At 40.4% G+C, this 142,500-nt stretch overlaps 6 protein-coding genes and 1 long non-coding RNA gene across 16 annotated transcripts in view; 4 read left to right on the top strand and 3 right to left on the bottom strand.

Annotated features, from left to right (window-relative positions):
• The window catches only part of zgc:101562 (C2H2-type zinc finger protein), a 2,648-nt gene extending 886 nt beyond the window's left edge, over positions 1-1,762 (bottom strand). Inside the window, exons 1-4 of one of the 4 annotated variants that reach the window (XM_026233895.1) lie at positions 1,662-1,738; positions 707-768; positions 519-587; positions 1-152 (exon numbers count right to left, since the gene is read on the bottom strand). The exon at positions 1-152 is cut by the window's left edge and continues 886 nt beyond it. In XM_026233895.1, coding sequence (XP_026089680.1) covers positions 1-152; positions 519-579 — 213 coding nt within the window. In that variant the 5' untranslated portion in view covers positions 580-587; positions 707-768; positions 1,662-1,738. Of the gene's footprint in view, positions 153-518; positions 591-706; positions 769-1,661 lie in introns of all 4 variants that reach the window. The other 3 variants (XM_026233893.1, XM_026233892.1, XM_026233894.1) reach the window with 3 other exon arrangements.
• Positions 1,763-1,897: 135 nt separating this feature from the next.
• bub1 (BUB1 mitotic checkpoint serine/threonine kinase) lies at positions 1,898-15,491 on the top strand. Of its 2 annotated transcripts, XM_026233890.1 has the most exons (25): positions 1,898-2,099; positions 2,377-2,436; positions 2,516-2,657; positions 2,740-2,936; positions 3,025-3,071; positions 3,148-3,236; positions 3,938-3,978; positions 4,109-4,281; positions 4,565-4,677; positions 5,388-5,563; positions 5,956-5,999; positions 6,087-6,203; positions 6,276-6,377; positions 6,745-6,823; positions 6,904-6,973; positions 7,045-7,219; positions 7,295-7,367; positions 8,018-8,925; positions 9,003-9,152; positions 10,337-10,437; positions 10,648-10,809; positions 13,160-13,317; positions 13,389-13,566; positions 14,928-15,034; positions 15,110-15,491. In XM_026233890.1, the coding sequence occupies exons 1-25, from the start codon at positions 2,077-2,079 to the stop codon at positions 15,303-15,305; spliced, it is 3,681 nt and encodes a 1,226-aa protein (XP_026089675.1). In that variant the 5' UTR covers positions 1,898-2,076; the 3' UTR covers positions 15,306-15,491. The 2 variants fall into 2 exon arrangements, with proteins under 2 accessions (XP_026089675.1, XP_026089676.1); XM_026233891.1 differs by lacking the exon at positions 6,087-6,203.
• Positions 15,492-28,385: 12,894 nt separating this feature from the next.
• On the bottom strand, positions 28,386-35,257 carry il20ra (interleukin 20 receptor, alpha). Its single transcript, XM_026233889.1, has 7 exons — positions 34,889-35,257; positions 34,000-34,129; positions 32,687-32,892; positions 31,430-31,605; positions 31,211-31,355; positions 30,801-30,940; positions 28,386-29,895 (listed from the first exon to the last, which is right to left on the bottom strand). Exons 1-7 carry the CDS (start codon positions 34,938-34,940, stop codon positions 29,197-29,199), a joined length of 1,548 nt encoding a protein of 515 aa, XP_026089674.1. The 5' UTR covers positions 34,941-35,257; the 3' UTR covers positions 28,386-29,196.
• Positions 35,258-46,359: 11,102 nt separating this feature from the next.
• Positions 46,360-56,920, top strand: LOC113063463 (uncharacterized). Its single transcript, XR_003278690.1, has 3 exons — positions 46,360-46,396; positions 50,415-50,633; positions 55,507-56,920. It is a non-coding gene; the product is annotated as an uncharacterized LOC113063463 (long non-coding RNA).
• Positions 56,921-68,699: 11,779 nt separating this feature from the next.
• Positions 68,700-102,100, top strand: LOC113063462 (mediator of RNA polymerase II transcription subunit 23-like). Of its 2 annotated transcripts, XR_003278689.1 has the most exons (5): positions 68,700-68,869; positions 85,909-85,973; positions 88,553-88,723; positions 93,131-93,248; positions 101,523-102,100. XR_003278689.1 is itself a non-coding variant. In XM_026233888.1 (2 exons), exons 1-2 carry the CDS (start codon positions 68,741-68,743, stop codon positions 88,721-88,723), a joined length of 300 nt encoding a protein of 99 aa, XP_026089673.1. In that variant the 5' UTR covers positions 68,700-68,740; the 3' UTR covers positions 88,724-89,118. The 2 variants fall into 2 exon arrangements, 1 of the variants encoding a protein (XP_026089673.1); XM_026233888.1 differs by lacking the exons at positions 85,909-85,973; positions 93,131-93,248; positions 101,523-102,100 and having other exon boundaries at positions 88,553-89,118.
• LOC113063461 (uncharacterized) lies at positions 81,141-83,205 on the top strand. The gene is made up of 2 exons (XM_026233887.1): positions 81,141-82,487; positions 82,586-83,205. Exon 1 carries the CDS (start codon positions 81,172-81,174, stop codon positions 82,315-82,317), a length of 1,146 nt encoding a protein of 381 aa, XP_026089672.1. The 5' UTR covers positions 81,141-81,171; the 3' UTR covers positions 82,318-82,487; positions 82,586-83,205.
• A 17,507-nt stretch (positions 102,101-119,607) lies between the features above and the next one.
• Positions 119,608-142,500, bottom strand: part of akap7 (A-kinase anchoring protein 7) — a 33,270-nt gene continuing 10,377 nt past the window's right edge. The window contains exons 7-9 of one of the 5 annotated variants that reach the window (XM_026233881.1): positions 142,276-142,423; positions 121,867-121,902; positions 120,023-120,844 (exon numbers count right to left, since the gene is read on the bottom strand). In XM_026233881.1, coding sequence (XP_026089666.1) covers positions 120,672-120,844; positions 121,867-121,902; positions 142,276-142,423 — 357 coding nt within the window. In that variant the 3' untranslated portion in view covers positions 120,023-120,671. Of the gene's footprint in view, positions 120,845-121,866; positions 121,903-134,899; positions 141,788-141,867; positions 142,149-142,275; positions 142,424-142,500 lie in introns of those variants that run through there. The other 4 variants (XM_026233883.1, XM_026233882.1, XM_026233884.1 and 1 more) reach the window with 4 other exon arrangements.

The following is a 142,500-nucleotide window of genomic DNA, read 5'->3' as shown; positions in this document are numbered from 1 at the left end:
GTCTCCGGTGTGTATGTGCATGTGTCGTCTGAAGCGCGCTCGCACGCTGAAGCTCTTCCCACACTCCCTGCAATAGTGACGCTTGTGTGCTGGACTCTTCACCAGTGGCACTTCCTCCTCTTCATCTTCTTCATGAATCACGCTCAGAACTTCTACAAACACAATGTAAATGTTTTATTGCTGATGAATGTTAAAGAGCACATATTATGAAATAACGGTATGGTACTGTTAGAAAAACTACACTCCCTTCCAGTTGTTTCTCTTATATGTGTGTGTGTGTGCATATGTGTGTGAGTGTGTGTGTGTATATCTTAGTGTGAGAAAACAAAGATCTGAAGTAAAGGTATACTCTGTTGTGAACACCTTTAGGGGACGGAGAAAAACTTGGTGGCAATGAGAAGGAAAGGAATCATTTTCGTATTTAACACTGAACAGGTACTCTAAATAATCCCCCTTTAGCCTATACTCATCTGTTTACATGAGTTCCAGAATCTCCTGAACACACATCAGTCCCTGACCTTCAGATCTGACTCCACATGGCTCTGTTATATCTCCAGATTCCTCCTTTGGTTGCATCATTTCATGAACTGCTTCAAATAGAAACACAGAGCACTCAGAACACAAGCTCCTACATCAGATGAATACTGGCATCATAAACAGCTTCATTTTCTCTTCGTTTCATCAAAATGACAGCTCAGTTACTCACCAAACAGAAAACCTCCACACTAGATTTCTTATATTTTTGAAAGTCTCTTCTGCTCACCAAGACTGCATTTATTTGATCAAACATACAACAGAAACAGTAAAACTGTGAAATATTATAATATAAATCATCTGTTTTCTGTGTGAATCTGTGTTAAAGTGTAATGTATTTCTGTGATGCTCCGCTGTATTTTCAGCATCATTCCTCCAGTCTTCAGTGTCACATGATCTTCAGAAATCAGAATAATATGATGATTTACTGCTCAAGAAACATCTAGACTGGACATCTAATACACATGCACACCATTTTCATTCCCATTGATAGATGTTGTGTTTACAATGCCCCACTCATGTACCTTTCAGGTGTTTCGATCCCAGATACAGAGGAAGTCTGACTTTCTGTCCCTACTGCTGCTAGGAGCTTCTTAGTTTAATGTCATAGGTGTGATCATTATAATAATCCCAACATGATCTGAGTGGTTTTCTGTGAAGGTGTGTGTGTCAGAGCTGTGCAATAGAGACAAAATGATCACATTTTCCATTCGTATAAAGTATAGCACGTGCATGAAGTCACAAAGTTTCATGTCATTAAATAATTAAATTACACTCGCGTTTGTCATTCCTTCAACAGTATAAGGGGATATTTGGTCTTCTTTTAGACAAACAAGACGAGATTTTGAGATTTTGGTCTTTTAGACAAGGAGAGAAACTCCACGGCTGAACCTGACAGCTGACCGGAAATGACCGAGCAGCGGAGCTGAACACGTGACGACTGAAACTGGGAGCGATTTAGTTTAGATCTGACAGCTTCCCCTGTACAAACAGCATTGTCAAGTGAAGGGGTTATAAATTCAGAGTGTTTTATAGAACGTGATAAAGTGTATTTAAATAATCTTACGTCTTTAAAGAAATCGGGGGGAAAACACGTTTACTGTTTCTGAGTATAAATGTACGCTTACCTGCTTGTTCTGCAGTTTGAACACTGTGTGTGCTGCTGTTACAGTTTCACTCTGTCCTTTGCACTTTATGATCGACGTTTTATCTGTCCAATCGCAGGCCGTTTACGCGAAACTCTTAAGCAACCCGAACACGGGGGCGGGGCGTGAAGGGCGGTAAACGTGACGCGAGGCAGTGTGTGACTCTGATTGGCCTTTGAGCCTCATGAAGGGTACTGATTGGCTAAGCGGTAAATTTGAAAACAGTTTTCTGTTGCAAATACACAGATACTAGAGCGGGGCTAGTCAGCGGTCAAAACAGTCAACATCTACATGCTAACTTACGAGCGATTACTAGTTTAATTAAGGGGTTTCAAATGAGTCTAGTTTAACAGTAAACATTTACCCTCGGGCTTTTTGTGTTCAACAAGAAGAAGCAATGGACATTAACTATTATTTTCAGTGAGTAGCGTTAGCATGTTAGCATCAGAGAGCGCATTCGTTGAGATAATATTTATCGTTTATTGTTTTTCTCACATGCTTTTCATGATAACCTGATTATTTTTTTTACTGTGTATTTTCCTTCTCTGCAATGGTCGTTTTTCTAACTCTCTTGTAAAGTACGACAGCTAATCTCTGTCGTTTCCTGCTGCTGCTCCGAGGATTGCTGATATGTTGACCGTGTAATGATGTTTACTCTGGAGGAACAGCAGTGTGTTGTGTCTCTGATCCTCTGCAGGGCCTTCGAGCTGAGTGTGCAGAGCTATGCTGGAGAAGACCCGCTGGATCCCTGGGATAAGTGAGGACTCCTCGGTGTCTTTATTATGGTTCTGTTTATGAGTCTGCTGTTAGACATGTTTGTGTTTGTGCTGTGGCAGGTTCGTGCAGTTCCTGGAGGGCAGGCTGTCTCTGGAGGAGAGGAAGGGGATGTGTGTGGTTCTGGAGCGGCTGGTGCAGACCTTCCTTCAGGAGGAGCGCTACCACAACGACCCACGATACATCACTCACTGCATCAGATGTGTAGGTTCACCCTCACACTCACAGCTCTTCTGAAGACAGCGTCTGCTCTGTGAGATGAACGCAGTGTTTCCTCTGTGTCCAGGCGAACCTGTGCAGCGACCCCAGCGAGGTGTACAGCTACCTGCACGGCCGGGGCGTGGGGACGCAGGCGGCGGCGCTCTACATGGACTGGGCCCGTCAGTATGAGGAGAGAGGCCAGCTGTCCGAGGCTGAGACGGTGTACCACAGAGCTCTGGAGAGCAAGGCTCAGCCGCAGGACCGTGTGCTGCAGCAGTACAGGTGAGAGCACCTCAACACAAGACCCAAGCTCATCCAGCTGTGCCTTTAGTGCTCTGGTCAGTAAAAACAGTGTCTGTTGTATCTGCAGGCTCCTCCAGGGCCGGATGTGTGCGAGCGTTTCCACAGCAGCATCAGGTAGAGCACCGTGTGGTCCGTCTCCTGTTATACTGTGAGCGAGGAGATTAACCTGTGCACTGCTGTCTCTCCACAGACTCGGATCATGTGCGGCAGCCTCTTCAGAACTCACAGCTGGTGAACCAGAACCCCAGACCGAGAGACACCGCTCAGGCACAGTGCAAGGTACAGCCCTGACCTCATCTCTCATCTACTGCAGACATTACGGTTGAAGAAAGCGTTCAGTTAAACATGTGCTGTAGTTCCAAAGCCGTATGACTCACTGATGTCTGTGGGACGAAGTGGTGAACATCAGTCTGGGAGTTCTGAGGTGTGGGAAAAGATGGTAGTTAGCTGAAGCAAAAGCTGCTCTTAAAGTATGAGTTTGCTCTTCCACAAATCCATAAAGACATGACATTAAATGATACATGCACCGAAGAAAACAAAATCTGCCCGTATCTTGTTTTCCAGTACAAACATCCTCAAATCAAGACGCATTTACTTGAGATGCGAACTGAACATATGAACTCTTGTTTTCTGAGAAATTGAACAGATTTGACAATAATAAATGTCAATTAAATATCAAAACTTGTTTCTCTTTGATTTAAGTAGATTTTACTGAGCCTAGATGGATGTTTTTGTTTTGTTTTTTTTAATCCGTATAAAGATGTCTTTGTTCATTATGCTTGAAGAACATGTGTCTACGTTTACACTAGAAAATATTTGTACTTCATCTTGGAGAAAAAAAAAAACTTGGATTTCTTCTAATGATGCTGTAATGTATTTTTCCAGAACACTTAATATATGCAGCACAAGTTTTCTATCCTCCTTAAATCTTTGTTTTTAGCCGAAGCGTGTCACTCAGCTGGAGTTGTTCTCTGTTGCAGGATCCAGAAGAGCCCTCTCCTGCTCCTAGAATGGTGCGCATGTAAGTGTTAATGAGCCGGGCTTCATGTTCAGTAGTTCCTGTCGAACCAGTGTGAGACTCAGTAGAGGATTGTGTGCTGGTCATGATGAAGATGATGATGATGAGTGTTGTGAATGATCCCTCATCTCAGAATCTCCCGCTCGGAGAATAACCCGGTCCGGACGGGGGGTAACGGCGTGGAGTGTGTGTCCATGTACTGTGTGAACGAGCTGCTGTGTGAGGGGTCAGAGCTGTCCTTCGAGGAGCTCCGAGCCAGACGCTACTTTGCTAAACGCAGCCAACAGGAAGAACAGCGCCGTCTGGGTGAGAAGACTTCAGCACAATACACATACACCTTCAGTGTCTCATCAGTGGATGCTCTGCAGTGAATGGGTGCCGTCAGAATGAGAGCTGATAAAAACATCACAATAAGCAGTGTTGATGGGTATTTTGAGAAGATGTGAATTGCACTGCATAAGCTGCACATGCGTCACATCTAGAAGGTGTTTAGTGACCGTAGACAGTGCTCAGATGATGGTCTGGAGCTGTATCTGTGCGGAGCTTCTCCTCTCGTGTGTGTGTGCTGTAACGACTGTTGTCTGTTCAGCGGAGGAGCAGCGCAGGCTTTGGGAAGAGGAAGAGGAGGTGAGGAAGATGAAGCAGCTCTTGGAGGATCTGGAGAAGAACGTGACTCTACAGCCGGAGCAGGCCTCTCTCACGGTAGATGTCTGGTTCATGATCAAATAAGTGTTTTTCTCTGATGAATGCTGGACATAATTATTGGCACCCCTAGATATTTATGAGTTAAATACCTCTGAACTATATTCTCATTCATCTTTACTTTATCACACCAGTGTGACTAGAAGCATGAGGTTATTATTGACTGATTATAAATATGAGGAACGTCACATCCATCACAGAGTCACAGAATATAGTTCTGATTTCCTGAAATGGGTGTCTGTATGAAAAGAGCTGAAGCAGCGAGAATCATTTCCACCATCAGGGCAGTCAACTAAAGAGGTTATAAATCTCCTGCGAGAGCATTCATTTACGCTGAGACCACCACCTTAGAATATTTAGAGTTCTTTGAATAAAAGATCAAAAAGGTCAACAATACAGATTTATTTCTACAGACGTCTTTGCTCAAATTTACCAAGAGTCCAATATCACACTGTAGTCTGTACTTGTGCCAACCTGCCAAAATAAAAGCTTGATTAAAGGTTTGAAAATGAAAAAATTGTTAAAGAAATAAAAGAAAATAAATATTAGCACTGTATTTTTTATAGTTTTTAAATGTTATTTTATTAAAAATAGCTATTATTACTGTTGTTTAATTGTATGGTTATTTTCAGTGGGTTACGCTGAGCAGTGTGACAGAAAAACCTCTGTTCATCCCTGTATTTACACACACTCTCAATGTTGATTTGCAGAGAGCTGAAGCCCCAGAGCCGGTGTGGTCCTCCAGGCCTCAGACAGGGCATGCTGGGACACGGGACACGAGCCATCTGCTGACCGCTGGGTTACCCAGAGCTGAGCGAGAGAGTCTGCTGGGACCGCTGCAGGATCACACACATCACAACACATCCCTGATCCACAGCACAGAGCCGTGAGTCTGCACACACTCCTCACTCCGTTCAACAGACATCAAAGATGTAGAAGCGTTTGTTTCTTTATTGCATCACTTGCTCACCAATGCATCCTCAGCAGTGAATAATATCATGCTTGAATAATATAATGCTTCTTTCCAAGTGAAAAAGATAAAGTCTTGTCATGTGTACTGAACAATGTGCAAACTGAAGGCTGTGAAGGGGAAAAAAAAAAAAGTGTATGTCCAGGTTATGCTTCAGATTGCATAAGGTTTACAATCTGAACCTTAAATGTTTTCTGGACAGAAGCTGAATGCACTTCATGAGAGAGTGTAAGAACACGGGACACAGATGAGACTGAAGCACAGACTGTTGTGATGATGAGTTGTAACATGTGTTTCTCTGTGTGTAGAGACGCGGCGTGTGATCCGGGTGATGTGGATGCACACGCAGACCGTGAGTATATCTCCTCCTGTACACACTGCTCCGTACAGCTGCTGTGTGTGTCCTCACACTCACACACACTCTCTCTCACTCTCTCAGTGTCATGTGGCGGGTTCAATCACTCTCATGTCACTCCAAACACGTCTCTGGGTTTCGCTCATGCCACACCGTCCCGTGCTCTCCCTTCTCCCACTGTCAACACGCGTGAGGCTTTGGGTAAGAGCACACACACACACACACTGCGCTGACGCTGTGTGGATGTCGTGCTTGATGTGTGTTGTCTCTTAGGTGTGATCATGGACATGTTTCAGGCTCCCACCCTCCTCCAGGAGTCCATGTTCAACAGCACTGTTCAGCCGGAGGACAGCTTCGAGAAGAGCTGCAGAATCAGTACGTCACACACACACACACACACACACACAGTTTGTAACCGTAAACTGGTCATGTAGACGAGAGGCCCTAATGACCTGGTGACCTAAGCTGTCCAGTCATGTAGTATTTTGAAGAATAAAGGAAGAAACCAGTCGAAAGGACATGTATACACTAGCAGTCAAGAGTTTGGGTTTCTTCCAGGAGTCTCTTCTGCTCATCAAGGCTGCTCCTATTGGACAGGTGAATCACATGACTGCAGACTTGATGTGCAGAGAGCCTCCTGTATGAATGTTTGACTGGTGGTGTGTTCCTGACAGTGATCGTTCTGTTAGTTTAGTCTCTTCTGAACCCCGGCGTGCTCTGATTGTGGTCTTGTGTTGTTCAGGTAGCGCTCCCTCGTGTGTTAAAGCTCCCAGCACGACTCCGTTCATGATTTACCAGGACACAGATGAGCAGGAGAGAGGGTGAGACCAGGCTTCCTTCTTCCAGTAATGAGAAGTGTTTGTGTGAGACTCTGAGCGTGTGCTTTCCATCTGTCCTCCAGGTCTGGTCCGGACAGAAACAAAGCCCCGCTGACCCGAGCGCTGATGGAGATCCCAGTGTCCAAGGCCAATGTGAGTGTTGTTCTCAGCTGAGTCATGGAGGCCGGTGGTCAGTCTAATCTAATGTGTGTTCCCTTCATCAGGACACTCCAGGCAGCGCTGAGTCCATCACGGATGAGAGCACGCTGTGGGCAGCACGTAACGTCTCTGTGGACCCGTGTCCCAACCACACGCGTGACTTCGCCCTGTCCGCTCATCTGGTGTCCACACCGCTCCACCCTCATGCTCCACACTCATGGGACATGGAGGAGGTGCAAGGTATTCCTCTGTTAGCTGCTAGTGTTGTGTGAGCGCTGTCGCTCTGGTGTGATCTGTGACCGTTCTCTCTCTCAGAGGATAACACCGGGGTCAGGGGCGTCAGCGGAGCAGAGGACAACCCCTACATACGACAGCCCACCAAACTCAGGTATCAGCACATCATCACTCAAGCTTTCCTGACCATTATTACATGCATATCCTCCATAGTCTATCTTATTCTGCAGCTAGGAAGTTATCTATTTCCTTGTCAGTCTTATGATTCTTTAGCTCCAGTAAAAGAACAAATACGATACTGATACTTTCTCTCTGTTTAGTGCTGGGAAACGATTAATCGCATCCAGAATAAACATTTTTGTTTTTTTATATAATGTGTGTGAATCTTGAATATTTATGTATGTATGTGTGTGTAAATATACATATGCATGTAAATATAATATTAAATATATGAAACGGTTCTCAGTTCAGTGTACTGGTGATCCGAAAACTGATGCAACCGGTTCTTGACTCGAAAACAAAAAATGTCTGGCAGTGGGCATACGTTCGTTATCTGGCACAAATTCCCCCCGCCTTTATTTAAGACTGGCCTTTATTTGTCTGTGTTGACAATTTGTTTTATTTGAGGAATTACGGTGTGCATATATATATCTCTATCTCTCTCTCACACACACACACACCTGTTGGAAGTGTTCTGTTTATCCAACACCTGCGGCGTGTAGTTGTGTAGTAGTGCTGGTGTTGAGCAGTCTTCAGCTGCTGTATGACCCGTGTGTGTGTGTGTGTGTGTGTGTGTGTGTGCAGTCCCATCATGGAGCAGAGTCCGGCGGAGGAGAAGCCGGTGGAGCTGGCCGAGTGCAGCATGCGTGCTCAGGGCACTATTGTTGGGGAAGGTGTGTCATTAGCTCAGACGAGTCAAGGGCTGTCTCTGGCCCAGCACAGTCAAAGCACTTGCAGCGTTAGCAGACATCCTCTGGCCGCCCTGTCCTTCCCCGACAACACTGCCCTGAGGACACAAGACGAGTCCATGCGGAGCAGCACCAGACCCAGCTGGAGCATTTATCAGAGCCCAGAGAAAGAGCCCACCCTCCCAGAGAGCGACACAGATGCTCCTCTGGATCAAGAAAGAGTTGAAGTCCTCCTCCCGAAGAGGTCCTTTCACAGGCGTAAGTCAGGGAGAAAGCCACTGGAAGAGAACCAGGATGTGTTTGATGAGCAAGAAGTCCTCCCGAGTCAGAACTCTGTCCTGGGACTGAACTGGCTCCAGATGAGCAGCTCGACACACGCTGCAGAACCAGAGCTCAGTGTCATGAAGAGTCCTCCCGCTGTCTCCTGGATGCTCCACCAGAGCCAGGAGGAAGCTCCTGAAACAGACTTCCTGTGGGAGACCGAGCCAGTGGGACACAATTCAGATGTGCTCCCAACACCGGGAGAAGTGGAAGTTCTGCTTCCCAAGAAATCATTCCAGCGGCGGAAATCAGGAGTAAAAGCGATGCAGGCGTTGCATGAATCTCTCTTAATGAGTCCAAGGCAAGCCCTTAAACCGTCCCAGGAGGAGCCCAGGAGTCCAGAGCCCACACCAGGTCTAGACTGGTTCTGCACAGACAGCCCACTGCAGCCCAGTGAATCAGATGTGGATGTGATGGCCAGCCCACCGCAGCGCTCCCGGACACCTGATGCCCCCATGAGCCCCATGGACACATCCAGAGCAGGTACGCAGCCGGTTCAGATTTGATCTCGCATGGCTTTATAATGCATTGCTCAGAGGTTTGTGGTGTGCTCTCTGCAGTGTGTGTCCAGCTGCTGTCTGACCCGTGGGATGAGGAGCTGATCGTGTCTCTGCTGTCCAGTCTGGAGCCGCCTCTCTCCTCCCACCACAACCTCACCGTCTGGAGCTGTGGCCTGCCCAACATCACGCCCAAAATGACCGTCCAGATCGGTACGGCTCTCTAATCCCACATTTCAATGCTGCTTACTTGCACAGATCCCTTCTTTAAGCAGTTTCATGTTGCTCAGTCTATTTTGAAGTCTTTAGGGTAAGTTGCAGCGTTCTCTGGGAATTAAAGAAGTTTGCAGAAACTCAACCAGTTGTGCATAGTTACAATATCAGAAGTAGGGCTGGACGATGAAAGGGTCCTCTCATTACTCCTTTTATCCCTCCGGAGCTCCTCCGTGGGACTCGAGATACTTCAGTGTATTAAAGGAGTAAGAGTAAATGAGTAAATTAATAGTAATTAAAGTGTTTTTTTTGTGTTAAAGTGCATCCCTGTTAAATCTAAAGCTAATCACTATTCAGGAAAAAGTTTGCTTCATGAATGACCACACTCCTGACATCATCGCTAGCACACCCTGAGTTATTTGTATTATCGTTAAAGCATAACGGCATAGTTTTTCATTTCAAGCTGATGCTGTTGTTTACATTTCTAGCCATTATCGGCCGATTCAAGTATTGGGCATCCCTAATAATGATCATAAACACACATCTGTATCCTAACTCAAGCTACTACTTCTGTCAATATAATTATCGATATCGACTGTTATGAAAAAATTCATAATTGCTTTGTCCATCTTGCCCAGCCCTAGTCAGAAGTATATGTAAATGGGATCATAGTCGCAAACTAGTTGATTTTATCGTTCACATCTCCTTGCATTTTAAAAGGCATACACATAATATTATCCCAAAAGACCTGTCTCAACAGTCATCAGTCATGCAGTTGGTTATATCATAAGAGAATGAAAACAGCGGAGAAAGAAATCTGATGTGTTTCATTATACTGGATCCGTGCATTCTGTCTTAAAGTGACTAATTAATTAATGTATAATATGTTTTAACTTGTTTAGACTAAGCCTAGTCATTATGGCTTGAGGTGATATTCATAGATGAATTATATAAAAAAAAAAAATGTAAATGTTTATTTATTGCTATGAATGTTCAAGTTAAATTTTTTCATGTAAATGTCCTAGCCCTAATGAGCAGGTGATTCATGCTAATTGACATGGCATTATTTAGTTATGATTATAATATTAATGTTTCAGTGTTACAGTCATGGCTTGAGTAAAGCTAGACGTGTAGAAAGCCTGTTCCCTCATGCTGTTCTGACTGCGCTCCGTGTGTCTCCTCAGCTGGAGAGTCACTGAGAGTCGACTTTGTTCTCGGACAGGGAGCGTTTGCCACAGTGTACCAGGCCACCAACCTCATGAGCTCACAGAAACTCTTCCTGAAGGTAACGAGAGCACGCACACGTCTGGTCTACAGGTATCAGTGACATCACCTGCTCTTGTAGTGACTCTGTAAAAGAGAAAGTACCAGCGTCACATTTAAAATCACGGGGCTGCGAAAACTGCTACGTTTGGTAGCAAATAGCAAGTTTTCTCATATCTGGTGCTCAAATAGTACCCAGCTTCTGTTTGTTGTTCTTTGTCTGCCCTCGTAGGTGCAGAAGCCAGCGAACCCGTGGGAGTTTTACATGGACAGCCAGCTGAACGCCCGTCTGCAGCCCAGTGTGCGGCACCTGTTTAACACCATATACTCTGCCCACCTCTTCACCAACGGCAGCGTCCTGATCGGAGAGCTGCACAACTGTGGCACGCTGCTGGTGAGGACAGCCTTGTGTATAAAACACTTCACAACCCGTCAGATCAAGGCCATCGTTCCCGTCTTCATCGCTAGTTTGGCCACAGATTTTTAAACAAAATGGTAGGGGTGTGACGGTTAGTGTATATATATATATAGTTGAACACCGTCATTAGAACTCTATAACCGCCAAAACCCGTGTCATTAAATTATTTTTTACAAACATTTTTTATCAAAATTTTTTTCATTTTTTAGATAGGATCATAAGAAGCGCAATATATCGGGAGACATGGTTTTTACCACTTCATTAAATTTTGCTTTGTAGAAAACCTTTCTTAAAAACGAATTTCGTTTTGTACTAATTTTATCTTAATTTTAATAAATGTTTCATCAACCAATTGCATGTATTTTAATAAATAAAAAGCAAATATAGCAGACAATGATAACCGTGACATGGAAGCACCAGCGCGCCGCTTTCACTTGCACTGCACTGTGAACTAGAGCGCATCTCATCGTAAATGAAACTCAGCGTAGGCCTATGCTTCAAACATTAGCATTAAATATCTTTGCTGCATCCTTTCCAGAACAGACGGGTGCGGCTTTGAAATTTGCTCAAAAAACTGTGGCGCGGATGATGAGTTTTGTGACAGATCTCCTTAATAAACGGAGGTCTGAAATCTCTGCCCCTTTACCGATCAGAGCGCGCGCTGACACGGAGTTAACCCGCTATCTCCAAGATCAACCAACTGACTCTACGGCAGATCCAGTACCCCCCCCCCCCCCCCTGGTTATGTTATGAACCGTCACATTTGACTCACGTCATAACCGTCATCACCAATTCTGAAACTGGCACACCCCTACAAAATGGTGTACTGTAGAGCAGTGGTTCTCAGACAGGGGGCTTTGAGATGACTTAAATAAAAATGGCAAACCAAGCATTGAAATAAGCTAAACAACTAGGAATGCACAATATTATCAGACCAATAAAGGAATCTGCCCAAAATGGCTCTAAATGTAAATATAGGCATCGGCCTGAAATGATTAGATTGACTGTTTTGGATTGCTATGTTTAACCTGAGAATGCATGGACAGAATGACATATTTGGTGTATGATTGGTCCTAAAGCCGCTCAGTGAGGAGTTTTGATTCCATAGGGGGCGCCTGCTTCTACAACCCTCTACAGACACCTTGGCAACTGAATCGCCATTGGCTAGGAACTATTTTAGTTTACTCACCAGACTATATATATATATATATATATATATATATATATATATATATATATATATATATATTATATATATATTATATATTTTTATATATTTTTTATATATATAATAAATATTTTTTATATATATATATTTTTATATATAAAATGTTTGAATGACTGATGTTAAGAAGAGTGTTCCTTCAGATATTTAAAAACTTTGTAATTTTACAAACATTAAAGGTGTGTGTTCACGGTGTGTGTGTGTGCACTTTGGGGGGGTTAAATGCAGAGTACGAATTCTGAGTTGTGGTCACCATATTGGCTGTATGTCACGTCATGCTTTTTTTGCTTTTTTTTTTTTTTAAATGGCTCAGTTTTTAAATATCTGAAAGTACACTCTTAACATCAGTCAGTTAAGCATTATTACATGATAATCAGGTATTATTTAATGATAGAACTTTAGTAATTAGAATTAAAACTTGGTAACAATGTATTAATGCATACTAGTCAATTTAACTGAACTATGGTGTTGCTTTATGGTCATTCAGTGACAGTCAGGTTGTGTGCGTTCACGCGAACTGATTTGCTGAAATCAAAACATGGACGACAATCGGTGAGCACCAGCCAATGAGATAGTTTGCACATTAGCTCCGCCCACTAGCTGAAAACCCGGCAGTTCTTCAACTGAGGAATTCTAAAGGAACGCCGTTATTTTGACAAGAAAATACAACTAAGAATATTGTTTACATGTAGTGTGTCAATTCTCTCTCACTCTCTCTGCGTGTGTGTGAGAGAAAGTGATGACAGGGTGTGCCTTCACACTAGAGTTTAAGTCAAACAGGTGCGCTTTTACGTCCATTCAGATGAACTGAATAATATCACCGATCAGTTGAAGAAGAGTCAAACTCTGAAGCCCTCGGTCAGGGAGTGTTCAGCGAGTGAACATAGATCTGAGCTAAACTTATACTTAGCCTCCAACTCACACTGGCCATTAAAATCAGAGAATTGATTTAAAAACTTTATATAAAACCCTAACCCTAGAAGGCAGTCCATGTAAGTTTGTGAGTTAGCCACATGGCTGGAGCGTGCTGTGCAGCTGTCTGCCCCTGTTGGGACAAACAGAAGTGATTGTAGCTGAGCAGTGTTGTCTGGTGTTCTCCAGAGTGCTATAAACCTGTACAAGAGCCGCAGTGAGAAGGTGATGCCGCAGCCTCTGGTGCTGTACTTCACCGTCTGCATCCTGCACATGGTGGAGCAGCTGCATCAGGCCAGGATCATACACGCCGACATCAAGCCTGACAACTTCCTGTTGGGAGAGAGGTACGTACTCACACAGCGTCTCGCAGCAGGTGTGCAGCGGCGCGGCTGATGCGTGCCGTCTTTCTCTTCAGGTTTCTGGAGAATGACTGCTTTGAGCAGGATCACCTGGAGCACGGCCTGGCTCTGATTGACCTCGGCCAGAGCATCGACATGACGCTGTTCCCAGAAGGCACTGCGTTCACTGCCAAGTGCATGACTTCAGGCTTCCAGTGTGTGGAGATGCTGAGCGGCCGACCCTGGACCTACCAGGTGAGCATGTGATGTGCTGCTATAACAGTGAAATCAGCTGTTTGTGTTCTCCGAGTGCATCTGATCGACTCTGTTATGATTCTTCACCAGTGCTGGGAAGATTTGCATATAGTCCTGTCATGACCTGCTGCACATGAGAGAACGGTTTAATCATGCTTGTGTTTTTACAGTTCTTTTCTTCACAGGGTGGAAATTAAATGAAGGGGAATAAATGGCAGAATGGTCAGCATTATTCTGCTTTCTCACATAAGCTTTTTTCTTTATCCAAATTTTTGGGGGCCTGTACCGTGATGGTAGCTGAACAAATTCAGAGTTACAGTTAGAGTTACGGTTTTGAGTTGACAAGACTAAACCTTTCAAATCCAACTTTGTTGGTACCATGATGCTGTTCATCAGCTTTCTTTGTCAGCTCAGGCTTTGATCCAGAGTTTGTGGAGCGCGTGCACATGAATGTGTGACATCACTGGTGAACAGCCAATCACGAGCCTTGCAACACACAGCAAGTTTGATTTACTTCTCACGAGAGACCCAGCGAGATTCAAAACTAAAGGTTAAAGGTTTTGCTAAAGTTTAAAAGATTGAAGAATGATACATTTTAACGTCATATGAAAAATGGAGGACAAATAAAAAAATCTTGCCCTCGTAGTGAAGTGACAAGTGAAACTTTTTGACTTAGTTTATACATTTGAAAATATGTAGTGATGGACTTGAACATGTAAGGTAAAATTTTTTATTTTTAAAATAGTGCAATCTTTTGATACTACAGCATATTTATATTACATGATCTGTATAAATTAATATTTATTTAAAATAAATGATTTATAATAACTGTTAAACTAAAACGGTTTGTGTAAAAGACAAAATAATATAATAATATGAATCACTTCTATTTTTTTCTTAAGCATTAGTGACCTTTAATTTGGAGCAAGATAAGCTGGAGTGACTTTGTGTCAGACATGTCACTTCTCTCACATCTGATTGGTCCAGCTTCAGTCTGAGATCTCTAACCCTGAACATAACCTTCCCCGGAGCAGCTTAACCCTGGAGTCTAAGTTACTATGGCAATGAATGCCACTAAAAGCCAAGCCACTAGCGTGGTACCTAAAACCCAGAATTGGTGCAAACTTACCTGGTACAGGTCATGGTACAGGCCCCTGGGATGAAAGTTAGGGACACACATTAAATTTGTCTAATGCAAAGACAAATATGGAACTGTGATTTAAACTGACCTGCCAGCCAATCAGAATCAAGTATTCAGACAGAGCATGGTATAATGTGATTTATATGTGAGATTGGCACACTGATTTTCTGTCCAGTGGGTTTAGTGCACACTCATGTCTGTCACTCTGTGTTTCTAACAGACTGATTATTTTGGGATTGCGGGGACGGTCTACTGTATGATGTTCGGGACGTACATGCAGGTTAAACCGGAAGGAGGCGTGTGGAGAACCAATGGTGTTTTCAGAAGGTAATATGAAAAGCATGCTGGATCCTGTGCAGACTAGTGATGAGGAGACTGTAATGTTGTGTCTCCGTCTGTCAGGAACGTTCACGCTGATCTGTGGCAGGACTTCTTCCACACGCTGCTGAACGTGACGGACTGCAGCTCTTTGCCATGTCTGCGAAGCCTTCGCCTGCGACTCGACGCCATCCTGCAGCAGAATTACAGCAGCAAACTGCGCAGTCTGAAGAACAGACTGGTGGTGCAGATCCTGGAGGCTCGCTCCTCACGCAGATGATCCTCCGGGGCTTCATTCAGCCGTATTCAGACACTGTTACCTCTCTGTAGCGGAGACGCTGTCTGTGTAGAATGATACACACTGCTTTCTTTTTTTCATTGCTCATTCCTTTTACTCTGCCGATTTTAAATTGTAAAAAAAGCCAATGAAGCCTTTTGTAGATTTCAATAAATCTTGGTTAAGAAACTCCCTTGTTTTTTTTGCAGTTCATCTGTGTCACACTAGATGTCACTGTTGGACAGATGAAGTTCAATTCATTTGATTGACATTTTTTGACATTAATGAGCCTTAATTTTCTGCACTGTTTTCTTCTATATAATAACTGGGTGATTTAACTCTTGCACATCCACACAGAATATTTCACAAATGCATACTAGATATAGATCCATATACATGCTCCAATTTCAAACTAATATTTTCAGGAACAAACAACATGACCAACTAGAAATTATGGGGACAAAACAAGCCCAGCAATTGCATAAAGTTAATTTCATACTTTGTGGTATTACAGCGGCACCAGCTGAACAAGCCCTCACATTTTTTTGAGTCATCCCTTGCCATAAGTGTGTCATATCTAGTGCAAACCATTCATTGTGAAAATGATTAATATGCAATTTATAGACTGCCTAGTTTATACAAAAAATTTAATTTATAAACTGACCGTGGAAACACACTGCATCAGTTAGGGCTAAAAGAATTGTTTACACATAAAAGCATATTAATCATGGCCCCAGGCTCCAGAAACCCCAAAATAGAACTGGAGTCCTATATTATCCTAGCTGCGGTATTCAGCGACGACCAGCGCCTGCTTTGAACACTTAATTTTTTCAAAGTAAACTCTCCGGGCTCCGAGGGAACCGGACACCAAGCTAAGGGCATCTGAGGGTCCGGGACAGGTAGTGGCTCACCTCGCAGCGGACCGCCAGTCCACTCCCGAGATCCAACAACACTCTTCAGCTGCAGCAACTTTAATCTCTGCCATCATTTAGTCCAAAAATAATAAGTATTTGCTAATTTAAATCGAGTCAATTTATTTTGTCAAAAATACTAAACATTCCAGATTTTTATGGCTTTTTTAAAATCATTATTTTCATAGAGTCTGGAAAACTGTGAGACTGTCTCACAAAAGTCTTTGAGCTGATTTGACTCAAAAGTTCGATTAATTCCCATTTGGAATAAAATATGTAATTGTTTAATATGCATTTCTTGTTCTTAACATGATTTTTAGTTATATATGTTCTTGTGTGCCCACCTTTCAATCTACTCTTAAAAGTAAAACATTTTTTAAAAATGTACTCAAGTAAATGTACTTTGTTACTGTCCCCCTCTGGTGAAGAGGGAGAGTGCAACCACGTGATGGACCGTGATGCATTGAGAGACGAACACGAGTCACAGAAGACATGGTTAAACATTAACTTTTCGGAAGTGATCTCAACTCAGGCCTTGCTCTAGTTTGAGGGTTAAAAAAACCTTACCTGAAACTTTTGACCAGGACTGAATACACAGGCATCAAGAGCTACCACATACACTATACGAATGCCTCTATTGTTTTGTTAATTTCTGTGGCTGAGCGCTGGAAGACCTGATCTCTGCTCAGAGACAGCAGGCAGGACTTCACCTGACACACAAGCATAATGCATTCAACTGAATGTGACCTGACATACAGCCAAGTATAGTGACCCATACCATCTGCATTTAACCCATCAAAAGTGCACACACACCATGAACATCAGTTATGCTGCAGTGCCTGGGGAGCAGTTGGGGATTCGGTGCCTTGCTCAAGGGCACCTCAGTCATGCTATTGTCCGCCAGAGACTCGAACCCATAACCTTTTTTGTAGTTCATGTATCTTATTGGTGTTAAGAGTGGGACTGAGTGTGTCCACACACAGCTGAAGACGCGAGAGACAGCACCACTGAATCAGACACAAAGTCATCTTTTATTTATTAGTTAGATTGTGAGGCATGACAAGACTAACTGATGCTGGCTTGAGAAAGACTGGCCAGAAAGGTTTAAAGTGTGAAGCAGTTTTAAAAGCTGTTTAAGGTCATGCGGTCTCAGAAAACCAGTGTTTGGGGATAATTCAGTTCCAGTTCCTGACGACTATGTTAATGATTACAGAGTAATATTATTATTATATTACATCTGGATATTTTCACACACATATGGTTTTGAATGATTTCGTTCCAAAGTTGCATTGACTGCTCTAAAATATGAGACACTAATGTTTAGGATACATGCTTATACAAGAACTGTTTTATATCCTATTTGGGTTTGTTACTGTTTTTTTTCTTCAAGACATTGTTACATGCCAGTGTTTCCTGTCATAGCTATGTAAACATTAGACTTCAAAAACAGTATCATTGCTATTAAACTGTTTCTTGTTATGATTTTAAATCTGTATTTAACCTCTCCAAGTAAAAAAGAGGTGCTAAAGTCTGATTTTGTAGTGGCTGTGCTTTAAAATTTAATGAATGTAATCCAAACACAAGTGAGGGAGGTTTCTGAAAGTCTGACAGTAATCAGTGTACTGTGAGGTTAACTCTTCCTGCTTTACATGTTTGGATATTAAAAAATATCAGAAAATATAGAAAAGTAGTCTGTTGCATTACTTCTGCTAACACTGGTGTTCACTGAATCAGACTCTATTGCAGAGAAGCCGGTGGAAACACGGTAAATGATTATTATAGTTGAGTGAACAGCAGCAATCGATGAACTCTGACCCCAGCAGTTACAGACCATGTAGATGTTACCTGCGCTGATGAATCATTGTGAAACTAAGCATCCAGTGTGAGTGTCACATAGCGCCTGCATTTATTAGTGAAGAAGCTGAACACACTTATCAGCAGTGGCGGATGTGTGCATGTACACATTACTTTTGAATAAAAAAATTTTAACAAGTCTATAAAAACAAGTGATTATTATATAAAGAACACCACTTTCTTACATAATGCTGTGAAGCAGACCATGCATGATATAAACACAAAACAGCATGACAGCCCCTCATGTACGACTGCTGCGCACAAACAAATCCAAGCCACAAAATGAAACCCAGGTCTGGTCCTCTCTCGTCCTTCACTGTCATTGCTCCTCTTTTTTATCCTTTAAGCCGTTCCCACGGCTCTAGGCCCCGCCCCACTCGTCACAATAACTTAACTAAAAGGTATACCATTTCTAGGTGTGTTCCCCAAACAATACGGTGCTGAATCTGTTAATATCAACGGCTCAAGAATTATTCTCTCATGCACGGGCTACTTCACTGCGTTATGTGAAAAAGCGGTGTTCTTTATAAAAGAATCACTTCAGAAAGAGTTGAAATTGCATTTTGTAGGACACGTGGGATATTATGAAAAGTAATCCAAACTAGCCTAGCCTACATATTTAAAAATTATATCATATATTGCTGCCACAATAACCATTTAAATTTTTTTACCTGCTTTCTTCTCGTTCCCATTTTTTGTTTGCTGTGGTGAAGCAGCAATTAAATATTGTTCTCGTAAATACTTTCCAGCATTTCAGTAAAAAAAAAAAAGTGTTACCTAAATAAGAAGGTTTCGGGAAATGCAGCCTTGAGTCCTCTGACTTTACTAGGTGCTGTAGCCATTAAGCCATTAAAGAAATGTATTTAGGTTCATTATGTTCAATATTATAATATTGTTGTTTTTTTATTTAATTTATTTTGGTTATGAAAAGTAAACACTGAACAGCATTACTAAGAGGCGCAATGTGATATGGTCAGACATGATTATCACCACTTCCATGGCCGTAGCCAGCTATGAGGTCACCATGGTCCGGACCTCGGTACATTTTTTATGTTCGAAAATAAAATTTGTTCTCTGATTGACTAATTTACTGCTAGACTCCTCATATGAATGTCTGCATGTATAATTCAGAATGTTTAGCATCGGTGGTATGAAAATAAACGCGAGACGCTTCCGAAGTGAACGAGTCTTCAGAATGTTGTGAGCGAGAGAGAGCGAGACACAGCTTCCAGACCAGGATCCAGCTATTATAGGTGTTTTGGTTTTTTTACTTGTTTTTCCACTAAATTTAACACTTTAGAAAGTTAATAAAGTACGAAGTTTCAGTTTAAGGTCAGTGATAACTTTATCTTACCTTAATTCCAAAATATTTGAAATAATTTCAGTTTATTTATTTATAGGTTTTTATTTATTTTAATAGCAACATCTGGCAACATTGCATCTCTGGCATTAGTCTGGCAGTTATCAAAAAAGGCTGCGGCTATTTATACTAAGTGCAAACAGCAGCATTTTTTTGTGATATGCTATCTACACTAAGTGCAAATATCTATCGATTCTATTTATGCTACGTTAAAATAAAAGGATTTTCTGCTATTTATTCTACTTACTGCAAATAGCGGCAATTATCTGCACCTCAAATTATCTGCATATGTACCCCGCTGTCATATTTGTTGTGTGTTTATGTTATTTACAGTGCAGGGTGCTTGCAAGAAAAGTTCTCAAAGTGATCATTGCTGTAAACTGCTTGGGAATAATTTTCTCATTAGAACCATACTGTTACCATATCATACCATACCATACTGCAATGACACATTCAAACTGCTTTATAATGGTAAAAAAAAAAAAAAAAGTTTATTAGCCTACTTATTTTGTATTTTACATTTCATCTACTGTCAAAATGAGCTAAATACATAAGCCTTTATAACAAAGGCTATGGCTACTGAGCCAGGAACATATCATTCACAAAAAGGCAACATTGTGATCAATTAATACCACGTAGCTCTAACAAAATAACAAAAACCACAACAACAACCACAACATAACACTCTATTCAGTGAACATTTAAAGTAATGACATGTTAACTGAACGAATATTTTGGCCCTGAACAAGAGACTGAGGTCAACCCCCACATACATGTTTAGCTTTCTAAAAAAAGCAACATTATTTGAGCTTAGAGGATTATTAGTGAGGGTTACTTGTTTGGCCATACTAAAATCAAGATACCATGTACACTTCTAGCGATCGTTAGCCGTTGGTTGTTCGTGCCAGATTGCAATAGTGCATGCTAAGTTGAGGTTGCATTGAACATTGAAAAGTCACAGACACTTAAATTTTAAATAGTTATCAGGCTTACTTATAATTTTACAGTTTTTAACATAACATAGATAAAATACACCACATAAAGTAGTATCCATGTTTAACTATACACAGTAGTATTTTATTTTATTTTTTATTTCTGATTGGGTGGGCCAGCTGTAAATGTGGGCGGGCCCAGGCTCCGCACCCACTTCTCAGGTTCAAATTAATTCTATGATGTTAATAAAAAGTGATGAAGCATAAGAGAGCCTGAGCCTGAACCTGAAGTTAATCCGAACTCATCCCAACTTTAATTGAGGACAGTAGGAATTTTAGGGCTCTAGATGCGGCTTTGGATGCGTCTAGCTCAGAGATTCCTGTACATTGTTCGGTTGCGGTAACAGAGCCCCTGCAGCAGGGCAACTGGGTGACTGTGAGGCAGCATAGCGGTCCGTCAAAAAATTGGTGATTCTATTGTACAGAACATGAATATAGAGATACCAACCACCATAGTCAAATGTTTACCGGGAGCCAGAGCGCCTGACATCTTGGCAAATTTAAAAGTGCTGGCTAATGCTAAACGTAAATACAGTTCGATTGTTATTCATGCCGGAGCTAATGATGTTCGACTTCGCCAGTCGGACATCACTAAAAATAACATTAAAGAGGTGTGTGAACTTGCAAGCATGATGTCAGACACTGTAATATGCTCTGGTCCCCTCCCTGCTTACCGTGGTGATGAGATGCATAGCAGATTGTCATCACTCAATTGCTGGATGTCTAAGTGGTGCCTGCAGAATAACTTACGTTTCATAGACAATTGGACAAGCTTTTGGGGCAGAACTGACCTGTTGAAAAGAGATGGTCTTCATCCCTCCTGGGGTGGCGCCACTCTTCTGTCTAGAAATATGGCTGATAGTCTTAGTGTTTATACTTGACTAACTTGGGCCCAGGTCAAGAAGCAGAAAGACTGGCTAAACTGACCGTCTGCTAGCTGCCTCACGTCACAGAGGTCAGCTAATTCTCAGCACATAGAGACACTTTCACCTAGATATCACACTATAGAAAATTCACACTATAGAAAATACAATAACGTCCAATCGAATTTAGGAGTAAAAATTTAATTGATGTTCAAGAAATAAATAACAGATGCAATACGGATAAACAAATGATAGATCTTGGCTTATTGAAAATCAGGTCCCTTTCTACGAAAGCTTTTTTTGTAAATATTATGATCACTGATCATAATCTAGATGTGCTCTGTTTCACAGAATCCTGGCTAAAACCTGATGATTACATTATTTTAAATGAGTCCTCCCCCAAGATTACTGTTATAAACATGAGCCACGTCCAGAAGGTAAAGGGGGAGGTGTTGCTTCAATTTATAACAATGTTTTCAGTATTTCTCAAAGGGCAGGCTTCAAGTATAACTTGTTTGAAGTAATGGTTCTTCATATAGCATTATCCAGAAAGACAAATGTTAATGATATAATTGTTGGTGATTTTAATATCCACGTTGGTAATGAAAAAGATGCATTGGGATCAGCATTTATAGGCGTTTCTGAATGGGACATGTCTCAGGACCTACTCATTGTTGAAATCATACTCTAGATTTAATACTGTCACATGGAATTGATGTTGATGGTGCTGAAACTATGCAGCCAAGCGATGATATCGCAGATCATTATTTAGTTTTGTGCAAACTTTATATAGCTAAAACTGTAAATTCTACTTCTTGTTATAAGTATGGTAGAACCATCACTTCTTCCACAAAAGACTGCTTTGTAAGTTATCTTCCTGATGTATCCCAATCCAAATCATATCCGGAAAATGGCACAGGTGGAGGAAAACAATACTTGAGGTATTTCATATTGCTTGGTGGGAAAGTGACCTATCCTACAGAAAAGCATTAAAAACTTTCTGTCTCTTTTAGAAAAAAACAAACATAACCCCAGGTATTTATTCAATACAGTGGCTAAATGAATGAAAAATAAAGCATCAACAACTGTTGACATTTCCCAATCAATGTCAGTGAGGAACAGTTCCACTCATTCACTACTATAGGAGAGGAAGAATTATATAAACTTGTTAAATCATCTAAACCAGCAACATGTATGTTAGACCCTATACCATCTAAGCTCCTATAAGAGGTGCTTCCAGAAGTCATATATCCTCTTCTGACTATTATTAATTCCTCATTGTCATTAGGATATGTCCCCAAAACCTTCAAACTGGCTGTTATTAAGCCTCTCATCAAAAAAACACAACTTGACCCCAATGAACTAGTTAATTATAGACCAATCTGGAATCTCCCTTTTCTGTCCAAGATACTAGAAAAGGTAGTCTCCTCACAATTATATTCCTTCTTAGAGAAAAATGGTATCTGTGAGTATTTCCAGTCATTTCCAGACCGTATCATAGTACTTAGACTGCTCTCCTTAGCATTATAAATGATTGCTCTTATCATCTGATCGTGGTTGTATCTCTCTATTACTGCTATTGGATCTTAGTGCTGCGTTTGACACTATTAACCACAACATTCTTTTGCATAGACTTGAACACTCTGTTGGCATCAATGGAAGTGCATTAGCATGGTTTAAATCATTCTTATATGACAGCCATCAATTCGTAGCAGTGAATGAAGAGGTATCATATCAATCACAAGTGCAGTATGGAGTACCTCAAGGCTCAGTACTAGGGCAATTACTCTTCACACTTTACATTTAACCCTTGGGAGATATCATCAGAAAACACTGTGGTGAAACACACCAATTTGAAAAACTAACAGAATGCATAGTCGATATAAAAAACTGGATGACAAGTAATTTCTTACTGCTAAATCGCCGCCCTTCACCAGGCTCCCGACTGGAGTGGGTGTCTGAGAGGAGGGGCGCTGGACGAGTCAGGGCTGACGGCGTGTGATGGGGCACACCTGATGTGAATGGAGCCTCATCCCCGCCGCTGTTTAAAAGCCCAACGCGCCTCTCCTCGGGAGACCGGTCTCTTCCCCCGTGCATGCACACTGGTGTCCTCGTGGGTCCAGGAAGGGTGCGTTGAGGGACTCCCGCGCCACCAAGACGTGAGCTGCCAGACCCGCGATCCGGATGGGAACCGCACCCGTATACACGGCCGACGGGCCAGGATGCCGGGCCGTCCATCCCCTACCAGCGCCGCGGCCAACGAGAGAGACGCGGCCGCTAGGAGAAGCCGCCGCCCCTCGCGCCCCGGACCGAGGAGGGGAGCGCGTGCGGCCACAGGACTCCGCCCCTTGCCCGGACCCTTCCTCGATGAACACTGCCCAACCTACACAAACCCTGCAGCATGACGAGGACACCAGATTCCCTGTTATTTTGGACACTTTCCCCCTTTGGTCACTTTTATTCCCTGTGTTATTTTATGATTTCTGTTAATAAAAGCCTCTCCGAAGCCTGACGCCACGCCCACTGTGTCTGTCTTGTGCTCCTCCCGTGACAATACCTAGAATATCAAAATCAACTGAGGGCGGCAGATCCTTTTCCTATTTGGCACCTAAACTCTGGAATAACCTACCTAACATTGTTCGGGAGACAGACACACTCTTGCAGTTTAAATCTAGATTAAAGACCCATCTCTTTAACCTGGCATATACATAACATACTAATATGCTTCTAATATCCAAATACGTTAAAGGATTTTTAGGCTGCATTAATTTGGTAAACGAGAACCGGAAACACTTCACATAACACCCGATGTACTTGTTACATCATTAGAAGAATGGCATCTACGTTAATATTAAACTGTTTCTCTCTTATTCCGAGGTCACCGTAGCCAACAGATCCAGTCTGTATCCAGATCAGAGGGTCACTGCAGTCACCCGGATCCAGTACGCATCCAGACCAGATGGTGGATCAGCACCTAGAAAGGACCTCTACATCCATGAAAGACAGCGGAGACCAGGACAACTAGAGCCCCAGATACAGATCCCCTGTAAAGACCTTGTCTCAGATGACCACCAGGACAAGACCACATGAAACAGATGATTCTTCTTCACAATCTGACTTTGCTGCAGCCTGGAATTGAACTACTGGTTTCTTCTGGTCAGAGGAGAACTGGCCCCGCAACTGAGCCTGGTTTCTCCCAAGGTTTTTTTCTCCATTCTGTCACCTCTCAGGTGCAGAGACAGATGATCCAAACGCAAAAGGTAGCAAAAGTAACAGTCCTTTATTATATAACAAAAACAGCAGAGGGCATAAAAATGGAACAAAAAACACTCTCCTTAAACTTGACAGAAGAGCCTCTGCAGGGAGGGGCAGCGCCGAACAAAAATACTTGCAATCAGGACTTTGTACAGGAGTGGCTACTTGAGCGGAGAGAAACTCCAGACGAGGTACTTCCCGGCTGGGAACAGGAGACAGGGCACACTAAGGTGAACGCTGCTACACAAGACAGGACAAGACAGGGTTACGATCGACAAGTATACAAAGGCATAGCTCACACAATAATCTGACACAGGACAGAGAGAACAAACGCCAGAAATAGACAGAGTAATTAGTCCGAGGGTAGACCGTGAAAACTATCGACCACAGTAGGAATAACCGTGTTGCCAGTGGATGACGGGAGACCGGTGACGAAATCTAAAGCTATGTGCGACCAGGGGTGAGACAGGATGGGGAGGGGTCGGAGGAAACCTGTTGCTAGACTTTGTCTGAGCGCAGACAGGACAAGAAGCTACGAACCAGCGTATGTCCCTCACTCTAGTGGGCCACCAAAATCTCCTACGAATAGCGGCTAAAGTACCCCTAACCCCGGGATGAGCGACTAATTTAGAGGTGTGACCCCACTGGAGAACAGAAGAGCGTGCCGTCAAGACAACAAATAACGTTCCCGTAGGGGCACGAGGTGGCCTGTCAGTCTGTTCCACTCCCCAGATCGCAGCTCCGACCACGCAGTGCTGAGGAATAATAGTCTCCCTGGTTGAAGCCTCCTCTGTGGAGCCGAACTGCCATGAGAGGGCATTGGCTTTAAGGTTCTTAGAGCCTGGCCTAAACGAAATCGAACAATTTAAACGACCAAAAAATAATGCCCAGCGGGCCTGACGAGCGTTAAGTCTCATGGCAGAACGGATGTACTTGAGGTTACGATGGTCAGTTGAAATGATAATGGAACACTGGTTTCCTCTAACCAGTGTCACCACTCCCCCAAAGCTAGCCGAATCGCCAAAAGTTCCCGATTACCCACATCATAATTGCGCTCAGCCGTAGAAAGACGATGGGAAAAAAAAGCACACAGGTGAACCTTGTCATCTAGGGAAGAACGTTGCAACAGAATAGCCCCAACTCCCATGTCGGAAGCATCAACCTCGATTATAAATTGTCTCTCAGGGTCTGGGGTGACTAAGATAGGTGCGGAGGTGAATAATTTCTTGAGTCGATCATAAATAAGCCTCTTGCGCCACCTCAGACCAAACAAATTGAGATTTAGTCGAAGTGAGGGCTGATAGAGTGAAAGTGAAAGTGAAGTGACATTCAGCCAAGTATTGTAACCCATACTCAGAATTCGTGCTCTGCATTTAACCCCTCCGAAGTGCACACACACAGAGCAGTGAACACACACACACCCGGAGCAGTGGGCAGCCATTTATGCTGCGGTGCCCGGGGAGCAGTTGGGGGTTCGATGCCTTGCTCAAGGCACCTAAGTCGTGGTATTGAAGGTGGAGAGAGAACTGTACATGCACTCTCCCCACCTACAATTCCTGCCGGCCCGAGACTCGAACTCACAACCCTTTGATTGAGAGTCCAACTCTCTAACCATTAGGCCACGACTTCTTAGAGGAGCGGCCACTTGACTAAAGTTACGTATGAATCGTCTGTGAAAATTAGCAGAACCTAAAAACGCTGGAGTGCAACTTGGGATTCGGGAACGGGCAAATCGAGAACTGCCCGCACTTTCTCGGGATCCATGACGATGCCCTCAGCAGAGACCACCGACCTTAGGAAAGTGACCGATCGAGAGTGGAGCACACATTTTTCTGACTTGACAAAAAGACGGTTCTCGGGTAATCGTTGTAAAACCCGACGAACGTGTTGAACATGAACCTCGAGTGAGTGTGAGAAAATGAGAATGTCGTCCAGATACACGAATACAAAGACGTTTAACATGTCCCGCAAGACATCATTGACCAATGCCTGAAATACAGCGGGGGCGTTGACGAGCCCGAATGGGAGAACACGATATTCAAAGTAACCCATGGGGGTGTTAAACGCAGTCTTCCATTCGTCCCCCTGTTTAATGCGGACAAGATGGTATGCGTTACGTAAATCTAACTTTGTGAAAATCTTTGCACCCTGCAAGATCTCAAAAGCTGCCGACATAAGGGGCAACAGATAGCGGTTCTTGATCGTTATGTCGTTCAACCCTCGATAATCAATACAAGGACGCAATGAACCGTCCTTCTTCTTTACAAAGAAGAAACCTGCACCAGCAGGAGAGGAGGAGGGGACAATAATCCCTGAGTCAAGAGATTCGGAAGAAAGACTCCAAGACAAAACGGTTCCCTTGACCCAGTCAATATGAGGATTATGCTGGACTAACCAGGGATGTCCTAACACAATGGGGGTATAGGGGGACTGAAAATTTTAAAAAGAAATAGTCTCTTTATAGCCACTGTTCTCCTCCCCTGCCAGAAGATGCGAAGCCTCGTGTCCAAAAACTGACTGGTCGAAGACCTTAACCATTTTCTCCCAGACGGAGGTCCCCCACTCCCGAGCGCGCCCTGTCAGTAGTGAAATTACATAGGTGATGCGGGCACGGTCCTCCGCATAAGTCTGTGGCTGCAGGGACAAAGCCACCTCCCACTGCGTCAGAAAGGCTCTACACTCTGTCGGCTCACCGGCATAACCGGGAATTGTTCACACGGGGTTCAGGAAGAGATGGGCAACTTGGAACGACTGGTGACTTCTGGTGAGCATGAAGAAGGCGAGACGACAGACCATTCACTTGTGCAGCCAAACTCTCCACTGCGCCCCTGGCAGCAGATAATTCCTCTTCGTGACGGCCCAGCATAACTCCCTGGATCTCAACAGCAGAAAAAAATGACTCCCCCTTCGTGGATCCATAGTGGTCGGATTATTCTGTCAGGTGCAGAGACAGATGATCCAAACGCAAAAGGTAGAAAAAGTAACAGTCCTTTATTATATAACAAAAACAGCTGAGGGCATAAAAATGGAACAAAAAACACTCTCCTTAAACTTGACAGAAGAGCCTCTGCCGGGAGGGGCAGCGCCGAACAAAAATACTTGCAATCAGGACTTTGTACAGGAGTGGCTACTTGAGCGGAGAGAAACTCCAGATGAGGCTCTTCCCGGCTGGGAACAGGAGACAGGGCACACTAAGGCGAACGCTGCTACACAAGACAGGACAAGACAGGGTTACGATTGAAAAGTATACAAAGGCATAGCTCACACAATAATCTGACACATGACAGAGATAACAAACGCCAGAAATAGACTGAGTAATTAGACAAGACAAGACACAGGTGTGAGCGCAAAGCAGCAAAACCACTGATTGCGATGATCAACAGGTGATGACAGAGCGCAAACAGGTGTGCGCACACTGCAGTATGAGAGAGGAGAGAGAGAGAAACAACCCAGATCCTGACAGTCACCGATGGAGTTTCGGTTCCTTGCCGCTGTCACCTCTGGCTTGCTTAGTTGGGGACACTACATCTACAGCGATATTGTTGACTTGATTGCAAATGATTGCACAGACACTATTTAACTGAACAGAGATGACATCACTGAATTCAATGATGAACTGCCTTTAACTGTAATTTAGCATTATTGACACACTTTTTTCATAATTAAGGTTATTCAGTTGCTTTGACACAATCTTTTTTGTTTAAAGCACTATATAAATAAAGGTGACTTGACTTGACTTTATAATCAGTGTAACTGTCATGAATTATTATACACAGAACAAATTCATCTTCAGGGCAGCTTTCTCATTTATATATGAAATAAACATGTTTATTATCTGCCATATTTACAGTCCCTTTATTAATCTGCATGTTCATCAAATTTTACAATAAACATGTTTTTATAAATACACATATATTTCAATAAAAACATTTCAATTGGTATTTAAGTACAAGATATATAAAATAGAATACAATATAAAACATGATTTCCATCAATACAATTCAATTTCTTTGCATTATTAAGCACACACACACACACACACACGTCATACTGTTCTTTAGATGTCATACTGTCATAATGTTTCTAACATTCATAAAGCATAGTTTATTTGTCCACTTCTCTATTTAAAAAAAATAATAATAATAATATTTTCAAAGTTTTTTTCAGAAAATATGCTGAACAAACTCTAAGTATCAGCTTTCCCTTCAGATGAAATCTGGCTTCTGCACCAGGAACATCACACACACACATTATTATATAATAATATACTACATGTTTTAGCACATTTCTAAAGGGCTTTCTTTAGAGCTGATTAATGGATGTTGCCAGGTCTTTTCCAGCTCAGGTGATTGGCTAAAAAATTGCTTTCAGAAGGGAGTGCCCATGAAACCAAGTTTATTTCCCTTGAACAGCTTTCAGGATGTGCACGTGTTTGGGGAAAATGGTTGGCCGTGATTAACAGTAATTGAATACAGCAGCTAAAGAACTGAGCTTTGTTCATGGAGTCTCATGTTGGAAGCAGAAAACAAAGTCCACTGAAAATCCTTCATTATAATGTTTCATCTGTAAACCTTAAAACTGAACACACTAGGCAAGGTAAGCATCAAGTGTATATCTTCATATTGTGTGCAGAGTCTGAAGCAGAGCATTGTTCCTCTGTCAGTCTGGGCTGGAGATGACCAGGCCCCAGTCTCGCTCCATCTTGGTGAAGTCGTCTTCGGACTCGTAGCTCTCCCCCGAGGTTTGTCTCAGGATGATGTTAGGCAGCAGAGTGACCGCTTCAGTCTGCAGCTGATCATCCTCCAGACCTAACAAGCCCATTAGAGGGATCTTCAGCTCCTGAGTCTCCGGGCTCCAGTCCAGGAATATCTGTGCTTGGTCTTCATCATGTGGCTCGTCCACAGGAGGAACAGTGTGTACTTGTGTCCTGTACGGAGCTGCGAAAGCAGCCGGCAGCACGATGCCATAATCTACAGCCTCACTGTGCTGCGCCTCCGAGTGCACACTGACCGAGTCGGTGTCCGGTGGGTCCGAGTGCACACTGACCGAGTCGGTGTCCGGTGGGTCCGAGTGCACACTGACCGAGTTGGTGTCCGGCGGGTCCGAGTGCACACTGACCGAGTCTGTGTCCGGTGGGTCAGCTAGCGGCGGTGGAGCGTGCTGAAGTGTGTAACACACCAGCGGTTGTTGATCAGTGCTCTGAGCCTGAACCTGTTCGTCCAGCGTTGACCGGTCCTCACTGGACATCAGCTGTGGCACAGCCATCGGTTCATCTCCAAACTTCATCACGTTGAAGATGACAGTGTGAGGCACTTGAGGCTGGAAAGTGTGTTGTTTTCCACTCAAGCCAACCATGTGCTGAAATGACAAGGGTTCAGTGTTACTTTGACACTATTCTAAACTGATTGTGACATGTTATGACTCTCTCCCATGATCCTCAAATGAAAGCAGAATCATCTGTTCTGAAGGATTTTGTACTGCTGTCTACTACTGCTGAACACTACTAGTGCTCAAAAGTTTGGGGTTGGTAATCCTGTAGTCTCTTCTGCTCACTAATATGATTCTACTCACTCATTTATATGATTAAAAATACATTAAGATCAATAAAACATTGTGAAATATTATTCTAATGTAAAACATCTGTTTTCTGTGTGAATCTGTGTTAAAGTGTAATGTATTTCTGTGATGCTCCGCTGTATTTTCAGCATCATTCCTCCAGTCTTCAGTGTCACATGATCTTCAGAAATCAGAATAATATGATGATTTACTGCTCAGGAAACATTTCTGATTATTATCAGTGTTGAACACAGTTGTGCTGCACAATATTTCTGTAGAAACACTGATACATTTTATTTTTCAGAATTCAGTGATGAATAGAAACTTCAAAAGAACAGCATTTATTTGAAATAGGAATCTCCTGTAACATTATAAATGCATTATTTTTGTAACATTATATGCTTTTGATCAAGTGATGAATAAAAGCATTCATTTTTGTCAGAGAAAATCCTTTTGACCCCAAACGTTTGAATAGTAGTGTCTACTAGAAATTATTTGCATATTATTTTATTAATGGTGAAATTAATACTTTTAATCAGTATGGATGCGTTAGATTGATCAAAGGTGACATCTGCTGTATCGTTTTAATCAGAAGTTGCCATCGTGTCACTCTGTTCTAACCGGTCGTGACTAGCACAAGTCAAATAAGACCATCCTCAGTCCTGTGAGAGATTGTGATCTCTAAATATTGTGTGTGGCAGGCGTACCGTGCTCTTGGGCAGTCTCTGCCTGTGGTCAGTGATGTAGCAGTGGACGAGACCCCCGAGCACAGCGAGGACACACAGACAGAGAGCAGACGGCAGCACGCCGCCCAGCAGAGAAGCCAGCAGCTGGTCTCTGAACGGATCTACAGCAGAGAGAGAAACACCATCAGCTTACACATTAACACACAGAGGAGTGTCTGGAGACTCATGCATGAGGAAGTCCAGCTCAGAGCACGCTGGGAAAACACCTCAGCTACAGTCAAGCATTACACACGAGCTGATAACGAGTTTAAATAGCAGCAAAGGTTTCCTCAACTCGTCCTGTCAGTTGTGCATATCAAATACTGCTCAAACCTGTTCTCTGGCAATCTGAAAGTGAAAAGACCAGAGTCGGCCGTGGGTTTCTGTGTTACCTCGAGGCGTCTCGACACACAGCCGCTTGCTGGGTTTGTAGGCCAGAGGCCGAGACTCCGATTGGGCCTGAACAATCACACACAACTGCGTGGAAAAGTCCAGAGGGCCCAGCGTCAGGTTCCCGTTTTTAAGACGCCTGTAGTTCTGAAACAAAAACAAAACAATTCCCCTGTTTTAATTCGTCTGACTGAGTGTCCTAGTGTTTCTCAGACACTCACCGTGTGACCGCTCCTGCCGTTGAACACAGAGACGTTATAGATCATGTGCGGGAAGATCTTCAAGAGTGACTTCTCTTTCTTCGTCTTCTTGGTTCTCCATCTGAAGGGCCCCTTGATGGTGACGTCTATGTAGTTCTTCAGCACGCTCAGCTCCAGCAGCGGCGCGCCGACGATCGCTGCGAGACACAGATCCATTAGCTCAGTATCAGATAATGATCTGCTTTAACGAAGGTGTGTGTTACTATCACACATCAACAGAAGCAGTATGCCTGTTAATACATGGCATAACACAGAAATCTGTGTGAATCAGAACATCTTAAGCATATGACGAGGTGTGAAAGAAATATCTGCATATTTCTGTGATCAAATTCATGAGTCACAGCATTTCAGAAATACTATGCTGACAGGTTCAAGGGTGTTGCAGAGCTGGGTGGTGTTGTGGAATGAAGAAACATCTCTACGGCTGAGGAACACTTCATCTGTGTGTTTGATTTCCTGACGTGACCCGGTTTACTCAGTTAAACTCTCTAGAGGTTCACGCTTGTAAAACAATGCTCAAGTCTTGGATGGAAACTCTTCTGAGAGCTCAGATTTCTCTCTGTTGACTGTTCTCAAATCTTGCCACAGACAGCAGTCAATAGTCAGAAATATCTGAATATGTTGTGTCACGTTTCATGTGCTATTTTATTACTAGCATCAACAACACAGTCACACTAGTCACAATCTCTATGTACAGTAATTATATAGTCACTAGTTACTGTTACTACAGCGGCATTTCAGTAACGTGCCATTAGAGAGATTGAGAAAGCTTTCACACAGTCTGAATGTCAAATGTTTTTATAGTAGTTTTACTAACAATGACTGCATTAACTATGGTATTCTAGCATAATCCATGCTTACTATGGGATTTAAATGGTCAAGACATTCACATGCATACAGCAAATCAGTGTCAATATGATCGATTATTCATCTTTATACTGCTATTCTCTATTTATCTAAGCTTAAATCAACAAACTAACAAAACATCCATCCGCTCTCAGAAATAAAAAAGTGCAAAAACTGTTCCTTTAGGAGTACAACAGCTTGTCACTGGGGCAGTGCCCTCAACGAGACAGCCTTACACTCATAAGAGTACAAATCATGTTACTAATGTAAGGTACTAATATGCACCCTTCAGGGGTAAAGAAAGAACCAAGGTGTCTACGGCTAAAGGATGAGTTTCTGCACGGTCCATCATCAGCAGCAGGAGAGACTCACTGTGGAGCTCGGGGCTGAAGCGGCTCGTGATCTCGGTCCAGGCAGACTGTGTGTCTGTGCTGACCGCCCTGACTCTGGCATAGTATTCCTCGTCCAGGTCAAAGGTCTCCTGAGACACGTCACACTCGTTCTGTGTGATGGAGGTGCAGTGCTCCACACTCCTCCACTTCACCTGCCCAGAGCCGCTCTCCTCCTCATCACCGTATCTGCAGAACAACACTGTTTTAGGTCTCAGAGTCTTCAAACCAGCTGGTGACAATAACAAATACCATTTTTAATATATATATATATTTCCTGCGTCTCATTTTTCAGCTGCATCCTGCGGAGGACACATCTGTCAGTCGTATATATACGTCATCAAGGAGGTCTCATTACAGAAACTAAACATTATAAAACTAAATGACTGTCATTTCTTTCTTTCTTTGGAATGTACTGGCTACTCTTCTGAAATAAAATAGCCTTGTCTATGCAGCTGAAAAATGAGACACAGCTATATAAACACTGTCAGTAAACTAATACTGACACCATAAAAAATTGATGTTTGTTACTTGAAATCAAATAAATGTTAGCGGAAATCAAATCAAATATTTTTTAAAATTCTGTGGTCAAGGCAACATTTCTCTTGTTTATTTAGCTTGATGTAGTAAAATAAACATAAAAAACTATCTATAGACACACAATAAAAATGACAAAACACAACTAAAAGTAACTTTTGTTCAATTTGAACTATAACTGTAACTTAAACATAACTCAAATTTCAATACAATGCAAAGTCTTAAAATATTAAATGAATTCAGAACATTAATTGAATACTATAGCATTATCTCAACGATACTAAAATAACACTGGTTTGCACACTTTGACATGTTGGAGTAGTCTGACATTTTAATTAGTCTCAAATGAAAGAAATGGCTTGAATCAAGGTTTGCTTAATATCATGTAAAGACCCAAGTCATTAAAGATTTGATATTCCATATACAAGTCAGTACCTCAAGGGTGTGTATTAGTACCTTTCAAAAAGATACTTTAATGGACAACTTTTGTACTTTTTTATCTGGGAGTGCATTAATGCTTCACAAATCACACAGTGTCTTCGTGTTCAGCACTACATCAACTGTTTGTTTTTAAATGTCAAATGGTTTGATTGTAAACAGTTTTTTTTGTGCTTCTTAAAAAACAAATGACTCTTGTTTTGTTGTGTTGTGTCTAACACAATGACACTTTGACTCGTGACTCATTCTGAGTGTGGACAGATCTCTCAAGAACTGAAAGAGTCTTTGAGCATGCGTTATTTATTTCCCGATCTCACTCACATGGCGTACTCCACAGTGTAGACGGTGTTATTGGGAGATCCTTCTCCTGGTGTCCACCTCACAATGTTCCTCAGGTTCTCTGAGTAGAAGTGGACATTACGAGGCTCAGGCGGTCCCTCAACAAATGACCCTACGATACAACAGATCAACGGATATTTACACACACTGACCATATTCGTATTTTAAACATCATCTCATCTTATTGAATTGTATCCAGTTTTCAGAGCCTCACAGTGACAGCAGGAAATGCGGTGACATTCAGGCATTGTTAAAATAAATCAGATTTCATAAAAACCACAGGAAGAGGCACAAAAGAAACTCTGCTTCCTGTTGTTCCTGAGGCTGATGTTAAAAAACCTAAACATGAACATGTTTACAACCTAAACAAACGAGACAGCAGCAATGATAAGAAGAAGAAATACACTAAAACCAGCCTGGAGCATTTCTCTGAGAGCTTGTTAAAGTCATTGCTGTAAGCTGAAAGAACATGTTTGTGGATGCGGTTTTATTATGTGCTGCTGTAATAAATCAATAAAAGAGGCTTTGTGGGAAAGAGAACAGATATGACTGAACTGAAAATGATCAGCTTGGGTTGGGCTGAAACACCTTTCTTGAAATAGCTCCAGATAGACTTGAAATGACATATATATGTGTAAGCTTCGCTAACTAGAGTGATTTCTACTGTGATTTTAGTAATCACACATGATACAATCACAGCCATAATATTTCCTCAGTTAATTATACAGTCATAAATATCCCGGCTGTGAAAGACTCTAAATCACATATTCAACAGGAGACATTCAGATAAAACAATCACAGAGTATTTGATGCGAATGAGTTGAGAGTTGAACAGTGTGTGTGTGTGTGTGTGTGTGTGTGTGTGGTTTACCTGATGTTCTCGTCCAGAGCAAACACAGAGCGATCAGTAAAGAGGAATCCATCGCCGCACATGCTTCGTTCACATTCTGCCCTCTTCTCTTCTCTTCTCTTCTCTTCTGTTCTAACGATCTCTTTCTATTTCTCTCTCTCTCTATGCGCGCTCAGGTACAGACTCTGATCGCAGGTGTAGCGCGGGGTGGGCGGGGCGTAACCGACCCGAGCCAACCGGTGGCGAGGAACGCGTGCTCATTAATATTCATGAGCTAAGTCTTCATTCTGATCAATATTTTAGAAGCTTTTGAAATCATTTTGTGTGTTTAACACATCGGCTTCTGACTTACTGTTCATCGTGGCATTAGTGTCTTTCCCCCTGAGGGCTGTTCAGTAGCTGTGTGTGGTATGACAGCAGACCGGTTATACAGGTGAGACTTCAATACCTGAATGACAATGGCCGCGTTCCAGATGGGATCAATCCGCCTACCAAGGGCACTTTGCAGTGAGAACAGTCAAGGCTTCCATATGGGTCGTTCCAAACCAAGGAGCTCAAACCTGGCCACTTCCTTTGTAATAAATTATGCTTGTAATAAAGGACTTCGGATGCACACTTCAATCCCATGATTCTTTGCGCAGGTTTAATTATAGGCTATGGCGATGACACCTCCTTCATTGGCTTGGCAAGGTGACACAAATCCTGATTTGACAGTGAAGAATGTGTTTTTGTCACACTTCTCTTTACACTGCATTGCCGGCTCAGAGGCGCTTCTGAAGCAGCATTTAAAGCTGCAGCTCAGAGGTGGCATGAATGCATTTACACTGAAATGATAACCATACTTTGTTATAAGGGCTGAGGTGGATCAGTGTTATTTAGTCAGGCTTTCATGCAGCATTATGTCTCGCCACAGATTTCTGAGCAGGCACAGAGCAGCTTTAACTGTGTAAAGATGCCCTTTGACTGAAACTGTGCTGGATGTACTCATGACCTTCTGTTTCTGCTCATGTAACTGTGTGGTTTGGTTATTGTGGGTGATTCTTCTCTGTTCTCTTCATTGTATGCAGTCAAGTTAGTTCCACTTTCTGGGATTTGAAAGTAAAAACACATCGAAATACAAAAGATCTGTTCTCTCTCTCATTTTTTTTACACACAAAAAATGGGAAACAACAATTATGGCAATTACATAAGAGTAGCTATTATAAAACAAGATCAGGTCTTTTATAGTCCTTCAGGTAAGTTCACAAGGTCAGAACCTAGGAAACACAAAACCTTTTACAATTTTTCACAATGTTGTATTTTGGTTGCAGTTAGGTAATGATGTAGTACAATGTAAAAAAAAAATAATAATAATAATAATAATAATAATTATGTTTTATGATTTTTTATTATCCCATTAAACACTGCTTTTGGATCACCTGTTTGTGTGCGTTGTGACAGTAAACAGCAATCCATATATATATATATATATATATATATATATATATGTATATATATATATACATATATATATATATATGTATATATATATATATACATATATATATATATATGTATATATATATATATACATATATATATATAAGTATATATATATATATACATATATATATATGTATATATATATATATATACGTATATATATATATATATATATATGTATATATATACGTATATATATACGTATATATATATATATATATATATATATATATATACGTATATATATATATATATATATATATATGTATATATATATATATATATATATATATATATATATATATATATATATATATATATACATATATATACATGTATATATATATATATATATATATATACATATATATATATATATATATATATATATATATATATATAATTTTTTTTTTTTTACCAAAATGTAACTTCTCTCTTATATGGATTGCTGTTTACTGTCACGACGCACACAAACAGGTGATCCAAAAGCAGTGTTTAATGGGATAATAAAAAATCATAAAACTTTCCAAGCAAAGGTCAAATTCCAGCAAAGCAGTCCAAAACAAGAAACAAGACAAAAACCAGGAAACACGAAAAATACTGAGTGGTATTGACCAAGGAGTCCATGACAATGACAGAAACAACCAGGGTATATGTAGAGAGGTGCAAACAATGTGAGTGGGAACAGCTGAGTACAACGAAGTAATTAATCCAGACAAAGGCTTGTGTGAAATGCAGGACTGAAGTGGGGTGAGGATATGGGGAAGTGAGACCTCTAGTGGACACCCAGGGATACACAGACCAGACACTGTGATATTTACTAGATATTATGTGTTCTCTTCAGACTTTAGTGTATGCACATATCACTTAGGGACATGAACACTTGAAAACTGCAAGAATATTGAACTTTTATAAAATTGAACTCAGCACTACCTTAGAATTAATCAGTATTGAATGAATGATTAACTACCTCAATAATAACTCCACCTACTGATATAACAATGTAATTAAAAAACAGTTTCTCAAAACAATAAAAAACTTATTAAATAATAATAATTAAAAAATCTAAATATATGATTTATAAGCATTTGTTTCATTGCAAAAGTAGACTGAAATATAATTATTATAAAACAACAATTGCAGTTTGGTCTAGTTTGTTTTCGTTGAAGACAAACGTGATATTTACATGATATAATTATTTTCATTTATTTTTTGAGTACTTTATTTATTTATTTTAAATGTAAAAAAATGTTTGTACTACAATATTACTAATCCAACATACAATTATTTTAACCTAAGTGGAAAACTGCAATTGGCATGACAGTATAAGTAACAAAACGGCGTAAAAATGTAATGTTTTGGAAAGTCTGCTCGTCTATGTATCTGTTAAAACAACATTAAACATTAGCAAAACTGTATTATTTTTAAGACCAATATTGAATGGCTTTAAACGGTACTAATATTTTTCTTGTTTATAAGTTCCACTTGTGATGGGTATTGAAGAGAGGGGACTCAAATGCGAGGGCAAAATGACAGTCTTTAATCCAACAAAGGAAAGCCACAGGAAAATTCAACAAAGGAGTACAAAGATGAAAACTAAGGAAGACCCGAAGGCTGGGTTAAACTAACACAGGAAACCTCCGTGGCTGGAACTACCAGAAGGCTGGCGAGGTGGAGGCTTTGACTGGGCTCAGGGGAGAGCCGGGGATCGGTGCTCGCAGTGCGGGGCGGTAGCGGCGTAGAACAGCAGGTAAGGTTCTGTGGGGTATAAAGGGTGAGCACAGAGAGGTACAGGTAGCGATAGTAGACAACTAACTTCACCCCGACTAGACAGGACAGGACAGGACCAAGACAAACTGCTAACACGGACGCCAAAGGCAACGGCTTCATTCGGAAGTAACAATCTGACAATGAGACACGGGAACGAGAGGGTAGAAGTAGCCCAAATAACAAGGCAAGATGAGAACCAGGTGGAGGGGGAATTATCTTAATGAGAAGTGAAGACAGCTGTGACACATAAGCGAAGAGCGAGGGAGACAGGAGGGGAAAAACCAGCAGGGGGAGACAGAGGGAGAAGAAGAGAGAGATAGAGACAGGATCATGACAAGACCATGACAGTACCCTCTCCTCAAAGAGCGCCTCCAGGCGCTCCAGCGGGGAAATGCTGGCGAGACCGGAGGAAATCATCAATGAGCGAGGGGTCCAGGATATCCTTAGGGGAGACCCAACTCCTCTCCTCAGGACCATACCCCTGCCAATCGACTAAGTATTGGTAACCACGACCCCGACGTCGCCTATCTATGATCCTGCGGACGGTGTAGACCGGGGAGTCTTCGATACGAACGGCAGAGAAGGATGTGGGAGGGGGGGAGCGAGAGGTCGGTTTAATGCAGGAGACGTGAAACACCGGGTGAACACGACGAAGATTATGCGGCAACCGGAGTTTGACGGCGACAGGGTTAACGATCTTGATAATGCGGAACGGCCCGATGAAGCGGGGAGCCAGTTTACGGGAGTCAGACTGGAGGGGTAAATTAGATGTAGAAAGCCAAACCCTCTGACCCGCGGCATAGCGAGGACTCTTGACACGCGATTTATTGGCAGCCACGCACATGCGTCTCTTAGAACGACAAAGTGCGGATCTCACCCTCTTCCAGGTTCGTTTACAGCGACTGATAAAGGTCTGAACGGACGGGCAGTGAGAATCGGTCTCTTGGGACGAAAATAAGGGCGGTTGATAGCCGAGGCAACATTGAAAGGGAGAGATACCAGAGGCTGAGGAGGGGAGGGAATTATGAGCATACTCAGCCCAGGAAAGCTGTTCGACCCAAGATGAGGGATTGCGAAAGGCTAGACTGCGGAGCATGCGGGCAACAATCTGATTGGCTCGCTCGGCCTGGCCGTTAGTCTGTGGGTGAAAACCCGAGGAAAGGCTAGCAGTGGCCCCTATGAGACGGCAAAATTCTTTCCAGAACTGCGAGGCGAATTGCGGACCCCTATCGGACACGACATCGGTGGGCAACCCGTGATACTTAAACACATTATCAATCATAATCTGGGCCGTTTCCTTCGCAGAGGGAAGTTTGATAAGAGGAATGAAGTGCGCCGATTTTGAGAAGCGATCGACTACCGTCAGGATGACAGTCTTGCCGGCTGAGGGCGGAAGACCGGTGATAAAGTCGAGAGCTATATGGGACCACGGGCGAGAGGGAACAGGTAGCGGTCGGAGAAGACCAGCAGGCGGAGAGTTGCCTGCTTTGGTTTGGGCACAGACAGAGCAGGCAGCGATAAAGCGGCGCGCATCACGTTCTAAAGAGGGCCACCAGAAACGCTGGCGGATAAATGCGACAGTGCCTCGAGCACCGGGATGAACCGCTAGTCTAGAAGAATGGGCCCATTGAAGGACCGCTAATCGTGTGGGAATGGGGACAAAAAGGCTGCCCCTAGGGCAGTTACGGGGAGTAGCGACGTGAGAGAGAGCGCGTTTAACCTGTCTCTCGATCCCCCAGACCGTAGCCCCCACCACCCGACCGGAAGGGATAATTTCCTCTCGGGGGGTGCGGCCGACCGAGGGATCGAAGAGTCGAGACAACGCATCTGGTTTACCGTTCTTAGAGCCCGGGCGGTATGAAATGACAAAATCAAAACGCGTAAAGAAAAGGGCCCAGCGAGCCTGACGCGAGTTCAATCTCTTGGCGGAGCGAATGTATTCTAAATTGCGATGATCCGTTAAAACAATAAAAGGGACAGAGGATCCCTCTAACCACTGCCGCCACTCACCCAACGCCAGGCGGATGGCGAGGAGCTCTCGATTCCCGACATCATAATTACGTTCAGCGGGGGAAAGGCGGTGGGAGAAGTACGCGCAAGGGTGTATCTTATTATCTGACGCTGACCGCTGGGAAAGAACGGCTCCCACCCCCACCTCGGAGGCATCGACCTCAACAATAAACTGTCTAGAGCTATCTGGGGTGCGGAGGATGGGTGCGGACGTAAAAAGGGTCTTTAGCCGGTCAAACGCCTCCTGCGCAGAACCGGACCAACTGAAACGAGACTTAACCGAAGTGAGGGCAGTGAGTGGCGCGGCCACCTGACTGAAGTTGCGTATAAAGCGGCGATAAAAATTAGCAAAACCGAGAAAGCGCTGTAGCGAGACACGAGACTCAGGGACGGGCCAATCGAGCACGGCCTGGACCTTGGTAGGGTCCATTTTGATCCCCTCTGCCGAGATAACGGAGCCTAAAAACGTTATAGACGAAGCATGAAAGGAGCACTTCTCGGCCTTAACAAAGAGTCGATTCTCAAGCAAACGTTGGAGAACGCGGCGAACGTGCTGCACATGAACCTGGAGAGAGGGCGAAAAAATCAAAATGTCATCGAGATAGACAAAAACGAATAAATTGAGCATATCCCGAAGGACGTCATTGATCAGAGCCTGAAAGACAGCGGGGGCGTTAACCAGTCCGAAGGGGAGGACCCTATACTCGAAGTGGCCGAGGGGCGTGTTAAAGGCGGTCTTCCACTCGTCCCCCTCCCGAATGCGTACGAGATGGTAGGCGTTACGTAGGTCGAGCTTGGTAAAGACTTTTGCCCCCTGCAGGATATCGAAGGCTGAGGACATCAGCGGCAAGGGGTAACGGTTCTTAATCGTGATGTCGTTCAGCCCCCGATAATCAATGCATGGGCGTAAAGAACCGTCTTTCTTCTTAACAAAAAAGAATCCGGCGCCGGCAGGCGACGAGGACGGAACGATTGTGCCGGCGCTGAGAGACTCAGATAAATAATTCTCTAAAGCCTCCCGTTCGGGAGCAGAAAGAGAATAGAGCCTACCCCGAGGGGGCGTGGTCCCCGGGCGGAGATCAATAGCGCAGTCATACGGACGGTGGGGCGGAAGAGACATGGCTCGAGAACGGCTGAACACCCCTCGCAAATCGTGATACTCCTCCGGAACCCCAGTCAGATCTCCCGTCTCCTCCTGCAACACAGAAACAGAAGACACGGGGGGAACAGCCGAGGCTAAACACTTAACATGACACGACAACTTCCAAGACAAAACAGACCCCCTAGCCCAGTCAATGTGTGGATTGTGAAGTTCTAACCAAGGGTGCCCCAGTACTAAAGGGGTAAAAGGAGATTGAAAAATTAAAAAGGAAACTGTCTCTTTATGGTTGCCAGAAATGGTTAGAGTTAAAGGGATAGTCTGTTTCTGTACCCTAGGTAGGGCGCTGCCATCAAGGGCAAATAAAGAGGTGGAGTCTCTTAGCGGTGTGAGCGGAATACCTTGTTGGAGCGCCCACTTCTCATCCAAAAAGTTTCCCTCGGCCCCAGAGTCGATCAAGGCCGCACAGGAGGCTGACGACCCCGCCCACTGGAGATGCGCTGGAAGTATCGTGCAGGAAGTGGAAGGGATGGACTTAGTGGTAGCGCTCGCCAGTAACCCTCCTCCTACTGGCGAGCGTTGGCTTTTACCGGACACGAAAACACAAAGTGAGAGGCACTAGCACAGTACATGCAGAGGCGGTTAGAGATCCTCCTCTGACGCTCCTTAGGCGAAATACGCAGACCACCCAGCTGCATGGGTTCCGGTTCTGAGTGGGAGGGGCTGACTCGAGGCGGCGAGAAGAGACTCTCCTCTAGGCGATGAGCACGACGGCGCTGATCAAACCGTCTCTCCACCCGGATGGCCAGGTCGATAAGGTCGTCGAGCCGGGCGGGGATTTCACGGACGAGGACCTCGTCCCGCACCTCTGGAGACAAGCCCTCCAGGAAGCGAGCAGTCAGTGCGGGCTGGTTCCACCCACAGGTGGTAGCGAGGGTCCGGAACTCAACGGAGAAATCCGGCACGGATCGTCTTCCCTGCCGGAGTGTGGAAAGTCGACGGGACGCCTCCTCTCCGTAGGCGGAACGGTCGAAGACCCGGATCATCTCCTCCTTGAAGCGCTCAAAGGTTGAGGTGCACTCTGCCTCCGTCTCCCAGTTGGCCGTTCCCCATTCGCGAGCCCGCCCGTGGAGGAGTGAAAGAACGAAAGCCACCTTGGCCCTCTCCTTAGCATATGTAACGGGCTGGAGCGAGAATACCACCTCACACTGGGTAAGGAAAGCGCGGCACTGAGTTGGCTCACCCGAATAAACCGGAGGATTGTTTATCCGAGGCTCCGTCTGACCCGGAGGAGAATAAGAGGCGGAAGGCTGGAGACGCAGGTTGTGGACCTGGCTGGACAGCTCGGACATTTGGGCAGCCAAAGAACCGACGGCGTGTCGGGTAGCGGAGATGTCTTCCTCATGCCTCCCGAGGAGGACGCCCTGGTGCTCAACGGCGGTCTGGAACGGACTGCCACTCGCTGAGTCCATCGTGGTCAGATTGTTCTGTGATGGGTATTGAAGAGAGGGGACTCAAATGCGAGGGCAAAATGACAGTCTTTAATCCAACAAAGGAAAGCCACAGGAAAATTCAACAAAGGAGTACAAAGATGAAAACTAAGGAAGACCCGAAGGCTGGGTTAAACTAACACAGGAAACCTCCGTGGCTGGAACTACCAGAAGGCTGGCGAGGTGGAGGCTTTGACTGGGCTCAGGGGAGAGCCGGGGATCGGTGCTCGCAGTGCGGGGCGGTAGCGGCGTAGAACAGCAGGTAAGGTTCTGTGGGGTATAAAGGGTGAGCACAGAGAGGTACAGGTAGCGATAGTAGACAACTAACTTCACCCCGACTAGACAGGACAGGACAGGACCAAGACAAACTGCTAACACGGACGCCAAAGGCAACGGCTTCATTCGGAAGTAACAATCTGACAATGAGACACGGGAACGAGAGGGTAGAAGTAGCCCAAATAACAAGGCAAGATGAGAACCAGGTGGAGGGGGAATTATCTTAATGAGAAGTGAAGACAGCTGTGACACATAAGCGAAGAGCGAGGGAGACAGGAGGGGAAAAACCAGCAGGGGGAGACAGAGGGAGAAGAAGAGAGAGATAGAGACAGGATCATGACAAGACCATGACACCACTGGAATAAAGTGTCTATTTAAATGTACTAAACCTGCAAATGCTGCGTTCCCCATGACTCTTATTATCACATGCCCACAGCTTCATCTATAGGCTGAGCGTCTGTGCAGCTCTCCTCAGCTCACTATAGTCTCACACACGTGGAAACTATTGCTCAAATAAATTATTGCTGATGCAGAGAAGTCAAGGAATGCCATTTGTTAATTATATATATATATATATATATATATATATATATATATATATATATAGCTTTGCTCAGAGTGTTAAACTATTTGATTAAACATTGCTTAGTTGACTAATAAGCTGCTAAATAACTAAATTTACCCATATGAGTTGAGTAATTATAGAAATATTAAAGGTATAAATGTGAAATATTTGTTTGAAGAAAATAGTTGTTTATAGGGTTAAGTATTCTCCATGCTGCTGAGTTATGGTGCACAGTTAATTGAATGTCTTAATTAATTGTATTTGTATGAGCTGGTTGCAGGAGACTCTCTCACTGGACTGTTTCAGTGAATCATGAAGCAGGCAGCTTGCCACATACCAACCATCCTAATGGTCAAACTGCACTGCGGAAATTAATTAAAGGAGATTTCAACAGCAAAACATGTCTTTCATGTTGTTATGTGGGTATCTGTGTCCATTCATTTGATGTAAATTAATAATTAAATGAATTAAATAATTCTAAAATGCATATCAGTGTTGTTTACTGTGAATGAATGTCAAAAGATGTGGTTAACATAGCTGTGTTTCCTTGCTTGTGTTGAGTTATCAGTTTCAGTTCCTCTGCAGATATAACAAAGCCCTTCACAATGAAGACTGGAACACACTTCACTCCTAACCTGATCTTCTCAAGCTGTGTGTTTTAACAGCTGGGGGCTCGCCAGTGAAGGGGGTCCTCCTGTGACCCGGGAACAGTCCCGAGATCAGGAAGAACAGGGAAGAACTCACAGTAAAAGAGGTGAGTGTGTTTGGAAATACAGCTCTTGCCCCTGTAGGATGCTCCATTAGTGCTACACATTATTAACGTGGAGAGTGAGGGAATACTTTAATAGATTGCAGCATGCAATGAGCAAATAGATAATGAAACAGAAAGTAAAATAAAGTGTTAACGAATAAATATGTACAGAGACAATAATACAAGGAGTGTACTTTTTGTAACACAAATGACTTATTACGTGTTTATAAATGAAGCTGTTTATTGATTTTACGATTTGTTTGCTCTTATTTTCAATCACGAAAATGCACCAGACACAGGAAACATCTCTGTGTGACTTTTTGTACACAGTTCACAGCGGAATGATTTCAGTGGCGCACATGCTTCGGGTCTGCGGCACTGGCTCCTGTTGTGTTCGTGAGAGCACACACACACACACACACACACACACACACACACACACACACGCACGAGTGGTGGGTAAACGTTTCATTCATTAAAGCAAATATAATGTTTGATGTACAGCACGAGCAAAAAGTTCCCCCAAGAGGGTCATGAAGTGTGTGTGTGTGTATGTATGTGTGTGAGAGAGAGATAGAGGGAGAGAGAGTGTGTGTGTGTGTGTGTGTGTGTGTTATACAGGTGCTTCTCAATAAATTAGAATGTTGTGTAAAAGTTCATTTATTTCAGTAATTCAACTCAAATTGTGAAACTCATGTATTTAATAAATTATTTGCACACAGACTGAAGTAGTTTAAGACTTTGGTTCTTATAATTATGATGCTTGTGGCTCACATTTAACAAAAACCCACTAATTCACGCTCAACACTCCTCAACTACATCGTCTACTCTCATTCCGGTGAAACTGCGGTGGCGCAACAACACTCACACCTGTCATGCCCTTCTGGACTCTGGAGCTGAAGGTAATTTCATTGACACTGTCCTTGCAAATCACCTGAACCTTCCTGTCCTTCCCTTGTCCCGTCAGATCCATGTCAGCGCACTCAATGGCCAGGAACTGCCGCACTTCACCCACACCACTGAACCCATAAATCTTCACACATCTGGCAACCACACTGAAACCCTATCCCTGCTCCTCATGGACTCCCCTGTAGCATCTATTGTATTTGTCACGCTGTCTGGTCTCTGTTTCCCTGGGTGTCCACTAGTGGTCTCACTTCCCCATAGGCACCTCATCGTAGGCACTACAATTTCCACTAGCCTTGTCCCTTCATCACAGTAATTGCACTCCTGTTAATTGCACTCAGGTGTCTTCACTTGTTAGTCATTATCCTCCCTATGTTAAACAGTCCTTTTCTGTTTGTCTGCATGGAGTCCTTACTTTCCATCATTAAGTTTCCTCGCGTTCCTAGTCTTCGAGTTCCTGTTCCTGTTTGTTTGTTTGTTTCTGTTTTGGACTGATGTTTCGTTATAACCCGGCTTGTTTTGACTCTGATTTTGGATAACCCTATTAAACTCAAACTGCACTTGGACGTTCTGTCTCCTGTGTTCCCTTACGTGACAGTATTAGGTCATCACTGTCTGGTCAAGCACAATCCACAAGTGGACTGGGGTTCCAACACTTTGGATCTTGTCACCTTGTGGAGTGAAAGTCATGAGTCTTGTCTGGTTTCTGCTTGTCCTGCTGTGTCTGTTTCTGTCTTACAGGAGGAGACCATGGTATTGTCAAACATGCACGGGGAGTACCTGGACCTGAAGGAAGTTTTCAGTAAGTCCCGTGCTGCTTCTCTCACTCCGCATCATCCCTATGACTGTGCCATAGACTTAGTTCCAGGTAAGTCTCCGTCTAAGGGCAAACTTTACTCTCTTTCTATTCAGGAGAGGGAGGCCATGGAGAAATATATTTCTGATTCTTTGGCATCGAGGTCCATCCGCTCTTCCTCTTCTCCAGCGGGGGTGGGATTCTTTTTTGTTGGATGACATACTGATTTTTTCTTCATCTCTCCAGGAACATGTGCAACACGTCAGACGAGTGCTCCAGAGATTACTTGAGAATGGTCTTTTTGTCAAAGCGGAGAAATGCGTATTCCCTGCACAGTCTGTTCCCAGGTTAAGGCTGTGATAGATTGGCCAAGTCCAGATTTCTGTAAGGCCCTACAGTGGTTTCTGGGGTTCACCAATTTTTATCAACGTTTTATTCGTAATTTCAGCCAACTAGTCTCACCTCTGACCGTCTTAACCTCCCCCAGTACTGCGTTCAGGTGGTCTAATACAGCCAGAACTGTATTTTCCAACCTCAAGAGCTGCTTTGTTTAGGCTCCCATCTTAATAGCCCCTGATCCCACACATCAGTTCGCGGTGGAGGTCGACGCATCAGAGGTGGGAGTGGGTGCAGTTCTTTCCCAACGTGCTACCTTAGACAAGATGCATCCATGCGTGTTTTTTTCTCATTGGTTATCTCCTGCAGAACGTAATTATAACATTGGTAACTGAGAGTTGTTGGCAATCAAGTTAGCATTAGAGGAGTGGCGTTGGGGGTACCTTTCATTGTTTGGACCGATCATAAGAACGTAGAATACATTAGAACTGCCAAAAGACTAAATTCCAAGCAGGCTCGATGGGCACTTTTTTTCTGTCGTTTAGATTTTTTCTCTATCGTACCACCCGGGTTCCAAAAACGACAAGCCCGATTCTTTGTCACGTCCTTCCAAACGCCCAGTGATTCCCGAGTGCATTTTACCTGTGAGTATAGTCGTATCATCACTCGTATGAAGTGTAAGTGACATTCAGCCAAGTATGGTGACCCATACTCAGATTTTGTGCTCTGCATTTAACCCATCCAAAATGCACACACACAGAGCAGTGAACACACACACAAACACACACTGTGAGCACACACCCGGAGCAGTGGGCAGCCATTTATGCTGCGGCGCCCGGGGAGCAGTTGGGGGTTTGATGCCTTGCTCAAGGGAGGTTGAATCGAAGGTCAAGACGGCCTTAGAAGGGGTAAAGCCTCTGTCTGGGGGATTCCCACCGAATCGGTTGTTTGTGCCGGAGGAGTTACGGCCCAACGTTATTCAGTGGGGTCACTGCTCTAATGTAGCTTGTCATCCAGGGATAAGCCGCACCAAGTGCTTAGTAAAGCAACGATTCTGGTGGCCACTGATAGCTCGCAATTTTCACAATTTTGTTTTGTCTTGCTCAGTTTGTGCCAGTGGTAAGTCGTCTGACCGACCTCCGAATGGGCTTCTTCAACCGTTGTCTGTCCCTTCGAGACCCTGGTCCAACATCGCACTAGATTTTGTTACCGCCCTCCCGCCCTCTAATGGCATGATGGTCATTTTGACCGTAGTGGACCGATTCTCGAAGGCGGCACATTTCATTCCCTTGCCCAAATTACCTTCAGCCAAGGAGACAGCGGTCACTGTTATCGATCGCGTCTTCCGGTTTCATGGCCTCCTGGTAGACATGGTTTCTGGGAGGGGATCCCAATTTGTATCCAGATTTTGGAAAGAGTTTTGTAAGTTGTTAGGAGCACTGGTTAGTCTGTCTTCGCGTTATCACCCTCAGAGCAACGGTCAGTCTGAGCGAGCCAACCAAGATTTAGAGAGAAGGTTGCGATGTTTAGTCTCCAAGAATCCTTCTTCCTGGAGCCAACAACTCTCTATGGTTGAGTACGCTCATAACTGGTTACCAGTGTCAGCCACGGGCCTCTCTCCGTTTCAATATAACATAGGTAACCAGCCACCTGTTTTTCCTAGTCTGGAATCTGAATTCGCGGTCCCCTCCACTCATGCGTTTGACCTGCGGTGCCACCACCAAGACTCCAGGTGAGGGCGCACTAAGGCCAAGGCCGATCACCACCGGTCGAAGCCTCCCGTTTAAGTCGTTAAGCCTCCGTTCTGTTTCGAATAAGTTAGCTCCCAAATTTATTGGGCTGTCTCCTGTCACCAAGATCATTAGTCCAGTGACAGTCCACCTCAAACTACCTCCGGCGTAGGTCTTTACACGGGATCTGTATCTGGGGCTCTAGTTGTCCTGGTCTCCGCTGTCTTTCAGGGCAGTAGAGGTCCTTTCTAGGTGCTGATCCACCATCTGGTCTGGATATGTACTGGATCTGGGTGACTGCAGTGATATTCTAGGTATTATCAAATTGCCTGAGTTTTGAGAACGTAGCGGACATTGATGATTATAATATAAAAGGATCTCATTCAGATACTGAGGTGCTAAACCATTCAGGGCTTTATAAGTAATAAGTAATATTTTAAAATCTATACGATGTTTGATAGGGAGCCAGTGCAGTGTTGACAGGACCGGGCTAATATGGTCATACTTCCTGGTTCTAGTAAGAACTCTTGCTGCTGCATTTTGGACTAGCTGTAGTTTGTTTACCAAGCGTGCAGAACAACCACCCAATAAATCATTACAATAATCTAACCTTGAGGTCATAAATGCATGGATTAACATTTCTGCATTTGACATCGAGAGCATAGGCCGTAATTTAGATATATATTTTTTAAATGGAAAAATGCAGTTTTACAAATACTAGAAACTTGGTTTTCTAACGAAAACAACCATCAAGAGACAGAGCAACCATCAAGTCTTAGACAGTGTTCTAGGTTATTACATGCAGAGTTTATAGGTCCTTTAATTAACACCTCTGTTTTTTCAGAATTTAGCAGTAAGAAATTACTCGTCATCCAGTTTTTTACATCGATTATGCATTCCATTAGTTTTTCAAATCGGTGTGCTTCACCGGGCCGCAAAGAAATATAGAGCTGATTATCATCAGCATAACAGTGAAAGCTAACACCATGTTTCCTGATGATATCTCCCAAGGGTAACATATAAAGCGTGAAGAGTAGCGGCCCTAGTACTGAGCATTGAGGTACTCCATACTGCACTTGTGATCGATATAATACCTCTTCATTCACTGCTACGAACTGATGGCGGTCATATAAGTACGATTTAAACCATGCTAATGCACTTCCACTGATGCCAACAAAGTGTTCAAATCTATGCAAAAGAATGTTGTGGTCAATAGTGTCAAACAAAGCACTAAGATCCAATAAAACTAATAGAGAGATACACCCACGATCAGATGATAAGAGCAGATCATTTGTAACTCTAAGGAGAGCAGTCTCAGTACTATGATACGGTCTAAATCCTGACTGGAAATCCTCACATATACCATTATTCTCTAAGAAGGAATATAATTGTGAGGATACCACCTTTTCTTGTATCTTGGACAGAAGAGGGAGATTCGAGATTGGTCTCGAATTAACTAGTTATTTGGGGTCAAGTTGTGGTTTTTTGATGAGAGGCTTAATAACAGCCAGTTTGAAGGTTTTGGGGACTTATCTGTCACAGCGTGTCTAGTCTGTGTATCCCTGGGTGTCCACTAGAGGTATCACTTCCCCTTATCGTCACCGTTCATTGTTTTCAGCTGTTTCCACTTTCATTGTTTGTACCTGTCTATAAATACCTGGTTTGTTTCTGTCTTTGTTACGGAGTCCTTGTTTTTTGTCTGAGCGTTACATGTCTGTCATCTCTTGCCTTGTCTTGCCTTGCCCTGTGTTCGTGTCCTTTTTATGTTTGGTTTTGGATTTACTGGTTTTGACCCTGTGATATATAGTGAAAATTCTGCAACAATATAAACAAAAAAATTTATTTTTCATGTGAGTGTATTAGTGCTGGATATATTTATAATAGCTGAAAGTTGAAGTTATTAATTTATGCAGTTGACCTAAAGAGTTTTTATTATAGCTCTATCACTTCAAGTTAGTTGCAGGATTTAACTCTTTTTTTTTTTTTTTTTTTTTTTGCACATGTAACGTTTAAAGCTCAAAACAAATGAACATAGTAAAAGTGTGACTTGCAGAAAGAGCTACTCGTGGCTTTGTGAAAATGCTTCAAAGGTGAAAGTAGAAGAAATCTCAGTTATAGGAGTTGATTTCTTCAGTAATCTTATGTGTTGTTTGAGTGGAATCACTCACATTATTGTTCCAGTTCCATGTCAGCTATCTGTTTTCTAGTAGTAGCTATTTTTGACTCTGATTTGGTGCTGCAGCTGTATATTAATTAGCCCTTGCATAATCAAGAGCAGCCAGCTCCAGAAGTCGTCAGTAAAGCATGGGCATGTTTCTTCATTCTGTGTCTGTCAGGGGGTCTGGGATCTGCTGAAGGCTGTGATGTACAAGATTTAGACCGTGCCAAACTTCATCAGCTCGGCTGTGGTTCAGCAGCTGCTCGCAGCATGAGAAGTATGTTCCAGTCCACAGACACATGATGGTGCATCTGTGTGAAGGTGGTGGAGTACATACTGGACCACAACGCTTGTCTGCTGCCGGCGTACTTCGCTGATCAGGAAGCTGTATCCTGAGGTTGTGCTCTCACACTGAGTAACTCACTCATTCTGGCATCTGACACTTATCTCTTATCAGCAGAGATGTATAAAGTACTAGAGACCCAGACTTGAGTAAAAGTACAAGTGCTCTATCAAAAAAGTGACTTGAGTAGAAGTAGAAGTGCTCTTTAAGCACCACACTTAAGTAGAAGTACTAAAGTATTCAAAAAATTTTGTACTTAAGTATTGCAAGTAGTCTATTTTAAAATTTACTACTCAAGTACTGGAAGTAAAAGTAAACCCTTGTCAAAAAATCCTATTGGAATTTCACTTTGTCCTATTGGATCCTACTGGATTCTTAAAATCCTATTGGACATTCTGATTGATTTTAATGGAATTTCAATTTGTCCTATTGGATCCTACTGGATTCTTAAAATCCTATTGGACATTCTGATTGATTTTAATGGAATTTCACTTTGTCCTGTAGGATTTTATTTGATGTTTAGAATCTTATTGGATATTGTGTTTAATTTAATGGGATTTATTTTTTTCATGTGATCTTCTATTGATTTGTATTGGACATTGTGATTTTCAAATGGAAATTCACTTTGTCCTGTAGGATCTTCTTTGATTCTGTTAATTACTTTTTAAGAGTAACTTAACTTTTTTAGAGTAGCACTGTGTATGTGTGTGTGTGTGTGTGTATTTGTAACCCATAAAAATGCAGCCTACATATATATTTATATATATATATATATATATATATACATATCAAAATACAGTAAGGAAAATATTTTAATTGATATAATATCCGAATAAGTTAAAATGTATTACATGTGACTAAGAATTCATAAAAACACAAACATCTATAATGGTATTGTCGTGACGCTTCCCCTTTAAGAAATCCGAACGTAGTAGTGCGCGTGACACTGTAGCGTGCATAATTTGAACTAGTGATGGGATTTATGGCTCTTTGAGGGGATCCGGATCTTCGCGATCCGTTCCTTTCAAAGAGCCGTTCAAAAGAATGGCTCTTTTGGCTCTTTTTAAATATTTAGTCAGTTTTAAGAAGCCAGCTTGGGAGCATCTCAGTTTATCCTGGAAATAATCACTGGGAGGTATTATGAGGTGAGATTTGTAGTCAAATAATTAAAGCTCAGATATCACACACCAATATCTGAGTTTGAATTATTCTGAAATATTGATTATTACCTCATTTCTCATGTGTCGACTATATTCCATAGGGTTGCACAAATCCCTCTGCTTAGACAGTGACATCATTATTTTGATTTACCTTTAGTACAAAGTGTGTGTGTGTGTGTGTGTGTGTGTGTAAAACTACGTTGACTTATGTTATTCATACAATACCTACTCACAAATAAACATAAAAAACAAAGCCGGCTGCAATGAATTTCTGTGCAAAACAGCTTTTACTACAAACACTTCCACACAAGAACATTGTTATCACACAAGAACATTTTGATAGAAAACTATTTTTTTTTTAAGTAGATAAAATTAGAATAAATAAAATGGAAATGTCTACATACTACATACTATTACTACTGTAAACTTTGCAAATAGGACATCAGCCCCTTCAAGTCAATGAACAATAACAAAGTGGGCTGCAATGAATGTCTGTGAAAACAGCTTTTAGTGAAACATTTCTATACAAGTACAGTATCACAAAAGAACATTTTTAATGATTTTAAAATAAGTTTTAAATGAACACAAAATGCAATGTAAATGCATGCACAACTAATAACTAATATCATCACGCTATAAAGGGTTGGCCTGCGCTGGGTGCGCCCCTCCCCCTATAACTGTTCTGTCTCCTGGCGGAGCTCATTTGTATGAACACGCATAGGAAAAAAGAACGATAGAAAGAACGGCTCCTCTCCAGTCGCGACTCGGCTCCCATCGTTCATGTTTATGAGCCGTTCAAAAGAATCGGTTCGTTCGCGAACGTCACAACTCTAAAACGGTAACGGTCAGGTGAGGAAGCTGAGACATCGAGTGATTAACGTTGTTAAACTTGTTAAAAATGTATTGAAAGACTCTAAAAAGGAAGAAATAATGATACTTATCTGAGCTGCATCCCAAACGAACCATTTTGGGTGAAGTAATTATATCTGTTGCTGAGTTGTTGATTACTGTATCTGCTGTTTGCCATTAACTTTAGATAGCAAAAGCTAATTTAACAACTGATATTAATGAAATAATAATGTATGCCATTTATAATAAAATGTAATTGTATAAAACACTGAAGTAGCGAGTACAAAATGCCTGTTCTGCCCACATTTTGAGTGTTTTGAATTGTGCTTTACGGTTTTGTGTACGCTTTATTTGTATTGATGGATTAATATGTTCTGTTGTGCAGGTTAGGTTCTATGTTCCAGTTAAAAAGTTTGACATGATACAGTTCTCCCGTGATATTTGTGTGTACATGAAGACGCATGACAAGAGAATAGATGGCGAATAGATGGCTTTTCCGTTATTACTGTCAATCGAAGCAATGAGTCCAGAAAAATTTAGCAGATTTACCGGCGTAATATTTAACACTCGCGTTTGTCATTTCTGAAATGGTAAATGTGGATGTTTGGTCCTTTTAGATTAACAAAGATTTTCTTCAAATTGTGAATAGATTTTGTAGAGAAGCTGAGAAAAGTGCTCTCCCCTTAAAGCACAGTACGACTCGAAATGACTGAGCTGGCTTATCTAAAACCAGGAAATAATCGTGCATGTGTTCATTTGACAGAGCATTAGTGATTGCTTTGGAATATATTTGATACAATATTTTCAGTTTTTTTTTTCTCTGTTTTTACATTACACACAAATAGTACTGTATTAAATGAAATGAACAGTTTAAGTTCCCTTTGAGGTGTATTATACTGAGTTACAATATCATATTCTACATATTGTTTGATGTTTTATTGTTCTGTGTTGTGATTGTATTTGCTATTATTATTATTATTATTGTTGTTACAGTAAAGTATTATTTTTATATTCAACTTCTGGTCTCCTGTATACACTTTATATGTTCCTCCTCACTCTAGATATGTTCCTCCCTTTTTGGGTCTAGAACTGGTTTAGTGTATATTTACATTGGAAGCACAAGTGCTACATATTGTGTGTGTGTGTGATCAATTCATTACCAGTCCCTTAGAAATTTTTGCACTAATGCTGTATTGCTGCACAAATCACCTCTTATGTTTTTTACAATGTTACTGAAGGTCGTGCAACGTACAATGAACAATGTCTACATCAGGGTGAGTTTAGGCAAACTGCAAGTACTATTTGTTCATAAAACAAATACAATGGAAAAGTGTACCTTTAGAATAAAAAAAAAATCCCATATAAACAGTCACCCAACTGGATCCCATTGAAATCCTATAGGAATGATCCTACAGGATATTTATGTCTTGTCCTACAAGACTATTCCTATCAGAATCCTATAGGAACGGATCCAAAATATGATAGAAAATCCAATTAGAATCCTGTACAGTTTTCTTATTGGAATCCTTTAGGATTTTTTGACAAGGGAAAGTATTGTGTTATGTAGTTATTAAAGAAAGTAGTCAAAAGTTTGAACATATTGTTTTTACTATTTCAAATGATTAACCTAAATCACAATTCCTTTGACTAACTTTTTGTAAACAAAAAACGGTTACAGAGTTAGTTCGCCCAATTTGCAAAATTATGTCATTAATAACTTACCCTCATGTTGTTTCAAACCCGTAAGACCTCCGTTTATCTTTGGAACACAGTTTAAGATATTTTAGATTTAGTCCGAGAGCTCTCAGTCCCTCCATTGAAGCTGTGTGAACGGTCTACTGTCCATGTGCAGAAAGGTAAGAAAAACATCATCAAAGTAGTCCATGTGACATCAGAGGGTCAGTTAGAATATTTTGAAGCATCGAAAATACATTTTGGTCCAAAAATAGCAAAAACTATGACTTTATTCAGCATTGTCTTCTCTTCTGTGTCTGTTGTGAGAGAGTTCAAAACAAAGCAGTTTGTGATATCCGGTTCGCGAACGATTCATTCGATGTAACCAGATCTTTTTGAAACAGTTCACCAAATGGAACTGAATCGTTTTAAACAGTTCGCGTCTCCAATACGCATTAATCCACAAATGACTTAAGCTGTTCACTTGTTTAATGTGTCTGACACTCCCTCTGAGTTCAAACAAACCAATATCCCGGAGTAATTCATTGACTCAAACAGTACACTGACTGAACTGCTGTGAAGAGAGAACTGAAGATGAACACTGAGCCGAGCCAGATAATGAACAACAGACTGACTCGTTCACGAGTCAAGAACCGTTTCTGTCAGACGCGTCCGATTCGTGAACCGAATTCTGTGCTAATGTTATGAGACCAGGTAAACCGAAGGCTTGGAGGCTTGCAGTCATCGCCAATGACGCCATTACGTCGAGCGCAAAAGAATCGGTGAACTGTTTTCTTCAACTGGTTTATTGAATCAAACTGTCAGAAAGAACTACTGTTGATCCCGAAAACCGATGCAACCGGTTCTTGACTCGTGAACGAATCATTATCTGGCTCGGCTCGGTGTTCATCTCTCTCTTCACAGCAGTTCAGTCAGCACGCGCAGTCTTCTTAATCGCTTGTTTCGCTCAATGATGTGCCAGCTTCATCAAACCTGCGTAACATTATTATAATTGTAACGAGTAACGATGCAGCACATAAAAAAATATTGGAGTAAAAGTATTAAACTCAGCGAAAATATGTACTGAAGTAAAAGTAGGGGGAAAAAATAATACTCTAGTAAAGTACAGATACAGCCTTTTAGTACTTAAGTACAGTAGTGAAGTAGTTCTACTTCGTTACTATACATCTCTGCTTATCAGTTATTCTTCACATAATGAAACCAAAATTTGTGCTACTTTTCAGCTGTTGGGCAGCCTGATATCTGACTTCTTTGATAGTTTCTGACCGACCGCCCACATTAACTCCATCTGCAGTAGGACACATCCACACATCCTTGTCTCAGTGTCCCATGAGCCTCTGCGGCAGTTTCACATGTCTGAATGTGTTTCAGGGCGCTGCCGTCTTCTGCCAGTGGTTAATAATTCTGGGGCTATTTGTAACTCGTGGAAACTGGACCCGAGCACTCTCTGCTTCCCGCTGAGGGGCATGCTACCATACGATAAGATACCGCTCTCGACCTCGCAGAAGAACAGTGAAGCTCATGTGAGAACGGACACTGCTCATGGTTTCCCTAAATCAAAAGAATCATAAAACATGTCAAATTGTGGACAGGTGCATCCAGATAATTTGTTAATGCTGGCACAAAGATCCTGAAGTTACTGTGATTGATTGGTTAATCAGTGCACAGGGTTAATAATGATTAATCACACTTCTCATAAACACAGGATCCATGCCAGAACTGTTTGTGCTTCCTCACATAATCTTTCAGGGATCAGTTGCTAAAAGAATCAGAATCAGTGACGTAATACATCATGAAACCTTATCACATAGAAAAAATAAAATAAAATATACCATAAACACATGAATAGAAAAGAAATAAAAAAAACACCCCTTAACTCTATGACTTCACATTAAACCCTGCTTCATCATTAACGGTGATAAAGTCTGAAGAGTAACAATCCAGAATAACTCTCACTGGCACATTCACTTTTTCTGGACCACAAAAGTGATTCAAAGAGAGAAAATGGGCTGCAGCAGAGTAATTAAGATCTTTTCTTCCGATAGAAGACATAGAGACTGCGAGGACAACGAATCAGATGCCGACACATGCCGAGGCACAAGTAATAGCAGAGTGAATTCTGTAGTTTTTTTCTGGTTCTCGGAGGACAAAAAAAAAGGACGTTTTAATCCTATTATTACAATGTGTAGATTGTCACAGGGATCATTTCCATTCAGTGAGGGACTAGGAGTTAAACTCTGAAAGCATGCATGCACTAACTAGTCTTTCAGATTTCTCACATGTTTATATACAGTCAACAGAGGGTGCAGAAACAGCATTGCCTCCGGATCCGAAGATAATACCTGACATTCTGTGACAGGGCTATTTAAAACTGATCTTATCAGATTAGACACGGGTGAAAAGGATGCATTGAACACTTTGTCGACCCATTCAGATGGGTAATCTCTTTCTAAAATGGTCTTTTTCATGATTATCAATTTCCCAATAAAGTCTGATTCAGAATGACAAATCCTCCTCCCTTTTTTTAAGAGGAGGAACCAATGAGGCCCTTAGGATTTTGAAAAAACGGACTTTATAATATATATTGCATCCAGGGAGCTGAATAATGACATCACTGAATTCAATGATGAACTTCCTTTTTGCATTATTGACACACTATTATATATTTAATTATGTACAGTTGCTTTGACACAATCTGTATTTATTAAAAGTTCTATATAAATAAATGTGATTTGACTTAAAAAAAAAAAAAAAAACTACATAAATCCTTTCTAGCCTGAACCTTATTTTTAGAGTAATGTGGGTGTTTCTGTGCGAGTGTACTCATGACACAAACCATGAAGAAAAAAAAGATAAATAACAACTCTCGTTTCTCTTGAGTTTTTTTTTTTTTGTGATTTATTATTTTCTTTTTGTGCATTGCCTCTTGCAATGTTGATAAGTGAGGGACACACAAAATGATTGATATTCAGATATAATAGATAAAAAAAATTCCTTTACATTACACACACACACACACACACACAAAGCAGAGTTCAGTCTGTTAATAATTGTGTGATGATCAATAATAATAATCTTGGTTATATCAGTAGTAGGTCACGGGACACACATGGTGTCTTTTCCTGAGACTGACCCCTGACCTCCCGTCCACAGATAAGATATGACAAACTAATAATTCAATAGTATGATTTGATAAAATAATGAATGGATCCAAATGAAACAGATTTTCACCCAAACTATGATCCTTCTGTCATCATTTACTACCCCTCACATCATATTACCTTTTCTAAAATTCTTCTGCGGAACAGAAAGAAGGTATTTTGAAGACCGTTTGGTTGAAGACTTTTAGTGTTCGGATAAAAAAATACTTTTTTGAGACATTTCTGAAAATAGTTTGTCAGTGTTCCTCAGAAGAAAGGAATGACATGAGGGTAGATGTATGCAGAAGAGGATGACAGGAGTGAACGATCCCTTTCACTTGTGTTTGACTGCACTAATATTGATCTATGCTAGACTCACAGACACAGTCCAGTAAGTCACGGTGCAGATGAGTAAGGGACACACACACACACACACACACACACACCACTGTCCCTCCTTCAGCGATGATAAAGCATACCTGAGAATGAAGACAATCTGTTAATTTCAAGCCCTGATCGGCGCATGCTCTCTCTGTGTGTGTGTGTTGTGGCCATGCTGTTCAGTGTGTGTGTGTGTGTGTGTGTGTGTGTGTTGGTGTCGATTGCTCTCTCTGGGTGTTGTGTGCAGATTCTTCACTCCCACATGCAGGGAAACACCGCTCCTTGAGCACAAACCCACTTCACTATTATTCATCTCTGTCAACACGGATGCATTTGTGCTGCTAGAAGCAGAAAAATGAAAATACAGCACATTCTGATTGCACAGGAGCTGGTGCTGTTAAACTGTGTGCTTCTGAATACCCCATGAAATTAAACCAGAGCCTTGTGTCTTTTAGTTTAGTGCTAATGTCTATTCATTTTGAGCTCATCGACCCCTAAACACTGATAAATGCCACCTGCAGGGTCCGTTCTGAAATGAAATGCAAGTTTCTTCCTCTGCTTCTGGCAGGTCTGCAGGTGAATGTGATGGTGAGAAAGAGTTTAATCTACAGTGTGTTCATTGCTCAGTCAATGGCCAGGTGCTCCAGTGTGTTTTCTGAACGTAAGTCTGTTCACCGTTTGAAAACTCCAGCAATAGAGCGAATCAATACAGCCCTGCAGCCATTCTGTTTTTCTGAAGGTCAACCTGTACATTTGAGCCACAATATCCCAATAGGGTTTTATTTTTGTTTCTTACAGGATTAGATCATCATGATAATCTTCACAAATCAACACAAATTAAATGAACATGAATTTTGAAGCCTGCATGTGTTCAGCAGAAGTAAAAACGAACTACAGTGCTGTCACGTGACTTCAACATCAGCCTTTAAGATACAGAGCACTCTTTCAGTCCTTATTTAAAACATTTTCTCTGAAAGTTTGAGCTAGAATAGTGTGATTATGAGCTTATAGAATGACGAGTGAGTAGAAGAATAAGCAACCAAGTAAAAGCTTTAAAAAAACCACAAGGGGTTATAAATGATGTGTGTTTTATCTTAGAGTAAAGTGTGTCAATATCTTGAGCTTATGTTAAAAGAGCAGTTCACTCATAAATGAAAACGGTCTCACTCTCAGATCGTCTGAGATTAGGATGAGTGTGTTTCTTCATCAGGTTTGGAGAAATGTAGCACTGCATCAGTGTCTCATCAATGGATGCTCTGCAGTGAATGGGTGCCGTCAGTCCATCAGTTAACATCTGGAGAAGACAAAAGATGAAACACATCCAGCATTAAGATGTTGAAGTCTCGATGGATCTGTTGAGTAAATGTTCAGCAGATGTTTATTTTTGAGTGAACTCGTCCTTTAACCACAGACCATGATGTAGGCTTGTAAGCGACTTCAGGACGATGTAACCGGAAATGCTAAAATACTTGTTCCCAGGGTTTGGATTTCTGCCTTTCATGGGGTCATCATAAACAGACAGTGTGAATGACCACAGTGATGTGAGGACACACACCCAGCATTGCTGATGAGTCCCTGCATGCCCCCTCACAGAGGAAGACCTGTGTCCGTCCTGACCCCGAGCAGCAGGGGGCGACACTCCCCTGACCATCAGCTCCACTGACACTGATCATGATATGCTGCTGCTCTCCTTGTGATCAGTCTACATGTCCTGCTTTCAAACTGAAACAGAGAGTTGCAACAGAGTATCTCATTGTTTCTTTGATCTTCTTGAATAAAGGAGTCTGATGAATTAAATTCTGATTTCACAGCATCCTCATCTTCATCAGTGAATGGGTGATTATATGTCCCATGTACAGCTGTGACCACCAGTTCAAGCTTTGCTTAAGGCCACATCAAACTATAAATGACACATGGGTAACCTTTAGATTACATTGAGAAGTGCAGACCCAAACTAGACTGATCTACTCTCGACTCGCTGTTGTTCAGCCGCACATTAGTAATCATTCAGCAGACTCTCTCTAGGACACAGTGGTGACTCGAATAAAAACTGGCTTTCAAGACAAACTCAAGCATGCATTTAATAATCAACACAAGAGCTTAAGAAAAAATAATTCATATATTTATGAAAAGGATTCTTTCTAGTTATTATTTTTCTAGTCATTTATTGAGTTTATGGTAACTGAATGTCATTCCTGAGATAGATGGGATGCTATGTGACTTGTTTTATTGACATCTTTCTGCAGTTGAAACACTGATTGATCGATTATGTGATTGATTTCAGTATCTGATGTTCATTCATGTTTATTTGCTGCTATAACTAGTAGTAAAGAGGAAGAGATGTTAGAATCACATGCAGCACATTAAAGAGTGGTAAACCACATATCACATTAAGTTATGCTTTAATGATATTTTGATCATGTGTCAACTGAAAACCGCATAGACTAAAAGATCTCAGTTCATCAACATGGAGATCAGCGGGAGAGATTGTAATTGGTTGGAGATTCAGTGTTTGTCTCGCTGTCTGACTCTTTCCACAGATTCAGTTCATTCTTAATAAATTCCTCTCTGAATGTTGTAAAAGAGGCATCTAGTCAACAGACTGACTGGCACAGTCAGAACCGACATCAGCGGTCTGTCTTTAGTGCTGCCAGTATTTTCTCACTGAATTAATGGTTTAGGCAGTTGCTGTGATTAGTGATGTTGTTTACACTGTCTTGTGAAGGCCAGCAGGACAGCTGATGAAACACAAGCTGCTGTGATCCAGCCGTTAGTGAAGGACAGAGACAGCTGAAGCATGTAATGAGCACAGGACAATTAGATGCTCGCCCAGAGGAACACATTAAAGAGTTTCCCTTCACGAAACAGACAGAGGAGTCTGATTGTGTTGATGATCCTATAGACATCAGATCTCTCTTCTGCTCACCAAGACTCAACTTACTAGATCAAAAATACAGTAGAAACTGAATCTGTGTTAAAGTATTTTACACAGTATGTGTAACCTGTATTTTCAGCATCATTCCTCCAGTCTCCAGTGTCACATGATCTTCAGAAATCAGAATAATATGATGATTTACTGCTCAAGAAACATGAAGATTATTATCAATGTTGAACACAGTTATGCTGCTCAATATTTTTGTGGAAACTGTGATATTTTATATTTTTCAGGATTCACAGATGAACAAAGTTCAAAAGAACAGCTTTTATTTTAAATAGAACTCTTTTGTAACATTATAAATGTCAATTTTGATCGATTTAATGCGTCCTTTCTAAATAAAAGTATATTTCTTTAAAAATGAAATTACTACACAAACTACTACAAACAGTTAATCAATATTAAACAAGTTCACAGCCAGATACTGACACAAATGGATGACTATGTTATTTATATAATATAATGTAATAAAGGTAATTAGTTATGTATCATTTTAGAAAGTTTTAATTTTTGTTTTGGATTGTAACAACCTAGACTTGGCAAAGTAACAAAAAATGTAAATGCTGAAATCATAGATGACTACCAAGCACAAGTCTGGGGAAACTGTTATTAATGCACACCTTTGGGGAAGATTATTATTTAAAGTAACAAGATATTTCCTACCATAGTAGGAAAATACTCCAATACAAATCTGTGCTAAAACACTTATGCATATCCTGGACACATGATGATAAGCTTAAACCACCCCAGGGTTATGGGCACCACAATGTTAAGTTAATAACAGTCAGAGGACCAAGAGAAGTGTAATGTGTGTGCCACACTGAATGTATTGCATCTGTCCAGCAGTTCTTCCTGAGAGTTTTGTTTTCTAGTTACTCTGTGAGCGAGTTTCATTCAGTCTGCTACAGTGCTCTCATCTGATATAAAGTACTGCTCACACTGTTCACAACCACACCAACACACTCTAGCAAAATACAGTGCACTTAAATGAAAGCATGTTCAGATTCTGTATGATAGTTTTCTCATGCCATTACTTTGACAAATGCAATAATTCTGTATCATCCATTTTTAAACAACTGTCTGCACCGCCAGCTAACAGCATGACTGAAACTAGCCATGCTCCGTCATGTTATGATTAAAAGAGGCTGCTTTCTATCCTCTGACATGCTGACAGATGGGTATCCTTTCCAATGTATGCCAAATATTAATAATAGTTATATATTGCACATAATTTGGTAGTAAAACAAGCTTTATTCACGCTTTATTAATCATGAATAAAGATGTATTTTTTGCATGAGAATGTAGGGATGCAACGATTAACTGTGAGCTGCTTGAAAATCGATTCAAATATATGGTATACGGTTGAGATGCTAAACAAATCAAGATTTAGTTTATATGAATGTATGTCTGACAGGAACTTACTGTCTTTAGAAACGTTTAGATGGTAATTTGTTTATATGAAGAAATTTCTTGTATTTGTTACTTATTTAAAATTTCAGTTTAGTTTTTTCATTTACATATATTTGGAGTGTAATGGTTACTGTTCTGAATTGAAGCAGTCTTGATGATGTGGCCGTATTTCCCTTACTTCATGATTAAAGTTAATGAACAAAACTATTTCAGACTGCTCATGATTACTAACATTTTAAAGCTTTCCTGGAAGCATTGTAAATGTGTAAGAATGTGTCAATGCGGTGGTGTGCAGTATAAACGGTCCACCAATGTTTTTTAAATGGTTTGTGAAACAGAACACATTATTATGTGATAAATGTTTAAACAGTTATATGCTACACTGTAGTCACATGACCTCACTACAGTACGCTTCATTCAGCCAGTGGCAGCTAGTCTCATGGATATCTTGGAAATTAAATTGATACTTTGCAGAAGCGTAACAGTACACAAACAGTTAATACCAAAACGTTTTTAACTTCTGTGTGTACTTTCAGTTACAGCCTGTGTTTTTGTCGTCTGTCTGTACTCTGTGTTTTTCATCCGCCTGTACTCTGTGTGTTTTCTGTGAGTACTTTGTGTGTTTGTTATCTGTCTGTACAATGTGTGTTTGTCGTCCGCCTGTACTCGGTGTATTTGTCGTCTGTCTGTACTCTGTGTGTCGTCCGCCTGTACTCTGTGTGTTTGTCATCTACCTGTACTCTGTGTGTTTGTCTGTCTGTACTCTGTGTGTTTGTCTGTCTGTACTCTGTGTGTTTGTCGTCCACCTGTACTCTGTGTGTTTGTCGTCTGTCTGTACTCTGTGTGTTTGTCATCCGCCTGTACTCTGTGTTTGTCATCCGCCTGTACTCTGTGTGTTTGTCGTCCGCCTGAACTCTGTGTGTTTGTCATCCGCCTGAACTCTGTGTGTTTTTCGTCCGCCTGTACTCGGTGTATTTGTCGTCTGTCTGTACTCTGTGTGTCGTCTGCCTGTACTCAGTGTGTTTGTCATCCGCCTGTACTCAGTGTGTTTGTCGTCCGCCTGTACTCTGTGTGTTTGTCATCCGCCTGTACTCTGTGTTTGTAGTCCGCCTGTACTCTGTGTTTGTCGTCCGCCTGTACTCTGTGTGTTTGTCATCCGCCTGTAATCTGTGTGTATGTCGTCCGCCTGTACTCTGTGTGTTTGTCATCCGCCTGTACTCTGTGTGTTTGTCATCCGCCTGTACTCTGTGTTTGTCGTCCGCCTGTACTCTGTGTGTCGTCTGCCTGTACTCTGTGTGTTTGTCATCCGCCTGTACTCTGTGTGTCGTCTGCCTGTACTCTGTGTGTTTGTCGTCCGCCTGTACTCTGTGTGTCGTCTGCCTGTACTCTGTGTGTTTGTCATCCGCCTGTACTCAGTGTTTGTCATCCGCCTGTACTCAGTGTGTTTGTCGTCCGCCTGTACTCTGTGTGTTTGTCATCCGCCTATACTTTGTGTTTGTAGTCCGCCTGTACTCTGTGTGTTTGTCGTCCGCCTGTACTCTGTGTGTTTGTCGTCCGCCTGTACTCTGTGTGTTTGTCGTCCACCTGTACTCTGTGTGTTTGTCGTCTGTCTGTACTCTGTGTGTTTGTCATCCGCCTGTACTCTGTGTTTGTCGTCCGCCTGTACTCTGTGTGTTTGTCATTCACCTGTACTCTGTGTTTGTAGTCCGCCTGTACTCTGTGTGTATGTCGTCCACCTGTACTCTGTGTGTTCGTCGTCCGCCTGTACTCTGTGTGTTTGTCGTCCGCCTGTACTCTGTGTGTTTGTCGTCTGTCTGTACTCTGTGTGTTTGTCGTCCGCCTGTACTCTGTGTGTTTGTCGTCTGTCTGTACTCTGTGTGTTTGTCGTCCGCCTGTACTCTGTGTGTTTGTCGTCCGCCTGTACGCCTATACTCCGCCTGTACTCTGTGTGTTTGTCGTCCGCCTGTACTCTGTGTTTGTCGTCCGCCTGTACTCTGTGTGTTTGTCATCTGCCTGTACTCTGTGTGTTTGTTGTCTGTCTGTACTCTGTGTGTTTGTTGTCTGTCTGTCTGTGTGTTTGTGTGGACAGTGTTGAGAGTACTGCTCTGAGGTTGATCACGGCTCTGGTGAGTTCAGAGGTTAATCCGCAGTTCACACGCTTCCTCAATGACCCTAAAACAGTGCTGTCTGCCGAGTCAGAGGAGCTGAACCGAGCGCTGATCCTCACGCTGGCTCGAGCTACACACATCATGGGTATTTCACACCATTAACACATTACACATTACACAACTGATCCGAAGTTTAGCTTGCTCACATAGCACAAATTTTTACATAAAGTGCTGGCATTCATTTATTTCCATTGTGCATGCAGCGTGCTTAAAATAGCTTCTGATAATATAACTGTTCAAAATCTATCCTAACTAATGTGCCAAATCCGCCCATCTGTGTGTGTGGTGCAGATTTCTTCACTGGCTCGGACTCTGTTCAGGGCACCTGGTGTAAGGACATCCTGCAGACCATCATGAACTTCACACCTCATAACTGGGCCTTTCACACTCTCAGCTGTTTCCTGCTCCGCTGCAGGTACTCTGTCTCTCTCTCTCTCTCTCACACACACACACTCATAACAGTAAAGTGTTTCTCACACCTATGGGTAAAAACTTGAGACTTTATCTGGCTTGAGATCTTGCAGTCTCAATGTAATTTCATGAAGGACATGCAACTGCTATTAATAAACAATGAGTAGACAACAGCACTTTGACTGCAATTGTACAGTGGGTAACCTGCTAATGACAAAATTTAAGCCTATGCATTAAATCCTTTATTAGTATCAGAGCTGTCAGTAGATTATAATAATAATTCATTATAATAAAAATTCCTTACATTTATATAGCGCTTTTCTAGGCACTCTAAGCACTTATTATATTGTGGTGATGATTATTCTAGCACAATAATTGCAATTGAATTAATGTCACACACCATGTATCCTGTCTTAGTAATTATTATAGATTACCAAGTAAACCATCAAATTGGAACTGTAATAATTATATTAAAAATATTTCAATATTTTTTTTGCCAAAACTGACAGAGCACAATTAATTTTGATGCATGTAAACTCTCATTAGTTGGCAATTAATTTCACGCTGGATGGATGGATGATTTTGAATGACTTGCATGCATTAATTCTGACAGCCCTATTTAGTATATTTATTTATCTATAGTATATTTGGGGCTTTAGAGGCACTGTGGTTAAGAAATTCAACTCTGAAACTGGCTCTATTTTCTTTATACCCAATCTCATTTCTCACGATTTTTGGATCTGTAACATGGTTCAGAAATGGAGTGCTTCTGGAATCTTCTGCTGTTTAAAAGCTTTCTGAATAGGGAACATGAGGACTTGGTTTATGTTGGGATTATGTAATCACTGCTTTATAGTGCTTACTTATGCTGCATTCCATTGACTTTGCAGAAATCATATGCTCCCAGAGACAAATGTATAAACAACACAGTAAAGGATCCTCTGTTAAACAGATGTTTGTTAGCACTGAATAGCCTCATTTATCCTCTCCAATTTGTTTGCAAAGAGTCTGTTTGCGATTGAAGACTTGAAGAGCTAATAAATGTGTTGTCACTTTGTTTCCCTATGAGTTTCCATCTGAGCATTGGTTTTTGAACACTTTTTTGGTTGGAACTTGGAAGTCAGAGATACCAAGAATAAAGGAATGTGCCACATCCTTATCAATGATGCTTAACACCAAGAACGTTCCACAGCAAAACTATAACGACACAGATGAACAATATCTTAGGAATCACTTTCAGCATGATGAGCAATAAAAACATTAACAGCCAACTTTAAAGAGCTGGAGCATTTAAAGCTGCAGAGCAAACTTATAATAACACAATGTTATGTCTGTGATGTGGACCCTAATATAGTTATATGTTATATAGATGTCTATTCAGTTCTTGGTGTGCCTTTAATCAGATTCATAACTTCACGTCTCTCTTGTTTTAATTTCCCAGGCATTCTTCATGCAGAGTAATGTTTTTGGAATTTGGAAGCAGTCTAAAATTATACCTTTATTGAAAGATGATAGATTAGGTCTAACTGAATCAAATTGTAGACCAATTAATATTCTACCTATATTGAGCAAAATATTAAAAAAGTTACCTTTTAATCAAATGATGCAGTACTTTGTATCAAATAATTTGCTCTCCAATTCACAGCATGCTTATAAGCCGGGACACTCCACTAACACTGCATTGGTACAAATGGTAGACCAGTGGCTAACTTTTATGGATGACAAAAATCTTGTGGGTGCTGTTCTGCTGGATTTCACAGCAGCTTTTGATGTTATTGACCATGACATTTTACTGTCTAAGCTTAAAGGCTATGGGTTTTCACATCAGTCCGTGTCCTTGATATGCAGTTATCTCTCTGGTAGAAGTCAGCGGGTATTTTTCAACGGGAGCTTTTCTGATTGTAAGCAGTTGTCATGTGGTATTCCTCAGGGCAGCTGTTTGGGTCCATTGTTGTTTTCTGTGTTTGTCAATGATTTGTCACATGCTGTTTCAAGAGCAGATGTTGTACTGTATGCAGATGATGCTACAATGTTTTATGCATCACCTACAATAACTGACATAAGTTGTACCTTGCAGAATGAACTTAATGCCATTACAAATTGGGTAAAACTTAATAAATTAGCTCTCAATATATCTAAAACTAAATGTATAGTCTTTGGTACTAAATGTATGCTTGGTAAGCAACTTAAATCTAATTATTGATACATCTGTGGTAGAGCAGGTGAGTCAGACTCAAACTCTTGGGTGTGAAGCTGGATAGTCAGCTCTCTTGGGCTGATCAGATTGACCACATTGTGTCTAAAATGGCCAAAGGCATTGCTTTTTCCCGGAGATGTTCAGTATGTTGTCCACCATTAATTAGGAAAACAGTTGTCTAACCTTTAGTTCTGTCACATCTGGGGTACTGCCCAGTAATTTGGTCCAGTGCTGCACAGGGACATCTGAAAAAATTACAAATCGTTCAGAACAGAGCCGCAAGAGTAGCCCTTGGTTGCTCTTTTCGCTCTAGTGTGGATAAAATGCAAACCTGTTTGGGCTGGCTAAAGGTGGAGGACAAACTTAATATAAGTGTTCTCTGTTATATGCACAATGCTCTATTTAAAAACAATCCAAAATCTTTCACAGATAAATTGGTTTTTAGTGGGTATTGTCACGAACATGTTACACATCAGGTGAGCTCAGGTGTGTTAGTGGTTCCATCTGCAAGGTCCAATTGTATGACAAGAACAGTTTTAGTTAGATCGTCATCTGCTTGGAATAAACTGGACTTAAGAACAAGGCATATATCCAACATATGTAATTTTAAGAAGACTTTAAAACAGATTATTATTAATAATATTACACTTGTTAATTTGTGACTGTTATAGGTACTGACATTCTCAAATGTTGTATGTGTGTGAATGTGTATATGTGGATAAATGTATACATGTGGTTATGTTATGTAAGTTTTTTCATGTATGTTATATTTGTGTATTTTAACTGTACATACGTTTCAGCACTTTTATGTGCCCCAGGAAGACTAGCAACCACATTGTGGAAGCTAATGGGGATCCAAATAAATAAACAAAATAAATAAATAAACTAAACAAGATGCATGGCTTACACACTCCTCTCACACAGAAACAGAGACAGCGAGAGCATATAGCTCTGTTGGTTGTGTTTCAAAGGCCTAAAATCAGTTGTGTTAAACGGCAGTGCTTGAAAACATGTGCAAACATGAAGTTTTTATGACCACATGCACAGCAACACGATGCTGTTATTCATGTTTCTGCCTGCATCCTCGTGTAACGCATGTAAGACTGCTCTCATTCAAATGATGAAGCTATCGCCTTAAACAACGTATTTTGCGTCCCCACAAAATAAACTATAGAGCATAGTATGAAACAATAGGCTTTTAATTTTTTTTTTAATTCGTCCATCTGGTACATATCGTCATATCGCTGAGCCCTAACAAGTATCCTCATTCCAACTTAGTGAACCATCAAAATCCGTCAAAAGTGAAATAATGCTCAAGCTGTAGTTTGGCTGTCCTTCCCAAATTTCTCTGTAAAGATCGATTTGTGTTTTATATAGTGAACCCAGATGTAAATGCAATTATGAACAGCTCATTATTAAATGGGGGAGTTCCAGCACACTTAAAATATGCAGTTGTGAAAACTTTACCTAAAAAAGCACATCTTGACCTTGCTGTGTATTGGCCTATTTTAGACACTCAAAGTTGTATTGTCAGTTACAGCAGTTATCCGTATTGATTACTTTCGTCTGGCTTTAGACAGAATCAACTCTGTTAAAGGTTTACTGGTGTTACAAATGTCCTTTCTCTGTGTAGCCAAGTGAAGAAATTTAACAAAACGTAACGTTGAGCATAAATTGGTTGCGGGTCCTTTAAGAAACTGTGTTGAGAGCAATGAGAGTTTGATCTTTTCTAGCCAATCATCGTCCCCATTGGAGAGTACGTTAGCTGGACGTAGGATTCGTAGGTTGCGGAGGTTGGTGTTGAGTGAGGATAGTATGGATGAGGACGAATGTAATGAGGCTAATTCCCAAAGGAAGCGGGGTCTAAGTCATGACAGCGAGTCAGAAGACGCGAGTGAACGAGTGGTGAGGAGGAAAATGGATCAGGACGAATGGAAAGTGCTGGTAAAGTTCAAAGAGGGTCATGATATTAAGTCAGTAGGGCCTGTTGCTCTCACAAAGTTTTTGCGCGAAAAGGTGGGAGAGATTGCCAGAGCTAGAGTGCATTCTGACGGTGATTTGATGATAGTGTGTAAAGACGTGGGCCAGCAATTGAAAGCATTAAAGCTAAAAAATGTTTGCAAAAAAGAAGTTTTGGAGGTGAAGAAAAGAATGGCGACAGGAGAGGTGTGTAGGGGAGTAATCTATGGTATTCCCGCAGACGAGGATTTGGGAAAGCTGAAGGATAGCATTGAGGGAGGACATGCAATTAGCATGAAGAGACTTAAAGCATGGAGATTTGGCGAGAAGGTTGATAGTCTATCAGTAATGGTGGATTTTAAAGGGGAAAAGTTGCCTAAATATGTCACTGTGGGATATCTGAACTATAATGTAAGGATGTATGTGCCCCCTCCATTGCGGTGTTTCAAATGCCAGAAATATGGTCACATAGCTGCTTACTGTAAAGGCACACAAACATGTGGGCGCTGTGGAGGAGAACATATCTATGGTGCATGTGGAACTGGGGTGCAAGAAAAGTGTGTCAACTGTGGAGGATCGCATAGTGTTGGGTATAGGGAGTGTGAAGCCAGAAAGAGAGCAGTTGAAATCCAGCATGCTAGGGCTGAAGGAAAGTTGTCTTATGCCGAGGCAGCTAAGAGAGGTCAAGCTGAACCAAAGTTAGTGAGACTGGCAATAAGAGCTGGAAAACCCTTGGTTGATGATGAGGAACTCCTGGTTATTAAAAAGAGAGAATTTATGTGCTTTATTGCGGAAGTTATAAACTGTACGTCACAAGCAAAACACAGATCTGAGAAGACAGCCATTGTGGTTAAAAGTGCAAATAGGTATCTGGGTATTAAAGATATTACGTGGGAAAGTATTTATGAAGAACTTCAGAACAGAGATAAATCTGAGAAGCCAGCATCCTTATCACAGCCGTCTTCACAGTTGTCTGCGTCGAGTTTACAAGCTAAAACTTAAGAGAAAAAAAAAAAAAACATTTTCTTTATACAGTGGAATGCTAGAAGCTTGGTGGCAAATGGGCAAGAACTCAAGAGGTTTATATTCGAGTTAGAGACTAAACCTGAGATTATTTGCGTTGTTGAGACATGGTTGAAACCTCATATGAATTTTGTTTTAAATGGGTATGTGTGTGAGCGAAATGATAGGAGTGATAGTAGTGGGGGTGGGTGTGCTACTTTTATTAAGGTGGGGGTTCCCTACAGAGTTTTAGGTAAGGGTGAAGGATTAGAGTATTTAGTCACTGAGGTTTGGTGTGATAATGGTAGTTTAAATGTTGTAAATTTTTATAATCCCTGTAAAAGACTTGATATTGAAGCACTAGAGTTGGTTGAAGGGCAAGAAGGTGGCAAAATATTATGGCTAGGAGATTTTAACGCACATAGTTCCCTGTGGGGAGGGGATAAAACGGATCACAATGGCTTGGTTTTAGAAGAGCTTATGGATAGGAAAGGGTTGGTTTGTTTAAATGATGGGTCACCTACTCGTATTGGGATGAGGGTGCAGTCTGTATTAGATCTGACTTTGGTTTCTCAGTCTCTTGCAGGTCAAATAATATGGGAAGTCTATAGTGAGTCAACAATTGGAAGTGACCACTATCCGATTATGTGTAGGTTGGGTAGCAGGAGCTGCAATATGAACCAGTGTTTCTCTGAAAGATGGAATTTCAATAAAGCTGACTGGACAATGTTTACATTTATAAGTGATAGGAATATGGGTCAAGTTGAGGTGATAGATGATGTGGATGAATTTACAGAGAATGTTAGTATAGCTATGGTGGAGGCTGCAAAAGCTTCTATTTTTGAGTCAAGGCCTGGAAGTAAGAAGCGGAAATTGGTACCCTGGTGGACAGATGAATGCACACAAATAATAAGCAGTAGAAATAAAGCTTTTAAAGATTTTAAAAATAGCTTAAGCTTCCAAAAGTATATGGAATATAAAAGAGAGCAGGCTAAGGTAAGGAAAGTAATTAGGAAAGTTAAAAAGGATTACTGGACAAAGTATTGTAACACTATAGGAAGACAAACCTCCGTAAATGAAGTATGGAGAGTTGTGAAAAAAATGAGTGGGGTGCGGCAATCTTGGAGCTATCCAGTCCTTAAGAATGGTGACACTGTGGCAGTGAAGGATGAAGAGAAAGCAGCATTAATGGTCAAAACTATAGCTAATGTTCATAGTAGTCTCAATTTAACTGATGATGAAAGACATAAAAGAGCAGCAACAAAAAGACAGTATCAATATCTTTTAGAAAATGTAGAGGATCAAAATGATAGCTTGAACGCAAGTTTTTCAGTGAATGAATTAAAAAAGGCTATAAACAAGACGAAGGTAACAGCTACGGGAAAAGATAGAATAAGTTATGCAATGTTGAAACATCTTAGTAACGAGGCTCTTAATACTGTGTTGGAATTATTTAATAAGGTGTGGGAGCAAGGGAAAATTCCAAAGAACTGGAAGATGGCTGTTATTATTCCAATTAGAAAGCCGGGGAAAGATCCTACTATGGCTTCAAGTTATAGGCCAATTGCTTTGTCATCCCACCTGGGTAAGGTAATGGAGAGAATGATTGTGGAGAGAATGACTTTTTATGTTGAGTCCCGGAATTTGATAACGCCGTTCCAAAGCGGCTTCAGGAAAGGAAGGTCAACGATGGACCCAGTTATTAAAATGGAGAGTGATATAAGGAAAGCCCAAGTGTGTAAAGAAGTAGTTGCTGCTATATTTTTTGATGTGGAAAAGGCGTATGATATGCTTTGGAAGGATGGTGTGTTAATTAAAATACGAAGGCTTGGAATAGACGGGAAAATGTATTACTGGATTAAGGACTTTTTAAATAATAGACAAATTCAGGTGAGGATAAACAGTAGCTTCTCTGATTGTCTATTTGTGGAAAATGGTGTACCCCAAGGAAGTGTTATTTCACCAATTCTATTCTCTATTATGATAAATGATATATATGATACACTTGATTATAGCATAGGCAAATCATTGTTTGCAGATGACGGCGCTCTTTGGAAAAGGGGTAAAAATGTTCAAATCACTGTTAAAAACTTGCAAAAAGCTATCGACTCTGTTGAAGAATGGGCTGGGAAATGGGGATTCAGGTTCTCTGTTGAGAAAACTAAGGTAGTATTCTTCTCATTTAAAAAAATTGAAGAAAGTTTTAAATTCCAGTTGTATGGTAGAGATTTAAAAAGAGTAAATTGTATGAGATTTTTAGGTATGCATTTTGATTCTAAGCTTACATGGCATAATCATATTGAAAATATTGTTGACAAATGTAAAAAAGTCATTAACATAATTAGGTGCTTGTGCAATAAGGAGTGGGGAGCAGATATGACTTCAATGAAAAGATTATATGTTGGATTAATTAGGTCTATTGTTGACTACGGGTGCATGGCTTATGGGTCTGCTGCAAAGTCTGAATTAAAGAAGCTTGATGTTATTCAGGGTTCGGCCCTTAGGATATGTTCAGGAGTAATGAGAACCTCCCCTATATCAGCGCTTCAGGTTGAAGTAGGTGAAATGCCATTTGAGTTGAGGCGACTGCAAATGTCATTGTCGTATTATGTTCAATTAAAAGGACATATTGAAGACCATCCCACTAAAAGTGTCCTCATCTTAACATGGGAGCAGGAAAAAAGTAAAAGAGAGTCGTTTAGTGCAAGTATTCATGAAAAGGTAAAGCAAGCAGCTTTAGAAAATTATGAATTTAGTCCATCTGTAGTCTATTCACCGCACCCACCGTGGATGCTACTGGTACCGGACACTGATGTAACCTTGCATGAAAAGTTAAAAAATTATAAGGGATATAGTGGACAAATGGCTATGAGGTATGTAGATAACTATTATGGGTACGTGCAAATCTTTACTGATGGATCAAAACAACCAGATACAGGGAAAGTGGCAATCGCATATGTGATACCAGAGTTTGATATTAAGTTTTCTGCAAGAGTTTCGGATCACCTATCAGTGTACACAGCAGAGCTAATAGCAATTGTAATGGCGTTGCAGTGGGTAGAGCAAATGAAACCACTAAGAGTAGTTGTATGTTCAGATTCGTTGTCAGCCTTAGAAAATTTTAAATCAGGTAACTCAAATGAAAGGTATGATATTGTGTGTGAGATATTGACTTTGATTCATAGTATTCAAAATGGGGGGACGCATGTAAAGTTTGTGTGGGTTCCGGCTCATGTAGGTATGGTTGGTAATGAGTTGGCAGACAAGTTTGCTAAACAGGCTTTGAAAGCAACAAATGTGTCTATTCAGTGTAAAATATCAAAGGCAGAGGCTAAGTCAATGATTAAAAAACATGTTAAAAAGTTATGGCAAGATAAATGGGATAGGGGAGATAAAGGGAGGGGCTTTTACAGTGTAAACCCTGAGGTTGGTCAGGGCCGTTTGATAAGAAGATGTCGAAGAGAAGAGGCAATTTTTACAAGAATGAGAATAGGACACACTGGACTGAACAAAACATTGCAGATGATAGGAAAGCATAATTCAGGAAATTGTGGGAGCTGTAATGTGCCAGAAACAGTGGAACATGTCTTTATGATTTGTAGGAAATTTAATAGAGAAAGGTCTTTAATTAAAAGGAAAATAGAGGATAGTGGGGAAAGTTTTAACTTTAGAAATATTTTGTCTAAGGCTTCCGATCATAAAGTAATAAAGTATATGTTTGAATTTTTAAAGAACACCGGACTCATTGATAGAATATAGGGAAGTTATTTATTTGAAAGGAAATTTAGACAGATGGATTACTATAAGGTTTTTTTTTTTTTTTTTTTTTTTATGTGGCTTGCAGGCTACATTATTTTCAAAGATATAAACCATAGTGGTGATTAGGCACAATTTAACTGGAGGGTGGCGGTAGTGCGCTAAGTTAGTCCGCATCCGCCGTTAAACAACCAAAAAAGAAGAAGAAGAAGAAGAAACTGTGTTTGCAACACTTGCTTTGCGGCACTCCCGCATGTATCGCATGTGAACGTTTTTCAGAGTGAGCAGAGCAACATAAGCAAACGGGTGCTCAAGTTTGGTGCCATTATCTTGATTTTGGCAAGGTAAATGTACATTCTTGCAGGAGTTGTGAACAAATTGCATAAAGTGTGTATATGAACATAGTATGCTACTCATGAATGTTTCATGGATCGCATTTTAGGACGTTTATGGATTTGCATGTGTGAGGTGGATCGGTTTGATCACATTTTGGGACACGTGCAAAGACTGGGTATGTACAGTGAATGTTACTGAAGTTTTATTTTCCTTATTTAAAGCCAGTGTATTTTCCTGTCGTTGAATCTGTTTACATGGAATGTTGGAATTCATGTTAGCAACAATTATGAGTGTATCTAAAACATATCATACTTTGATAAAATTATTAGAATGTATTAAAAGATTGTGTTTTTTGGTACTCATGTATTTCATGAAAACGGTGGAGTTTACTGGTGGGCTAATGTGCTGTTATTGTTATTCAATATTAGGCTCTACCGTATTTCATTTTATTTTATTTTACTCCATTTCATTTCACTCAAGGGTGATTCAGAAATACAAAAATTACCCATATTTGTACTCTGAACTTTTAAAGTTTGAGACTATTTCTGGATTGTATTTCTCACATTTTGAAATCAGTGCTTGATCTTTTGTTTTTTTGTCAAATAAGCACAACAGAGTCCTAAGATTTACTTTATTTTATGATTGTTTTTCATCAGTACTTACTCCCATCGATCGCTGTCCTTCTGAGAGACAGCTGTCAGAATAAAACCCATAAAATATACTTTTTTTTGTATTGTGTGGCGTTTCCTTATAATCCATAGGCCACATTTTGGTACCAGGAGTGGGGTATCTGACTGTTGGGAGTCTATAGTTTTTTTATGTCTTGAAATACGGTAGAGCTGAAGATAGGTGCTTGTGGAACACGGAGTGAAGGCAAACTTTCTCGGTGCGGTTGTCCAGCGAACAGACGTCAGCCGGCTGGAGGTGACAGTACTGCTAAGCGAGAGGAAGAAGAGTGCCTTATCCATTGTGGTCTGCATCGTGCTTTCCGAGGAGACACCTATCAAGAGACTGTCTAAAAAGGAAGTGGGGTGTATTCTATGAGGAGCTGAGAACATATCCTTTGACTCCCAAATAATAACAAACTGATTAAGAGACTATTTTTGTCCAAAGCAACTGTTTCCATTTTGTTAAACTGAAGAAAATTGTATACTGCAACAATGTCACAATCAGATGATGTTGCTCCACTTTTAACAGTTGATGAGTATGGTGATGAACAGGGTGCAAGTAGTGGTAGGCATGACATGTACGTACAAATTCAAGAACTTAATAGAAAGCATGAGGAAACTATGGCAGCAATTGCTAACTTAAGTAGAGAGCCAACCAGGTCTTACATTTATGTACCAAGAGAACGTCACATACAACCATTCAGTGGTGATTTGAACAAAGATGGGAGATATGTTGACGAGTTTATTGAAGAGGTAGAGAGGGTGATGCATGCTAGAAGTCAGACTATGGAAGACCAGTTAGACTTTGTCCTCTCACTTCTTAAAGGGGCAGCTTTAGAGGAGGTCAGATTGCGAATGGGGAATGATGCAAAACATCCATGTGACATTTTTGAATATCTGAGAGAAGCTTTCAGAGAAAAGCGCAGTGTATCTCAGCTATTGCAAACATTCTATAGCCGTAAACAATTAGAAGGGGAGGATATTCGTGCCTACTCCCATGCACTGTCCCAGATTCTGAACTCTATTCAGAAACAATCAGCAAATGCTGTTGCAAATGCGAGCATGGCAATTCGAGATCAATTTATTGAGGGCATTAGAGACGCTAGCCTTAGGAGAGACCTTCGAAAGCTGGTTAGAGACAAGCCAGAGTCAACACTTATTGAAGTGCGAGATGAAGCTCTCACGTGGTCTTTAGAAGATCCCAAGCCTCGTGTCCCAAAAGTAATCAGCAATCATAGTGTTGTGTCTGAGACCGTTGAAGCCCAATGTGCTGCTGTTGCACCTGAATCAAAAACAGTTAGTCTTGAAGAAGTTTTGAAAATTGTAGCAGAACAAGGAAGAGCTATAGGAGAGCTAACCCAAGCTGTGGAGAAACTCACCACAAAGTGCTTCAAGTCAGAGCCTGTAACCCAAAGCAACCCCAATGTGCAGCCAAGGTTTACAGATGATGGGCAGCCAATTTGTTTCCGGTGTAATGGTGTAGGACACATCGCTAAGAGGTGCATGAGAAGAAACAAACAGGCTGTTACAGACCAAGCTACTAGCTCTGGGCCCCAGGGAAACACCCGCCCTCGGTTGCTGTGAGCCAAGCAATGCGAGGGCAGTCAGTTGGCTCAACTAGTGTAGATACTAGTTGTGATAGACTACTTGAACGTGCTGTTGGAAAATGTCCTATTGCTAATCTCAAAATAAATGGGGTGAGTGCCACTTGTCTGCTGGATACAGGAAGTCAAGTCAGCACTATTTCTGAGAGTTTTTTTCAGGGAACACCTGTGTGGTGAGGATAAAGATATGCTCTCAACATCAGGATGGCTGAAAATAACTGCGGCCAATGGTTTGGACATACCTTATCTCGGTTACCTTGAGTTGAAAGTTGAAACCATGGGTATTGTCCTCTCTGAATGCGGCTTCCTTGTAGTCAGAGACACACTGAACTCCCCTCTTGTACCAGCACTAATTGGCATGAATATTATCAGCAGATGCAGACAACTGGTACATGCAGAGTTTGACACCACCCTTGGTGGGAAATTGCAGTCTAATTGGAGAGAGGCATTTCAACAACTGCACCATGCAAGTAGCCAAGAGAGAAGGACAGCTGTTTGTCTAGCTGGAAAAGACATGGTACACATACCTGCTTCTTCAGTTGCGACTGTGCTGGCTAAACGCACAAAACATATGTCACATGATGACTCATTTGACTACCTACTAGAGCCACTGAATATACCATTACCAGGTGGATTAATTGTTGTTCCCTGTCTGGTGGCCGCAGGGAAACAGTTGTTTCCTGTGCAAGTGGTGAATCTTTCCCCAGAAGACATCTGGTTGCGGGCCCGAACCAGGCTTGGGACTGTAACTCACATTGAGAGTTTGAAATTGAATGAGACATGTGAGGTTAAGTTCCAACGTATTTCAGCTGATACTGAGGAAATAACTGTTAACACCAAAAGTGATCAGGTATTGGAGAACAGCTCAAAAGAGTTCCTCAGTAAGCTCCATATCGGTGGTACCCTTGAGCAGCAAACAGAGCTGAGTAATTTGTTGATGCAGTATTCTGATGTGTTCGCACTTGAGGATGAAGATCTTGGTTTCACTGATAAGGTGCAACATGAGATCCATGTAACCGATGATATTTCAGTGACACAGCCTTACAGGCGTATACCACCCACACAGTACAAGGAAGTTAGAGAACATATCAGTAAGCTTCTCAAGAAAGGAGTGATCCGAGAAAGTAACAGTGCTTTTGCTTCACCTATTGTACTGGTAAGAAAAACGGATGGTAGCCTCAGGCTATGCGTTGACTATAGACAGCTCAACTCTAAGACACAACGAGATGCATTCCCTTTACCTAGGATCGATGAGAGTTTTGATGCACTTCAGGGAGCAACATTTTTCTCTTCGATTGACCTGGCGAGTGGATATCATCAGGCTGCCGTTCATGAGCGTGACAGACATAAGACAGCCTTTACAACTCCATTTGGAATTTTTGAGTACTGCCGTATGCCTTTTGGGGTTTGTAATGGCCCATCAACATTTCAACGTCTTATGCAGACTACAATGGGTGATCTTATTTTCCAAATCATGTTAGTGTATCTGGATGACATACTAGTGTATGCACCCACTTTCGCAGAGCACTTACAGAGGTCGGAAACAGTCTTTAAGAGGTTAAAGGAAACGGGTCTCAAAGTCAAGCCTGGGAAGTGCCACTTCCTGCAGCCAGTGTTAATTTTGACACGAAATTTTAATTTAGTTTTAGTCTTAGTCTTTTGACTATAATTCTTTTTAGTTTTAGTCAAGTTTTAGTCATCTGATTTGTTTTAATTTTAGTCTTATTTTAGTCGACTAAAATTGCTTGGTATTTTAGTCGACTAAAATTGCTTGGTATTTTAGTCGACTAAAATAAGACTAAAATCAATAACAGATTTACTAGACAATTTTTTACAGCTGGTATAGGAAACAAACTTAACCAAAATATATAAAACACAAATTCAACTTTATTTCAACACAACTGTGTCTTTATTTCGATTCAAAAGCTTTTATGCAGCAACAAACACTGTCATGATAATGTAAACAATAACTAGCTGCCAATTGACCATCAATAAAAGAAAAATAACGTTAGGTCCAGGACCTTAAAGCTTACAGCTGAGCTGAACAATAAGTGCATACATTTAAAGTAAATATTTAATAAGTTGGCAGCTAGGTGGATAAAAAAAGTAACAAGATTTTATAAGGTATTCATTTGTCTAGCAATATTGTATGTTTTAAATACTACAATATTGCTAGATTTGTATGTATAATGATAGGATGTGAACATTCATGTTTCACATGACTAATATAGAAACATTTGTGATATTGTCAACAAGTAGAACATTATAAAATATACTAAACATTAGTATTAATCAAATGTATTTATCATGATATTACGTATTAGTATTGTGCTCGCATCTAATTTGAAGAAGGGGCTATTTTACAGTACTTTTCAGTTCGTAATATTTAATGCTACAACATCTACGCACTGCACTATTCCAATTTTGCTTAGCTCAATAAACAAAAGAACATCGTTGTGAAATTACATTTGAGAAAATGTCCGGGTGGCTCGTCTGTAAATGTCTTTTCAAATTGGTTGTGTTCTTGCCACGAATGAGCGCTCTGCGTGCTTTACACTTTGTTTTGTTTTGTTCGTCGTCAAACGTGAAGTGAGCTGTGGACATTTTGTCGCTCTTTTAGACAGTAGGGACTTTAAGCAACAGCTGCGAATGGAACGGCTACAGCGACCGGAAGTTTGCCGTCACACCGCTGTAGCCAAGAACGTAAAAGTCACTAAGCAACGGTAAAACAGAACAGCGCAACGCAGCATTAATTCATTTATTGAGATCCAAAAAAATATATAATTTAAAAAAGCAAGAGAATGATTGCTTTTGGCGTTAAATGACAATCTTTTGTCAGAAGAGGAGTTTTTAATATTGTATGATGTAAATAAGTCTAAAAACATAACATTTATTTACCTAACCTTTCACGTTGTAGCGACTCTGGCAAATCAGCTGTTCTCCCGTAGTAGACCGTTAAATTAGAACGTCACAAAGTAGCAGTTAAATTCGCGCAGGCGCAATACAACGCCAGAATGGCGTTGCCGTTCCACCAGAGGCTGTTGCTTAAAGTCCCTATCACCTCTTCGAATGCCGACTTCCTGGGAGCTCATAAAAACTGAAAACCTTCGCTTCACGTCTCAATAAGTCAGGCTCTGATTGGTTCTCTTCTCTCATGCAGTCTGTTCTGTTTTGCCGGTTCTTTTGCTCATTCCTCGCATCTCTCCCGTCTGCTGATTTGATTTTCGTCACAGTCTATTTTCGTCTCGTCCTTTATTCGTTGACGATAATGTCAATCAATTTAGTCATAGTTTTAGTCTCCATCAGTGCCTTCTATTTTAGTTTTCGTTTCGTTTTCGTCGGCAAAAATATATTCGTGACGAAAATAATGACGAAAATATTTAGTCAACGAAATTAACACTGCCTGCAGCAGGAAGTAATCTTTTTAGGTCATCAAGTGTCAGCTCAAGGAATTGCTACAGATCCAGGGAAAATTGAGGCAGTAAAGGAATGGAAAGTCCCCAACACAGTAAAGGAACTGCGCTCGTTCTTAGGATTCTGTAGTTACTACAGAAAGTTCATAGAGGGTTTTTCGAGAATTGCTGGTCCCCTTCATGATTTAGTGAGTCTGTGTATTAGCCAGTTCGGCCAAGGGAAGAAGAATTTCTGTGCTTTGTGGTCATCTGAGTGCCAGTCAGCATTTGAGCTACTGAAAGAGAAACTTACCACGGCTCCTGTATTAGGGTATGCAGATTTTAGTCTCCCATTCATCTTGGAGACTGATGCAAGTCATGAAGGCTTAGGGGCAATACTGTATCAGCAGCAGGGTGGTTGTAAGAGGGTCATTGCATTTGCAAGCAGAAGGCTTCGGAAAGCAGAAAGAAATGACCGTTACTATAGCAGCATGAAACTTGAGTTGCTGGCTCTCAAATGGGCAATCTCTGAAAAGTTTTGTGGTTATCTGCTAGGTTCTAAGTTCATGGTTATCACAGATAACAACCCTCTGTGCCATCTTAAAACAGCCAAACTTGGTGCAGTTGAGCAAAGGTGGGTTGCTCAATTATCTGTGTTTGACTTTGAAGTTAAATACCGCCCAGGCCGACATAATACTGCTGCTGATGCCCTCTCTAGGCAGCCTCTAGCAGGGGAGCCTACCACTCCGGACGAGTATGATGACTGTGTTGCCATCTGTAACATAATCAGTAAAGGGACATTCCTGGAACCTGACTTAGTAATTGCCAGTGAAAGGTGTTACAGAGTCTGCCAGATTCGTGCGTGGGAATCTGGTGGAGAGGCAGACAATGATAATCAGGGAAGCATACCTACTCTGCCAAGCTACACGACTGCAGAACTGGCAGATTTCCAGAAGAACGATCCTACCATCAGTTCTTTCAGACCCTTCTGGGAGAGGAGGAGACAGCCTTCCCATTGTGAAAGATCTCATCTATCAAAGTCTACATTATCATTGATAAAGCAGTGGAAAAGTATCTGTGAACGAGATGGTTTGCTTTATCGTGTTGTAAACGATCAGCGTCATGGTGAATGTCAACAGCTGCTCTTACCCGCATGCCTAAAAAAATATGTCCTTGAAAGTGTTCATGAAAATATGGGACATCAAGGGATAGAGCGCACAATCAGCTTGTTGAGGAAACGTTGTTTCTGGGTTGGCATGTATAATGATGTAGACCAATGGATCAAAAAGTGTCAGAGGTGCATCTTAACAAAGATGCCACAGCCAAGGATACATGCCCCTATGAAGTCCTTTCTTGCATCAAGACCCCTTGAAGTAGTGGCAGTTGATTTTACTGTGCTTGAGCCATCATCTGATGGTCGAGAAAATGTATTAATCGTGACCGATGTTTTTACCAAATTCACACAGGCTTTTCCAACCAGGGATCAGAGAGCTGACACTACAGCAAAAATCTTGTTAAAGGAATGATTCATGAAATACGGTGTACCTGAAAGATTGCATTCTGATCAGGGAAGGAATTTTGAGAGCGAAGTTGTTGCTGAGCTGTGCAAAATGTATGGAGTGAAGAAAACCCGCACTGCACCATACCGGCCTCAGGGTAATGCCCAATGTGAGCGCTTTAATCGAACGCTCCATGATCTGCTGCGCACACTACCCCCTGAAAAGAAAAGGCGGTGGCCGGAACACCTAGCGGAGTTGGTTTATGCCTACAATGTCACACCACATGCAACCACTGGATACTCACCATACTACTTACTGTTTGGAGTCCATCCACACCTTCCAATTGATGCCCTGCTGGGTCATGAGCAACCTGTAGACAGAAAACAAGACTGGTTAGTGATTCATCAAGAGAGATTGAGAGAGGCTCACGAACAGGCAAGAAAATATGCTGAACACAAGGCTGCTGAGAGGTTGGCCCCTTTGAATGAAAAGGTCTATTGTCCCATTATCAATGTTGGTCAACACGTATATCTGCGTCACCGGCCTTTGGGTAGGAACAAGATACAAGATTCATGGGGTCCTACGGTATACAAGGTTCTAGATGTGCAAGGTACTACATATACTGTTGAGCCCCTTGAGGGTGGTCCTATCAAGAGACTTCATCGAGCTGACTTGAGACCCTGTGTCAATTCTGTACCTGAGATGGAATTCACTGAGAACTATCATCCTAAAACACAGCAAGAGAGAACAGCAGAGTCTGAGCAAGTTGAAGTTCAGTCTGATCCTGATTTTGTTGTGCTAGAAGAAGTCACTTACCCTAGTATGCAAGAGAGAAAAGCGATTGGAAGCTCTTCGGCAGAAGGTGAAGTGCTTGTAGGTCAGCCCAAAATTATTCTAGAGGATACTGACCCGAGGTATACTGAACCTGAGCAATTTATGCCTGACACCAGTGCCACTCTCAGTGTAGAGGAAACCCTGCTGAAAAAGCCTGTACCGACCCCTAGGAGAACAAAAAGAGCCAATGCGGGTGTGCATTCAAACCCTTTCAATGAACCGAAGTCTGCATGTAATACAGTCTCACTCAGTCCTGAAGTCTTTTCACAAGTGTTGGCAAGCTTAGGGAGTGTGTTCTTTAGGGAGGCTGTTAAAGAAGTAAAAAATGTATTTGATCATTGAGGACAATGAGGTTTAGCAGGGGAGAATGTAGCCAAGTTAAGAAACTGTGTTTGCAACACTTGCTTTGCGGCACTCCCGCATGTATCGCATGTGAACGTTTTTCAGAGTGAGCAGAGCAACATAAGCAAACGGGTGCTCAAGTTTGGTGCCATTATCTTGATTTTGGCAAGGTAAATGTACATTCTTGCAGGAGTTGTGAACAAATTGCATAAAGTGTGTATATGAACATGGTATGCTACTCATGAATGTTTCATGGATCGCATTTTAGGACGTTTATGGATTTGCATGTGTGAGGTGGATCGGTTTGATCACATTTTGGGACACGTGCAAAGACTGGGTATGTACAGTGAATGTTACTGAAGTTTTATTTTCCTTATTTAAAGCCAGTGTATTTTCCTGTCGTTGAATCTGTTTACATGGAATGTTGGAATTCATGTTAGCAACAATTATGAGTGTATCTAAAACATATCATACTTTGATAAAATTATTAGAATGTATTAAAAGATTGTGTTTTTTGGTACTCATGTATTTCATGAAAACGGTGGAGTTTACTGGTGGGCTAATGTGCTGTTATTGTTATTCAATATTAGGCTCTACCGTATTTCATTTCATTTTATTTTATTTTACTCCATTTCATTTCACTCAAGGGTGATTCAGAAATACAAAAATTACCCATATTTGTACTCTGAACTTTTAAAGTTTGAGACTATTTCTGGATTGTATTTCTCACATTTTGAAATCAGTGCTTGATCTTTTGTTTTTTTGTCAAATAAGCACAACAGAGTCCTAAGATTTACTTTATTTTATGATTGTTTTTCATCAGTACTTACTCCCATCGATCGCTGTCCTTCTGAGAGACAGCTGTCAGAATAAAACCCATAAAATATACTTTTTTTTTGTATTGTGTGGCGTTTCCTTATAATCCATAGGCCACATCTGGACCCAGGTCTGTGCCATTTTTGTATTATTGGATCAGAGTGCAACATTTGACACCATTGGTCATACAGTTGTCCTAGATCAATAACAGAACTGTGTTGGTATTCAGGGCATAGCTATACTATGGTTCGCTGCCTCCTTCAGTGGTAGGATTTTATTATTTATTTTTTTACTTCAGCCCTCCTAGACTGCGGGGTTCCTCAGGGCTCTGTTTTAGTACCTCTGCTGTTTGCACTCTGTGTGATACCCCTGAGCTCAGTTTCTCAGAAATGTATTTTCACCTGTTATTGCTATGCTGATGATACTCAGTTACTCTCCAATAAACCCTGTCAGTAATGGCACTGTTGCTAGTATGGTTTGAGTCTTTGGAGAGCATTAAAGTCTGTATAGCAAGCATCTAAGCTATTCAAGCTAAGTGAATTTAAACTGAAGTGCTGATCCTAGGCTCTGTTTTGTTTCTTCTCAAATAAAAACATTAAGCAGTGTAGGGCCTTTATCCATTAACTTTTTTTCCCCCAATTTATTTTTTTTCAGGTTTCATTTATCGGGACTTAGTTTTAATGGTTTGATTAGTAATTATAATTAAGTTTATAATTAAATTATAAACACGTCCAATTTAAGAACAATTTATTAAAGTTAAATACATTTTAAGACACATTTTCCTAAATTCTATGTTTTCCATTAGAATTTTTAATGGATCCATTTTAATGAATTATTTCAATTGTAATATAATTAAAAGGCATATCTAATTAGTTGAAATCATAAAACAATATCAGCTTAATTGATGCAATTATTTAGAATAATAGGCCCCTAAGAAAATTTTTATTTCTTCAGAAATTATTTGTTGTGTGTTTTAATTATTCTGGTTAGTGATTTATAAAAAATGGTGCAAATCAAATAAAGGCATAAAAAATAATGAATCTTTAAAACAATCAAATGAATATTCCATAGTTGTTTCTCATCTGTCTCTCTCTGAAGGCTGATCATGTGTGGTCTGATGTCATCACTCACTCTCGGCTGTATAAAGGCTGCTTGTGCTGGGCTGAATGCAGCGGTCCTGTGTGATCCACTGTATTCTCCAGTCACGAGCTCTGCCTCGTCACATAGATGTGTTTAAGGGCTTTCTGACATGTCTGTCTCTTACTCAGAGGAATCAGAGGCTGAAGGATTCACACGCTGTGTGGTATTAAATCACTGAATGTTCAGACTGTCAGATTACAGTAAACACATGCTTGTCATCCCAGACTGAGTGCTTATGTAATCTGATGTTCTCTCTTCATTCTTACTCTGCATCTCTTCTACTTTCCTGTTTGTTCTGTCCCATGAAGCAGATGCTGTTCAAGGTTTCCTTTTTCATGATCATTTTTCATCATCTTCCTGACTCTACAATTAAGCTGATCACTTTTAAGAGTGTTATTTGTAAATTACATAGTAACAATATTAACAGACTGTTATGGCTGGCTCATAGACCGCAACATAAAAGAGGCAGACAACAAATTCTTTAACAATAAAGCAATTTATTATCAAACCAAATAAACAACAAAAGAAACTGACGTCTAGGGGAAAAATAGGACACACGCGTGTGGTTATTAAATAAACAAATATAGCGAAGGGGATGATCAATGAGAATATAAAAATGTACAAATGACAAAGTTGAGAGAAGTGAGGGCGAAGCTAGCCTCCTCGCATTACAAGTCACCGGTCTTTATACTCTGGTGAATTAGTCGAGGATTTAATACACCTGTTGCCCAATTAACATCTGCACTGTGTAGCAGAGCCAGCAGGGGCAAACCGGCAGGCGTAACACAGACATATTTTTACTACTATACATATATATGTTACAAAAGATTTTGTTTCCACAGAAATATTGAGCAGCACAACTGTGTTCAACACTGATAATAATCTTCATGTTTCTTGAGCAGTAAATCATCATATTATTCTGATTTCTGAAGATCATGTGACACTGAAGACTGGAGGAATGATGCTGAAAATACAGCGGAGCATCACAGAAATACATTACACTTTAACACAGATTCACACAGAAAACAGATGTTTTAGATTACAATAATCTTTCACAATTCTACAGTTTTTGCTGTATTTTCTTTTAAATAAATGCAGTCTTTGAGCAGAAGAGACTTTTGAGAAGTAGTGTGTGAGTGATGAGGCTGAATCTGAATTCAAAAGAGCATGACAGGCCTGTTCTCCATCATCTCTGTTGTTTTTCTGTTGGGTTTGGACTTGGGTTGGTCAGGTTTAGTCCAGTTCAAAAGGTCTTCCAGTGGTTCTGGTGTATTTTCAGTTATCATGGTCTCTGAATCTCTCTCACTCTGCTGAAGACATCTGCAGTGTGATCACTGGCTCTCTTCTGACACCTTTCTTCCTCTCAGTCTGTCACTCTGATGGGATACTGTAACATTGCCTAAACTCTTTAATACATTGATGGAAAGATGGAAGTGTTTATTAGCATATTTGATGCTTCAAGGTTTTTTTTTTTTGGCTCATAAAGTCTGCTATAGTTTGAAATATGGAGGGAAAAAACAGCTCAGTTTTATTCAGAGACTCAAATTGGTGCATATGCTGATATTAAAATGATAAAAGGATCCAAACAAAGCAAACTCAGATGTCAGATGAATGATAATGCCGTCCTCTCCTCAGGGTGCTGGAGCACATCGGGGTGCAGGCGCTCGTGACCCACGCTGGACAGACTCGTCCTGTGCCTGGTGAGCCCTGACCTCTGACCTCTCGCTGGCCACAGCTCCTCTCACCTCGTTCTTACTTCACCTCATAAACAATGCCTCTCAAATAACACACAATAATCTGGGACTCGAGCCTGTTTCACAGGTCAGGAGGTTAAATCATTCCACAGTGACAGCTGGATCTGCACATGGTTATGTTTCAGCATAATCTCAATAAACACAAGCAATGATATTTTTGGTAACTCTCTAATTTGACACTTTTAAATGTTCTATAAGTAGCTCTGCAGCAAGCAGTTATTAGTCAAGTATTAGGCAACTGTCTGCTTTATTTTGATGCTCCCCCAATTGACATTATATTGACTATCAGTGACTTTCAGCTCAAGTGATCTAAATACAATGTAACCATTTTTTTATTTTTATCTGCATCAACATAATGGCAACATCTGCCTACATCAAGTGAGATCTGAGGAGAGAATGCACTGAATATTTGGGTTCAAAATGTAATTGTTGCTGTTTCGGCACTATTTCTAGATGTCTAATCAAATGAGTGTCACTGATCATGATCTCATTGTCCAGGGAAGCTTATGGATGATCTCAGATCAGAACATCAGGCTTAGTTCATGTATCTCCAGCGCTGACCCAGCTAATGTTTTCAGCTGTAAGTTTTATTTTAGTTCCCAGAATGTTCTTTTAAAAGTTAGGATAACGTTCTCTAAAAACATTTTAAAAAATGTCTATTGATAACATTGTTAGCACATTATCCTCTAACATTCTTATAAAGCTTCCTAACACACTAGATGAGGCTCAGAAGTCAAATGTTGGTTGAAAATGAAAACCCAACCTTTGTTTGATGTCAAACTCCAGCGTAAATAACTCCAAAAACAGTATTACCAATTTCAATTATTATAAACAAGATTGACTTTTCTTCTGTCATAAATATAAAAAAGTATATAAAATATTAAAAAGAGATTAACAGAGGTGTTGACGGTTTATTGAAAATAAGTATATTTTGATGTCACCATTATGGTGATCAGTACTTAGGCAGTATGACTCTTTTCAATGTTACTTTTTTTTAACTGCTGTAACAATATTTGTTACAGTGAAAACAGTGAGCATTAAAAAAAATAAGTTAGGTGACGTGGGCTACTTGCTGATGTAAAACATTTCATCATATAAATATCTGATCAACTGGTTTTATATGGAGACAAATGTGTTGCAACACATATGATCCTGCAGATTTATATCATATATGTTTTTGTCTATTATTTTTAAATAATTTGTTCATGAACCTCTTTGTAACACAGAATGCTTAGACACACAGAGAGCTCAAGAATTAGTGTATGAATCTCAACAATGGTGACATGCTTCATGCTGCAATTCATTCTGGGTGCCATGGATGACGTACCAAAAATACATTGCTGCATATAGCATGTCACCATTGTTGAGAGTCATATACTGAATCTTGATGTTTGTGTGACAAAGAACTGTTTTTTTTTTTTTTCAGAATTCTTGAAATTATATGATCTATATTCAGCTGGGTCTCAGGCTGTTGACCCATTGAGTCACTTTAATAAATAATACGCAACTAACACCATACATTAGGTTGGGTGAAACCATGTAACCAGACCACATATGCGGTGATGTCTTATTCATCAGCAAGCAACCAGCATCATGCACATGCCCTCTTGCTGTTTTTGCCATAATAAAGATTACAGCAGCTAAAGAACAACACTGGCAAGTCAAGTGTCAAATTTCACAACTAAAGTCAACACTTACCACCATTATGGTGACATCAAATCAAACTTTTACTTTGAAACAGACATCAACATCTAAAACTCTGCTTAAATCTTAATTAGAATGTTAGGGGATAATGTTCTAATAATGTTATTAATAAACATTTTTCGAATGTTTTTAGAGAACGTTATCCTATCTTTTGAGAGAACATTCTGGGAACAAAAATAAAACTACCTGCTAAAACATTGTTAGAACAATTTGTTCTCAGAACATTTTTAGAACAAAAAAATTCTAGCTGGGGATGTCTTTAAAGTACAACAGATGCACCAAATACTGAGACTCTGGGACTCCAGTGACTGATTATACAAAGCAGTCATTAAATCATTTGCTAAAGACCTAATCAATGGAAAGTAAACTGTGTTTGTGCCACTGAGGTTTAAATCAGAGGCAATATTAAAATCTATTCTAAAATCCACTTTGATTGTATGTAATTGTTTTCAAACAGCAGTATGTTTGTATTTCCAGTGATTCATTTTGGTGTTTGACTCAGGGATTTATTGGCTTGTTAGCGCAGCATGTGAGTAAAGCTTCATGTGAAACATTATCTGTGTGTCAGCAGCTAACAGAAGGCCAGCTCGACTGCTGATCAATCAGCTTCCTGCTGTACTGTACATGCTCCATTTATCAGTCCGATCGAGCGCTCACATCAGTGACACTGACCCTTCCTGCAGTGCACAGCGACCTGCTGCGCTTTTGTGCTGCTTCCATGCACTGATGAAAACCACACCTGAGAGCTCTTCTGTCTTAATACACTACACTGAACTAACGTTTCCAAACAAATGCACTGAAGGTTGTGTGTTTTCATGCAGGCGATGAGGAGCCCCGAGGGGAAAGAGGCTCAGGTCTGTTACTTCATCATCCAGCTCCTCCTCCTCAAACCCAACGACTTCAGCAACCGCGTCAGTGATTTCGGGAAGGAGAACGCTCCTGAACACTGGCTGCAGAGCGACTGGCACACCAAACACATGACCTACCACTAGGTAACACACACACACACACACACAGCCTGCTAAACGCTAACAACACGCAATTCTTCCCCAAATCAGTTCAGCTGTCAAGAAAAGTTCAGATCTCATGGAATCATTTCAGAGTAATATCATGGAGCAATCCAATTGCATACTGTAAATAATTATCTTGATTTTAAAATATTTAAGGTAAGGTAAAAGATTGTAAAATACTATGGTAAAAACCTGTTCAAATGTGTAATAGTCAGTTCCCTTACTGAAAAACAGCAATAGTTCTTATCTGACATTATTAGTCACCTTTATTTATATTGCGCTTTAAACAAAATACATTGCACTGAACAACATTCATTTGGAAAACAGTGTCTCAATAATGCAAAATGATAGTTAAAGGCAGTTCATCATTGAATTCAGTTATGTCATCTCTGTTCAGTTTAAATAGTGTCTGTGCATTTATTTGCAATCAAGTCAACGATATCGCTGTAGATGAAGTGACCCCAACTAAGCAAGCCAGAGGCGACAGCGGCAAGGAACCGAAACTCCATCGGTGACAGAATGGAGGAAAAAACCTTGGGAGAAACCAGGCTCAGTTGGGGTCAGTTCTCCTCTGACCAGACGAAACCAGTAGTTCAATTCCAGGCTGCAGCAAAGTCAGATTGTGTAGAAGAATCATCTGTTTCCTGTGGTCTTGTCCTGGTGCTCCTCTGAGACAAGGTCTTTACAGGGGATCTGTATCTGGGCTCTAGTTGTCCTGGTCTCCGCTGTCTTTCAGGGCAGTAGAGGTCCTTTCTAGGTGCTGATCCACCATCTGGTCTGGATACGTACTGGATCCGGGTGACTGCAGTGACCCTCTGATCTGGACACAGACTGGATCTGGTGGCTACGGTGACCTAAGAGAGAATGGAGAATATCCATAAGAGAGATTCAAGATCAGTCTAAAATTAACTAGTTAACTATTAGTGTAAAAACAGATTTTAGTACTTCAGTAAGTTGGTATATTAACATCAGTAAACGTAAATTTACAATATGTGACCCTGGAGCACAAAACCAGTCCTAAGAATCAATCTCCCCATTGATGTGTGGTTTGTTAGGAGGACAATATTTGTCTGAGATACAACTATTTGAAAATCTGGAATCTGAGGGAGCAAAAAAATCTAAATATTGATAAAATCATCTTTAAAGTTGTTCAGATGACATTTTTAGCAATGCATATTACTAATCAAAAATGTACAAAATATCTTCATGGAACATGATCTTTACTTTATATCCTAATGATTTTTGGCATAAAAGACAAGTCTATAATTTTGAAGATGTATTGTTGTGTATTGCTACAAATATACCTGTGCTACTGATGACTGCTTCTGTGCTGCAGGGACACATATTGTAAATTTCAGCTCAAGCTGTAAAAACTAAAAAGTTGCTACCATATATCTATTTTTGTTATTACAGTAAAGTGTTTTTTTTTTTTTTTTTACAGTGCAACAAACAGTAATGCTCAGTCTATCAGGATGTGCTGCCAGCGCTAGTTAGTATCATTTTAGCATTTGTCTTCATTCAGCACTGTGATTGACTGACAAGACCAATAAAATCTCTAGATTCGACAGGGAAAAAACAAGCAAACATGCATTAAACACAAAACCAAGCACACAATGACACATTAGATAGCAGCAGTGACCATAAAGCTCATACAGCAAATTATTGGAAAAGTGTGTGTCTCAGATTTCCAATCCATCCACTGCTGATTAAACAAACTTGCACTAATCCAGTGATTATTCCTCCTCAGAAACACTCTGTGACAGGCCTCTCTGTTCTTCTGACTGTACTGGGCTTGATTTACTGAACGTAATGCCCTTCACTCTTGCCAAGCTTTCCAAACTTTGCAAATACACATTTGTTCTTCAGTGTCCTGTCAAGGGAAATAAGGAATGAAATGACCTGAGTGGACACAGCAAACGCTGGCCACCCCAGACACTGTGTACGGCTCAGCAGTGTCTTCTCACAGATGTACATTAGTTATGGATTGGTGTTTACTACTATTCTTGACCTTTAGAGATGAAACTGAAAACCATCTCAGTTCCAGATATGCGGTTTAATATCAAGCTTGATGGCTGTCTGAAATGTCATGAGCACACAGTTATTGCCCCCCTCCCATCTTCACTTCTCTGGCATTTTAAGGAGAGATTGACCTCAGATTGCCTTGATATTTCATCTCTTGTGTTTTTATGCTGAATGGCAAACAACGTAATTCAGCACACAGATTGATCTGATCTGACCTGACCATGATGTTCAACAGCACGTGAGCTCTCTGAGTCTAGAAGAGCTCTTGATGTTTATCAGTGCACTTGGTAAAGTCCTCGACAGCTGTTCTCTCACATGCAGTACAGCTGTTATCTACTGGGAGAACTGTGCAGGTCTTAAAAGAACAGTTCACCCAGAAATGAAAAATCTGTCCATATTTACTCACCCTCGTGTCATGCTGTCTCGTGTCGTCATGACCTAATGGTTGAGGGTCGGACTTGTAACCCAATGGTTCCAGGTTCGAGTCTTGTACCTGCAGGAGTTGTAGGTGTGGGGAGTGAATGTACAGCACTCTCGCCACCCTCAATACCACGAGTTTAATCAAGTGAAAGAAACTGAGATACATGATTTGATACATGATGGGTTTGTACTGAATGGACAAACAGTGCAGATCTTAAAAAGCCTCAACTTAGATGTCCTGATAAATGGATAAATGCTGTGGCTGAGTTGCAGGAGCAGTGTGTGTGTGTGTGTGTGTGTGTGTGTGTGTGTGTGTGTGTGTGTGTGTGTGTGTGAGGATGAGTCAGTGATCCGTTCACCTGCTGCCTCCACACACTCTTCATCACATCACATCCACAGTGATGCTCAGATTGAGCATGAACACACTTCTGTGCTCGAGTCTGTTGTTCATCTATGTGTCAGCTATGTCAGAATGCTTTCTGTGCACAAACTGACTCCTCAGTCCTTGTTCATAATTCATTTTACTTCAGTACTATGGATGGTTTTGTAACATCATCTGAAAAGTTGTTTCAGAAGCAGAGCAGGTATTGATAAAAGATGATGTAATAACATGCTCTGTAGTTGATCACCGTAGGAGCTGTGCATTAATAAAGTTAATAAAGTCAATTCTGATTTTCTGTTGGGTTTAAAGATAGTTCATGTAATTTACATCATTTGGGATCTCTTCTCCTCACCAAGGATGCATTTATTTAAAAGAAAATACAGCAAAAACAGTAGAATTGTGAAATATTATTCTAAAGTAAATCATCTGTTTTCTGTGTGAATCTGTGTTAAAGTGTAATGTATTTCTGTGATGCTCCGCTGTATTTTCAGCATCATTCCTCCAGTCTTCAGTGTCACATGATCTTCAGAAATCAGAATAATATGATGATTTACTGCTAAAGGAATGTTAAACACAGTTGTGCTGCTCGATATTTCTGTAGAAACTGATATATTTAATTTTTCAGGATCCACAGATGAACAAAAAGTTCAAAAGAACAGCATTTATTTGAAATAGAACTCTTTTATAACATTAAAATGTCTTTACTGTCACTTTTGATCAAGTTAATGCATGCTCACTGAATAAAAGCATTAATTTCTTTCAGAAAAAATCATACGGCGCCCAAAGGTCTGAGTGGAGTGTGTGTGTGTGTGTGTGTGTGTGTGTGTTTGATGTGACAGCACTGTGAGGTCTGGGACCGTGGCCATTCATTCAGTGACAGCAGCTGTGATAGGACACGGTTAACAGCCTGCTCTCACAGCGTCTGACACACTCCGTCTGCAGCGATGGGAATATATATCAGCACACTCCCCGTCTGCTGAAGGGTGGTGTGTGTGTGTGTGTGTGTGTGTGTGTGCATACACAGCCTCTCCACTCAAGTGAATGTGACTGCTCTTGAACACTGTCATTTATCTGCACCCACAGAGACTCGTCCGAGTTCCAGTGTTGAACATTCAACAGGGAGAAAGCGTTTGAGAGTGACACACACTTCTGCTGTGAGCAGATTCATGACGCTCCAGTCCTGACATGATCTATAACAGAAGATCATTGGGTTTCAACCCGATGAGCCAAAAATGTCATGAAAATGGTTTAATGTTCTGATTGGAAGAGCTCAGGGCAGATCAATCATGATGATGATGACCTGATCTTCATTACACACACTCATTGTGACTCAGATGTGTTCAGGGCTGTAGTAAAACTCTCACACACTGACACCACTGCAGATTCATTCTCTATTCATGCAGAAATCACTAAATCTCTTCCTCCAGAAACAGCCTACAGCTAGTATTGTGTAGACTTAATACAGTGAGTCAATGTGTGTGATTATTGATTGATCAGTGGTGTCTTCATCTTGGTGCTGCAGTGATTTAACCATGGTTTTCACGTGATGTGTGTGTGTGTGTGAGGTTCCTCTCGGAGGTGCTGAAGCCCATCATGAAGACAGAGTTCCAGCTGCTGTATGTGTATCACCTGGGGCCGTTTCTGCAGCGCTTCCAGCAGGAGAGGACCAGATGCATGCTGGAGGTAGAGATGCTCACACACTCACACACACACACACACACACACACACCTGCCCATTTCACAGTCATTTCAAAGTCTCACAGGAGAAAGAGTTGACTTAGACTTAGATTAGACACAAGCCTCTGATTCTGAACATGCTGCACATATGCAGTGGATGGACTGCTCTCACACACACACACACACACACACACAGCGAGGCGATTAGTTCATGCTGAGCTCCTCTGGGGCTGTTTGGAGCAGTCCAGCTAATGAAAGTGCTCTCTACACACTGAACACACTGCACTTTTACCCACAATCCCTCAAGCTTCTTATGCTCTCTCTCCCTTACTGAACGCTCCCATCTCACCCAGTTGAGCTGCCAGCACTTACACCATCCTGATAAAACATGCCAGTATCAAAAATGAACCAATACCAGTTTTCAATGGGAGCAGTAAAAGGGTTTCTGTACTGAAGACCTAAACTCATGGATATCTCTCCAGTCAAGCTCACACACACGCTATAACCAGTTACCAGATGTGATTAACATCAGAGACTGTATCTAGCTGAGATAGACCACTAGTATTATCACTGTGCTCGGCCTTCACTCTGTGCTGCACATGCATTGACTGGACCAACACCAAATATATAGTCTTTTAGCATTGCTTGAGGGACAGAAATAAGAGTGTGCAGTATTGACAAAGATGTTTTTACATTTATGACGTTGACTAGTTACCTGTCCTATAGAGGGCGTAACAGGATAACACATCTTTGAATAACTTCCACATTTTCGCACTGTTTCCAAACAGTTAAAAAGGACAAGTGAATGTATACTCCGAAAGGTCAAAATAATTACAGTGTAATTACTCTTTCACAGAGTCACCTTAAAATAGTGTCACCTGTGATTTATTTTGAAGGAATTAAAGAAATACAGGATTTAAAAAGGGAAGAAAGAAAGAAAAAGAAAGAAAGATTAAATAACTAGAAACTTTTGTAAAGAAATATATTACAACTGTTACGACTAACTCAGAGCTATAACAAGCGATAGGAGACCATGACACAAACAAATGGTACAAGACATAAACTTATTGTGTATCCAACACAGTTTAAACAACAAAATCCAAACATGGGGTGTGTGAATGTCAATATCAGTAGTGTAAGGCAAATGCATGGATGTATGATGTGTATGAGTGCAAGTGTTGTGTAACAAAAGGCAAAAACTTAAACTCAAATGTGCATCAGTAAAGAATGCTGGCGTCCCGAGCGAGGCATGGACCTGAACAGGTCAGCCGAGCAGCGTTCAAACTTTGAGCCACCGGAACAGAGCAGGAAGGGAGCCCAGAATCCAGCAGTAAATCTCCTATTTAAACACCATTCTCAGGTGACAGCAATCAAGTCTGAAATAGAGGAGGAGCAAGAGAACAAGCAAAAACAGGCCAAGGGCCTTGACACCACTGGAGATGAAGAGCCCAGCGCATCAACCGTTTGTTAGGAGTCTGTAAAGTGCTAAGAAAACTTAGTGGATTATGGTCAGAGAAAACTACCACTGGACCAGAGCCCAGATACACACTAAAATGTTGCAACACCCAAATAAACGCAAGCGTTTCTTTTTCTATGACAGAGTAGTTTAACTGATGACAATTCAATTTCTTCGAAAAGAAACATACAGGTTTGTTAATCCCCCCATCATCCTTCTGCAGTAACACTGCACCAGCCCCCACCATGCTGGTATCCACCTCCAGATGAAATTCGTGATCCCATCGAGGAGCCACTAGAACCGGAGCATTTGAGATTAGAGCTTTAACCCTCTCAAAAGACTGCTGGCATACCAGAGACCACACATACTTGGCTTTTCCTCTCAGAAGATCTGTTAAAGTGGTGACCACTGTAGAGAAATTCCTACAGAAACACCTATAGTGGCCCACCATACCGAAAAATCTCATAAGCTCCTTTGTCATTGGTAATGGAAAGTCATCAATTGCACACACAATCGCCCTTGCCCTTTCTGTCAGTGGCACCTGCCAGTAACCTTTAAGTAAATCCAGCTTCGTCACGAACTTTGCCACCCCCCCACTTGATCAACACAATCCCCCATATGAGGAAGGAGTCCGGCTTAGTGACCGCATTCACTTTACGAAAATCTGTACAAAACCGAGATGTATTGTCTGACTTTGGGACCAAGAGACAGGGTGATGCCCAACTAGAGTCAGAGGGAACTGCGATCTTATTCCGAATCATGTACTTAATCTCAGCCTCCAAGTTTTTACGCTTCTCTGGGTGAACACAATAAAATCTTTGCCTAATTGGCTTTGCCTCCCCCACATCTAGATCATGCTTTAATAGCGTTGTACATGATGGCGTATCCCCAAATAGGCAAGGAAAACTTCTTATCAGCCTAACCAACGGTGTCTGCTGACATGACTCTAGATGACCCAAAACGCTTTCCAATTTATCGAAAGCTTCCTTATTTTTCAGCCGACCAGACATCATGACCTCATTAGGCTCTGCTAAATCCTCCACCTCCCCTACAACTGAAGAAGAGGACTTAGCCAAACAAAAAGGGAGAGTTTTGGACAACTTTACCTCCCCCCGATTCCCAAACGAATCACGTGAAACATAAGGCTTCAAAAGATTAACATGACAGAGCCGAGCTGTGCTCAGTATGACCATCATAACGTTTCTTCATCTTAGTTTGTGTTCAAGCCAAGTTTTTCCTAGCCACCTCCTGGGACATATAGAGCCTATACCTGAACCCATTCACAAAGTTCAGTAGGTTAGTTGGTGGCTGAGCTTCCTTCCAGTTGTCCTGAAAAAGAGCCAGGGGACCCGGAACTTTATGACTAAAAATCAAATCATTAGGGCTAAAACCTGTACTTTCTTGGATTACCTCTCTAGCAGCCAGAAACATCCACGGTAAAGCTTCTTCCCAATCACCCTGCATCTGAACACACAATGAACGCAATATGGACTTAAGCGTTTGGTGAAACCTCTCCAAAACACCTTGGCTTTGAGCATGATTGGCCAATGAAAAGTTATGAACTATGTTCAACTGTTTCAGCACTTGAGCAAATAATTTTGAACAAAAATTTGACCCTTGATCTGACTAAATGATCTGTGGAACCCCAAAAATAGAAATAAATTGGGACAATATATGGACCACCGACTTAGCCGTTATACTGCGCAATGGGTAGGCTGCAGGATATCTAATGCTTTGACACACTATCAATAAATACATGGCACCTGATTTCGATGGAGGTAACGGCCCAACAAAGTCCATAAGATGTTCAAATGGTTGATTAATAGCTGGTATTGGACAAAGTGGCACAGGCTTCAAAACCTGGTTAGGCTTACTAGTCAACTGACAGGTGTGACATGACTTAATATATGCAGACACATCCTTTTTCAAGCAAGGCCAAAAAAAATACTGCAAAACCCAGTCATGCGTCTTCCGGACACCCATGTGTCCAGATTGATCATGAGAAAGCTGCAAAACAATATCCTGATATATTAAAGGAACAACCACTTGATAAATCGGATCACCAACAAAACCCTCAAACTGCGGCGTCCATTTTCTCATCAAGATATTATCATGCAAAAAATAACGAGAAAGATTTCTGACCTCGACAGTAGAAAAACCCCCATCCATACAAGGCTTCAAAGTGTTGTCAGCTCTCTGCTCCTGCATCAGCTCATCATGGGAAACCGACCAGGGAACAACGGGTAACAGTAGAGGAGGACTAGAGGCCACACCCTCAGAGTAATCATTATCCAAACGCTTTGAACGAGTTACTGCACAGGCACTGAACACATCAGGGAATTATACCTCACTCTCATCAGGCGTACTACACACCTGAGTCGTCAACGTCACTTTGGCAGGTGGAGATACATCAGCCCAAACTTTATCCCCGGCTATGTCATTACCCAGGATCATAGCAACGCCATCCACAGGCAATGCTGGTTGCACACCAAAAGACACCACCCCCTGGAAGAGATCACAATGCAGCATCATTTTGTGTTGTGGTACTTTCAAAACACTTAAACCCATTCCCACTACGGGAATGTCAGAGCCCATAAAGGTGTCATTTGAAAATGGCAATGTGGCAGCTATAATAAACGAGTCAAACGCACCAGTGTCACGCAAATGTTTTTTATGCGCACTTGCTCTTTGCTTCCCATTAATGAAACAAATCCCTCTGTAATAAAAGTCAAATAAGATTTCAACTCCAGATCGCCTTCTCCACTGATTCCAGTTAACTCATTGTCAGTGATAGATGCAGAACACATCACAGGATTAGTCCTAGGAAACTCTTGCTTCGGACGAGACTTAAGAGCATAACAATAATTTTTCCAATGTCCTCGCTTATGACAGTAATTAAAAAAAAAAATCTGAGTCCCCTGGAACATGACTTCTCTTATCTTTGAACAGCCTATTTGCCCTTGTTTCATAAGGGCCAACACCACCTCTTGAAATATGAATCAAGAAATAATCGTCAGCCAGTGCAGCTTCCCCAACAGACATAACTCCACGCTCACCAATATAAGTGGAAATGCACTCCGGTACAGAGTTTTTAAACTGCTCCAAAATAATTAACTCACGCAGGCTTTCAAAAGAGTCAACCCCGGCCGCAGAGCACCTATAGTCAAAATGCATATCCAAATCACGCATAAACTCTAGATGTGACTTGTCTCCACGTCTCCAACCTTGAAAACTCAGTCGGTATGCTTCTGGGACAAGTTCATAAGCTTTTAGAACAGTAATTATGACCACAGAGTACGTACCACAATCAGTGCTGCTTAAAGCTGTTGTGCTTTTCCTGTTAATGCACACTGTAACATTAACATACACGTGGAGTCAGACCAACCTCGAGCCTCTGCTAAACACTCAAACAAGGAAAAGAATGTCTCTGGGTCCTCCTCATTAAACCTGGGAACTAACCTCAAATCACATCATCTTGCTTCATGCGGCTTACCTGCGCCCCCATGGGTCGGTCCACCCAGAGTGCCTCGCCCTCCAACTTATCATCTCTAATCAGGGCCAATTTTTGTCTCTCTAAATCTAACTTCTCTCGCTCCAAATCCTGTCTCATTCGTTCCATCGCCTGCTCCTTCTCCTGCTCAGCTTTAACACGTAACAAAAGCAATTCTTTTTGCTGTTCAAATGATAAGCCAACTGGACTTACACTTTCCAACAGAGATGCTTCAACCAAATTGTCAACTTTAACTGGCATTCAAACAACAATTTCCAACAATTTCACTTTCAAATTACTTTTAACACAATCTTTTGTTTTCCGGGCCCTATATCAACCTTATAATATTCTGCAATCCTGATCAATTGTTTCTTAGTGCAAATATCTAAACCACATTCGACTGGTGATTCAATAAAATCTTCCACTACTTCATCCATGGTTAACAAATTCACAATTTATCAGTGTACAAAGTTTTTAAACTACAAACCAAGGACGGCATTTCCCCGCTAACTACCTAGCCAAAAAAAGCTAACTTACTGAACCCTAGTCTTTGTGAAGCATAGTATCTTTAACCCGATAGTCCGGTAAAGGCGACCAGCAAGCTGGCAACCCTTCTAAAACCACAGAAATGCTCCCGAGCCGACGTAAGGAATAGGGAAATGGGAAGCTATAACCGCCGTACCCCCACATTAAAACAATAATGCAGCGAACCCCCTATTGGGAAACGCTGCTACACCTATAAGGAAAAAACGCCAGTCCAAAACTTACAAGTGCACTTTGACAAATCGTCACGTACCTTCATAAGCCTCTAAAACAGCCACACATGCCCAAATACTCCCGCTCGAGTACGCCAACAAACAAATAAATCCAAACTAATCAAACAGGCACGTCTCCCAGAGCGCAACAAGTAACCATATAAGCACATTGACATCAAGGGAATTCCTCCATAACCGGCAATCATCAAGATGCACAGAAAACGAGCTACACTCACTTTCATGTGCCCCACAAGCGCTCATAAACAAATTACTAAATCAATTCACAACGCGCACTAAACTAAATCAAATAACTAACAACAAAACGTGCAAATCCAAATGAACGAGCCCCCACTTTGTTACAACTAACTCAGAGCCATAACAAGCGATAGGAGACCATGCCACAAACAAATGGTACAAGACATAAATTTATTGTGTATCCAACACAGTTTAAACAACAAAATCCAAACATGGGGTGTGTGAATGTCAATATCAGTAGTGTAAGGCAAATGCATGGATGTATGATGTGTATGAGTGCAAGTGTTGAGTGTAACAAAAGGCAAAAACTTAAACTCAAATGTGCATCAGTGAAGAATGCTGGCGTCCCGAGCGAGGCATGGACCTGAACAGGTCAGCCGAGCAGCGTTCAAACTTTGAGCCACCGGAACAGAGCAGGAAGGGAGCCCAGAATCCAGCAGTAAATCTCCTATTTAAACACCATTCTCAGGTGACAGCAATCAAGTCTGAAATAGAGGAGGAGCAAGAGAACAAGCAAAAACAGGCCAAGGGCCGTAACAGAACTATATGCAAATTATATTTATTTTGGAATATGCACACTCTAATATGCCTAAAATATCTGTTAATGTTTCTTGCCTCATCACATTTTATTACAAATTACATCAATTATGTAAATGATAAAGGCTCTTCTCAAAATAGTGAAATTTGACAAGCTGGAACAGTTTTGATCATTGCAGATCTCTCTGCTGAAACATCGCTCTCTTTACTGTTAAAACTGCACTCACGTTCAGGTTCTTCTTTGTTTTGATCGGCCATCTCAATCATTTAGACATTGATGAGCTCTGACAGACTGTCTTTTAAAACTTATGTCATCTTAAAAGCAGAAAGTGCAGCGGAGCAGCTTCAAGATAATGAAATATTCGGCCCTTTCCCCCAGCCTGCGTTCAGAGGCTGTGTGTTATTCACATGAGTGTGTGTGTGTGTGTGTGTGTGTGTGTGTGTGTGTGAGAGAGAGAGTCTGCAGTGGCACGAGCTCCAGTCTCTTCTGAAGCCCCTCAGGGAGGAACAGGAAAGGTCACACATATATCAGCTCAGTATCAGCAGTCACAGGAAATAAAGCTCATTCTCCGCTGTGCTTTCGTCTGATCATCTGAGCTACAGCTTCCTCTGCATTACTCAGCGTTCAGCGTCCAGCAAATAATGTGTGTTCACCGCTGAAGAGGACAGTCACACACTTCTCTAGTGGAGTCTAGTTTCCAGTGGAGTGCACATGCTAACAGCTAACATTACCCACAACTAACTGATTCAGTCACAACTACAAACAGAACATAAACATCAAACATAAATGATCAAATATATCCATTATTGTTTGAGTTTTTGATCTAATGATGCTGAAAATACAGCTGCATATCACATAAATAAATTACAGTTTAACAGATTCACACAGAAAACAGCTGATTTAAATATTAATAATATTATAATAATATACAATACTACTGTTTCAACTGTATTTTTGATCAAATCAATACAGCCTTTTGTACCGACCCCAAGTGATGTAAATCACATGAACTATCTTTAAAGCCAAGAGGACATCTGAATTGATTTACTTTAATAATGCTCACCTCTATCTGTGATTGACTAAACAGCAGGTTATTACAAAGATTCACACAACTCACGATTTTGATTTCACGACTCGATTTTCTTACAATTTTTTTTTTTTTTTTTTTTGCTAAATGAGATTAAAGACATCTTACAGTAAATGAAAAGGTGTCATATTATTAGGCACATTTCTTTATGAAAGTGAAATATAACAAAACTAAATTGAAATTTAAAATCTGTGCTGTTTCCATTTAAAATAGGAGGCAACCAGTGGATTTTAATCGTGATCCAAAAAAAATGATGCAGCATACTCCTTCAAACATACCTGAACAGAAGCGCAGACGATCTGAAAGAGACAGATTCACTGTCGGACAGCAGGTGGCGCTCATGAACAGCAGTGATACAGTGTTTCCTGGGACACCGCTGTAAACAAAGCAGTGCTGCGCTTATGAACACTAATATGCATTATTCAGAGGCAAGATGAAAAGAAAATCTCACATAAACTTCTCTAAAGTTAGTTCCCCTCAGAGATACTCCTCCTATTGTATCGTGATATGTTTAGCATCTCGACTGATTTAAATCTCCACATATTTGAATTGATTTTTGACCAGCTCACGGTTAATCATTACATCGAAAAATTATGACGATAAATTTGTCTTTCTAATCTTTTATTTTTACATATATTGACATATGAATTACATAGAAAACAGCAATTTATCTGATAGTGATATTCGACTGTTTTACAGTGTTTTTGATCAAATAAATGCAGCACTGGTGAGCAGAAGAGACCGACCCCAAACCGTTGAACTGTTCAGAACCACAGATGATGACACTTGCTTGAGTCCTGTTAAACCAGAAGTGAAGTGTGCAGGTGGAGAGGATCATCTGCGTCTCCGTCTGTGCTTCATCAGTCTCATCAGTAAGATGGAGCCGGTGGCAGCGGTGACCTCTGTCTCAGTCCTCTGTCTGTGGGTCAGTGAGCTCCTGCTGGACACAGAGCATCTCAAGACTGAGCTTGACCAGCTGAAGACACCGGACACACGGAATGAAGATCATGTGACGTGATGTGTGTTTTATGTATGCTTTTTTTCATTGAATCATGTTACTTTTTTTTTTTTTTACGTAAGATAAAGACTGATCATGTGTTAACCAAATGTGCAGAGTGGTTTCATTTGTCCTTTAATGTGTCTGTCAGAATCAGAGCTACAAGCATTACATTGATCAGAAGTAACCTCAGATTCCTATTTCAAATAAATGCTGCTCTTTCTGACTTTGTTCATCTGTGAATCCTGAAAAAAAAATGTATCACAATTTCCACAGAAATATTGTGCAGTACAACTGTGTCCAACACTGATAATAATCAGAGATGTTTCTTGAGCAGTAAATCATCATATTATTCTGATTTCTGAAGATCATGTGACACTGAAGACTGGAGGAATGATGCTGAAAATACAGCGGAGCATCACAGAAATACATTACACTTTAACACAGATTCACACAGATGAGCAGAAGAGACTTCTTTCAGAAATATAGTGTTTCTGTACGAGACGCCACAGATGACAGCACTTCTCTAGACTGTCAGCTAAACATAACGACTGAACATGTTGTGTTCAGAATTCAGATTACTAGTATGATATGTTTCTACATCTATGACTCCAGTATAATATCTGTGATTGTGAACAGCAGACTGCTTCTGCTGGAGAACTGGATATCGATTCTGAAGATTCTCGTTCATGAGATCTGCTCGAGTGAGAGGAATCGATGTCACACCTCACAGATATCTGAGAAAAGCTCTGGTGTCTGGTTCTGTGAAAGCTCAATCATTCCCTTCCTCCAGGACAATCACACATGATTCACTGGGTCTGTGAGGCTGTTATTATGAAGTTCATTTTCATCGTCAGTCACAACTGAACATGTGCTCCATTTCTCAGAATTGCATTCACACTGCCTGGTCAAGAAAAAACAAATCAACATTTGGATTGAAATAAGCATTTATCCTGTTGAACACTTGTAGGAGTGCAAATGACTCCTACTAATGATTTTTTCAGTTCTTAATAATTGGAACATACCATTTTCATTAAGAACAACTCTGCCATATTTTGTTTGGGAAGTCAAATTACTTGAGAACATTAGTTTAAACAATATATATATACTTTGTGAATTCAAACATACTACTCTTTTCACCTACTGATTAGCAGAGAAATGATTTGGGATGCACACTGTATATTTGAGACTCACCTGTGGTTGGTTCATGTTCCGTTTCCATGGTAACAGCGAGTTCTCTGATTGGTGGATCTCATCAGGATTATGGATTGTGTAGTTCTTTCACAATTAATTCAGCTGAGTTTACACAAGATTTGTGTGTTCTATTTAAGCAAATATCACTTAGTCTTTAAGATTCATCTTCAAAGTTTTATGAATTATAATAGGCATATTGATGATTCTTTTTAAAATTATATTACTGTTATTAATAGCTGTTTCTCTGGAGAACATGACTGTGATTTGTAGCTCAGGAACTTATCGATTGGACTGACAAATGACACGCTTAGGTTTTAAAAGAGTCGATCCAATCTCTGTATGCCATCTGTGAGGTCAGAAGCTCAAACACACACACACACACTCTCTCTCACACACACAGACACATGCACACACACACGCACGCACGCACACACACACACACACACACACACACACACACACACACACACACACACACACACACACACACACACACACACACACACACTCTCTCTCACACACACAGACACACGCACACACACACACACACGCACGCACACACACACACACACAGTTTTTTTTATAAAACTTTGAAAAAAAGGTACTTCATGAAAACAGAAAAAGGGCTGTGTCTTTACTTTTGCCAAAAACTTCAATACCCATAATGCACTAGGCTTGATCCGACTGTCTGGGGATACAAATATGCAATAACTTTTAATTGAAGTGAACCAGAAGATGCAAAATGTATCATTTTAGTAGTGATTTTTTATCAATTTGCATCATGTTTGTATTCAGTTTTTTCTACATACGGCTTAAAATGAGAACGAGCTTCAGCTCCTACATAGAAAGTCTGCAGATGATCTTTGCAATCAGATCTGGATTTCTTTTATAAATCTTTTCTCAGAGAAAGTTCATCAGGCCAAACCTGTAAAAGATGACCAAGCTCAGTGCTCAGTGTTTTTCACCCACAGCCTGAGTCACAGTGATGATGTTAATGACATTTCAGAAACAGTTCAGCCAAACAAGACATTCTGTCACGACTCTTTTAGAGCTGTAGATGTGATCCAGGGTGAAGGTTTCCGGCTGGACACTGTGATGCTTGCCATGTTTGGTCTTTCGCTCCAGAGCTCTGGGTTTATGAAGCACATCTGCTCCACAATCCTCAGATTAATGTCTGCTTACAGAGTCTGACCTTTAGCTCTCATCTCTGTGATTTCAGAGCCTCTCTCCTGTTTCTGTTGCGTTGGACTCTCTGCTGGCCCTGTGAGCTAACAGCAGCACTTCATGCTGGATTCACGGGGGTTTCTTTCATGTCTATCACGGTTTAAAAGAATCAGTGTTTGCAGTGAATGAGAGATTCTTGTCTGTCCGCACACCTTTGTCTGTGATTGAACTGAAGAACGCTCACCAGTCTACTCTCTTAATGCTCCATTTCCCAGTCATTCCGAGTATCCATGGCAACACGGAACATCAAGGCTTTCTGTGTGTGTGTGTGTGTGTGTGTGTGTGTGTGTCTAGTAGAAGGTTGTTGAGAGTTAATCTTCTCTATTCTCGTTTCCTTTAGCTCTGGCAAACACACACTCCCTCTCAGTTTTCCGGTCACTTCCGTTGACTTCTAAACCTCCTTCTCTATTCTCCTGCGTTCCCTTTAACGGGGTGTTCTGAATCTAATGTTTGCCCCAGTTTGGCTGGAATAATTTATCAAATCGAGACCCCGGGGAACAGCTGGTGTTCAGACGGGAACAAGACAAACTGTTCTGTGCACAGACAGCGGTTGACCCAACATCTCATAGTTCAGCAAATAAGGTCAGTTCTGTCAGCATTTGTTACTCTGGATCTGTGGAACACAGAGAGGATGATTTGGAGAATGAGATGGTGAACTCTTTTCCATGCAGTTGCAATGAATGAGGACTAGAGGCTTCACGCTTCAGAAATCACACAAAACTCCACTACAGTACTTACAGTCAAACGCCTGCAAACACTCTGATTTTATATGTCTCTTTTAAAAGTTTTACAGTCTCTACTCACCAAGACTGCATTCATTTGATCAAAAATACAGCAGTAGAATACAACAGTAATATTGTGAAATATTATTCTAATGTAAATCATCTGTTTTCTGTGTGAATCTGTGTTAAAGTGTAGTGTATTTCTGTGATGCTCCGCTGTATTTTCAGCATCATTCCTCCAGTCTTCAGTGTCACATGATCTTCAGAAATCAGAATAATATGATGATTTACTGCTAAAGAAACATTTCTGATTATTATCAATGTTGAACACAGTTGTGCTGCTCAATATTTCTGTGATGTGCCACACTACAGTTCAAGTGTTTGGGGTTTGTGTGTGTTTTAATAGAAATTAATGCTTTTATGCTCCAGAAATACATTTATTTGATTCAAAGTGAAAGTAAAAACATGCATACAAAAGACTTTTATTGAAAATAAATGCTGTTCTTTTGAATTTCTATTCATCAAAGAAACCTGAAAAATAAAAAATAAGCAGCAAAAACATTTTTAACATTGAAATGTTTCTTGATCAGCAAAATAATGAAGGACCAAACCTGCCAAAGTTAGAAATAAATAGGAAAAAAAATAAATAAATGACAAAAACAAATATAGTTCATTTGTAATAAACTTTAATCTTGAATTTACTTTTATGACCTTTTTCCTTGATGTATTATTTTCTGTATTTTTTTTCTTTTTAACTTTTATGCACTTATTCTTTAATTTATTTCTTTATTTTAAATGTATTTATTAATGCGTTTATTTTTTTATTTTTTTGGTGACACTTTATTTTGATAGTCCACTTCAGAGTTCCACTAACCGTATGCAACTACATGTCAACTAACTAGTGCTTGTAGACTGTTAGGTTAGGGTTAGTGGAATTAGCAATAAAAATAATTGTAAACAATTTTAAATCAAGTTTTAATACTTTATTAGCTAAACAAACCTAAAGTTTCCACCAAGAAAAAAATAGTTCAAGCAAGAGTACAGCCCTGACTTCAGTTACCCGGATGAGTCTGTGTTATCAGCTTTTACAGGTTGTTATCCAGGGATAACAGAGCTCCGAATGCTGCGACTGACCAATCAGAATCAAGTATTCCCCAGAGCCGTGTAATAACTCTGCACTCGTCCAAGATCTTCATGGCTACAGTAGCGGCGTGCGAACAGTCATCAGTATAACTCACAGTGTGTGAACTGACCGGTAATACTTCTGCAATTAATGTTGAATTAGACCCCTGTTGATTTCTTCAGAAGACCTTTATGATCTGTGCATTACTTCGGCATTAGATGCTGTGCTCTCAGAACTGAATGATCATTTACGAATCTGTTATTTAGCTTTTACTGTTTGTGAAACAGCTCCATCAGTCTTAACACTGAAGCTCTAATTAAAACTGCTGATGTGCCTTCTCTAATGAACTGCATCTCATTATGAGTGATATTATACACTACATTACATAACTAGACTGAAACGATACCGTGTGCACAAATGAAACACACACACACAAATAATGTTATACGCTTAGAACGCCTTTCAGATTATCCAAAATGTAAAGTTATGTAACACCAAACAGGCAAATAGAAATTCACAAAGAGAAGAGGACAGATGGGTTTGTTTGGGAATGTCCTAGTGTGAGTTTTGTGAGGTCATGGTTTGAAGTGTGTTGTTTTGAGGATCTTAAATTATGCACAGTGTCCAGATGAAGTTAGTTTGTCCTTCTCGGCTTTAATAAAGATGTGCAGTTGACTAATCAGACACTTGTCCTCACTTGTCCTGTCATTGTTCTGAAACACGTGCTGCATTGAGTTATTTCGGCTGCTTGTTTTGCAGTATGCCATATGGACAGTTATATTTAGTGTTTTGAACATCACTCCTCACTGAAAGTGTTTTTGGCAGCACTTCATAACCGTGTGAGCAGATTGTTTCTGATAAAACGAATGATTACAGAGAAATCTCTCCAGACCTGCTGTTGAAGACGAGGAGGCGCTGGTCCGAACACACGAGCGTCCCGCGGCTCCTTTAACACTGATCTGTGCAGTGAAATCGTGTGCTGCAGAGCTCCACTGTTTATTATGACTGCTGCCCGTTTACAGGTGAGCTGTTAACATTCACATTTGTGAATATAATGCTGAAGTGTTTAAAGAGCTGGACAGAAGCCTGCTGACACTGAGTCACACAACACTGCTGTTAACACATCACACGTGAAGAGAGAGAGAGAGAGAGAGAGAGAGAGAGACAGAGAGACAGAGAGAGAGAGAGAGAGAGAGAGAGAGAGAGAGACAGAGAGAGAGAGAGAGAGAGAGAGAGAGAGAGAGAGAGAGAGAGAGAGAGAGAGAGAGAGAGAGAGAGAGAGAGAGAGAGAGAGAGAGAGAGAGAGAGAGACAGAGAGACAGAGAGAGAGAGAGAGAGAGAGAGAGAGAGAGAGACAGAGAGAGAGAGACAGAGAGAGAGAGAGAGAGAGAGAGAGAGAGAGAGAGAGAGAGAGAGAGAGAGAGAGAGAGACAGAGAGAGAGAGAGAGAGAGAGAGAGAGGGAGAGAGAGAGTACAGCTGGAACAGGTTGATTTCTGTTTGGACTTCAGCTCTTATGTAAGTAACTGTAGGGGGCTAAACACAGCTACTGCTTAAACAACAGTATTAGTCATAACTGCTAATGATCTAATGATCAGACGGAGACCTCGTTTGTGTATGTGTATGCTGCTCATATTAGATTTCAGAGTGTGCATATGCTGACATCCATGGTGACATTCATGAAAACAGTCTTTGGCATGAAAAAGAGCTTGATGCCACGTCAAGGTCTTCAGGCAGACATACTCTGTTCGGTGTCTGAGTACTGCCAGTATTTAGGAATTTAAAGGTAGGGTAGGTGATTTCGGAAAGGCTAGCAATAGCAAGCTAGCTTTAAAAGCATAAGATCCCACCCTCCCTGCAAATCACTCTCCAAAGCCACGCCTCCTTCGTCTTCCACGGTTTTCATTGGTTTCAAAGGAACGGTTCATTCAAAAATGACTCTCAACTTCATATCATTCCAAACCTGTGTGAAGATATTTTGAAAAAAATGCTTTTGTCCATGTTTTGTTAATGAAAGTATTCCCTTCAGTGTGATTTTCATTGCTTATTTCACAGCAGGTTCATGATGACGGTTGTTTGTCTGAAGGAAGCAGCGCAGGTTGAAATGACTAACAATATGAGATGAGTGGAGCCCCGCTGCTGTTCTCGAGAGCTCTCAGATCTCACACTCCTCTGTCACCTCCTCACGGAGTAAATAAACACGCCGCCAGCACTGATCCAATGCATTCAGAAGAGCTGCCTGTGATAATGGCCTGTTTAGGTCTCCATGGAGACGAGGATCAGCATCCGTGGGCAGGACCCGTCCGCATCTGCATCCTTCATCATGTGAATGATTTACAGCGACCACACACTAACAGCTTCTCCTGCCAGGAGTGGATCACATACTCTATTATGACCTACATCTATTTCCTGCATGTCACAAGCTGTAGCTATCGAATATTTTAGTAATCGAGTATTCTACTGAAAATTCCGTCGATTAATCGAGTAATCGGATAAAATGTGTTTTTGCTTAATTAAAGTGCAATATTAAATATGCAAGAGAAAATAAGACTCCTGGGTCTCTTAAAATGAACAACTTAGTTTCCTTTTTAGAAAAAATTAAATATATTTTTATTTTTTAAATGCTTAGAAAGCAATGCATACATCAAAAAAACACATATAATTACACTGTTAAAAATCGCTGTAAAAAACGGCCAAATTTCGACAGTAACATACTGTTTTTCAGTAAAACAGTGCATTCTGGGTAATATTCATCGTTTTCGAGAAGGTAGCCTGCTGCTATATATCGTAAGTTAACAACGTTCAAAGTCGACACTCAGCGGCTGTATTTCAAATCACACCCTACACCCTCATTCACTATTCCCTACATGAGTTTACTAATATAGTCCACCTGACAGAGAGAATGAACACTAATGAGTGAATTCAGACAATGATCAACAGCTGCTGTTAATGAGTAGAATCACTGAAGAAAAAAAAAACATAACAAGACAAACACATGAAATACAACTGACTTCAGCCACAGCCTTAGATGAAATCAACTGAAGATTTAAATGATCAACAAACAGCTTTATCAACTTCACTCATTACTAACCAGACTGAATTTATTTCTGTCAGATCAGAGATCAGAGATCAAAAGATCTTATTGAGAATTACAGAGGTGTAGATGATAATCTTAGTTTCGTTTAGCATCACCATTGTGGAGATCAGTGTTTGCTTTAGTTGGGCTCCTGACCCTTGACTTTTGTACTTCAACTTTTGTTTCATTGCTATATTTGTATCTTTATGATACATCTATTACAGCAGTATTAATTTTGATGATCAAGTGATTATGACTGTTTCTGTCAGGCATGATCTACTAGACTGACTTGTTGTTATAATAGTCAAATAATAATTTGGTGTTGAAATATGTGAGTGAATAACACGTTTCTTTTGTTTGTTTCTTCAAATTTATAAGATTGAACGTTAATGTGATTATCTGGATATGGATTTTTGAGCTTTAAATATTTTGGGCAGCAGTCCTCACAACTAGAGTTGTGACGTTCGCGAACGAACCGATTCTTTTGAACGGCTCATAAACATGAACGATGGGAGCCGAGTCGCGACTGGAGAGGAGCCGTTCTTTCTATCGTTCTTTTTTCCTATGCGTGTTCATACAAATGAGCTCCTCCAGGAGACAGAACAGTTATAGGGGGAGGGGCGCACCCAGCGCAGGCCAACCCTTTATAGCGTGATGATATTAGTTATTAGTTGTGCATGCATTTACATTGCATTTTGTGTTCATTTAAAACTTATTTTAAAATCATTAAAAATGTTCTTTTGTGATACTGTACTTGTATAGAAATTTTTCACTAAAAGCTGTTTTCCACAGACATTCATTGCAGCCCACTTTGTTATTGTTCATTGACTTGAAGGGGCTGATGTCCTATTTGCAAAGTTTACAGTAGTAATAGTATGTAGTATGTAGACATTTCCATTTTATTTATTCTAATTTTATCTACTTAAAAAAAAAATTAGTTTTCTATCAAAATGTTCTTGTGTGATAACAATGTTCTTGTGTGGAAGTGTTTGTAGTAAAAGCTGTTTTGCACAGAAATTCATTGCAGCCGGCTTTGTTTTTTATGTTTATTTGTGAGTAGGTATTGTATGAACAACATAAGTCAACGTAGTTTTACACACACACACACACACACACACACACACACACTTTGTACTAAAGGTAAATCAAAATAATGATGTCACTGTCTAAGCAGAGGGATTTGTGCAACCCTATGGAATATAGTCGACACATGAGAAATGAGGTAATAATCAATATTTCAGAATAATTCAAACTCAGATATTGGTGTGTGATATCTGAGCTTTAATTATTTGACTACAAATCTCACCTCATAATACCTCCCAGTGATTATTTCCAGGATAAACTGAGATGCTCCCAAGCTGGCTTCTTAAAACTGACTAAATATTTAAAAAGAGCCAAAAGAGCCATTCTTTTGAACGGCTCTTTGAAAGGAACGGATCGCGAAGATCCGGATCCCCTCAAAGAGCCATAAATCCCATCACTACTCACAACACTGAAAGAGAGACATCAACAATCAGCATATTAATCTCAACAATGGTGACAATCAAAAGGTTTATGATGCAATGCATGCTGGGTACCAGCACAGGATAAAACTCATCCATGATTCCCAGCATGCATTGCGGCATGAATAAATTATGCCCCTGAATTGTTCACTTATTTTCTTGAATTCTTATGTGCTTATCATTTTGCATTTGTTTTAAGTTTTAGTAGCATGTGTTGTGATGTTCAGAACTGATCTGTTCATTTATTTTGTGGATTGTCACCATTGCTGTGATTCATACGCTGATTCTTGATGTTTCTGTCTAAATTTCAGCAAAGGTTTTTTTTTTTTATTATGAGTGAAATTTTCTTAACAGTCTTTTATAACTTATGGCTCAGCAGTGTTCCTTCTTATGCTGTAGTATCAATATTCAATAAGAGAAGAGACACGGGATTAGATCAGAAATAATAGTATTTGTTCTTGTCAATCTATAAACAACATCAGATTTTTTTTTCTTCTGTGTACTTTTGTTTTGCTATAACAGGTTCCAAAGGCGCATTGTTACAGCATGTAAAAAAAAAAAAAAAAACCTTAATTGTTGAAAAGTCACGTTCAAGAGCCCAACTTAAGTAAACACTGATCTCCATCATGGTAGTGAAAAAAACACCTAAACCTATTTAACTCTCCATAAGTTCTTCTGTAGACATCTGACAGAAATAAAGTCAGTCTGGTTAGTAATGTGAATCTGGTGAAGCTGTTTTAGTAGTTGTTTAATCAGATCTTGAGAGATTTGATGTATTCTTTTATTCAGTTGATTTCATCTAAGGCTGTGGCTGAAGTCATTTGTAGTTCTTGTGTTTCTCTTTGCTTCAGTGATTCTGCAGGTGTTTATCACTAATGATCAATCATCAATTAATCACCGAATTATCTCATTAACTTCACTGATTCAGTGTTACTCTAACACTCTGTAGTGTGCACACATTATAAGTGTTCATTTAAAACTGAGGATTTTCTTGTGGGGTTTAAAGGGTTAAAGATTTAAGATGAAGAAAAAACAGCATGAAACATAATTTAACAGTAATAAACTGTAATTAATTTACAGGAAACAAACTGTAGAAAAACAGTTATTTACTGGCACCCCTGCTGCCAGTAAATGACTGTTTTTGTACTGTTTCTTGCCGTAAATAAATGTTTGCCAGCAAAAAAAAGTGTTTTTCTACAGTTTGTTGCCGTTAAGTCAAGGAAAAACAGTAATATACTGTAAAATGTAAACGTCAGATTTACCAAATGAAAAAAAAAAGTTAATTTAACTAAAATATTTGTGAACATCCATAGAAAAAAAATTAGGCAAAGTCATACACTGATAATGAGAGTAAATACTGAACTTGACTGTATTAATGTGTGTTTGCACAAGAGAGATCGTTTAGTTTAATGTAGTTTTGTTGTTCACCATTGTGCTGTAGAGTAGAGCCAGTGCTTCAGTCAATGATGAGCCACAAATTCTGATTTTCTGCTGCTTTATATAAACACAGTAAATGTGGAGTCGCTGATACAGTGATGATCTCTGTGTTAAGTACTTCAGCACATACATGTGTAATACAGCTGACAATGAGCTGCAGTGATTTGAGTAAAAGTCATGTATTTAGTTACTTTATTACTGCACATTAAGTGTAAGAAATATTCCTTCTCAGTGGACTCAAATGAAATAAGTTCATAGTACTAACATCGTAGGAATGCTAGTTTAAAAACTCGAACTGTTTGAAGCAGTGGGAGTGGAGTTAATTTCTATGGTAGAATTTACGGTAAAATACTGTTAAAAAATAAGAGCTGTAAATTAATGGTTAAGAGCTGTAAATTAACAGTACTTTACTGGCACCCCTGATGCCAGAAAATTACTGTTATTTAACGGCAACATTTTTTACAGTGTATTATCCATTGTTTCTCTGTCTGTGGCAATAAAGTTGACAGATGAATTAAGTGCATTTAAGTGCCATTCAGTTGGGGTTTTAAACAAAGCATTTTCTGAGATGCAAGAACAAATAAAATCAATTATTTTCAAATTACTTTTAAGTATCAAAACTAAGGCATACAGTAAAATGAATAATAATACAAAAACACTGCCTTTTAGTCACGCAACTTAACTTTCAGAGCTAAAAGTTAACTAAAAGTTCTTAACATAAGCCTTTTCTCTCTTGGAATGCTCTGTATAATTTAGGAGGCAAAAACACATGGACAGGAATTTGGAACAAGAGAATCATGTTTAAAAGTTGCTGTCCACACAACTCTGTTCATACGATGCTGTGATGATTTACTGAAAAACTGTTTTCTGTTGAGATGCTGCAGCATGGACGATGTGCTGTCGTATAGGGCCCTATGAAATCAGTGTTATTTTTTCCCAATTAAAAAATTCCAATTCCATATTTTCCATTTTAATTTTTATGGATTGAATTTTTTTTTTTTTTTTTCTCTGATTAATTACAATTATAAAACCTATACATTTTCACATGAATTTATCACAAGTTTTTACAGAAATTACATGTTTGGGGACCTTTGAAGTGTTTTATTTTTTATTCACCTTAAAATATTAACAAAACATACTTACAGTAGCTGATTCAGAAGCGCCAGATTGTCAACTGAACCACGTATTTTTTTCTTTGCATGAACGTTTGGGGGCCTGCTTAAAAGAGGTGTTTAAGGGGGACATGGCAGAGACTTAACTTTTATAAAGAAGATCTCTTTGGATTTGAAACGGAAGTCTTTGTTACTTTACAGATCTTCTCCATGCACCAAGAGCTTGTAAAACTCCAAAGATAAAGGAAAAGTTTAAAATTGCATCATATGACCCCTTTAACTGGTTTACAAACTATATTTGCAGCTTCATCAAGGATTTTCTCTTAAGAAAAAATAAACACACATCAAAAATGAGCGGTGAGAAAGCATCTGATCATGGGCATATGTTTACACCAGCTCTGCAGCACTTTATACAGCAGATTATGCAGCTTTATAGTATTAATAATATAATTGCATATGTCATTACATGATTGATTATATAAATAAAGTGGTGAATCAGTTATTTTAACAGTTTTACAGGTAACGTTGTAAATAATGTTCAGTTTCTTGCACAGAACAATAAATTCGCTTCATAAGACCTCAAAATATTGTCAGGAGCCATGGGGATTAATGTTGTGCTCCTTGATATGCTTTTTTTGATTCTCAAAGATGGACAGCCACTGACTTGCATTCTATGAATCACCAATGAGTACATTTTCAGCTAAAAACAAGTCGCCAACATCTTGGCTGCATGTATCGGACCAGAGCATGTGTTGTATCTGCACTGTCAGAAGACGTCCAGCCACACATGCTGAACTGAAGTCTTTCTCTTTTGTAATCACAAGCACATGAACACAGAAGCTCCTCCTGCACTGCACACACAGCCTAATGGATCTCCTCACAGCTTTGTAGGAACAGCAGTAATTAAATGACGGACTCATTGTGCAGTCATTATGAACGAGATGGGAGAGGAACGGCCTTCCTGATGTGCAGCTTTTTTAAATTTAGCTGGTGTGTTTGGTAACAGAGTAAGTTTCCCAGCAGTCAGTCACTCAAACAAACCCAGCATCATTACTTGTCTGAGGAGAACAAGAGCTTTAAAACATTCATGCCCAATGAAGTTTCTCCTCATGAATAACCGAAAACAACTAAGCTGTGTGCATGTCTGCAGTAAAGCCTCATTCATGAAGCGCTTTAGAGATCTGGCATAAGACAGTTAAATATTAAAAACCCCAGTTGTTCCTTTGGTGTTTCAGCCACATCTTTATTGAGGTTACAATGTCTTGAAAACATGGAGAAAAGGAAGCTGAGTGTCTGAAACGTTGCTTAAGTCTATGACCCTGTTTCCACCTTCACTGTAATAAAGTATAGAACTAATTTATTTACCATAAACATGTCTGTGTTTATCATTTTGAGTGCAACTTTATTGAATGGTTTTGGCCATTACAATAAAATGTAACATTCCTTAAATGTGTGACACCCAGGGAGTGAAAACATGTATTTAACTTGTTTAATTTGTATTTCCTTTTTTTTTTTATAAAATAAACTGTACATACTGTAGACCAAAATATGGGAGGTTGATAAATAAATAAAACTGCATATATAATATTTTGTTCCCTTTCAATACATCACTCATACTGCATATGGGCAAAAGCTCCTTTTTCCTCGATGCTGAAGCCTTTTACGATAGCGCAGTACAACTGCACGGCCATTGGTTCAAACTGGAAAACCTTTTGAACCAATCCGCGCGAGCCTATAGTGTTGCAGCGCGCCAAAGCCTGCCAAAATGGGTGGGGTGTATGGCTATATAAACAGACATTTCGCCAAAGGATTTCAGATCTCTCTCCTTCAGCGATGACTTCTCTTCGCTGGATCTCCTTGCTGAAATGCCTTCACCTGCTGGAACAAGCTCTCCCGCCATTGAAAAAGCACCACAATGGACCAGCTGAGATTGCAGACTGCCGCCCTTGAGTGCCGATCTAGAGCTGCCCGCTTCCCACTTCCGGTCGCTTCTCAGCAGATCTCTTGGTGCCATCCAGCGCTTCTACAAGAGCAGTTTTCACCGCTCTAAACCAGCCTCACAAACGCTGTTCTCACGGCGACGGCATTGATACGAATGCAGCGTCACAGCTGTGGCACATGTAGAGCCCATCTGCATGATGACGACAGCCACGATGAGTGCGTCTTTTGCTTGGGGAAACCCCATGCTGAGGCGGGGTTCATGCGTTGGTGAGACTTCATGCTCTTATTGTGAGAACATGAGTCTTGCCTCTCTGCACTCATGGATCGCTTTGTTCAATGAAGTTCATGACAAGCTTACCAAGTCGTGGCCCGCTTATGCACTGCCTCTCCCGCAACTCTTACTTCAGTTGACGACTCTCAGGAGAAGGGCTATGAGCGAATGCTGCCCCTGGATGAGGCCATGGCTGCTCACCTCTGCCCCATTCGGCTGTGGGGTGGAAAAACAAGCCCTTCCTTCAAGCCCTGCAGGACAACCTCCACCATGGCTGGCAGAGCCTATTCGTCCGCAGGCCAAGCTGCTTCAGCGCTGCACACCATGGCCATTCTCCAGGTGTTCCAAGCAAAACTCCTCCATTCCCTGGACGAGTCTGGTATAGATGCACCTGCCTTTCATGACCTCTGCAGTGCCACGAATTTGGCCCTGCATGCCACGAAAGCCACGGCCCAGGCAATTAGACAATCCATGGCCAACCTGATTGTGCTAGGACATTTTCTGCCCAAACGCTCCAGCTCAGCCTCTGCCTCGAGTCGCCCCAGGACTGCGCCGACTCAGTATCAGAGCAAGCCTGCCCCTTCTACCTCCCAGGCAGCTCCCCAAAGGAGCAGGGCTGGAGGGCATGCCCTGTTAAGCGCACAACCCTCCCGAGAAGCCAGGGCCCCCGGCCAAGGATTGTGCTGGACCCGACGCCTCTAAAGTCTTCCTGATCCCTCTGGAAGAAAGAGAATGGGGCAAAGTCCAGCTGCGACTGGACCACCCCAAAAGCTCTCTCGCCTAGTTCCCCCATCACCCCGGTCAGGTCCGGGGGGTTGTGGACCAAGTGTTTGTTTTGCGACCTGGTCCCACTATTGTTGTGCCCACGCAAAATGCAGCTGTTTTGGCAAACACAAATATCTCACTTTTCACGGGCAACTGGTCCTCACTGTCCACTTTTGTCAGATTTTCTAACCTGGACATTCTGACCTTGCATGCTCATGCTCAGGTCCTCTCTGTGTGATACAATTTGATGGCTCTGGTCCTCTCACTTGTCCCCTGGACCCCAAAGGTGTCCAAGATAAGTCTAGTCGTTCCCTGCCGTGGTACGGTGCGGTTGAATTTGTTCCCCATGCAGTATGAGTGTATTGAAAGGGAACCAAGGTTACATTCGTAACCGAGCACGTTAAAAAAAGAGTTTTATAATTTGCATACAGAGATTCATACACTTTATTAATAAACACAGATTGTGCTGTGTGTCTGTTTATGGCCCTCTTTCCTGTTAAAAAGTGTATTTTGTGATTCAATCACAATCAGTACAAAATACAGGCATCTACAGGGTCTTTTCATGATGGGATCACTGAATCCACATATGGAGGACATCAGAAATGCTTGACATGTGCTGGAGATGTGTCCTGGAATACAGTGGAGTTCCGCCTATTCACCTGTCAATCAAACACCAACAATCTGAAATACTCCCAGTTATTTGCAGCTGACGTCTGGAGACAGGCCTTTCCAGTAATCACGTCAAAGCAGTTACTAAATCAGCATACATCATCTGAAAAACACTACAAGAATTAGATGTTCTGTTTCCAGTCCAGACTGTTTAGTTGTGCTTTCACTGAATGAGCACTGCTACGTCTGAACTGATCACTGTATTTTGTCTGTCATTTTCTATTCTTAACTGTTTTTCATTTTAAATCATAAAAAAAAAATCATTTTAGAATTGAAATCCTTGCTTATATGACTGTGATTTTTCTTTTCTTTTATCTAAAGCATTTTGAAGTACCATTGTGTATGAAATGTGCTATATAAATAAACTTGCCTAATAAGAAATTAACCTAACCTCAATCACACACAGACTTCACATGACCTCAGGACCTGCATGCTCTGACATTTCACCTCTGATATAATGGCCTCGGTCCAGATGTGAGGTTCAGAACAGGTATTCCTCCAAAATAACTACGAACCATCACCTGAGATGGATTTTCATACGAGTTGTAAACGGCTACGGTAAGAGATTCTCCAGAACCACCTGACATCATATTCTGCTCAAAGGTGGAGTCATAAATGTTTAGTTGCATGTATCATAATCCAAATGTGAATCAGACTGAAGATAAGAATCAGAGTTTATGAAGCAGATATTCATTAGTGCATCAGTGTGTGTTTATGACAGCTGTGATTATATGTGATTAAGGGTCAAAGTCTCTCAGCAGAAGAAGCCTGGGCCACATCCAAACCATTTCCTGCTAGCTGAAGTCAACACGTGTCGAGTGCTGTTCCCAGAAAACTGACCTTTGATTCAATTAAGTGTTGAGATCATGCACCATTTATCTTTGTTCCTTCGTTATCTGTGCAGTCCTGCTCTTTTGTGACATTAAAACGCTGGATTCATTGTTCTGACGTCATGTTTACACTTACATTGGCCTAAAAGTACAGCTGTTATTGGGATCTAGGGATCAGTTTTTACAGAAAAGCCCCCAAAATCAATTGTAATGTGTGAATTAATTAATTAACACCAATTTAATGCATCAAAAATGAAGTAAAAACTAATATTCTGAAGTGTGGTTACAATTTATAATAACTGTTTCTATGTGATGTTGTCAAATGCAATTTATTAGTGTGATGCAAAGCTGAGTTTTCACCAGTCATCTTAGTGTGAACATTGACTGTAATAATGTGCTGTACTCTAATGAAATTAACTGAAGTGCCATGTTGGAATTGAACCTTTAGCTAATCATTTTTACACAAACCATGTTTCAAAAGAAATATATAAATACATACTATAACAGAATACATATTAAAAACAAAAGAATGTCAGTGGTATCGTGTGATCACACTGTACTCACATCAGATTGTTTATGGTTGCTGCACTGTGATACTTTGAGCCTTCAATCAGTCATGTATTAACAGTTCAGAAGAAACCATAAACATCAGGAGAATGGCTCATATACATTCTGAAGGAGTGTAACAGCAGCTAGGACAGTAAAAATGAAGGCTGTTGTATGTCAGAGCATTATGGGTTTGGACAGATCCGTCTGTGCTTCATGACACACAAGACCTTCAGGGTGATGCTGAAACTACACCGCTGTCCCAGACCCCGAAAACCAGCTGTTAAACACTTACTGTTTGCTTTTACAGGCAGTGAACAATGGTTTATTTGTGGTTTGAGTTAAAAATATTCCTCCCATGTCTGGAAATAATTTGGGGCCAAACTGCCTCCTGCTCGACATCTGTGTGTCACATGAAGGAGTGTTTTGGAGAGGTTTTAAGAAAGAAAACATCAAGAGGTGAATCATGTGAACTGTTCAAAGAAACATGAACACTGTACTACTACTGTTCAGAAGTTCAGGGTCACCAAGACTACATTTACTGAAATACAGTAAAATATCTGTTAAAGTGTAATGTATTTCTGTGATGCTCCGCTGTATTTCCAGCATCATTCCTCCAGTCTTCAGTGTCACATGATCTTCAGAAATCAGAATAATATGATGATTTACTGCTCAAGAAACATGAAGATTATTATCAGTGTTGAACACAGCTGTGCTGCTCAATATTTCTGTGGAACCTGTGAAACATTTTATTGAGTTCAAAAGAACAGCATTTATTTGAAATAGACATCTTTTGTAACAATAAAATAAAGGTACTAGTACTCCCAGATTTAAAAGTGTATCTTTATATTGAATTACTCTCAATAAATACCAGAGGTTTTAATATCACAGTTTATGATTTAGATAAAAATTATTAGATACATTATGTATATTTTATACATATTATGTGTCTCATGTCCACAAGTATTTTAAATTTTTTATGTTTTAAGAATTCATTTTTTTGTCCCTTTGAATTATATGGCATCTAAATGTCATCTAAAAAATCTAAAAGTTTTCTCCATGCAAACATTGTTTTATTCACCCAGCTGAGAAAGAATTAGCAACGCGAGCTTAAGAAGCGAAATCCTCTTTCTGCCTGTGATGGCTTCACCTCAGTTAAACTTGTAGTCCTGGTGTCAGAAGTCTAGAGCTTGGATGCGTCGAGGCTGTTCTCCATCGTGCTTTGACTTCTCTCACGCTCAGCAGACGGCTGGCAATATGCTGATTTCAGAAGATGAGGGAAAAAATAGTCCACCGTAAAGTCGGAGGCGTTGCAAATGTGTCTCAGAAAGCCCTGCCAACATGACTCTGAGATACAAGACTCAAGAGAAGGAATCACGTCACTCGCTCTCATCTCCTCCTTTATTTTAAGAGTAAAAAACGATGACATCATAGCACTGTTTACATGAATGGAGCTGGCTTCAACACTTCATCAGAACGGGCAAACTCAAGAAAGATCAGGACGGGGCCATAAAAAAAAAACACATTTTAAGGTTCTGGTGGAAATATGGAAAAGCTAAACTGAAACGGCATGTTCTTCAGCAATATCAGGAGGAGTGATTTCTCTAAGGCCACTGGGTGCTCATCTGAAGCATCACAGACAAATTCATCAAATCAGCTCATATACATTTGAATTCCTCACAAAAAAAATCATTTAATAATATTCTTTTTAAGACCGGCTTCGCTTCAGTAAGAACGCTGTGGACTGATGTGTGTGTGTGTGTGTGTGTGTGAGTGAGTGTGTTTACTCTGAGATGGTTGTGTGTGTCCATGAGCTTCAGTGTGGACTTCCTCTGACGGCCGAGTCCAGTTCCTGTCGGATCTTAGCTCGGATGTGTTCCTGTGCTAACAGTGTCTTGATGGCCTCTACCTGCGTCCGCCTGCGCTCTCTTTCACAGTCCATTCTGCTCCGAGCAGACGCACACCCTACGACACACACACACACACACACATATCGTCTGACAGTGAAACACGTATGCAGGGTTACACACACACACACACACACACAGCATCACTCTCAGCATGTTCAGAGCGCTCTCAGAGGTTCAGGCCTGCAGGTCATAGGTCAAACTGAGCAGTTCACTGTGACTGTCAGACGTGAAGATGCCAAAGCAACACCGACAGACTGAAACAGCCTCCAGACACTACAGCAGCGTGTGTGTGTGTGTGTGTGTGTGAACCCGTGTGCTGTTCTCTGAAGGATCCGTCACTAATAAAGTCAAACACACAGAGTGATGCAGGACGGGGAAAGACAGGAAAATCAAGTTCAGTTTGAGTGCTGTGTGCGTCTTCACTCTGCTCTTCTTTAGCTCGACTCAAACGGCTCTCTGCTGCGCTCTGGCGCCCCCTGGCAGGTGGAGGTGTGTGGAGGCTCTCCGCCCGGTCGCTCGGGGCTCATGCGCTCATTTGGTGCTGGGGAGTTTGCCGGTGGCCCCCGGTGGACCCTTGTCTTTCAGCATGGAGCCGTTCTGCTGAGTCTCCTCCATGTACTGCTGCACGGCCTTCAACACGGCATCCTCCACCAGCCGCTTACTCAGACTCACTAACTCCTCATCCGCCGGGGCTTTCTTAACACCTACACACGCACACACACACACACACACACACACAGACAGAGAGGCATCAGTAAAAGCTGTCTGTCACACACACACAGATCTGATCACACACACACGTGTTGCTCACACAGGGTTACAGGTGCTGATGAGGAACTTCACATTTTACCAGCTAAAGCTCTCTTTCTCTTTCTCTTTCTCAGCCTTCAGACGATCTGTTCATCATGAGATTCATCTGAACAGGAGTAATGCAGGGATGCACAGATACTGACCGATTCAGCTGATGACCCATGAATACACTACTGTTCAAAACTTTGGAACAAGTACGACTTTGAAATGTTTTTGAAAGAAGTCTCTTCTGCTCACCAAGGCTGCATTTATCTGTTCACAAAATATAGTAAATATTGTGAAATATTATTAGAATTTCACACAGCTGTTTTCTGTGTGAATCTCTGTTAAAGTGTAATGTATTTCTGTGATGTGCAGCTGTATTTTCAGCAGCTGTGCTGATTGTGGTATGTTTTATTTTTCAGGATTCAAATATGAACAAAGTTCAAAAGAACAGCTTTTATTTGAAATAGACATCTTTTGTAACATTATATTCGTTTTAACTGTCACTTTTGATCAAGTTAATGCATCCTTGATGAACAAAAGTCTTAATTTCCTTAAAAAACTATACTGATATATAACAGTCAATGTTTAGTACTTTTTTTGTAAATTTGAGAGTAAAATAATTTACTGTAATTCTGACATCTAATAATCATAAATACATAACATTTAGTATGTTACACTAGATCTAAGCATTACTTTAATGTTTGTTGTGTCTTCTACAGTACTTCTGTCACCCGGCACAGAAGAATGACTGTGATATGAGCAGTTCAGTCGTTTTACTCTGATATACCGTGCATCCCTTGAGTAATGGATAAGATGACAGTCTTGACTACTAAACAAACACAGTGTGGTGAATCTGTGTCTACTCCCTCAGTAGTAGGGTCGTGAGGGGTTGAAGCACACTACACACAGACATGAAGAGGGGAACACGTACTTGTCCGTGCGGCACGCTGCCTGCTTTGCACAAGATCTGTAAGATAAACAACACATTATCAACCTGAAGTGATTTCTTCACTCTGAGCATCACAAACCATCAGAATCACCCAGATGGTCTGATGAAGCAGGACGAGACCCACTGATTCACCGCTTCACCACAGCTCATCCACGGCTTCTAGATCACCTTTTCTAGATTTCAGAACAATTATGACAGCTTTGATTCTTCAGCTGCATGAGCATAACATTAACGACATTGCTGATTATTTCCCTTGATACTGTAATTTTGATTACGAAAGGCTGATATCGCACAATAAATGTCTGATTGAGCCACACCTGCACCTTGTTGATTTGAATGGGAGTGTCACTGCAGTGCATGTTGGGTAAAACACTGTCTACAATGCATCAAATACAACAGTCAATTTAGAAGTATAGAAATACTTCAAAGCATTGCTTTTCTTGTTCTTCAGCACAAACACAAGAGAAACACGATGCAACAGGAGCAGATCTGAAATGAACCCAATCATAATCTCAGTTACGTATTTAATTGTGCAGCTTCATTTGATTCTGTAATTGATTTGATTCTCGTATCAGTAAACTGTGTACTGTGTGTCTTGTTTACAACAGACACAATAACTGACTGTTAATTGAATCATTGATCAAGACACAACAACATTCTCTCTGTTAGTCTCATACTCTGGCTATATTAAATGCTTTTGTCTTTTACTTGTTTAAAATCTTTCTCAAACCACAAAACATTGAACTGTTCGAGCATCAGAAAAGCTTCCAGGCACTTGAGACGCACTTAAAATTCAGGAAAACCAACCGATGCATAACCTTACAACATCCAGCACTCAATTCTCTAGGTATAAATCACTCCATGTTTGACTCCCTGAACATCTACAGTTCAGTCAACTTGAGAAACTTCCCCTAAAACACTGCAATAAAAACTCTTTCTCAATCATTGAGGCAATAACTGGATGGACCTTAACCACAGATACAAGACTGACAGTGTTATGACACGTCAAATAATAAATATCCAGAGTGGCTATTTTTTGATGGAGTTCTCATCTTCTACTACTATTTGTCCATAATCCATAATAATGTGCTGTTCGGATGTTTTGGTTCAGACACTGGTTTGTGGGCGTCTGTGTTCCTCAGATGGCATTTCCTCAGGAAGCGTTCCTCCGGTCTCCTGATTCATGTCATCTCCTGCGGGCCTCAGGTCAGGATCTGTGATGGAGAGGCTGGTCCTGGATCAGTGTTATGGGCCTTCACACCTCTAATAACCAGCGTGTGTATTCATGATGGTCTGTTTGTCTTCCGCTCTCTTTAGAAAGCCAAGTGCCAGCTGCTATTTCAAGAACTCATCTCCAGTGAAATGTTTCTGGTGAGCAGCCAGTGAGACTCTCAGGACTGGTCTGTTACTACAAAACCTGCCCTATTATGGCCTCTGCTTTTCACACCTCACATTTCTAATGTATAAATTTGTTTAATTCCTCTTTACACCATTATAAGCTTCTTATAATGCTCATATAAGTGAAGTATACAACCAGTCAAGCTGGAGTGAAGCTGGTTGTCCTTCAGTTTGCTCTTGTCGTCAACACACCTTTCATCTACATTTTGTCTATGGGACTAAGGTACCTTAATTAACAATTATCTGCCATATTTGACATTAATTGACAATTGTCAGTATCTGCCAATGTGTTTTCTGTTTGGCCGATAAGTGTTAGAAGTGAGACTTTTATTTTGACAGCGCTGAGCCTGTCAGACACATGAGCTCTATAACACTATAATAGGATTACAGAGTGCTGTATTAACAACTTTAACTCATAACTCATTCAACTTACTGATTTAGTTCTAATTTAGGAATGATTATGTAACGTATAAATGTAGTTATATTGTGTTTGCAATCTTTAAATGAAACAGTGTAATGTCAGGTTTTTACATGCCACTTTTTTCAACTAAAAAGTGAAAACGTTTTGTGTGTTTTTGCTGTTCAGGAGCCTGCAAACACAAAACTTTTGAAAACGGGTTTCAAAGGGGCAGTCTTCGAAAATTATACCTGAATTGTAAACTACAAAAAATGTTCATTTGTGAAATTGGTGACTCGTGTTCATGCAAATGATGTGATCGGTCTATTCGTGTGAGTTTCTTTACAAACCAACATCGCCAACTACTGGCCTGGCATCAATAATACAGCAATTTTGACAACGTTGTCGTCTATACGCAAAATGTTTCTGTTTTTAGTCTACTGTTGTTGTGCAGACATACTCTCATATACGATCAAAGATGTCAGCTACCTACCAGCGGTTTCTCCTTTCCTTTGTTTGAGAGAACAAGACTTAAATCTGGAAACACTTCTCAGCCTCAGCTCGAATGAGATCCATCAAAAATGTGAATCATACACAGAATGTCCAACATTTTGATGGTGAGCCAATGAGAGCTGTGAGTTTGGGCGCTCTTATCTGTGTGTATCTCTGGAGAACCGCACAAGATAATCAAATCTGACCTTACACACACACACACACACAAACACTTGTGTACTGTCTGAGCTCAAGGCTGGTGTTTCTGCTCTGATGCATCGCTGTCCTTCAGTCCATCTCAACAAACACAAGACCACACACACAGCAGAAGAGAGAAGCCTTGGTTCACACACTGAGACGTGTTTAAGAGATGAGCATCAAACACTGTTCCTCTGGTGGGGAGTGTGTGTGTGTGTGTGTGTGTGTGTTCCTCATCTCCAGGACATCAGACAGTGTGTGTGAATGTGCAGAAGGCCATGCTGTGTGTGTGTGTGTTATTTATATGCATCCCACTGCTTTAACACAAAGCTCCGGCTCTGAGAGCATCACACACACACACACACACACACACACTGATCTCTCGCTGTGACTCTGTCAGCTTCACAACACACTGTTTCTGAGCCCATGAGCTCTTCCCATGCATACAGTGCTGCTCTCTCAGGCGTGACGCTCCTCACCATCACGTGAGCTCTAAGTAGGGCACGAGCTTTAGTGCACACCGAGTGCAGCGTCAAACTGAGGCTCATCCAAACGCTGACGGATTACGCTCCTGTGAGACGCATCCTGATGTCAAACTAACGAGCAATCATGCTGCCTTCCATGCAGATGAGAAGCTCATACTGAACACAGTCTTAAAATAAAGCCTCCACAAGAGGGTTTCACAGTTATTCCACAGAAGAACCATTTCGGGTTCCCCAAAGACCCTTTCAGTGAACAGGTTTAAATGTATGTATATTGTAGCACCTCGACTTCACTCTGTCAGACTTCATTACAGTATTTCATCTCCACTTGAAGAGCAGATTGCACTGCACACAGGAACACATACTCTATAAGAGACGACAGGGAGCCACGACGAGCAGACAACAATGAAAAAGATCTTCAAGCTTCATTTCTCTTTCTAGAGCCTGGTGTGCCTTCATTACAGACTGAAAGCCAACTTCAGAACCATCTGATCTTGATCTCAACCCTAAGACCTGAATGTGATGAGGTATCTCACTGGTATTTCAGTGTGTTTGGTGACACACACATCAGCGCAGAAGAGCTTCTGTAACACCCACATGCAGACACAGACACTCCCACGTCAGACAGACCCCAATCAGGGCATGAAATCACACTAATCATCCCAAGCCAAGCATCGTTCAGACAGCTGGAGCCTCACGACGCTGTGTCCACACACTTACTGAGCTTATCCTCCGGTCGGGAGAGAGGGAAGCAGCACAGCTGTCCCATGATGCCTGCCTTTGTCCGGCTTCTCTGTCCTCAAGCACAGGAGCGGTACAATCCAGCCATGCTGCAAGCGGCACAGTGAGTGTGTGACTGCCTCTCGCTCCACTGCGATTATGCAAGCGTGTGTGTGTGTGTGTGTGTGTGTGTGTGGAGGGGGCTGGTGGGAGATTGGCCGGCTGTAGCTCCGCCTCCATCCTCATGCCAGCTTGAATAATTGCTCTGTAATAGACAGCGGCTTATTGCTGTGTGTGTGTGTGTGTGTGTGTGTGTGAGCTCAGTGAACTAACAAGCATCTGCCAGCTGCTCACACACTCATAATCCAGAGCAAGAGATGTCTGTGCAAATAAAAACAGCTGTGTGTGTGTGTGTGTGTGTGTGTGTTCGATCCATTAATCATAGTTTAATCGGTCATCAAATGCTCTGACAATTAAATGAGCTCATAATAGAGTTGACAGTGACTGTAAGCCATTACATTACTAATTACACTACCAGGAAAAATAACCACTAATTAGGTTTCACGATTCATTAACAACTCTGGTGTTTTCAACAAAGAGCTGGAGAGATTCATTTGGAGCAGAGGTCAGCATGACACGAGCTATAGGACACACACACACACACACACACACACACACACACACACACACACACACACACACACACACACTTGGACATTGAACAGACTTTCATTGATTTTTCTATCAGGTAGATAATATTTTCTATCAGCTAACCCATCCCCACATTTGGTCCTCACAAGTATGGTTAAACAAGTACACACACACACACACATGCACACGCACATGCACACACACACACACACACACACACACACACACACACACACAGGATGGATGTAGTTACAGTGATTTCAGCAAATATGTCCACTTCCTTCCTTTAATAATCATTGTGTCCAGGCAGGATGATGATTCTTATTGTATTACAGTAATGAGACTCTATCAAGGATCATCATTGAGCACGATCAGAATTAAATAAGAAACTAACATCTGGACACACAACACCAATGTCTAAAAACCCTGAACATCCGCTCCCATGATTCCTCGTCTCAGCAAGTGACACACTTCACCTCTATTCCACACAACACTGCTTAAAGAGGTGGTCCATCCACAAACCATCATCCTGTCATCATTAACTCTCCCTCACGAGGATCACGAAAGAAGAGAAATGACGCAAGTCAATGGTCACCAAAACAGTTCAGTTTCCAGTATTCTTCAAATGATCCTCTTTTGTTTTTGGGACAATATTAGGGTGAGTAAATGATGACAGAATGGTCATTTTTGGGTGATCACTTTAATGCTGTTCATGCAAAATACGATTTCTACAATATAATGACAAATAAAAAAAGGTCTTGTGATTCTGGAGTGAGAAACGGCATGTGAGATTCTCTTAAACCCACTGCATCTCACACACACACACAGTGGTGTCCCACCCAATGACCCCGGTCACATGACTGTCCAGTGCGTCCCTCAGCTCCTCTTAACCTCCTGAAATCAGATTCGATTAGCATTAGAGCCGGTCGTCCGAGGCCAGACACAATGTGAGACGTGTCTCTGCTGCTTACGCTGGGAAATGTCACACGCTGCTGACTCACACTATTACTAATGCCATAAATATTATGCAATGTTACATAACGAGCCCACAGTTCACTCTTTATGAAGCTGAAGTCCACACTGAGAAGTCTCTACAACAACAGCACATCATTTAACACTCAAAAAGATTCCTGTTCATGAAGTCCAGGCCGCTTTAGGTTTCAGGATTATTATAGTCACGACAGACTCTGATTTATGCTTTTGTTGACATTTTAGTCGTCCAGTTCAGCTCAGTTTTAGAATGTTTTTCTTTTAAATAAATACTTACTAATTTGTTTTTCTTTAACATTTGGAACTGAACTTATTGTTTTCAGCAGACTGGTTTATTGAGTTTCGCTGACAGTCAGATTAAGGGAACACTTCACTTGTAACCTATCCCTAACACTGAAGAGGCTGGGAATAAAACACTCAAAGTCTGTTAACTGGTTTACTGCCATGACACTAGAGGGAAGCTGAAATATACACACACATGCCAGCCTGAAGAGATGTTTGAAGACAAACGGTCAGAAGAGTCTCTCTCTCTCTCTCTCACACACACACACACACACACACACACTCTCAGTGAGTCTAAAGGTCTCTTGTGATGTCAGTAGTGATAGTGAGAGAATCACTAGGGTGTGTTTAGGGTGGTACTGTGACTTCCAGGAGACTGGTTTGCGGTTTGTTAGGACATGAGGTTGATGCATACAGCAGGTGTGTGTGTGAGTCTATTGAACACTAGCAAAAGAACTCCAATCACTTCTCAGATGAGTGTGTTGATGTACATTTGAGCAAGAGATACTAGGAGAGAAATATTGTAAAAATACGCTTTTTTTGACCTCACGTTCACCACATTTTTAGAAACCGAAACTTTCCCATGGGGTTAAGTTCATTCATTAAAGATATTTGACCAAAGTAAAGAGTGAGACTGATCTGAGGCTCTGGTGTTTTTATTGAGTTTCATCAGTCCCAGGTGTGGTGTTCACGGGTGTCAAGTGTGTGAGATGAGAGTCACAGAGCAACTATCATCGTGATCATGATCAAATAAGATTAAACACACATCTGTGTCACTGCAATGGTTGCACAGAAGTGCGGATGAAGTGGCATTTAAAACTAAAATTAAATCCATAAAAAAAACGTACTTAACTGTTAACAGAAATAATACAATATTATATATATACCCACTAGGGGGCCGCGGACCACAGGTTGAAAACCACTGTCCTTAAGAATCATATCAACTTGTGGAAAATAGATTTCCATTGTCTTCTTTAACTTTAATTAATATGAAAACTGAAAGAAAAGAGTCAAATAAAAACTGATTGAGAATATTAATAAAAACTAGATGCTAAAGTTCAAGAACAAACTTTGATGTTGGCTTGATTCCTTGGCATTTCTTCCTTGGATTTTGTTTTGTTTAAAATGGAGATCACAATAACATATATCAGACAACTACACATAATAACATGTTCCAGTCTATTAAAAAAACATATTCATTTAAATCATTAATTCAAACATTTTCACAGTTTTTTTTTTTGATGAATCTCTTGAGTGTTCTTGAATAAATGATTAAATGAAAAAAATAACAGTCAATTTTTGCCACCTACTGGAGTAATGTAATCAACACAATCTTTATTTGAGAGCCTCCTTTCACTTTAGCCATTTTTTTGGTTATTCCGTAAAATTGGCAAGAATAAAAGGAAGAAATATTTATTCTTCAAGTATTTGCCCTTCCTCCCTAAAAAATATTTATTCTTAAAATAAATAAATAATATTTATTAAAATTAACGATACCCAACCCTACTTAGACATGCTCATTTTATTTTATGTAGAAAAATTTAAAACCGTGGCAGTCTTAAATTGCAAATCAAGCACTTTATTTCAATGGCTACTTTTCATTTTTATTGTTTTCTCAAATTATTTAAATGTATTGACACGACAGTCAGGACATTTTGTGATGACCTGATTATATCTGTCTTATAATACGTCAGCAAGCAATGCATCATCAAGGCTGTGTTGTAGATGTTGATGAAAGCCTTTTACCCTTGCACAGTTAACCATATGCAGTACACCCATCCATATTAAGTTCAATAAATGTTCCTTTTTTAAACTGAGTCATGTAACATTTTGTATAATGGTGTCATTTTTATGATATAAATTGATTGAGAAAAAGCAGTATCTGCTTCAAATATCGGCTCAGGAAAATCGGCAGCCCGCTCAGGTCATCGGCTAAGGCTGATGGAAAAAAAAAATCGGTATCTGCATCGGCACTAAAACAATCCAGATCGGTCGATCCCTACTAGTGTGTGTGGCGTTCTTGAGCTGGCCCCGCCACAAAAAAGTACAACAGTAATTGTTTTTGTAATATTTTTCTACAGACACTTGCTATGTTGTATTCTAATAAGAAGTTTATGACAACAAAATTGTCAATATCAGATACAGTCATAAACAAATTACAAGCAAAAGCACAAAAAGCAGGTTTGTAGATGTTCGTGTGCAGAAATTGAATAATAAAATACAAAATAAAATCACATAGATTTCATCGAGAATAGAATGACCCTTGAGAAGGATACAAAAGTTATTCAGTCATGAGCAATGAGTGATTTTCTAATTTTTGATGATTAATATAAGAGAGAGACAGCAGCTGGTGAAGAAACTGCTAAATTAAACTCTAGGACTTTCAAACACTACTTTTTTGGTTTGCAAGGATTCATTACTTTATTCAAACTGATTTTTTCCCTCATGAATATGATTGACCTGAAGAATCCACTTAGCTCACGAGATATATAGATACTTGGTTCACTAGGAGAAAATATTTTAATACAATTTCTAAGATTTTTTTTTTTTAAATGACAAAATATTTGTCTTTTCATCAAAAAATGCAGTTGTATTTGGAAATATTTTATATAATCGAGAGTTGTAATTAAAGATTATTTTGGTAATCAAGTAATCTACTGATTATTTTGACAATTATGTAATCTGGTATTTTTTAGTAATACAAATATATATTAAGTAAAAAACAGGCTTTAGGATGACTATTTATATTTAAAGAGCCAGTAAGATGAAAATTCTAAGCTTCCTATCACTGTTTATAAGTCCTGTACATTAGGTTTAAATCCATCCAAGGTTAAAAAACATTGTCAATTTTGTCAAAATATCATTTTAAAATTACCTCAATTCTCAGAGATCCCCAAACGATTCGCGCGAAGCTGTTCAAAAGATTCAGTTTCCTTAAACCCCACCTTTCGGTAGCATACTGTGTTCTGATTGGTCAACTAACATAGTCAGGTTTGATTGGTTGTTCCGCACACACCTCCACGGTAAACTATGCATTAGCATATGTTTGGGGTGAATTATGTCTTATTCCTCTCACCGCGAAGCAAACAGTAAAATAAAAAACTTGAACAGTCTCACTGCTTTTTCTTCTGTGTGGGCGTATTCAAGCCACGCGCTTCAGTTTGAATCTGAATAGAGCGTTCAGCGCGGGGGCGTGGTCACTAAGGGAGACATGAAAAACAGACATCGCGTTGTTTTCATATGGATTACTTTATCACAGAATATCTGTTTTCGGCAGCACTTGTTTAGTTTTAAAATAGACATGTCAAGCTTTCTATAGATATCTCTCTCATGTCTCTTCGTTGAGTATTCACGGAGTTACACTTCATTTTAATGACGTGTTTGTAAATGAAGATCAGCGCAGACAGGCTGCAGACAGCACACATACTGATAAGACGCTCGGGAGAAAACAGACACATAACTTCATAATCATACTTCGCGTTGTGATTCGGAGATGCTTGTCCGTCTAAATAAAGTTGGTAATGAACCATCTTTTATGGCCAAGCGCTTTGAAAATCCCGCTGTACTCACCGAGATTAGAAAAGCAGTCATCAGTGAAATGTTGTGAACACAACAAAAGGGATTTGTTGTACTGCTCTGGTATTGTGGTGAAAATGAATTTTAGCCATTGGTTCTTCTGATCTACATTCTTTGGCAGTGAAAATAAAACAAACTTGCCTTTACAATTAAAAACACACTGTCTCCTCGGCATGATGCTCTCACACCAACCAGAGCGTCTGTGTGTGTGGGGGGGGGGGCAGGTCAGAGGTCAGTTTCTCTCAAGACGGTAGGCGGAGATTATTATGCAAAGTGTTCCTAGTGACGTACATAGAGATGGGCAAAAGATTTGAAATCTATAACGACTCGTTTCAGCGATTCAGAGTCGACTCCTTACTTTAGAAGCCAATAACTTTATAAATCGTGTACTTTTTGGTTTAATTACTTTGCACATTGTTTACACTGATGGACTCTGTATTTATTTTTATATATATATACACATATTTGTTTATATGTATTTATTTGTAAATTTAGCCATTTGAAAATTAATGTTTTTTTAAACAGACTGTATTGCTTTCGAAACATTCAAACCATAATCTTTAAAATGACTTTAAGCTTCAAAATACTTAAAACTGTCAACTCAGACAAAGTTTTTCTAACGATCTGGTCTGGCTTTCTCAAGGCAACTTCATAGTTCGTCTTGAACCTTTTGATCTACTTTATACTGTATTTATTTACAGAAGTATATGTGAGTATATGTGTATGATGTGATGAGTTGTGAATAGTGCTATACAAATAAAGCGGACACCTGGCATCACTCAGGGCCACAGTATTTCATTACTATACACCACATTCAATATTATATCCATCATTAGTCCATCACCTCTCCAAACCATACACAACATGTGCTTTAATCCAGAGTCACTAACCCTGAATGGAACTATTACTGCATGAAAGCCAAAGGCAATCATCGTTTTAGCCATTATCATCAGAAACAGTGTCATATGGAAACAATTGATTAACATCAGTCATGAATATTGAAGCGTCTTCTCCAAACAAACACGGTCACCTCTCACCTTATCACTGCATCAGCAGACACACTGATCAATACTGAGCACAGACGCTTACACAGAATAAACACACCGCTCATCTGAGCAGGGCACAAACCTGCCCATAAACCATCATCCACATACAGCTCTGAGCTAACACAAGACAACAAGTCAAACGAGAGATCACTGAAAACATGTGCACGCTCATGAGACAATCTCCAAATAAATGATGATAAAAGTGAGACTTGTTAGCATTACCCAAAACAACTGCCAAAACATAATGTGCATTAACTTGAATAATAGCACTAAGGAAACTAACTATAAATGTAAATGTGAATAAGGTTTGGCAAACAAAAATTTAAGTATTGAGGAAAATAAATTAGCTTTTTGCAAACAAAAAAAAAACTGCAAAAGAAAAAGTACTGGGAGAAAAGGTTTGCAAAAAAAAAAAAATTGCAAAACAAATGAAACAGCTCGAAATAATGATTTTGCAATACATATTTTCCATGGTCATATCTATTAATTTGTTTGCAACACTGCTTTCATTTTGCGTGTGAGTCTAGTTTGAGCTTGTGATACCGTTTTCCCTTTGCGCTTCATTTTTCTGTGTGTCACGCTTTATGGCACGGTTTTGACGTGGGGGCGGAGTCAAGGGACGGGGGCGTGTACAACATGCCTCCCTGGAAGTGACATCATCAGCCCGAGACACATCAAACTGATCCAGGTCCTGTCATTATGAACAGAGATTTCCGAGTGGATAGTTTCTTTTTATTCAATAGCATTAAAACATTCATGTTTTCATTTTAGTAACTTTATTTACAAATGTGTGTATTAGCAGCATTTGCTTAAGTTTAAAAAGTTTTCTCTCGATGTGAACACTTTTATAGCATTAACATGTGTTTTGTTTCATTTGATTAACTGCATGTGCATTAGAGATATGCCGGTATCAAATTTTCCATGTTCCGATTAATTGATAATACTTTTATCACGGTATACGGTATTATCACGGTATTGACATTTTGTTTTAAAAAAGTGGTCATAATACAGTATAACAGGTTAAATAATTGTTTTTTCTTATAACAAAAATAACTAATCATTTAAAACAAAGCAATACATAAAAATATATAAAAGTTAAATGTTTTACACATTAAAGTGCAAAAGAACAATAAAAACCAATAGGTATCACTTTACAATAAGACCTCATTAGTTAACCTTAGTTAATGCATTAACATTCAAGGCAAGGCAAGTTTATTTATAAAGCAAATTTCATACACAATAGTAATTCAAAAAGAAAGTAAAAAAAAAGTCATGAAGAAAAATAATCAGAAAAATAAAACAAGCAATTTAAGAACTTGAAAATGAAAATGATTTGAAAAATTTACTTAAAATGAATTTAAGTAAAAAATGATTTTACATAAAATACAGTGCAGTACATAAAATATAGTGTAATCAGTTCGGACATTGCATGGTGCTCATTCAATAAATGCACAGCTAAACAATGAGTAATAGCTACATTTGATATAGATGTTATTAATCTTTGTTAAAAAATACAAGTCTTAGTTCATGTTAGCTCATTAAATAACACAGTTGCAACTTTCAATTTTAACAACGTGTTATTAAATATTGGAATACCTAAGATTAATGAATGTTCAGAATAATTTTTTCATTGGCACTTTATGCTAACTTATGAAGCCATAATGTAAAGTGTGAATGAACAATAAAAGATCAAAACACTTTCAAACAATATTTAGGGCATTTGTAGTCCATATTTTAATAAAATTAATGTTTGAAGATAAATAGCCTATTAAGTCTAAATATTTCAGTAGTTGGCTCTGTAATAAACACCATAGGGAAAACACAAATATGAATGGTTATTTAAGATGATTTAAATATGGTTTAGAAAGTAGCAGCTGCTTTATTTACTGTGTTTACAGGGTAAGGGCTGCAGTTTAGCGCCATCTGCTGTCAGAGAGTGAGTGTGCTTTAATTCAGCGCGTCTCTCACGTGTTCCTCATGTGCTTCTCATGCCTGCTTGTTTACATCAGAGCCATGCGCTCTTTCAAGCAGCATACAGTGATGTTGTGCAGTTTAAGCAGCTGATGGGAATACTATTCTTAAAATGTATTCCAAATTCAGAATAATTTATAATGTATATTTATTCACTGTATTTAGAAGTGCCCACGATAACAATATTGTGCATATTAATCACCGCAATATATCGCATTACCGAATACCGGCACAAATCTAATGTGCATTAACAGTGTTTGTTTAAAATCTCTTAACTTGTGGAGGACGCCAGTGCACAGAAGCATCTTTGTTCACATTTGTTCAAAGTTACTGCTAGTTTTAACAATGCTTTTGGAAAACGCAGCCCTGAAGAGGAGAGTGATGAAGAGGAGGCATCCCCGTCCCTTGACTCCGCCCCCACGCCAAAACAGTGCCACAAAAGAGACACGTGCAGAAAAATGAAGTGCAAAGGGAAAACGGTATCACAAGCTCAGACTAGATTGACACGCAAAATAAAAGCAGCGTTGCAAATAAATTAATAGATATGACCATGGAAAATATCTATTGCAAAATCACTGCTTTCGCGTTTCATTTGTTTAGCAATTCTTTTTTTTATTTTTTTTGTTAAAACTTAATTTTTTCTCCCAATACCTTTTCTTTTTTGCAGTTCTTTATTTTTGTTTGCAAAAAGCTAAATTTATTTTCCTCAATACTTACATTTTCGTTTGCAAAACTTTATTTTTTTGCGTATATATATATATATATATATATATATATATATATATATATATATATATATATATATGGCATTATATTGACTCCATAACTATATCAAATTCATCTACCTGCGTGAATCGCCATAGACATAAACTTGGAGTAGTTCTTCCGTGGGGATGTGTGCAGTTCTGTTTATTAACCGATAGAGCACCAAAATTTACAGTGTTGCTTTAATCTTTAAACAAAATTCACACGTTAACGTATGCAGTGAATTTTTTTCAGCTTGATGCGTTCAAACTGAGAAAAATTCACTGCATGGGTTAACGTATGAATTTTGTGAGCACTAAAAATTGATTTTAAGTAAACATTTATTTCATGTAAGCAATGGTTATGGTCTGCTGCAGTTGGATGTTTTTAAATGAATATCGACAATAATGAAACATTGTTGAAAATCAGAATAAATCACATTGTGTCATGCCCTTGTGAATCAGCTTGAGTTTGCATGATCTAAGCATAACCACGACTCAATCACCATACCACAATACTGTATCAATGCTAAATATTATACACAGTAATGTGAACTGAACACCAAACTGGAGAAGCATTATGGTGAGAGACATCTTTCCTCGACCATATCCAGGGATTCTGAGCACTGTGTGGATGTGAAGCAGACAGGGATGCTCTCGGATCAGAAAGATGCAGAAGTGAGGAGCGTGGTTCTTGGAAATGTGTGGATGAGTTGTGTAGGAGGATTAGAGAGCTGAGCTTATCCTAGATGAGCCGCGGTCAGACAACATCACCACACTGTGTGTGTGTGTGTGTGTGCGCGTGCTTAACACTGATAGCATTACAGGATTTTAACAATACATCTATGAAGCAATCACATCACAATAACACTGTAACCAGCTGTTAGACCAGGACAGTGTGGCAGAAAAATGTCATCTATTAAGCATGCATATAAAATACAACTCTGCAGAGAATATGGATCTCACAAAAACACCTCAGTTTCATTCAGAAGCCCAAACTGAGCCAAAATGAACAATTTGTTGCAGATGTTGATATTTATATGATGAAATTCTGATGCTTGTAATGTACAGTAAATCAATTCAATGCAATCAAAATCCATGCAATGCAATTCAATGATGATTGAGAGGTGAACAAACAAATGTTCCTCAAAAACCTATTGATCAGATTCAAGACTCGCTGATTTAAATAAATAAAAGATTTGCAAAGAATCAAGTAAAGTTGAGCTGTTTCAGTGACTACTGTTTCTTAAAAGCATCTTTCTCTCACTGATGGGCATTCACATATGATGCATTTGGCAGACGCTTTCATCAAAAGTGACTCAAGATCAGTTCATGCGTTCCCCGGGAACCCAACTCATAAGCCTGTTGTGAGCTGTATTTGTATGTAATACAATGTATTATATGTAGTTGTGTATTCTGATTCAAACACAGATCTGTGGGTGGACAGGAGCGTGAATGAGAAGGAAATGTTTTGTTTTCTAGAAATATCTGCACAGGATACCTGCACAATACTTCAGCAATCCACTGTCTGGGAATCAAGGTAAGCCACTTGTACACAACCATCACCAGCACCAGCAAACTACTCCGTGACTTCTATATGCACACGAGCTCTTCTGATTGGCTAACCTCCCTGCATGTATAATGAGGGACCACAAGTTCAAGTTAATGAACAGATGTTGGTGGACAAATGCTAATGAGCTGATGTTTGTTATGTCAGTCTCAGTTTCTGGTTATTCTGTTTGACTGAAGAGGAAGTCTGAGTTCAGTATCAAGAACACACACACACACACACACACACACACGTCTGCGGGAGTGAGCGAGCAGCAGGATGTGTGTCAGACGAGCATCAGAAACACATCTGAGAGGATCAAACAGACTGCTTGCACTGAGCCTCGTGACACACTTCTGTTTTGAAATAATGCAGCTCAGTTATTTCTGGTTATGTGTATTTTCAATGGGCTGTAATCATCCAGTTAGAAGACGGGAGAAGAGATCTGATGAAGGACACTGGTGCAGAATGTTCCAACCTCAGAGTAACGTCAGGTTTTAATCCAGCGTGAGCCGATGTGATAGAGGGTGTCTGGTGAAGATGTGTGATCGTTTCAGCACGGGGTGATATCAATACCATCACTTCAACCTTTATCTGATTTATTATTCTACCATTCTGTCATTTCCATTCACAATCATTTAGCTTTTTAATCATTTTTAGAAAGGAAAATTTAAAGTAATATGACATTGCTAAAAACACACATTATTTTCCTCGTACTGTACATCACTGTTTCTCCTCTATATCTGAAACACGTCGATTTTTACAAAGCTCATCATTCTGAAAAGTGAGGTGTGCTCTGATTGGCCAGCTATCCAGTGTGTTGTGATTGGCTGAATACTTCAGGCGTGTGATGAAATCTTACGCCCCTCACCAGACTGTGATGTGTGTCCCGGCGCGACAAGACAAAACCAATAAAACTCATTACTAATGAGGCATTTGTTGATATGACATATACTGTATTTTTATGTGTTGTGTATCGCACATTATAATATAGTTTATATGTGTTGTGCATTATAAACATAAAACCATGTCTGCATTTGTGATCAGAGAAACCACAAGCGCTACTCTACACTGCTCAAAACTAGCGTTTATATCATCAGTAGCTCATTTTTAAGAGAAAGGAAAAATTGTAATTGCATCATATGACCCCTTTAAAAGAGAAATATTAGGGCGAATCAATTAATAATGAACAATTTACTGCCATTGTGTAAATCATATGTAATCCATACCAAAGTAACTGTGATCTGATTATAAGCATTTTAAACTGTAAGCACTTGATACTGGTAATCTGATTATATAACCCAGATTACATGAAATCAGTCTCTGCCCAGATCTGCCACGTTCTGTCCTCCAAACAGACGGATATGAACACAAAGTGCATCTGATCAAATATAATGAATGGATACAGTAGGCCATGCTTTACATTATGTGCAAAAAAGGGATAAACACACAAAACATTAAATTATTAAACATTAAAGCAAGCTGAAACCACAAAATAAAAAAAAGAATACAACCAAAAACAAATGCAAAACGCATGTAACCGTACCGATCACAGCACTGCATTTACATGCTTCATTTGTTCCTACGGATCAGATTATTTCAGGTCCACAGACCTCCTTTCAATCCATTCAGACGAGCTCAGTCAGATCATCAGATGTGTTTACATCAGGGCCAGACTCAATCATTGACCCATTATAGATCGATTCTTTCAGAGGCATTCGAAAGTAGCTATTGATGCACAGACAAAAGCAAATCCAATGTCTACTGAAGAGAACAACAATCTTTTGTGTCCCCGAAAGATTTTGACCTCAGTGGAAATGAATTAACCCTAAACAAAAGCTTAAGGAACAAAATCCCAATGTGTCTTTGAGAGACGGACACTGACTGACCGCCTGAAGAAACGGATTTGTGCTCGTTCTGACCCTCTTATGGAGACCCCAGAGACGTCCGAGGAGCTCCACAGAGTTACTGCAGTGACACAAACCATGCTGTGAGAGACTGACTGACCGTTTCAGATCAACACTGACCTCTAGTGTCTTCATGTCCACATCAGCACTCTTTCTGTACTGTACATCTGATCTGTGAGATCAGTGTGTGTTTCTCTGAACATCTGACAGACATGAGAGATCAATATAATGAACTGGGATTCATTAAAGCAATGAGGTATGTCATTAGGACACAAAGCGGAGTGACTAAAACCCTCTTAGCCGTCATAAATTCACTGTAAACCACGGCTTCAATGGGCTCATTACTTTTATAAAATGGTTGTTCCATATATGTAGTAAGGATTCACTAAATAAAGTGTAATGATATTAATAAACACAGTATTCTTCCACCAAACAATGTAGCTCCTCAGAAACAGTTGTGGCTGCTACAAAGTGGTTGCCGAGCAACACACAGACGTAAACAAAGGTGTGTGTTACATTGTAGAGTAATTTACCACAGCTTTGAAACTTGGCTCAGCCAATCAGAATCAAGGAGCGGAACGATCATTTACTGAGCATTAGTAGACTGCACTGCTTTAATCCAGGGAGAGCTCAAAGGACTCACATTTAATCTGATTCAGATGATGAGCAAACAACGACAGAAACACAGCAGATATATCAAGATCAAGCTAACACTTTACCATAAGCTCTCTCTGTTAGCACAGGCTTACTGTAATGCATGCGAGTAAATGACATTAGTTACTGTACTCAAGTATCTTTTCGGTTACTTAGTTTTTTTTATTATACCTTTATTTAACCAGGGGAAAAAATCCCATTGAGATAGATATCTCATTTACAAGTGAGCCCTGGCCAAGGTAACAGCACACAGTGAACATGATAGAAACAGACAAAGTAAAATAAGTACATAAAACAATAATCACAAAGTGTCACGATTAAATTAAGAACAGATACAGACAGTTTGGAGTGTCTGGTTGAGATATGGACTTAAACCACTGATCTATAATATAGAACATATACTTATGCATATATATACATAACATATAGATATAGATCAGTGACTTAAACTCATTGACTGAAATAAGTACAGTTTCAGTAATCTTTGAATCTCATTCCAGGCAGTGCACTATAAATAAAAGTGTTTTTCCCAAACTCTGTCTTCATTAAGGGAACATATCTATTTGAACACAGTTTATACCTTTGACTATTAACAGTTAATAGACTAATCCTATACAGAGGAAGCTGTTCAACTATGATCTCATACACAAGTATAAGCCAATGCTTGTATCTTCTTAAGTGAAGTGAGGGACAACCTACCATTTGATACAATACACAGTGATGAGTGTAATAATCTGTACGAGATATACATCTAAAACAGAGTGATAAACAGAGTCTAATGATTGTAAAAGAGCCGTAGAGGTATTTCTGTAAAAAACATCTCCATAATCTAAGACAGGTAAGAAGGTAGCTTCCACAAACTTACTCCTGGCTGACTGTGAAAAACAGGCACTATTCCGAAAATAAGACCCCAGCTTTAACCTGAACTTAGATAACAATGGTATAACATGTAACTTGAATGATAAGTCCTCCTCCAACACAAAGCCTAGGTGTTTGAAGGAGGAGACCAGTTCTTGTATTGTAAAGACGTGATGGAGAAGATTCACACTTATGTTTCCTAGAAAAGACCATGCATATTGTTTTCTTATCATTCAGAACTAGTTTTAGAGAGAGGAGGTTGTGCTGAACTATTACACATGCTTCCTGCAACTTTGAAATACAACTATCAATGGAGGACGCAAAACAATAAATTATAGTGTCGTCTGCATAGAAATGAATACTTGCATCTGTTAGATTATCACCAAGATTGTTAATTTATAATGTGAATAACAGGGGACCCAAAATGGACCCTTGTGGCACACCAGATTCAATACTAAGCCTATCAGAGAGAAACCCCTTAATTTGCACACTTTGGCACTTATCTGTCCTATTAGTAATGAGACTATCATTTACTAAAGTTTGATCAGGGAAATCATTAGATAACGTAGAAGGCGAAAGTGAGTTGATGGTTTTACAAATCCAGTAGGATTATTAAGATTTTGTGCTATTTCATTTAGATAATATTCAGATTTTGATCTACGAATAAGAGCTGTACATTTGTTTCTCAATGTTCTAAATGCTACCCAATCTCTATCTATATCTGATTTCCTCGCTGTGGCCCAAGCCAAGTTTCTTTCATGAAGGAGTTCAGATCTTTCGTTTGAGAACCCAGGATTATCACGGCCCTTTACTCTGAATCGTCAAAAATAAAGTGTGAATATACTGCCCTGCAGTGGTCACATCGGGTATTAGAAACAAATGATCCCAGTCAGATGCAAACAGCTCATGCAGAAACCCTTGAGTATCAAACCATTTAAAGCTCCTTTTTGAAATACTTCTAGGTTTTACTTTGGGAATTTTACAATTCCTTATAGCGACTACAGTACAATGATCACTGAAATCAGGAAAAACCCCTGTATAGGTGTATTTGTGCGGTTTATTAGTTAGTATAATATCTATTAAAGTGGACTTGCTACGGTTCTTATGATTACATCGTGTAGTTCAATCAATAAGGTGAGTAAGATTTACAGAATCAAAATATGCTCTGAATTGATCTGAATTTGATGTCAACCAATCCCAATTCAAATCACCCAATAATACAAGATCTTTAGAAAGCATCACCGATAGCAACAGCCAACTATACACAGATGACAATCCTTTCCATATTCCAGGTCGATAGCCAAAAACTCAAACTGTTTAGGGAGAGAAACTGATTTCAGAACAGTTGCATGAAAATTTTCCGATCAGCTCGAAAAACATTATACCCTTCTAATGCAATGACGTGGTTTGAGATTAATTTTTTTTCAGCCATGTCTCAGAGATAACTAGAATATCTGTTTGGTTGTCTTGGCCCACACTTGTACTTGGTCTAATTTTGGGAACAGGCTGTGAACATTTAAGTGTAGAATGCGAAGGCCTGATCTATTTAAGAAATCCAAAGGAGTTGAAACAATTCCAGCTGGACCAGGATTTGGATTAATACAGGCCATTAAAAGCAACAACAACATCAGGTATCACTGCCTTAGATGTTTTGATGGAGGGCTACATTGTTCATTACAAGAGTCCAAGAGAGAGTTTGACAAGAAAAGAGTTTTACTGAGTATCAAAGATTTCAGCAACTTTCACACAACTTCATTTTTGAGAAGTATGTGTACTCTTTACTCCAGTACATTTGTGATGCAACTCCTCCTGTCTGACATGGGAATGTGAAAAGTGCTCCATTGTCTATTAGGTTTGCTTCTAGTTAGTTATTCGATGTTATAAGAACTGGGTGTGGCTTCATGACTGTGTGATACGTGTCTCCACCAATCACTGCACAGACTCCAGATGATGTCATCAGTGCAGGATGACAGACGGACAAACCATCTTCTAGAGAGGACAGAAGTGGTTTTTACTGAACATTGCAAGCCAGGCTCAATATTCTTGTTTGACCTTTGACCTATTAGAGTTAAAGGTTTTTATTGACGGGATTTCAGATTTTTTGAATTATAAGGAATAAAATATTATATATATATTAGTGTGAATGATATATGAACAAACCATTTAGTAAAAACCTTCAGAACAGAGACAGGAATAAAAGTGTAAAGTATGAAAATGCTGCTGAAGTGGAAAAATAAGATATGTATTGGACTTAAAATCTACCTTAAAAGTTGTGCGTTTGGATGTTTTCTGTCCACTAGTGTGTGACAAGGCTTTGGCTGTAGTGTCTGGTCTTCTCATGCGTTCAGCACTGAGGCACAGTGACAGAGTTTATACATGACCTGCAAACCTGAGCCCGAAGAACAACCCAGAAACCCAGCAGTGATGTGAGGAGGACAGGTGCAGAAGCACTGGTTCATTACTGACGGTGTACTCACTGAAGCGGACGCTCTTCTCACAGTGATAGTATCCATCTGCACTCTTCTTCTTCAGCATGGAGCACAGGTCTACTCTACACACACACTCCTCACCAAACACACGGCCCTCCAACTCTGAGAACAGCGCCAGATCCAGCTTCCTAATGCCCTGCACACACACACACACACACAGACACAGACACACAGACACACAGAAGAACACTCCATTATTGCTTTAATACTTCA

Source organism: Carassius auratus, chromosome 45, assembly GCF_003368295.1.
Source record: "Carassius auratus strain Wakin chromosome 45, ASM336829v1, whole genome shotgun sequence".
Taxonomy (NCBI): domain Eukaryota; kingdom Metazoa; phylum Chordata; class Actinopteri; order Cypriniformes; family Cyprinidae; genus Carassius; species Carassius auratus.
This window is presented reverse-complemented; position numbering and strand designations above follow the sequence as displayed.

Bases quoted from the DNA above. Each gene is read 5' to 3' on its own strand.
- bub1 (XM_026233890.1), top strand. From the start codon at position 2,077: ATGGACATTAACTATTATTTTCA. The intron at 6,824-6,903 runs GTGAGACCAGGC...TCTGTCCTCCAG, and splicing joins ACAGATGAGCAGGAGAGAGG to GTCTGGTCCGGACAGAAACA. The intron at 13,318-13,388 runs GTACGTACTCAC...CTTTCTCTTCAG, and splicing joins AACTTCCTGTTGGGAGAGAG to GTTTCTGGAGAATGACTGCT.
- LOC113063462 (XM_026233888.1), top strand. From the start codon at position 68,741: ATGGATGAGGACGAATGTAATGAGGCTAATTCCCAAAGGAAGCGGGGT. The intron at 68,870-88,552 runs GTAAAGTTCAAA...GTTTTCATGCAG, and splicing joins AGGACGAATGGAAAGTGCTG to GCGATGAGGAGCCCCGAGGG.
- LOC113063461 (XM_026233887.1), top strand. From the start codon at position 81,172: ATGAAATACGGTGTACCTGAAAGATTGCATTCTGATCAGGGAAGGAAT.
- il20ra (XM_026233889.1), bottom strand. From the start codon at position 34,940: ATGGATTCCTCTTTACTGATCGCTCTGTGTTTGCTCTGGACGAGAACA. The intron at 32,893-33,999 runs GTGAGTGAGATC...GTTGTTCTGCAG, and splicing joins TACACTGTGGAGTACGCCAT to ATACGGTGATGAGGAGGAGA. The intron at 30,941-31,210 runs GTAACACAGAAA...TCTCTGCTGTAG, and splicing joins GTGTGTCGAGACGCCTCGAG to ATCCGTTCAGAGACCAGCTG.